This window comes from Amphiura filiformis, chromosome 1 (genome assembly GCF_039555335.1).
Source record: "Amphiura filiformis chromosome 1, Afil_fr2py, whole genome shotgun sequence".
NCBI lineage: Eukaryota > Metazoa > Echinodermata > Ophiuroidea > Amphilepidida > Amphiuridae > Amphiura > Amphiura filiformis.
In genome coordinates, this window is record NC_092628.1 from 60,495,521 (window position 1) to 60,639,699 (window position 144,179).

Here is a 144,179-nt window from a genome sequence, read left to right on the forward strand (position 1 = left end):
TGACCTCGGAGTTACCTGCATGACTTTCGCGGGCCTATTTTGAAACAGTTACGGTTGCACATTCAGGTACTTCTTTTGAAAGTTATAAACAAGGTATAGCCAGCAGCAAGTTGTAGATGTATAGGCCTAAATATAAGAAAACGTGTAGGGTTGAAATCAGGTGAAAAATACATCGAATGGGCACGAAACTTCACATTTATGTTCAGAAAGGTGTCTTCTTAGCATGATTCGAAAGGAGTATGGAAATTCCAAAGGGAAGCTGGTGATTTAATTTGTAACTCGAGATCTACTTGTTCAATTTTTTAACCTTTTTACAGAGGGTATGATCCCGGGGGGGGGGGGGCACTCAACACAAATGACCATACGCACAGGAAAATGAAATAAGTTATGTTGCTGTAATTTGCAAGATAGTTACAAAATATAATTGGCATTAACTTCCCCAATGTTTACAGAAAAATATTGAAAAATAAAAGAATGAGATCAATTTAGAAATGTCTGTGCAAGCAGTGCACAGTTGAGCTCCCTGCATGTCTATGGGAGTGTTCTAATCAAGTTGATGGTTCATTGGTCATCCCTAATTAAAGATTAGACTTTACAAAACATAGGGAAACAAAAGGAAATATTTCCTTTGTTTGGGTATATATCTCAAAATCAATATTTCCGAGTTCCGACTGATTTTGCTTGATCGCATCACATATTACCATCATATCCTATGTTTTCAAAAATGATGATATATTCATCTGATCTTTTACTTCTTTTGAGGAGTGTATTTGAGACCAGTTGGATTAAAATTTGAGCATTTTTCCAACTGTAGATGCCTGTGGAGGCCAAAATTATACCTTTTTGCCTGTAAAAACTGTACTTTTTCTGAATCCTTATGATGAGAGCAATGCATTGGTATGGGGGTTATTTTTAAAGATTTGACCAACTTTTGTATTTAAATGCAAGCCTAACACGTAACCATTTACACATACTTTGGGCCATAAAATTTATGTAAACATTATTTAAGTGCCCGTCCAAAATGACTAAGTATCCTGGGCAGTTAATTTAATACATTGTAGTATGAATACAGTGCATGTATATTGTGTACAATGTACAAGAGAGCCATTGAACAGTGTAGCGGTTTGTTCAAGCACATCGATAGACCAGTCCTTTGCAGTTGCGGAGCCAGGGAGTGTAGGGGCAAATTCCTCCTAGTCAGAACTCTTGCCCCCAGTAAAAACCCAGAATTTCATTCCCCTGAAATTCACTTTGCCCCCCCCCCCGAAAAAAATTCCTGGCAAACGATGATGTAAAGTGTTCTATAATACAGTTAACAATGGAAACAATATTTTTAAGAGAACTTCAAAAGCAGGAAGGAGCCTGAGCCACTGTTCCATGTACTCATTGGACATTTGAGTGACTGAGCAACCACCTCAAGTTAGTTACCCAGCAAACACAAAAACGTGTTAAACCATAGTTCTACAGTCTATGGTTAAACAAGTTATATTTTCAATTTTGGGTTATATCAAGGTCATGAAAACGTTTTGAAAATGTTTTGTCTGAAAACATAGTGGAACAATATTTTCAAAATATTATTGTAAACTAGTTTTGTAAACATGTCAAAATATTTGCAGTACCAAACAACATGTTTTAATATTATGAAAACGTTTTATACCCTTTATGTAACCCAACATTGAAACGTTTTCTGACCTTTTATAACCTTTTGCAAATGATGTCGAAAACGTTTTGTGTTTGCTGGGTAAGCATATGTTCCTGGTTGTATCATAGACAGTCTATGGTTGTATGCAACATGACAATATTTTTGGGGACCACCCAAGTTTCATGACACCATGAGTTTGAAAAAACAAAATTTGCAGTTTTGAATAAATCATGAAAGAAAGAAAAAGAAAAATCGCATTTTACTTGTCATTTTTCGTAACTGGCATGTATAGATCAAATCGAGTCATCACCATAATGGAACACTTCTCCTGGGGTCCATTAGTTTTGTTTGTAGCAAAATCCATTGTAATGCATTTGGGGACTCACCGAGTCAAGTTTCGTTTTGGTAGGGGTATATATGCCGCTGAGAATTTGAAAGTGGACCCATCAATATACAAATTTTCCCAGAAATTTGGACCTATTCATGTGATGCATAATTAGGCCAAGAAAAAAAATTGTTTGCCCTTTCATGAAAAAAATCAGGGGGTCGATTTTTTTAAATGATGTACACAGCGGATGTTTAAGTCCCACATTTGTTTCAAAAACAAAACAGAAACAAAGAAAAACAGTCATGGAAACATAATCATGAGGTATCATTTGCCAAAGTTTGGGTTTCAAAATGCTCAAAAATATCTTAGAAGATACCAAAATTACAAAAAATGTTAGGTTATTAAAGGAAAAATGTGACATGTCATGTCAAGAGCAGACACTTTTTAGCAGGATCGTAAATGGAGAAATAGCCAATAAAATGTGCCCGGGTGATTTTTTCAGTCTGGGTTTGTTGCGAATTTGTGATGTTATTTTAAGTTTAAAATATAGATATTATCAATTTAAAATATTTTCAATTTAAAATTCTTCATAGGTACCTTGGTACCAATAATAATATGTTTAAATTTGGTTATGTTGATTCCAATTTGTGTTATTTTTGTAAACATGAAGTTGAGACTATACAGCATCTCTTTTGGGAATGTAATGTTGTAAGAAATTTCTGGAATGATGTTCAAAATCAAATCATAAAAAACAGGTTTACCTGGACATGAAGAGTGTTTTGTTAGGTATTCTTGACCCAGATGTGTCCAAATTCAACTTCCTTGTTCTTCATGGGAAAAAATTCATTTATGATGTGAAGTATAAACAAGGTTCTCTAAATATAAATGTTGGAACTCCATTTTGTAAAATAATTATAATTGTATACCGTATCATGTTTATTGAGTACAAATGCATTGTTGTTTATACATATCACATATCATAATGTTTTCTATGATTATATTATTCATGCTTCGTTGTATGTAACCTGTTGATAAAATAAAAGCACGGTGTACCTGGTGTATACTGTGGAAAGATAAAAAAAAAAGGTTAAAATATTGTCCGATAGTTTCAGACCAGAATATAACTGGCATCTTGTATTTTTTGAGACATTTTTCAAGATAATACTAATACCTACTCTCAACATTGTCAATAATATTTTTAAATGCCGATATCCCAATTTCCAATTTTATAATACCATAACTTACGATCTCATTATCTTCTCTTAGGAATGTCCGATTTCATTGGGGAAAATGGCGTTATGGAGCAAAATATCTCTATATTACAATTTTTTTCTTGGCCTTTCACAAACGTACCAGGATGTTCATGAAGCACAAGGTTTATTGCTCCCGCTCTGCTGGAATTGTTGACTGCTTGAGCAAATATTAAGGTGAATTTTAAAGTGAAATTTGCATCATTTTCCGCCGTTCTTGCATTTAAATTTGCCATCACTGAAGCAGGACTGTCCGTCCTTTTCACTTTGGAAAACCCCCCAAATGAGGGACAGTTGGCAGGTCTGTATGGAAATGTTTGCATTTTTGTCAATTTTTCAGACAAATTGGAGGGGGGGGGGGGTTATTAGAGGAGAGCATTTATTACAAAATACGGTATGGAAGTATTCCTGTAGGCCAATGTATAAGCAATAATTTCCCATGCTATACTTTATAATACCATTGTTTCACTACCATAGCAATGAATACAATTTTTGAGTAGATCGCCCTGCACTACAAGCAGATTGCACTAATCACCTGTGTATGTCGGCAAACCGATTGAACACAATACCGCTCTGTTCAAAGATACTATTTACAGGTGTGAGTGATTAGCCTTTCTTTGACATCTCTAGTTCAACGCATATATTCCGTGTGAACGTTGTAGTGCAGGGCGATGTAGTCAAAATTGCATGCATCTATAATTGCTATGGTAGTTAATTTGATTAACTACGTCACTTCTACGGCGAATAGGGACGGGTGGTAAACACTATTAGCAAACAAGCACGATGCTGTCCAATGCAATGCAGCAGCAACATTAAAACCTTCAGAAAGTTTGGAAATTTTTTTCAAGCACCTATACCTCGGATTATTTGCGACATGTTCGTATCGTGTTGCATATCAATGGATAGCTACTCCCCTGTACAATGACACCACAAATGATAAACAAATCGCCTTTTTCACGCCCGAGTACGTCTTGTGAATATAGTCCAGTCTCAAACGGAATACGCCAAACTGACAATTATTCTGTGCAGCAAGCTGCAATCCCATATCTTCACAATCTGAGACCTAATACATGTACTATCCTTCAAGATGACAACGCTTGCCCCACAGAGCCAGGGTAGCAGAGTAGTCAAGGACTACCTACAGAATATGGGAGTAGAGAAAATGGCATAGCCTGCTATCAGCTCAAACCTAAACCCGATTGAACACTTGTGGAACCAGCTTGGTAGTGCTTTGCGTGCCAGAGCAACTACATTGATATGCAACATGATATGAACATTTTACATGTAATCCGAGATACAGATGCTTGAAAAAAGTTTCCCAAACTTGAGTTGTTCTGCAAGATTAACAACTACCACACCAACACTGGTAAGCATGCCATAACGGCATTCCAAGTATGTGGAGTACGATTGTTCACACCAACCCTGCACTGCTCTTGATATGCATTATTGAATGTGGCATCTTCTGAATGTCCAAATAGATTTGTTGCATTTGGTTTGCACATACCTAAAATGTCATTATTCCTGAACCCAGGGCTTGAAATAAGGATTTCAGATCCAGGAGCAATTTCTGGTGTTTTTGTGTAAATATTGCCCCAGGACTGGTCAATACAAATACAGTTCTGTTTCAGAACCAGGGGTAAATTTGCTCCTGCTTATTTCAAGCCCTGCCTGAACCATGAGTTCCCAACCATTTTCCCTCTTTACTTTTGAGCTCTCAACTTGGTTATGTTTATATTCGATCACTACAAAAAAAGATCAAAACACTGAAGAATTTTTATGCCTGAGGTGGTTTATTTCTGGGCGAACACACATTGCAGACTCAAGACTACAACAATTTACAGGTACTTATTTACAACACGGACAATTAAAAAATAAATGCCATCTAGTTACTTCATTTCACATCAATGTCTACTCGAACATAAAAATGTTAACATGACGTCAGGAATCCTTCCATGAGCATGACTGAGATGTGACCTGCAGATGGTAGATGGCACTATTGACTGCAAATGATCTTAACAAGTAGTTATCCCACATAATAAATACACAAGCCCATTAAGTACTATTCCAGAATCAATGAAATGAATGTGCATTGTAGCTTGACTGTTTTGACCAAGTACATGTACTAGTACATCAACACATGCGAGCATCACTTAACTTCCAGAGCTTTATGCATGTGAAATTTTCACAAATTTGTCCCTGAAATGTAGCAAATAAAGTAGAGCTACTGGGCAGAATTATTTTACATGTGCGCAGGAACTACTGCAAGCAAAATTTGCGAGCCTATCAGGTAACAAACAGGGTCCAGCCCTTAAGTTGGCAGCACTTTTTGAGATCTCTAAGTAAGCCTGTTGACATTAGCTCGGGTATAGGAAATCGAAGCAGAGAATTTGATAAATTGTGACCCCCCCTACTTTGAAGCTTTAGAATATTTTGACAATTACGCTGCTTCACTTATAATATCTATAAACACCTCAGACACTACAGCAGGCCTTGAACGAAATATGAAGTTATTCTACTAGAGTGTAAACCCAACTACCGTGTACTTCCCACCCAAACCAATATTTCATTGATCAACGTTTCATGTACATCAACCCAATATTTTTAGTTTTCCAAAATCTTGACACTTTTGCTAGAATGTATATTAAGTTCAGTAGTTAACCCAATTTTAGTTTTCATTCCAAAATCTTAAATTGATCAATGTTTTATGTCAACCCAATTTTAAAAGTACCAATACTTAAAAAGTGTTAATTGTGTTCAACTCCATTAATAATTCATAGTTAGTTCAAGCTCTGGCTAGAACTTGGTCACTATACTTACCGTTTCATACACATTAAAGCAATATAAGTTAAAACCATACAAATATTGTGGGTAGTTAAGGGAAATACAAAAATGAAGGACATAATTTTTGTCTTTTTCAGCACATTGAACTAGATGACTTGGTGATAGTGACAGCTTGCTCACAAACAATGATATTTCCCTGATATAATAAGGATTTTGTAGATTTAGCACTGCCCTTTATACAATGCATTTTTCCACTACTGAGAAGTTCATCTTGCAATAATAAACACTTTCAAAAATCAAAATTATGCTAAATCCTTGATGACTTATTATTTTGTTTTTAGACTGACAAGTTTGTGTGACCAAGCTGCCACCATAGTGATTGTAGGCACCCAAATGTAAATCCTGAAATATAAAATGTTCTCTCCAAGTTGTGCCAGGCTTCACATTTTGAATGCATACAACACTTGTGTTAAAACATTACTATAACTACAAAAGTCCACCAAAATGATGTGATAAAAAGTTCTTTGATAAAAGGTGCAGCATATTTATGCACGTTCTCCACGGATTCTTCTTGCCAGTTGGATGTCCTTTGGCATTATAGTTACTCTCTTTGCGTGGATAGCGCACAAGTTTGTGTCCTCAAACAGACCAACGAGGTAAGCTTCACTGGCTTCCTGTATTTCAAAAGATACAAAGAAAAGAAAGTGTAATAATTATTATTATGTGATCAAAATCATGCCTTGATTAGCCTAACCACCTACAATAATATAACAACCAAACTCATTTTATATTGCAACTCTTTCTGGATACACTAATTCTCAAGACTTTTTCCCAAGTTTTTCAGATCATCAGATGCAATATGAAAATAACACAATGTTATTACTGGGTCACACAATTAAAAGCTGATGCACCCATAACCAACCCTTTATATATTTAGTGGAGCACAGGCTGCAGGGCTCGATTAGAGGGGTTTTACAACATAGTTTTAATCTGCGCATATAGATTTTATTTTCTATATCAACCCCTGGTGGGCTGCAGTGCACACTTGCTATTTTTATTTCTTGGACAAATGTGCCCACTGTCAAATGCGTGTGCATACTAACTTCACAGAAGTTCCGACCTTAGCAACTGGCAGTCCAATAACATTGTGTATCATGATTCATGTTTATTTTTCGTAGACCTGTGCGTACTAGACCGAATGATTATGTGTGTGGATGCATTCTTTCAAATTGTACATGTCGTGTCCGAGAATTAAATACAACGGTAAAAAAAATCGGCTCTGAAGCAGCAATAAGAATGAACATGGCAAGTATAATAACAGCATCATGCATCTTTTGCAAACACTCGCATCCAACATTGTCGTGTCCACACAATACTTCGCAGAACAGGACAATAAGGCAGAGTAGGAAATAAAAAACGTTTCTCGCCACTCCCACTTCCTTTTTTGAGACCGCTCAAATTTATTTTAATTCTTTTTAAAGTTTGGTTAGAACTTTAAAAAAAAAGATGTCTAGGGAGTCGAGATATTTTCTATAGCACAGCAAAACACTCTTGGAAGGTTCCGTGATCATTTAGGAAATAAAAAAAGCCCCTAATCATTGAAAACCGGGATGAGAAACATGTTTCTATTTTTACTCGGCCCAAATAGGTTTTCATTTTAAAGATAAAATGTCATGCCTACCTGCAGTGCTCCAATTGCAGCGCTCTGGAATCTCAATTCAGTTTTGAAGTCTTGGGCAATTTCACGGACGAGTCTCTGGAATGGCAGTTTCCTGATCAAAAGTTCTGTGCTCTTCTGGTAACGTCTAATTTCACGAAGAGCTACTGTACCCGGCCTGTAACGATGTGGCTTTTTTACTCCACCAGTTGAGGGTGCACTCTTACGTGCTGCTTTGGTAGCAAGTTGTTTACGTGGTGCCTTACCACCAGTTGACTTACGAGCTGTCTGCTTGGTACGAGCCATCTTACTTATTTATTTATATCTGCAAAAACAAATAAGTAAAGAGTACATAAGCCCCATGATAAAAAATTTCAAAGAAAAAAAAATGTTATCAGAGAAATGCATCTTATTTCCAATAATAAACTTTCAAAATTTCAGAAATCTGCGCATCAACATTCATAGCAGGTCTTCTTGGTATAAACTACAATCTCAAAACAAAGCGTGTGATGAACCGCAACTTTAAGGGATTTCCCCATCATTTCACTTTCCTGTTTTCACATTTGCAGTTTCTAGCTAAATAACGTTGTCCAGTTTCTGCCAGAGAAAAGTTTGCATATTAAGAGCGTCCCGCGTTAGTGGGGTAATTATGATTGGCCAATTCAAAGCTCCACATGTCGCTCATTACATCTATCTGAGCAAGGGATTCATGGACTGCCGTTCTTCTCCATGACTCTGCAACCTGTGTAGTAGCTCATCAATATTTTTTTAACCTTTCCACGGCCATGGTGTTACTGTTGACGATTTATTAACAAATTTCACAATATAAAAGACGGCTTATTTTATATTTTTTAACACCAAAAAGGACAAAACAAAACGAACACAAACACCACAAAACAAGACCAGCAAAAGGACAAGTTTCCCAAGTTATTTTCATCATGCATCAGGTGCAGAATGAGAAAAAAAGTTTACAAAGAAACTTTCCTTGTCTAGCTGTAAGTGTTCAGAAGACATCACGACCGAAAAATGTAGGAAGCGTTTCTTTCAAAGTTGAAAAAGTAATAATTTAGTCCCTAAATTAATAGCGAGGGTGGTCTACAGGAAAAGATCGCCATCATGTTCATCTCTTCTTTAGCTATCACAATTAAAGCTGCAAAAGGATTCACCTTTGAAGATTGAATACACTTTGAACTGATTTTCAAAAGAAAAACTGCACTCACACTAGCCCTGAAAACTTGACAGACCCTGGCCTGCATGCCTGTACAAACCAATGTGGAATTTTGTAACTTGGTACCCTTGCATGCTTCTTGCATGGATGGGAAGTTAACCCAGCAACCAGAGTCGGCCAACGAATTCACCTTCAGCATGTTCAAAATTATCAAATTCATTGAATTGAAGGCAGAGTCATAGCTATTCGAAAAGAGAAGGGGGACCATCTCCGGTTCTAATATCTGCACTCAACCTAGGTTCAAGAGGACAAGATGTAAATGATGGGCGCGATACAACTTAAGTACATAAGTTAAAAGTTGTCTACCCATATCCATAGTACTGCAAGTAGTAGAACACATGAATATTGAAACTTACAGTTACAGCAATCAATTTTGGAAAGTTCTTTCAATGCAACGTCTGAAGTGAAGGAATAGATTCTGATTATAATCTTTCAATTTGGTAGCAATCATGCAATGTCAATGATGCTGGTCCTGTTCTTCACTGAAGACTTCACTCAGTGTGAAATTATGATACATGGATATTAACGGTCGCGTCCAACTTGGCTTTACCCTTTCACGCACACAACCACAACACAAGCAGCTTTTGTTTTATATTATTACTAATACTACATAGGCCACGGAAATCCTGAAGATCGTATCCTTCTCGTCATGTTCAATATTTAATTTGCTTATAAGGAAATAACAGCCAAACCAGTTTTTATTTCCTTCACAAGGATGACGAAATACTGGGAATTCCCTTCATACGCCTCGCGTAAACCACATTGAGCATGTACACTGGCACATGCATTACACGGTACATTCACTATACGACGTACACAAAGACATGAAGACCACCATTTCCCGGCACTTTCATGAATCAAAACACGAACTCAAAACACTAAAAACTCGAACGTTTCACATGCAATAACAGGAATAAAATATACCAAATAAAAGACCATATTCTGAGGAACTATAACTTAAGAAAACAGACTGGTACAATGGGGTAAACTGTGTTTTATAACACTTTCTTCTCACCTTTCTTGGATTTCAACACGGACACGTCTTCACTCTCTGAATTTCATTCAACAACGGTAGAAAGGAAACGTAATTAATTATGCAGCGCAATATTTTCAGTATGATCTAACAACTGCTGTGAATGGCTGTATTCTAATTAGGACAACAATTTTATCTACCAGCTTGTCTAATTGGTTAATTTTTGACGATTGCCATTGGTTTATAGCCACTGAGACAACTGCGCTCCTATTGGACGAAATGTTTATGCGCTGATTGGTCATTTCTTCTCCACATTACGATCCCAATAAATACAGAAGCTTGTCTATGGAGTTTTCCACGCTGTAGACATAATCATGTCAAACCACCCCAAATTTCCATTTAAACCTTAAAAACAACCATGGGTCGATTTAATATGGTTTAAAATACGATCCTGCAAAAATTCAGTACTTCATAGTTCCTAGAAAAGAAAAAATATTGAAAATTGTGATTTTTGGGAAAGCAGTCAAAAGAGGGCGTTTTATTTGCCTTTTTTTTCAGGGGGGGGGGGGTGGCTGGATGCGATATCGCCATTTTTGACGTCGCCCTGATGCCGCCATTGGAAGCTGAGGGTACATCCATGATCCATCTATTTTTAAGTAATTCTTAGTTTACTATTTAAGATTTTAAACTAATTATTATTTTCTCTATTTTGAAACACAATACCGTAGGCCTATAGGTCACAGCCCAATTGATAGTTGATATTTATATAATATTGAATGGCGTTGAGGAGCTTGATATAGGCCTATCATACGAGCTGTAAAAATATTGCACGAGTCGAAGACGAGTGCAATATTTTTACAGCGAGTACAATATTTTCTTGTATCACCCGAAAAAAAGCCATTCAATATTAGGGCCTATGCATTGATACTGCAGTGTGTTCTTTGTTTATTCAGCATCATGAAAATTAAAAAAAAGTAGCAAATTCATCATAATTAAAATGTCATTTAAAGTCCCATTCAGTGATCCCAGGGAAAGTGTAAAAACCTAAAATTGTTTATAACTTACCGTATTAAATGGGGTAACTTCGGTCAGCGGGGTAACTTTGGTCGGTCAAACATTTTATTAAATTTTGAACAGGAAAAATCAATATCATGTTCACGGTTAACAATTACAGAAATAAGCTCATTCCAAATTGGTTTAACAAAGTTCAGTCACAAAACACATGAACAGTTGTCTCAGACATCTTATCACAAAAGGAACAATTTGGGGAATCCTTTCTTTTGATCTTAAAAAGAAAGTCATTGAAGGCGATAGCCTTGTGAAATATCTTAAAATAAAATGAACGGAGACGAGTGTCAATAGAACATTTAAAATTATTAAGGTAAATGTTTGGTGTCCCAGGTGATAAATTCCTTACCCATTTGTTCCTGATTTTAAAATATTATATTTATATTTGCAAATTCCAAAATAAAAAGCCAACTTTTATTGGATTTAAGGCCCATGTTAAGATTAATAGGGAAACAGAATACTTTATTGCTAAGGGTAAAGACAAGCTATCTGCCCATTTCCGTAAATGGAGATTTGATTTGTAATTTTTGTTATATCTAGGCCTATATCATAAAGTTTTGATGGCTGCATGATCTATTATCCTATGATTTTTCAACATATATTGCTGGATTGTATCACTGGTGTTAAATTTGTGCAATTTTTTTTTGTGTGTGATTTTTTGTGATTTTTTATGATTGCTTTGTAATTCTTTTTGTGTGATATCTTGTAAAATAAAAAACACAGAAATATAAAAAAACTTTGGTCGGTCAAATATATATTTTTTAAATGGTCATATTTTCGTACAGCGGGATTTTTTACCCAAAATGAGCGGTTTTCGCCAGCTAAGAGCTGGCTATCTAATTCGGAGATCGTCTTTGTTTGCTAAAGAGATTACGGGGTACTAGCATTGGTTTGAAGCACTTTGCGGAACTTTTTATGGTGAAAATATATGTAAGACCTGTTATTCGATTTGTAAGAAAAAGAAAGTATGTTTTGCCGATTCAACGAATGAAAACGAGTGAGAATTTCAAAAGTTATGGTTTGAAGGAAATATGACATTAAAAGTTATATGCCAGGCCTATAATAGTTTCCACAGCATATCAACGAAAAAAATCATAGTATCCTTGTAATCAGGCGTTCTTAGATTTACATTTGCAGACCTCCTGGAAACCAACACAGCATGAGATGTTAGTATATTGATAAAATGATTAAAACCTTTATGGACGTAAAAGTCATAAAAATATCCTATATCCTGTATGGTTTTATGGATAAAAATGACTCAAAATGTCATTAATGAAATAATTGATATCTTATACATCAGTTTTGTCTTTTCAACTGATGCCATTTCAGAGCATATCTATGATATGGGCATAATTTATACACCTATTGAATAATATACCCCCATTTGACATGTATTATAATAGGTATGTAAACAAATGAATCATTATTATTCTATCAATTATAAATAAAATGAATAAAGAGAATCCACCTTTTTTTATTTGATCATGTTGATTATTAAATAATATTATTATGACATTCAACAAGATAATTGAAAAGAAAACACACAATGCAGACTATAGAATTCATAGCTTCGCCGGAGTATCGGACTAACAATCAACATTTTAAAAAGTTTAAAAGCTAAGATTGGAGTGAGTAATCAGTCTTTATACATTTTATAATGTGCTATAGTAATACATTTTATAATATGCTATAGTAATTAGTAAGTATACATTGCGAATTAATATAAAATTAATGTCCATGTATAAGGCAAGTAGAATGGCAGTTTTTAGCCAATTAACTAAAAACTGTAGTGTATTTCTTAATATTAACAATGAGCTAAGGGTAGCCTAGGCAGAAAAGGCAAAAAGACAAAACAATTTTGAGTAATGAATTAAAGAGATGACAGGAAGTTATAGGAGTTAATGTTTGGTTTGCTGTTTCTGTGTGCATGTTCTTATCATTGATGGTTTGGTGGACTGTCATGAAACATGAGGGATCCTAAAAAAGCGTGATCCTAAAAATACCTTTCCTACCAAACTAATTACAAGACCTCTTCTGTATTGAAGCTGGCTTTCCCTTTTAAAGGGAATTTTTATTTTACATTTTTTCAGAAAAAATAAAAATCGATATTTGTGAGCAAGGATGTGTTCTTTATTTTGCAAGGGGTCAAATGTCATAAAAAACAACAACTTGCCCATATTCAGCGAAGATCATTTTTTGTCTCGCCTGATAAGGCAGGAGACTATATAATCACTTTTCCGTATGTAGGGGTGTGTGTGTGGGGGTGCGTGTGTGACAAATTTGATTAAAGTTTTGCTTTTTCTCGGAGACTAGGAGTCGCACGTTTCTCAAACTTGGTGGGTGGGTGCATCTTGACCCGAGACAAAACCTGTTTGTATTGGTTAGTGGGTCAAGGTCACTGACGACCTCTAGAGGTCATCTGAGGTCAAATTAGTAAAAACTGTCGTATGGGCATGAAACTTGGTAGGTACAGTCAACATTTCAAGCCAAATTTTTGAAGGTCATTTCAAGGTCACCAGGGGTCATCTGAGGTCAAATTAGTATAAACTGTCGGATGGGCATGAAACTTGGTGGGTACAGTCAACATTTAAAGCCAAATTTTTGAAGGGTCATTTCAGGGTCACCAGGGGTCATCTGAGGTCAAATTAGTAAAAACTATCGGATGTGCATGAAACTTGGTGGGTACAGTCAACATTTAAAGCCAAATTTTTGGAAGGTCATTTCGAGGTCACCAGGGGTCATCTGAGGTCAAATTAGTACAAACTGTCGATGGACATGAAACTTGGTGGGTACCGTCAACATTTAAAGCCAAATTTTTGGAAGATCATTTCGAGGCCACCAGGGGTCATCTGAGGTCAAATTAGTAAAAACTGTTGTGTGGGTATGAAACTTAGTGGATACAGTCAACATTTAGAGCCAACGTTTTGGAAGGTCATTTCAGGGTCACCAGGGGTCAAATTAGTAAAACTGTTGCATGGGCATGAAACTTGGTGGGCACAGTCACCATCAGCCAGATAATCGTGCCTAGCCGATAACCGCCAAATTCATTTACCTCGACCAAAAGTAATCACAAAAGCAGGCGGTTGCGAAAGCAGGCGAGACTCGTGGTTCGAGAACCGCCTTGTTTGATTTTTTTTTTTCCTTCACAGGAATGTAATACTCTGACCAAAGTTTCCCCAAATGCGGGGTAACTTTGGTCAGGCTATTTTTAACCCCTATAGGGCACCCTTGCAAAATTATTAAAAAATCTTTTTCAATTTCAAGGTGTAGAAGGGAACCCTAATATCATATTTTCCCACACTTAGGGAGTGACTTCAGAAATACTTTGGTGGGGGGCTGGGGCCAAAAAAGTTTTGGACCTTAAAAGAGGGGGGACCAAAAAGTTTGGTGGTATACCCGGTATAGAAAAGGGGGCCGGGGGGGGGGGAGTTTTCCTCTTCAAAACCCGAAATTTTCGCGCGCTTCTCGCGCATTGAGACCCTCTATATCACTTTTAACATGCATGGGCAAGTTTGGGTTTTCAGTGCTTTTGTTTGAAAAAATGATGGCACTTAGTGTACACATATCGATATTAGTGTTTGTTCAGCATCATGAAAATAAAAAGTAGTCCAAAAAAATAAAATGTGTGAAATTGCCCATACTTTCAACCCTTGCAATTTCAAGGCAGTCAATATGAAGAATATTGCCCAATTTGAGTTCCAACATGAGGCTTTACCACAGGGTTCAATGGAAGATTCAAACTTTAAATGATTTTTTCCGGAATTCCAAGTGCTTTTTTTTCTTCTTGCGACAAAAAATTAAATTTGACTTTCGATTCAAGTTTCTTTTCGAGAGACCCCATAGGCCTATTACTTTTGAGTTTGGAGATAAAAAAATTAAAAAAAGCGGTAAAATAAATTCAAATCGAAATTTTGCTCCACATCCTGTGTACTGTACATACTCATGTGTAGCTGATACAATGTGAAATTTGACTGCCACACGCTTGGGCTATTCCATTTGACATGCATACACCCCTAGATGGAGGTCATGACTCAATCGCGCACACAGGGTGTAGATATCAAATGGAATCACCTGTTCAGGTAACTTCATTTGAAATTCACACTGCCTGTGTGGAAGATTAAGGGTATTTCTTCCATAGGGGGTGTAGTGGATTTCAACTGGAATAGCCCAATGGTATAATAACCTGTGTGAGTTTCTGCATGTAAAATCACTTCGCGTTTTCCGAAGTGACATGGGGCCTTTTATTTTGAGCTACTTTGTTTTTTGCCAAATTTTGCACAAGTTCAAAAATACTAAATGACAATTTGAATGACTTAACCTTCACGGGCAACTAGAAAGTTATACATCCCGGTTGGTCACCCCCCCCCCATTGATACCTGATAATGGGTTTAACGTCATTTTGCCCATTTTAGTCCCAAAAGTGCAAATTTTCGCGCGTTTCGCTCGCATTTATTCTACTTAGTAGGGGGGGGCAGTACACCATATTTTATCAGTTATAGCTTCAAAATCATCGGCATCATTTTTCACGCGCTTCGCGCGCAATTGTACCATAAACTTATTCTGTCACCAAAAGGTGCTCATTGCAGTACTTGAAGAATTTTTTTCCAACTCCACATCCCCCCAACATGCCCAATGTCAAAAAGAAATCTACGCCACGGCTTATCATTGATATATACTAAGTATAGGGGCCTATATGGAGGCATTTCAACAGCACCCAGGGCCGTTCCTAGGGATTTTGCCGATCTAGGCAAAGCCTCTCCCTGCCGCCCCACCACAAAGCATACCAAAAAAGTGAAGGGGGTTACTTACTCCTTAAAAACCTCACCTCTTTTCTCCCGGGTCTTTTCTCCGCCCCGTGTTTTCTTTCCTTTTTCTTTTCCGCCTGTTTTCTGTTTCTCTTTTCGCCCCCTTTTTATTTTTCCTCCCATTTCCCCACCATGTGACCATGGTGGGATAATTCTGAATTGACACTTAATTTGTCCTGTAGTCCCTGGCAACCCAGTCTGCTTGTCACTCGCAAACATACACGACCTGAGAAACCGGCTGTGAAGGAGCCTAATGCACGTAAACAACTTCCTTATAACATGTATAATAAAATCCGATTTTGAGTATAATAAAGAAAGTCATGCATATCCAAAATGAAGCAATTACCTATATTGCTAACTTGGTAAAATGCATACTCGTAGCCCAATCTTGTACATCATAGCACCCAGTTTTGGTTTGTGGTTTCGAAATCAATTAAACATTGGGGACCGATCGTTATTTACGGCAGGGGGGATGGGTGTTTTGGCAAAAATATCGACAAAAAATTTCGCGTTCCCCTTGTTTTCCCAATTTTCTCCATTTAAAATTTAACAATCCCCTCCTGGTTCACTAAAATGTCAGGTTCCCCCCTCAAGACCACAAAAAAATTTCGTGTTCCCCCCTAAATTTACCCATTCCCCCCCCCTGCCGTAAATAACGATCGCTCCCTTAGTTCTTTCAAATATGAAACGCTAGTAAAACCCAAATCTAGAACAATCCTATATTTAGAAAGATATAGCAAACTTTTCATGATAGAGATTGGACCCAAGACAAAGTACACCCAAATTAAGTGTCAATTCAGAATTATCCCACCATGGTGGAAAAAAATATTTCCCAAAATTCACTGAGTGTTATTTTAGAATAGCTACTGATATTTTGCGTTTTTAGGAAATGTTGTGAATTGTGTTATTTAATATTCTTGTGGTTTTTTTTCCCGTTATTTTGCAAACAAAATTGAAGATTACCCAAATGAGGAGGTGCATGGTCATGATGGTGGGTGGGTGGTGGTGCACTGAAAAATCGAAATTGGCCTTATTTTCAAGGACTGGAATCTCAAGGCAGTCAATGTGAAGGATATTGCCCAATTTGGGCTCCAACTTGTAGCTAATATCACTGACAGGGTTCAATGGAGAATTAAAATGTATGCATTTTTCTGGAATTCCAAGTGCTTCTTTCCTCTACGTTGTAGCTCCCAGCATCATTAAAACCATGTGTGCGAGTAATACATGTTACATCACATGTAATCCACCCGGCTAAGTACAAGAGATCGTAAATGAACAAAAATTGCCCAAATTAAAAAAAAATCATACAAAATCCAAAAATCTACTCCTTTGACCTCTCTCGCTCGGGTAAATTGCTACTCAGGACTCCTTGCACAGCCTTAATAAAAATTCCTTTAAAAAGGAATGGGCACCCAATGGGAGCTTTGATGTGAAGTGCCGAAATCGGGGGGCACTCCCACTTTGGAGGTGACGCGTATGTAGGGCTGTTGAGACTCCCTTTTCATCATCGCTGTTACCCAAAGACCCCATTACCAGCGCATGCTGTCCCCATATTTTTTCTTTAGATCGGTCACCCAAAGACCTTGACCCATATATTTCCATCTGAACAGCAACGAGCCTCGTATCACCGAGCCACGTTATAGAACTAGGAATTCAATTTTCGAGGATTCTTTAGGCTCTCACAAAAAGACCATTTAAAAATGTCATTCTCATCCCATCCCCCTAATTTAGCGAATCCAAACGGCCCTCTCTCATCCAATGACCCATATTTTGTACATCTTGCACTCGCCGAAAGCCAAAAATCATGCTCTCGCCCTTTCAATGACCCCATATTTTTATTGTTGGAAGCAGAATTTTATTTAGATTATAGGTTTGCATATTTGATTCTTCATTGTTTTCCCCAAAAGCAAACACCTCCCAATAACCATTGTAACTTCCGGTTTTTGAGCAGTTTTGGGACATATCGGGGAAATTGCTGTAATTATTATCAATTTATTTATTGTCATAATATTCTCATTAAAAATATTTAAATAATTTATTAACTGTTTTTTGGGTTTGTATTCATTCTTGTAAACATTTTGGGTTATATTTTGTATGCACAAAACAATTTTTTCTGAATTTTCCCAATAGGTCAGAAGGCAAAGTGTCCCAAAACTGCCCCACAATGCATTGCATTGGGCTTATTCACTGCGACAACAAATCCAAACCAGTTGATACATGGAAATAAATTTATATATCATTTATTAAACTTCAACTATAATACATTAAAATGGTAAATAACACAATCACACAGTACATTTACAAATATAAAGAGAAGCAAAATAGTTTAAAATCCATTTAAAAGTGCATTTAACATGAATAAATACAAGTATATGCCCATGGTATTTTGTCCTTTTACTGTATTAAAGAAATCTAACCCATAATCTTCAAAACCTCATTTTTATTATGCATGTGAAGCTGCTCATGCTGATGATGTAGTGCATTATACGGTTAACGATTTGACATTCACTTCGGAAGAGACAGTACTAATAATCATGATTATTGTATGAATTATGCTAGGGAAAACAGATCCAATATAAATTTCTTTGCATTATCAGGTCTTGATATTTCAGGGATTTTAACATGACACTGAAAATCTGAACCACAACAAGATAGGACCATAAATGCAATATAGAAACTCATTTTTTTCTCTTGATTGGTGCAAAGAATCTGGTAAAATTAACATGGAGAAAAGTTTGAAATATTGATCACCCTTATACTTACTAATCATAATTGGAGTCCGAGAAAAGACTCCTAATAAAATGTATTTTGAGAAAATAAACAGGGTGGGATAAAGTTATATAATACATTCTTCAATACAGGTACAAAAATATATAAAAGATTCAACTACTGTTTTTCAATTAAAGTCTTCTTACATATACACTGCTTTTTGGATAACAACTTTCTAAAATAATTTCTGAACATCTAGTTTTGTGGATTGTCAGTTGTTTGGAAATTTGTGAGTGATGTTATTGGTGACATATCTATTTGCATGTACAAATATCCACCAACACAAAATCGTCCCTTGGTAAGTGTATCAGTCTTCATGAAGCTCAAACGTCCACGCTTCTGATTCTCATTGCCATCGGTCTCAGTACGAGGCATGTTATTGCATGCGAAGGATGTTACAAAATTATTACACCCTCTTGTGCTCTGATCATACAAAGTGACCAAGCAAGTAGAACTAAATGGAAAGTGTAGATCATTGTCATACTTTCCTTGGCAAAGGACGATAGAAAGGGATGAATGGTAGATGTTTCCAGATTTGTGACCTTTCAACTCCAAACAAGCTCTAAGTTTGTGACCAGGACATCCTGTATAGAAAGGTGGACTCATGATGACTTGATTTGAGCCATTCTGTGAGTTACTGCTTGATCTCTGAGGGATTTTCACCTTCCAGTGGAGGCAGCCATTGTAGCTTGTATTCTCCAATTGATTGATTTTGTCAGATTGTTGCATCAGTTGATCATTTTTGTCTGCAAGTTGCCTAAACAGGGAAAGGAAAAACAAAATACAACCTTGAGTTCATAAACGCATATGAAGAGCTTTGTTTCAAAACCCCTTCCATCCACTTGTCACAATTTTGAGAACACATCAAAAAAAATCACTGATATATATAGGGGTTTACAACAAAAGCAGTTTTTGGCGGGATGCTCATTCTACCCAAGCATCCCGCCAAAAACTGCTTTTGTTGAAAACCCCCTTATATCAGTGATCTTTTTTATGATTATTTGATGTGTTCTCAAAATTGGGCAAGTGGATGTATAAGGGGTTTTGAAACAAACATCTTCATATATATGTCTGATGTTATTATACCAAATTATGATCATTATTGTGCCATGTACTGAAGATGACTGTTTTTGCTATCTGAAGATGGCTGATCATGTGCTATATTATTGAATGGCTATTATATCCCTCATTAATATATTCTCGTTCATTAATTGGTTAAACGAGTATCATGTGACCAAAAATAGTTTTGCTATTTTGCAAACTTGTTAAAAAGCCGATTGAGGAGGGAACGGGTACTATTCAAAGTACTATCTCCGGGAAATAGTTTTACTATCTCCTCTGAGCGGGTCCCGAGCGCCGTATGACCTCATAACGCGTCGCAGTTCCTAGTGGTCAGTGCAACTCGCCACATACACGGGATATCAGTACCGGTTCCGGGGTATTAATGTGTAGCAATTCGTTTCGTCTTGCGAAGCACACAAGCAGCACAGAAGTGCAGCTAAAATACGGCGGTTTAATGGCATAAATCTGAGTTACATCAGGACCAAAACAAAGCAAGGCCAGCGTAGCCTTGACTAGGCCTAGCCTACATTTATGCCTAGGCCTATGCCTTGTGTTTAATGAACAAAGAATATATTAATGAAGGATATAAAACAAATATTTACTGCTCTAAATTCGGGATCTGGTGGAATCTATTGGTCCCCTCGGTGAACTGGAGACCGTGAGCCTACTATTTTCCTCGACCTGACGGTCTCGGGAAAATAGTAGGCTCACGGTCTCCAGTTCACCTCGGGGACCAATAGATTCCACCAGATCCCTCATGAGCAGTAAATATTTGTATATTATTTGCTATCTACTGAAGATAGTATAAATTGACTGTGGGGTGAAATATGGACTGTTCCATTCAACAAGGCTTTATGGAACCTTCACACACCACCAGGTATTACTTAGCTCCCACTTCCCTCCAGAAAAATTCCTGGTACCACCACTGACTTGCTATTCTGCATGAGATGGTACTGCGCTATCTACTGAAGATTGCTCTGATACCTAGCAAATCAACTACCTCTATCTATTGAAGAGATTCTTCTGAAGAACCGTCATTGTGCTATTGATGATTATTATCCCTCATATGCCTACAGTTTCATTACCTGGTCAATTCATCATGTTCACTTCTCAAACTGGTATAATTATCTTGGCTTTCTTTTAGTGCTTCTTCTTGTTGCTGTAAACATGTTTTTTGAGAAATGACTTCGGACACCAGGGACTCCAGGTGGTGGAAAGTGGACTCCTTGTTGTGGGACACTATGTCACTGCGTCTTACCTGAAAGTAGTGAAAGCAATAATTCATTTCATTGTGACAATCAAGCCAATTGTGTCAAAAAACAAAAACAAGGCAAAAAAAGTGTTTTTCTGCATGAATTTATGAAAACATGTGGGACAACCCTTTTTGGGCCTATTTTACATTTTTCTAGCATGTAACACAAATCCACAGACACGATAACAGAGTAACCATTATTTGATTCAGAACTAGACAACCACATATTTGACACAAACCAGGCAGATATAAAATCTTATTTTAATTCACTTATTCTATGCTATGGTAATCTATATCAGTTCGGGGGCACTGCTAATTCAAAGACGTCTCTGATATCATCAAAGACGGGTCAGTGATTTCACATACGGGGTCTGTGATATCACATACGCCGTGCTTTTTTTTTTACAGTTTGGGGCTAGATGCAGCAAATCGGAAAGAAGGTGACTGTATCGGAATATGCTTTCCTATGTTTAGCAAATATCTGCCTGTGCAAACTTCATATCTATCTGTGCAAATTCTGACAAATGGTCCCAGAAAACACTTAAATTGGCAAAATCGAGCCATATCCAACGTTTTGAAGTAACAAAAAATCCCAAGTCATGGGGGGAGTGAATATTTTGGCAAGGTAAAAAAAGGAGGGAACAATGAATTTTTGGCCAGTCAACGAGGGGGGAGGGGAGCGATTTTTGGCACGCATAACAATTTGTGGCGGCAACTTTTCAAAAATATATTCAAAAATGACTTGAAAAATGGTAGGCCCTTACGGAAACGTTCAGGCCTAACCTCGTGGCCTGACTCTTGCACACGTGCATGGGATGAATTCGGAGAAATATGGACACTACTAGGGGTAGGGTTATGTTATAATTAGGTGGCTCAAAATAGATCAACAAATTACGGTAAACCAGCCGCGTGCCCACTGCCCAGGGAGTGGGGCTTTGGGGCCTGCAGCCCAAAAAAAAAAAAAAAAATGAGGGAGACAGAGAGAGAAAGAGAGAAGGGAGAGGGAGGGAGAGGAAGGGGAGTGATAGAGCAGTGGCATAGCCAGGCCCTTTTTTTTTTTCCAGGGGCGATTTTGTAAAAAGTGGACCTTCTTCACAAACTTTGGACCTTTTTTTTTATTTAAAAATCATAAAAAACATTTTTTTTTTCTCACTACGGTCGTAAATTAGGATTTTTTGAGGACTTTGCCCCACCCGACGGCCCCACTCTGCGCACGGGCCTGGGCATAGCCAGTGGGGCAGTATAGTGCCCCTACAAAAATTGAAGGGCGGAAAAGGGAGGGAAAAGAAAATGGTCTACTTTTTCGGTCCGATTTCCCAAAAATTGAAAGAAATAACCCGACAACTGAAAACATATACAAAATAACTGCCAATACCGGAACGAAAATGTTACAAAAATCAGGACAAAATATTAGCAAAACTGGGTTGAAAATTTTGTTTTGTCACAGCCACCCAAGCTCATTTCAATATCCGGGGATTTTTAGGCAAACGAAAGGGGGAAAAGTGGAAAGAAAACAAGAAGAAACGAGGAAGAGTACGTTCTGAGTCATTGCGCATCATAATTATGTTCATGCTTGAAATTTGTGACGGGAAGTCGCATCCACTGGAAATCCATTCTAAAATACATATTATATATTATCATGACATGGTTATATGGCCTATAGGCTATGCTTAATCATGATGGTCGGAAAAATAAGTTAATAATAGGGGCCTAATGCAAAATGATGCACCAATTGGCTTTTAGTTTGAGGATAATATTCCCTCACAAGTCGGGTCCGTTGAAATCTGTTATGCCCAAAATAATACGAATAATAAGTGTAAACTTTTACACCAAATGACTTTATTGTGCCTTTCATAACTTTTTGAAAATAATTCTCCAACTTCTGAGGGAGCACATCCCCCTCAGTCACCCTTCTCCGTCAAAAAAGAAAAGGCTAACTTGCATTTATCCATATAGGCCTAATTGAGCAGGTTCATACCCATGCAGAAGTCACGGTCCGCAGGAAATTTGTCAGGAATTATAGGCCTATCTTTCATAGATATAATGACTATAGGCATATTATAGCACATCCCCCTCAAGCAAAACAGAAAAGCCTAAACTTAGGCTGAATTGAAGGAATTATTGAGCACGAGTGTTCATATAGGCCTAAGCCTAAAACTAAAATTCGCGGCTCAGTTGGAAATCTGTAAAAAATATATGCTCCGAAAATAACCAATAAACAGTTTTGATGTGTCCGGAGAATTGAAAGTCTGCAAAATGTCGCCGAGGGAGCAAAGTTATTCTGCAGCATTTAAGCTCAATTATGAAAAAGAGCAACATTTTTTCAGCATTCTCCGATTTCTCGCGTTCACTAGAAAGAGTGTATCCTGAGCCCGCGATTTAATTCATAAATTGGATAGTAAAATTAGCAGGAGCTAGCAGGCACTTGGGCTAGCTACAACCCTGATCATGCTGATTAGGCCTACTCGCAAAATTATTCCCGCTGCGCCAGTCACGCTAACAATATCGCTTTGCGGCTGGGTTTTGAGACTAGGGAGTATGTGATTTATGAGACGTCTTTGAATTATGATACTGTCAGGTGACTCGGCACTGAAGAGTCTTTGATATCAGAGACGTCTTTGAATTAGCAGTGCCCCCGAACTGATATAGAATTCATTAAATCAAATTAATTCTTTTGTTTTTATATTACAGCATGTCGGCCCAAGATGTCCTGAGCAGTGTTCGAATTTAGGAAAAATAAGTGGTTGTCCCACGGACAACCAGATTACAATTTCTGGTTGTCTGTCTAAGTTTTTGGTTGTCCGTAGGCCTACAAATGTGACTTTTGGCTAGATTTATGGTTGTCCGGCGGACAACCGAATCAGTATTTTTGGTTGTCCGGTGACTTTTTTAGTTGTCCCGGGCAACCGGACAACCAAAATTTCGAACGCTGGTCCTGAGCCAAGATGATTTTAAACAATTTATCACATGTCCAATTACAAGTTTACCATAAACATGACTACATAAGAAAAAAAATATACCAACCTTAGCTTTGCATCCAACATTTGCAAAAGTGCAAGGGACTATTGTATTTGGGCAGTCTCCCTCCTGCACATCTGTATGCTTAGGCATCTGATGAAAACAATAAGAAATTGTATAATATTCTGGAGGGATATTTAAAACAAATGTACATTTTATCTGAATGTTTTGTTCTTAAAAGCTAGTTTATAAGACCCCCATATACGCGCATGTGGGTCACAGGGTTTCAGCCTTTTTAAATGGTGCTATATGGATGGTATTTTTTTGTCAAATTTGATTACAAACAAATGGGTCATTTTGGGGGTTATTTGGTTACTACTACCAAGGCAAAGTCCAAAAATGCTATTTTTTCATGTGAATGTCATGTTTGGAGGATATATGAATGGGTCATACTTTTACAATTTGCTACTATGCATGTGACACACCTGTACCCTGGTTTGGATTGAGTGGGACACATTTCTACAAGTGTTTGCTGCACCAAAGTGCTATAAATGTCCTTTCATACTTGGTTACAGCCTACAGGTCTTGAAAAAATGTTAAATTTCCTGGGAAGCAAGCTAAATTTCCCACAATTTATAACATGTTTTTATATACAAAAAGACACAATTTCTCTCCAAACACAACATTTCCTGGGAAGGAGCTTCCCAAATTCCCCACTTTTTTCGAGCCATGCTTTAGTTATCACATAAACATGATAAATGACTTACCTCTTCTCTTGGTACTCCACTACGTCCACACATGCAACAGTTAATAGGAAATCTGGGACACAACAGTAATCTATGTGCCTGGAAATATACAGAAAATATCAGATGTTATTGCCCTGGGTTTCAAATTTCAACTTTAGTTTTTGCTCTGCCCTCATGCCCACAAACCTAGAGATAAACTTTGACACCAAGAAAATAACTGATGCAAATGCACCATTGATTTTTGGCTCATCCCAAGCAGCAAATTTAAATAATTTGTTAACCCATTTGATTGTTGCTTTTAACAAATGAACCTCAGCTCTGTTCAACTAACACTGACTAACTCATAAACAATTAATAAAACAATCATCTTTTTGCTGTACTTATTAAGCAGGTTTTCTACTTTAATTTATTCTGTGCAATAAGGCAAAAAAAAAAAATTTGTGTTGCCCTCAACCGCCCGACCCTAAATCCTGAAAAATCAGGGTCGGCATTTATTTTTTGAATGATGATTTTTACAGATTTGTTCAAAAAATCAAGGTTTTCACTTAAAATTAATATTTTATTGAAAGACTAGTCTTTAATTGATATCTAACAGGTATCCAGAAGTCAAAATTGACAAATTTTCCACTAAAACTGCATGAAGGTTTGGAAAAAAACAAACTAAAAAAAGAAAAAAAAAAGAAATCCGACCGTCCGACCAAATTTTCCCATTTGAGGGCAACACAACAATTTTTTTTTTGGCCTAATTATTGGCCCTAGGGGAGGGTCAAATTAGCAATATATTCTGTCGGTCCGTGTCACGTCACTTCCGGTTGATGATGTTCGAGTGAAAACAAGTCCCTGATTCGATTTTTGTTGATGATTTCTGTCATTGGTGTAATGTAAATTTCGATCGCAAATAGTCAGTGGAATCAAACAACCGCTTTCTAAGTCTTCAGAGTGAAAGAAACTTACTTGATTTACCGCTTATATACTGACAAACTTAAAATTAAATTCCATGGTCGAGTGTCGTTTTTTTCGAAATTGAATGTCACTCCAGCAACATCGCTATGTAGCCTCCCTCACAGCCGGTTTCTGTTGTTCACAACAAACCTTGAGCCACATGCAGTTTGGGCCCGAGACTAGAGATAGCCCGGATGTCCGACCGACAGAATATCTAGACCACTAATTGAATTGGGATCCCAAAACTTTGGTGTGCAAGGTGGGGGGTAAAGATTTTTTGGCAGGCCGAGAGAGTTAATCGATTTTTTAGCACGCTGTTTGGAAATTTTACCGGGGGCTCATAATTATTGCACAGCCCCAAAATTTAAACACATCATGCAGTTTGTCTTCAAGTAACCTCAACAATCTCAGACAAGCCGGCACATCCCTTGAGTGATGTGACCAATTTGATTAAAAAAGCGCATGGAATCAAACAACCGTGTAATTAACCATGCATGAGACCATTACCAATATACATTTTGTATCAGAACTTCCTACCGTTTTATCCTTGTGGGCAATTTTTTCTTCACAGTCAGGGCAATCTATCAAGCGTAGAGGACAGTCTCTAAGATGATCATCATTTTCTTGGCGAAGGTAGGTCTCCTCACATCCATATGGGCATATTAATGTTGTAAATTGACATTTTTCACTGTGAAGCTGTAATCAATGGAAATAGATAAACTTCTATAAAAAGAACATTTTCACAACATTTGATCTGCACCAGGGGGAATAAGTGGTATGGATGTGCAGATGATTTGGGTTTCGAGATGATCTGAATCTGGAAAAAATACAGATTCTTCCTTCAGGTTTTTTCAGCAAAATTTGCAAACAAATTCCAGTATCTGGGGCAAATTTACAGCAATTCAGAACAGAAATAATTGTACATTAGTCAGGGTTGTTTGATTTAAATCATGCCGATCTAAATCACCAACTTAATCGCCTGATTTAAATCAACTTTTTCATTTTTTACCATTTTTGATAAATGCAAGTTAATTTCTTTCTTACACCGACTGTTTTAATTCATTCCTAATGTTTTTGGATACAATTAAAATACCTCTATGTCACTTTATCTATCGCCAAAAATCCATCCAAGGTTTTTCCCATGATTTTACCCAATTTTTTCTTTGAAATTTTCACACGTAAAAACATGGTTTTTTTTGTAAATACCTGGTAGGATTGTGCATATGACTAGCCTTCCGCTGGTACTTTATTGTGTATAGCAGTTCTTGGAATCAAAAAATTGATATAAATAAAAAAAATATTGGAATTTTTTTAAATAAAAAAAAATCAGCAACCCTGTATGTTTAATCACAGCTGCACAGTATATCCCTTACACAATTCAAAATCCCCGAGCAATTTCCACCAGTGAAGTCAGGAGTAAAATTGCAAACATTGTAAAATGCAATTATAATAATTCCAAAATACTGGTAACCAATCTCTTATTTCAATTAAAATATCCTCATATAAATTTGTTAAAATAAGCTTCATCACTTTCTCTATTTCTTAACTCATTAACATTTCAAATAATAGGCCTAATTACCGTCAAGTGGCGTAATTCTCCAATCCAGTCACAGCCATTGTTGACATTCTTACACTTCACTTTCAATGACAATACTTCTCTTTCAACAGCAATATCTCCAAATACCTAGAGAAAAATGATATTAAACTATCTGATATTAGGCTGCTTGGGGTAACAAAAGGCATGAAATGCATATTTATGCTAAATTTGCTGCAATATAAAATGCTCACATCTCAAATGTGCCCCCTGACAAAAAGTGCCCCCTGACAAAAAGTGCCCCTCTGACAAAAAATGAAAGAGAAAATCAAGAGGGCAAAGGAAAAGAGTTTCTAGCAAAATTCAGGGCCAAGATAGTGTAAAATAAAAAAATTTTGCGCGCTATGCGCGCACATTGTAACAATGAAGCCCTTTTCGGGAAGCTCGAAGACATACAGTCTATGTATTGTATGATGCAACTGCAATTTTTTTCGTCTGTGCCCCAAAAATTTTATTTTGCCCCCCTGAACAAGAAAGCTGGCTACGCCCCTGATTCACTTACATCATTCTTGATATCCAACCAGGTTTTATCTACAGGACATTTGGCAAAACTTCGAGTTCTGAAATACAAATAAAATTATATTATATATATACATAAAGATTATGACAATAGATGAGCTATAGTATTTAGGGCTCCTTGAATTACTTCAATGCAACACACTAGTTTACTACTTGTCTTAGATCATGTGTTTACCTTTACCAATTACCAAACTGTAAAAAACATTGTCAGAGTTCCACTGACTATATCATAAGGCATAAAAGTATGCATTTATATATTCATCAGTTCCCACTTCCCAAGTTCAAATCCTATACCCACTGCAAATTACTCCCATAGCTTGCTATCCAACCTATAATGCCCTCTATTTTAAAATGTTATCTCTTATTATGTGATAGGCACAAGCCAGGAGGGCTATGGATAGAATACTTTTATAGTAGTATAGGCTACTCTCTACTGTCTATGGTATAGGTTAAAAATCAATGAAGTTGGAAGGACCTCAGCAGGGGTGGGGCCAGTAGCGTAGCCAGCAGGTGGGGGGGGGGCAGATTGTCCCAGGAACACTGCCCCTGACAAAAAATGAAAGAAAAGAGTGCCCTCTGACAAAAATGAAAGAGAAAATCTGGAGGGCAAAGGAAAGAAAAGGGGAGCCAAAATTCACCCTGATCATGGGCAAAAATAGCGAGTGTAAAATATAACCATTTTTGCGTGCTACGCCCTTACATTGTCCTTTTTTGGAAGCTCGAAGATATGTACTGTAGTCTCTATAAAAACAAAACCGGTATATGTATTGTATCATGATGCAACTGCAATTGTTTTTTGTCTACGGTGCCCCTGAAATTTTATTTTGCACCACCAACCAAGAAACTGAAATCTATGGGTCCTCACAGGCAGGAAATATTGTAAATATTAATGTTATACTGGTCCAACATTTGTGACACTTAGTTGTTAAAAAGACATCAGACTCGGGGATTGATTAATCTATCTTTGGGCCCACAGTGAATTGTCACAGGCTTTTAGCCCGAGGGCTGACTTATGGTCAGCACTGCATGCCTCGGGTGCATATGGCCGGGAGGCTGAGTTGCTGAACTTATGCTCGGGGCAGATCCAGGGGAAAAGAGTGTTTGACCCCCAAGGAAGAAAGGGGAATGCAGGCCCCCTGGCCCAGGGGGGGGTGAACTCCATGAAGCTTTGCCCCACAGGGCATATTATGAGCTATTATGCAAGTGTATTACAGGACAGGCATTATACTTACCCTGCCAACTGTGTCATGCAAGCCTTGCAGAATCTGTGTCCACATTTTGTCTGAACTGGTTTCTGTAGTCCAGCCAGGCATACAGGACACATGTACTTCTTGTCCAAGGCGGGTTCAAAATTGGCATCATAACCTCCACACAGGATTTCAGGCTTGTTACTGGCAGCTGCAGGTGGAGTGGATCGTGAGCGGTTGCTATTATTATTGTTGCTGTTGGTCTGCCTGTTCCGATTATTATTTGTTGCCATGGTGATATAATCTAAATTTTAACAGAAAATAAAAATATAAAACAAAATTTATATGGGATTGTCACATTTTGGGACCAACAAAGCCTATGCTATGCTATGCGCTATGCTATGCGCTATGCTATGCTATGCTATGCTATGCTATGCTATGCTATGCTATGCTATGCTATGCTATGCTATGCTATGCTATGCTATGCTATAGGCATACTGCCCTATGTGCAGTGGCTGAAAAATTTGACTTTTGGTATAGGCCTACATGTATTGATGGGTCCAAATTTTTCGGAAAAATTGGTACATATTGATGGGTCCACTTTCAAATTCTCGGTGGCACTGCTGGCACACCCTTACTAAAACCAAACTTGAGTACTCCCTGGGAGTAGCAGCACCAGGAATTTTTTTTCGGGAGGGGGGCATCGTGGGGAAAAGTTTCAGGGGTGGAGCAAAATCAACAAATTTTGTGCAAAATTGCTGCAAAATGTGGTGTAATTTTGTTTCGTTTTTTTAGGGGGGAGGAGGGCGAAAGTTTCGCAAAGAGGAAAGGAAGCCATTTCCTACCAAAATTGCATTTTTTTTGCATTTTTTTGCAATATGTGAAAAAATGAGAAAAAAATTAGACAAAGTGGTATGCAAAATGAAGGGGGCAAATCTTCTCGTTCTATTGGTGGCATTGGTATCATAGCTTACATGCTTTTAAAGGTAGAAGCCAAAAGGTGGTACATCACTGATGTTTTAAATTCACTTCATTTTGGAAAGCTTACTATCAGATTTCGTTAAAATTTTGGATATAATGTTGCTAACACATTAGAGAAATAATGTTGATATGTAAAATGGGAATAAGTGGTTCCTGATTTCTTATGACTTAATTAAGCCATAGGTAACAGGTTACCACAACCACACTACAGCAATGTTGAAAAAATTGTATTTCTTGTCACCTATACCACCATATTAGGGAGTGTTCATAAATACTTTGGTGGGGGGTTGAATTGGAAAATATTGGGGGATCAAAAAAATTTTGGGTCCTAAAAAATTCAGTCCTTAGTAGGGGGGGATCAAAAAAATTTGAGGGTAAAATTCCAGGGTAAAATGTACGAGAAGGCATGTACATTCCAAAAATTTTACGCGCTCATGAATGTTAACACTTCAATTTTGTAATCTCAAGCTACAAATCAACAAAATGTGTGCACTTTACAATTTGGGTGTATCAAAGATGAGTTAATGACCATAGGGGTAGATCCCGGGGGATGGGAGGATAAATCCCCCCCCCAATATTTTGATAGGGGGATGGTCCATACAATCATCCCCCCAATGTTGATGCCTGTATATGGGTTTCTAACCAAAATTAACCCCATATTTGGTCATTTTAAAATAAAAAGTGACAATTGTTTTGCGCTTTGTGCAAATTCATTCCAGTTTTGTACTATATTTCACCAGTTTAGCTTCAATATGGCAAACATTTTTGCGCGCGAATCCATAAACTTATTTTGACGGCAAAAGGTGCTGGATTCACTGGACTTCAAGAAATTTTCTCCAACCCCAATGTCAAAAATAAATCTATGTCAATGTTAATAATGATGCATATTTTTGGTTTCTTTTTTAGGACTTGAAGGGTGGGGGGAAATCAACAAAATTTAGACCATAAAAAGGGGGATAAAAAAATCCACCCTTTTTAGGGGGATCAAAAAAATTTTGACGCCTGAGGTTCCAACTTTTCCAACCCCCCCCCACCAAAGTATTTATGAACACTCCCTTAGGTAGTTTTTCATAAGCTTCACTTTTGTGATTTTGGTAACTATTTTATATTCAGTTGTCCAATCCATTTCAACTAGGCAATCTAAATTGTACTCACCATTAACATCCCAAAGTATTTTAGTATATCCACCTTACACCTTTTCAATATATATCCAGTAAAAGACAAAATATCAAAATTGATGCCTCATTATCACAGACTATCACATGTATTCAAAATGGATGCCTAAATTTGACCTGAACCAAGTGACCTATAACCTGACCTATGATGACCTAGCCTCTTTAAATCTCTTTTCCTAACAACACATTATAGAAGGTACATAGTATTAAATTGGCTATTGCATCCATTGTGGAAGAGCCAAATTAATTTATTCAGTGTTATTTAGCATGCATCGCTAAGTGCATTTCTATAGAGAGTATAAAGGATTTAATGTATTCTATTCATGTACTCTACTTGAAAAGAATAAATTATGGTTTGTTATGAAAACACATCCGAGTTACTAGGATACAGTAAGCAAAAAATATATAGGGCCAAAATTATTCACTAAAATGGTTTATAGGCCTAAGCACTTTGTAGAAATTGTAGCCTATGTAGAGATATTTTACAAGGTGATGAACATATTTATGTACTTCATGAATTTGCAAAAAAGAAAAGAAAAGAGGGATAGGGGCCTACTGATGAAAATCATGGTATTACACCCCCTTTAAGGGGGTACTACACCCCTGCCCAAATTTGGGCCTAGTTTAGCATTTTTGTCAAAAATTATAGCAAATTGGTGACAAGTAAGATATGTATATTTTTGGGGCAAGCATTACAATTACTGCACTGGGAATTTTATTTCAGCACAGACAACAGTTATGGAGTTACAGTCAAAAATGAGGGAAAACCAATATTTGATCAATAAATCAATAACTACTTGCCTTGAGTTGCTGACTTTTCAGTGCAGTAGTTGTAGTCCTTGCCCCTATAATATACATATCTTACTTGTCAACAATGCACTATATTTTTGAGAAAAATGCAAAAAAATAGGCCCAAAATTGGCCAGGGTGTAGTACGCCTAACCGAAGTTTATCACATCAATTAAAACTAAAGTTAGGCTTGAAAAACTATGTTTTCACTTGCATTGAGTAATGGGCGTCGATCCGGGGGTGGGGATGGGGGGATGAGATGGGGATGTGGGTGGGGATGGGGATGTGGGTGGGGATGCCTCCTCCACCTTTTGGCAAAATGACCATTTTTTTGTTATTTTTAGCCACTTTTTAACAATTTTGTGGGCAATTTTGGCTGGGTGCCCCCCCCCCACATATTTTTAACCAAATTGGCGCTAATGCACTGAGTTAATCTAATTACTGTACATCATCCAGCCTGCCATAAATTATACGCCCAGTCATAGGCCCTACCTGCTAGCATGGAATTTTCCCCCGCTCAAATATCCAATATCCAATGCGTAAATTGTGTCGCCCGCCGATTCACAGCGCCGCAGCGGCGGCCATGGCTTCCCCAATATTGCAACGTCCTATCAAAGCTTATCAATATTATATTTTTGAGCAATTTCTTAGTATTCGTACGCATGTTTAACATCATAACAATACATTGTAAGCCTTGTAAATCCGACTCTTCTTGGCCGCCCAGTCTGTTGGCCGCCAGTTGTAGTAATATCTATACTATTAAAGAGGAACTTGCCGATAATCGATACTTTGAAGAGGAACTGATCGATTCATCGGTATCATCTCGGAGATTATAGATAAATTATAAATTAATAAATAGATAAATAAATAAGTTCTAGCATTTCCAGATGAATGGTAAATGCATAGATAGATAGATAAATTAATAAATACAAATAATTATTTGGATTTATTCGGTAGATCAACCAATAGTGGCCCGCTTATTTACGGTCCGTTGCTGCGTTATATCGCGCGGATTACGCACAGGTCGTGGCAACTTCCGACGCGCTAATGGTAACAAAACTTCCAGTTTCATCTAAGACGGAAAATATCACATCTCTTAGACGGAACTAACAAATTAATGGCTGAGACAAAGGTGGTTTTAAGTTACGTATTTTGAAAATAAATGGTCCAAGTGATCTAATAATTTTGAAAGTGATATTAGTTTATCCGTTCGTGGTGACTTTCGACGGAGAGTGGGCATCATGCGGCATGGTAACCGCAACGGCTATAATAATAAATCAACTGCATTCGTTTATGCAAATTATGACTTTCGGAAACTTCTTTTGTGATGACTTTCCGAAGATTTTAAATTCAAGGTAGGCAATGGTAGGCCTAGGCATATATACGGTATTGGAAAGTAATTTGAGTTTATTCGTTTGTCATGTTGTGATGAATTTCGATGGGGAGTGTGGGACATTATTAGCAGATTATAGCATGGTATAAAACCGCAACCGCTATATCCGTGGCGTAGATTTCTTTTTGACATTAGGGGAGGGATGAAAACATTTCTTGAAGTAGGCATATTAATAGTGAATCCGGCATCTTTAGGCAACATTAACAATGGCGTAGATTTCTCTTGGCATGGCATGGGGGATGGGTCCGTTTAAATCAATTTCTTGCAATAGGCCTACAGTGAAGCCAGCATCTTGGCGACAGAATAATTTATGGCAAGCTAATTAGGCCTACTGGTGAATTATATTGTGCAAAAGTGGAACAAATTCGCACGAAGGCCGCAAAAATTTGCACTTTTTAGATTGACAAAAAAATGAGGTTAATTTTGTCAGAAACCCACATCTATTATACATTTGTGAACTGGGGGTGAGTGTACGGACCATTGACCTTATCAAAACATGGGGGGGGGGGGTATACCCACCCCAACACCGGAATTTACGCTATGTAACTCAACCTTCTTGAAACCCAATGTTGCTATAGGCCTACTTGATGAAACAGAAACACATATAAAAAAAGAACGAACGAAAGAAATAAAGGAACCCACATACATGCGTCAACATGGAGGTGATTCAGTAGATCATGCCCCTTATCGAAATATTGAGGAATTTATTACTCATCCCGGGATTTATGCCTATGTAAAGAAAGAAGAAGGAAGGAAAAAAGGAAGGAAAGAGGGAAGGAAAGAGGGAAAGAAAGGGGAAAAGAACGAAAGAAAGAAAGAAAGAAAGAAAAAGAAACAACGGGAAAGCAAGAAAGAGAAAGGGAGAGAGAAACGAAAACAAAGAAGAAATAGACAGAAAGAAAGAAAGAAAGAAAGAAAGAAAGAAAGAAAGAAAGAAAGAAAGAAAGAAAGAAAGAAAGAAAGAAAGAAGAGAGAGAGAGAAAGAAAGTGAACAAGCAAGAAACAGAAAGAGAAATGGAACGCAGGAAAGAGAGAAACTGAAAGAAAAAAGGGAAAGACAGAAAAAATAAGTAAAAAGGGGAAGGAAAGAGGGAAAGAAAGAAAGAAAGAAAGAAAGAAAGAAAGAAAGAAAGAAAGAACTTAGAAAGAAAGAAAGAAAGAAAGAGGGAAAGAAAGAAAGAAAGATAGAAAGAAAGTGAAAAAGAAAGAAAGAAAGAAAGAAAGAAAGAAAGAAAGAAAGAAAGAAAGAAAGAAAGAAAGAAAGAAAGAAAGAAAGAAAGAAAGAAAGGAAAGCAAGAAAGAAAGTGAGGGAAAGCAAGAAAGAAAGGGAGGGAAAGCAAGAAAGAAAGGGAGGAAAGCAAGAAAGAAAGGGAGGAAAGCAAGAAAGAAAGGGAGGGAAAGCAAGAAAGAAAGAACGGGAAAGCAAGAAAGAAAGAACGGGAAAGTAAGAAAGAAAGAACGTCGTTTGCAAAGTAGAGGCAACAAAAAGGGAGGGAAAGCAAGAAAGAAAGGGAGGGAAAGCAAGAAAGAAACCGGGAAAGCAAGAAAGAAAGAACGGGAAAGCAAGAAAGAAAGAACGGAAAGCAAGAAAGAAAGAACGGAAAGCAAGAAAGAAAGAACGGGAAAGTAAGAAAGAAAGAACGTCGTTTGCAAAGTAGACACAACAAATGGTAGGCCTACCACATCACTAACCGCGTAATAATTGAGCTGTTAAAAGCGATACCAATTGACATGATTACCATTTCCATCGTTTATACTAACCGATCCCGTTTACTAACCGCTCCCATTTACTTATCTAGCGGGGGCCCGCGCGAAGCGCGGGTACCCGCTAGTAAACTACAAATTTCGAACGTTTGAGGACTTCAGGGCCGCGACACTCCGGCACTTGTTGGAAGACATGAAGTACAGCAGACAGTTACATGTACAATGTGATTTTCTCATTTATAATTAGGATTACGTCATTGCCAGAATGCCAGAGCTTGTTTCATTTGTTCATTAGAATGATTGACAGCGGTGGGCGGACTTATACTCTAAAAATGTGATTCTCTAATAAATTATAGGTCACTAGGTCAATTCGGACCGTCTCTTCCTCAGATCTCTATGTAGGACTCCATGGTATCTTCTCATTACACGTTCGTAGAAAGACTTGGCCGGCGACGACGCTTGCGAATTGCATGTCTTCAACTGCTGTATAGCATGGTATAGGCAGTTTGTACAGAGTGTCGCTTCTCTATCTCTTTTTCTCGGAGGACTTGTTCTCAAGTTATAGAAGGTGCCATAGGGTGACTGGAGTGTTAATTATTTTCATTATAAATGTCACAAAATATTAATATTGACAATAATTAATAACCTGTTTCACCTCTCCATATATTGAATACATTGCTCACCTGTGTTTTCATATCATATTTTGTGGTGAAAAATGACTACAAATGTGTAATTTGCAATCATTTTTGGAGCAACGATTTCTTCGAACCGACGGCTAAGTGTGTATGTGAATGCACATTAAACACATACACAGCACCTGTTGGAACTCCCGGTCGGAGCCGGGAGTTTCGATTATTGGAACTGGTTGGCCGCCCATTTCTTGTCTATACTATTAAAATCACGGCATTAGACCCTGAAAAAAGAATCCTTTCGGAGCCGGGGTCTATAATGTAGCTTGAATATCACCGAACATTCTAAACCACTATATACCACCAAAGAAGCCTAAGAATTCTTACCGTCTTTTAACTTGACTGCAGTGGATGAATTTATGAAAAATGCGAATGAAACTGGGAAGACTCTTGGAAAGTGATGACTGCTTTGATCGCAAAATCTCGAATATGAAACAACCTGCTCCTTCCCGCCACAAGTATGATATGATTTGGAGCATGCGCATAAATCGCAGAATGTGATCTTTCAATCAATAGGCCTATTCAATATTATATACTCAATCTGAATGACAAGTGAAATCAATATCTAACCACGCTGTGATTTGGTTTGGTTTGATTTGATCACTTTAGGGACCGCTCAATATTTACGCCGGGAGGGGGTGGGGAAGTTTTGACAAAAATGGACAAAAAATCGTGCTCCCCTCGCGTCCGCTCAAACCTTTTGGATTCCCCTTGCACTGAAATACATTACCGGGTAGGGCCTACTAAGGGAGTGTTCAGAAATACTTTGGTGGGGGGGGGGGGCGGGAAATTGTACCCATGTCATTGATATAAAAATAGCCTATGTGGAATTGTGGAAATGTTTTATCATTTTGTAAAGTAGCTCATAAGTATGTTTATGCAACCCAGCATTTATGATTGGAATCAGTGGCGACGGAAGCATTACAATTTAGGTGGGGTCGGGGGACGAGTAGGCCCTATATTTTGTTCTGGTTTTACTGTTGCGGCAAAGCATGCACAAATTTTAAGACTATTTTAGCCCAAAATACACATACCGGTTTTGTTTTAAGAGAGACTGTCTTCTGGCTTAAAAGAAAGGCGTTACTTGGACGATGTGCGCGCGTGTTATTACACTATTTTCGGCCATGATCTGGGTGAAAAGGGCTCCAATGTGATAATGGGCGCGCGAAGCGCGCACAATTTTCGTAATTTACATGATCGGGGTGAATTTTGTGGAAAAGGGACTCCTTGCCCCTTTTCTTTTCCTTTGCCCTCCAGATTTTGTCTTTCATTTTTTGTCAGAGGGGCACTTTTTTCTTTCATTTTTCGTCAAGGACACTCTGCCCCCCTTGCCCCCCTGGCTACGCTACTGCCTCAAGTTATAGACAAGACAATTTTTAACACTTTATAGTTATATATCTCTGACTATTGAATGATTTATCAAAATACATAAAGCACCTTATCAAATGTAGGCCCTACTTGCGTTCTGGTTTAAGCGGAACATTTGTGTACATCCATATCAAAACGATGCACTTGTCGGCTGCTACATGTGTCTCATTTCACATAATAGCTAGGAATAAATACCAGACTCATCTCAAGTGGACGTCACCTCAAATCATACCGAAGTCACTTGATTTAGGAATACATGGAACATATTCCTAAACTATGTGACCTAGGGATGTTTTGAAGTGACGTCCACTTGAGATGAGTCTGGTATTTATTCCTAGCTATTATATGAAATGAGACACATGTAGCAGCCATCATGTGCATCGTTTTGATATGGATGTACATTACTAGGTGCTCGCAGCGCGCGAAATTTTTACCCCCTACGGGCCAATTTTTTTTAACCCCCCTGTTCATACACCCAAAACTTTTTAACCCCCTATTCAGAACTCCTAAAATTTTATGACCCCTACATATTTTCCAGCCCCCCCCCCACCAGAGTATTTCTGAACACTCCCTAAGCTCGGGTAATAATCAGAGCTAATTGACCCATTTTGATGAGTGTTTTTTCCATGAGACGACATATATAGGCCTACTTTGAAATTTTATTGATCACTATTGAGTAAACTCATATAGGCCTATTACTATTAGTTAAACGAGTCACTTTACTCACTTCAAATGAGTCACATTACAGAGCTGAGTCATCACTTGACTCACTTCAAATGAGTCGAGTGACCCAGCAATGAGTCAATTGATTCATTTGAACAGTGACTCGTTTGAGTCAGTTGACTCATTTATTTGAGTCCTTTGACTCCGTGTTTTAACTGAGCAATCCGTTTGTCCGCGTATTAACCCACCGTCATGACATTTTTGAGTCAATAGACTCAGACTGGGTGAGTCAATTAATGATTCACTTTATCTCATCAAAACACATGCAGACAAACCAAAGAGTCAGAGCTTGATTCACGGTATTCACCAAAAATTTGAGGTGTCGGAAAATTCGAGGGGTAACAGATTCTGACCTTGCCGTCTGAGTGGACGTAGGCCTAGGCCTGCAGGGGCACTTGCCTCTTGAAAACTTCAAACGAATGATAGGCTATACGACGCGTCCGAGGTGTTATGAGGAATTTGCAGTGTAGTTGCAGAATTTTTATCTATACTTCAGCTCTGACATAATTATTGCATAGGCCTATACTTGAAATACCGGTATATCTAATCAATCACATTTAAGATAAAAAGTCGAAAATGACATCTAGGCCTACCTGTTTTTTGGAATTTTCGAAAAGAAAGACGAGACCTATTATAGCACGAGTAGTAGCACACACGAGGTAAAGCTTGAGGTCAGCTAAATGCCGCAGGATAGTGCCACAGCGCCACCCTTTTCTCCATGAGCTACAATAGCTTTGTCCGCCTGTCCGGGATTATCCCCTGTCCGGGATTACCCCACTTTCCCCTAGATGTCAAAGAGCAGGCATATAAGACATGGATCGTAATTCTATAGAATATTCAAATCATGCTGATCACTCGCACCTGTAAGATTAGTAAAAAGAGCGGTATATATATATTCAATCTATATGCATGATTGCAGACAATACACATCAGGTGATGAGTGCAACCTGCAGCTTGTAATGCAGGGCGATATCATGGCGATATTGCTAAGTTGTAGTTAATCCTGTTACATCATCACTTCTACGGTGAATTAGTGTTGGACCCCAAGAAAATTCGAGGAATCGAAATACCCGTGTCAAACCACCTTAAAACTTAAAACCTTTAAATGTGTTATTATCAGAGATTATATACTCAAAATGCTGAAATAATACTAGTAATAATGATCGGGAAGGGTTTCTGTCCATTTTGAGCTGAAATAACAAGGTAAAGTGAAAGAAACCCTGCTCACGGTTATTTTGGATGTTTAACACGTACGCAGTTCTATATGAGGACATGTCATAATTCTTTGAATTATGACATTATACAATTCCACGTGCTTTTGTTTATACTCCTAATCGATGTAAGGATTTTAGGTGCTAGCGCCCTAAAAGCAACCTTTTTCAAAATTTTTATGCTTTTTCAATTTTTGCGCCCTTTTTCTTTGGTAATTCGTTGTGCCGCCCCCTTCGTTTTTGCCGCCCCTTATTGGATTCCTTGCCCCTATCATATACATAACTTTTTTTTACCACTGTGTTATTAGTTTTTAAGAAAAATGCAAAAATAGCCACAAATTTATCGAGGGGTGTAGTACCCCTATGATGAACCACTTGTCTTGAATCACTGAAATTTCAGTGAAGTAAGGGAGTGTTAATTAATACTTTGGTAGGGGGCTGGTCTTCCTCAAATTTGTTGCTCAAAAACCTTGTTGACCCCCCTTGATGGACCGCTAAACGTTTTTGACCCCCCTCTTTTGACAGACAAAACTTTTTTGACCCCCCCATTATCATATAACAAACATTCCACTCCCAGTGGACAATTGCGCATGAAATACAAGCACTTGAGGAAATTTTCATTTTATACTAGTTTAGATTTGTCCCAAATCAGGGTATTTATCTGATTTTACAGGGATAAATGAAATAGAGGATTTATTTGGAGGTTCAGCATAGGCACATCAACATAATTTGGATCCGTGGCTAAATATGATAGGCCCTAGTACAAAAATTTGGCCATATTGAAGCTTGAATGGTCAAATATTGTTAAAATTTGAACTAATTTATGCAAAAAGCTAAAATGGTCAAATATGGGATTAATTTGGTCACGCAAATGTACACATGTATCAGTTTTGGCCCCCAAAGATATTAGATATGTGTACACTAAAGTGCCATCATTTTTTTCAAACAAAAGCACTGAAAACCATAACTTGACCATGTTAAAAGTGATAAAGAGGGTCTCAATGCGCGCGAAGCGCGCGAAAATTTTGGGTTTTGAAGAGGAAACCTTTTTTGCCCCCCCCCCCCTTTCCTACACTTAAAACTTTTGGTCCCCCTCTTTTAACTTGCAAGGTCCAAAACTTTTTTGGCCCCCTCCCTTTTTCCCAGACCCTCACCAAAGTATTTCTGAACACTCCCTAATTGGATTCCTTGCCCCTATAATAATAATATACATAACTTTTGTTACCAGTGTGTAGTTATTTTTTTGAGAAAAATGCAAAATTAGTTACAAAATTTATCAGGGGGTGTGGTTACCACCTTAAATGATTCAATCATTCATAAAACATTCCAATTTATACCGTGTAAGTAGTAGGAAACGTTGTGGTGACCTGTAGACGACACCTCACAAAATCTGATAGATTTTGCTAACTTTTGCAAAGAAACAATGATATGAGTCTACTTCTCTTAATTTCAAGGAAAAATGATCAATTTGATACATCGATTAGGAGTATAAACAAAAGCACGTGGAATTGTTTTGATCGCCCAGCTGATCAGAGTTGGGGAACCCGTCATGTGATTTCATTCACTTGTCATTTCCACATGACGTCATTCAGATTGATATGCGCATGCACAGTACGGTGCGCGGGCTCGTGCTATTCCAAAATGCCGTCCGAGCAGCAGAAACCCTCAACCAATGCTGCCCTAACAACACAGCCTGAAAAACCGTTTCATTATACGTAAGTATCTAAAATCACCTGAGGATGAAACTCAAGATTCTAAGCTTTCTGTTGATGCTAAAACTTACGTGATTTTCTAATGATATGTTACTTTAATTTGCAGGTATTTAAAGGAGTTCCGCACGCAGCAATGCCAGGAGTTTTTACTACACAAATGTGGAAACCACCGACCATTTACTTGTTTTCATTGGCATTTTCTAAATCAACGAAGAAGAAGACCGATCAGAAGACGTGATGGAACATTTAATTATAGCCCGGATATATATTGTAACAAATATGATGAGACCTCAGGTGTCTGTCCTGATGGAGATGAGTGAGTAAACTTTACTGTTCACGGGACAGGACAACATGCACTACGTGCAATCTGTTCACTGTACATAGTGTAGTCGCCATGTTTGGCTCACTTGTTGACAAGCTGTCAGTGGCTTCTGTAGTGATTTTGATTTTTTTCATCGCGAGTCCCATTTTCATTCCATGTTTTTCGCAAGCATGAAGTGTCAAGGAATGTTTAGGTACAATCAGCTTCAGTTGAAGTTGCGAGAAAGTCCATTTAGTTAGGTTGGAATGTGCCCTTTGTGAAAACTTTGTTGATGTCTGTGTGCAAGAGTTTTGGATTTCGGCGCGCTTGTGTTGTGAAGGCCTCGTGAGTGTTCGCACACAACGTGATCAAAACAAGAGATTTACAACAGCAATTTGATAAAGAAACTGTCAAGAAGATCCAAATTCATGGATTCCCATATTGAGTTACATCTTTGGTCAATTAAATGCAACAATTTCCGGTTTTGATTACGACGGGAAAACCCCACAAACTATGTGACTTTCTGTGTTGTTTTGGTTTTTCGATATTCAAAATGGCGGGGCATATGCAAATAAGGCTAACCTACGTAAATCTATCACAACACAACAACAGCACCATGGCACAGCTGAGCGTAGCTATAAAGCTGTGCTGAATAAAGACAAGTCTTGTCTTGATCGGGTCAAATCCTTACATATTTGACCGGTCATTTTGATAAAATATTGTTTAAAATATTCGTACATTAAATAATGGTGTTCAGTGATTCATAATGCTAAATATGTTGGGCACCACAGTTAATGGTTATGACTCTGACTCTGTGATGCTGCAGTGCATGCATTGCCATTGTTGTTGCAATCTATTGGTATATGCACATGTTATTGTGCAATGCATGTTGTTACTGTCAGATTGCAAACAGTCCAGTGAGTGGCAAGATTTGGTTTGGGGTGTATTGTGTATGTATAAAATCACTGTCTGTCAGTCACTGAACGAGTCACACTGTCTGCACTACACTGTTTTTTGGGGATTTCCCAAATTATCAATAAACCCTGATGCACTAAGTCTATGATGATTTCATTTCTGTTGGCCTTGGCATGCTTCAATGTCATTAAAGACAAGTGCTGTCATTCAATCAATGGACCTACCAGCCTAGACATTGTGTATATTAGGCCGAATAAAAATTAACCCTAACAGAACTAGGACTCACTAAAGCTCACTATTAAAAACGCTCTGCGTGCATGCATTCCACGGGACTTGATGATGCACCCAGGGAATCGTTGGTCGGGCCAACGCCACCTGTGTAGCTACATTCTGGGGATCTTCTGCGTGGCATGCGAGGGGTCCCAGGTTCGAATCCCGGGGGTGCCAAGTGACTTTCTTCTTCATCTTCTCTCCTTTTTCGTTCCTTCTTTCCCTTCCGATAGCACAAAAACCTCGGGTAGGGTTAGGGTTAAGCTACATGCATGTTTTCCCTATATGCCTTCTTAACCCTAACAGAACTAGGACTCACTAAAGCTCACTATTAAAAACGCTCTGCGTGCATGCATTCCACGGGACTTGATGACGCAATCAGACCAAGTCATATATACCCAGGGAATCGTTGGCTGGGCCAACGTCACCTGTGTAGCTACATTCTGGGGATCTTCTGCGTGGCATGCGAGGGGTCCCAGGTTGAATCCGGGGTGCCAAGTGACTTTCTTCTTCATCTTCTCTGCTTTTTCGTTCCTTCTTTCCCTTCCGATAGCACAAAAACCTCGGGTAGGGTTAGGGTTAAAACATGTTTCTTGTCCTCTCCCGCTTCCTTTTTTGAGGCCGCTTCAATATATTTTTTGACTTTTGAAGAAAGCGGTCTTGGAAGTTGAGATGTTTTCTATAGCCTTGCTAATTGCAAGAAACACTTCTGGATGGTTCTGTGATGACTAGAGGGGGCGTACCTACCAGAACAATAAAATAAAAAGGGCCTCCTCCTTTTTCAGGCATTATGCTATACGTTAGGCCAATGGAACTCGATTATTAGTTTCCGATTGGATGTTTGAAAGAAAGGACGAGGTCGCTATTTCATTATTCATTATTCGGTCTCTTTTCATTATCCATTATGTCAACAAAACCAATGATTTTATGAACAGCTTTCTCTAAATTTAGGTATACCCCAGTACCAAAGTATATTGTTGATGAAAGTCCATCTCAAAACAGGTATTAATGCTTAGATCATCTTTACAGACATTTTGCAACAGATTGAGAAAAGATTTGAATTTGTGTTTATTAAAATGAAAAGAAATTGGCAATTTTTGTAATCACTAGAAACATGATGAGGTAATCCTTAAATTTCCATTATTTACTACATCCTCTACCCCTACAACTAAGAAAACTGCTGATTAGGCTGTATAAAATTAATGTTTTGGTTCTCGTCCAGAGGATTTTCATGAATTGATGAGGGAGGGAGGTGTTTTTTTGTTTGTTTTTTTTTCAATGTAAAATTAGCATTGTCAGTAGTTTTCGGTCTTCTCCAACAGTGCTCGAGGAAACGATGAGGCCCTTTTTTTTTTTTTCAAATGTGAGATTCTGAGGGATAAACCCCTAGAGTACCACAAAAAGACTTGGAAGTGATGCTTGTTCTCTAATAAACTTATTTATATGTATGAAGATTTCATAAATCATTACAAAGTCTAAAAAATTGAAAAATCTTTAAAAAAATTTAAAAAATCTGACAAATCCCAGAAATTGAGGAGGGAGGGGACGAGAACCAAAATATTAATTTTACACGGCCTTATGATCAGCAGGGGATGTCAGCCATTTTAAGAGTTTAAATTTTGATTATTTCCATCTCAATTTTTAGATAATTGACTTTTTTATGAAAATAATGAAAATTTTGGTCAAATTGAAAAGGTGATGCGGGCGGTCAATAGGAAACTAACAATCGAGTTCCATTAGCCTTAAGGGGGTACTACACCCCTGCCCAATTTTGTGCCTATTTTTGCATTTTTCTCAAAAATTATAGCACATTGGTGACAAGTAAGAAATATTATAGGGGCAAGGACTACAACTACTGTACTCAAAGTTCAGCAACTCAAAGCAAGTAGTTATTGATTTATTGATCAAATATTGGTTTTCCCTCATTTTTGACTGTAACTCCACAACTGTTGTCTGTGCTGAAATAAAATTTCCAGTACAGTAGTTGTAGTCCTTGCCCCTATAATATACCTATCTTACTTGTCCCCAATGCACTATAATTTTTGAGAAAAATGCAAAAATAGGCACAAAATTGGGCAGGGGTGTTGTACCCGGGGTAGTACCCTCTTAAATATGGGTATTATTTTTCAATAAAAAGTAGAAAATAAAAAGCCCCTCTTCCTCCTTTTTTTTATTAAAACCTGGCCGAGAAACATGTTTTTATTTTTACTCGGCCTTACCGTATAAATTAGCTGGGTAAAATATGATTCAATTGTCAAATCGTATAGGTGCACCACGTAATTGAATAGCAGACTGGCACTGCACAGTACCGGCTTTGTACTCGTCTATGTAATCGGCGATCGGAGTCTACAAAATGTGGCGCATATTATTATAACATCGGGAATTGGCGCGAATTTTACGGTACAATCAGTCATACCTAGAACTCTAGAAAGGATAAAATTCAAATTGAGAGAAAATATTCTTGGTATGACTAAGTTGTTTTACTACCGTACCCAGGGTTCGAATTCGTTTTAAAATTTTGCATAGTAGTTTTTGGCTAATTCATCATAATCAGGATACTTCTATATATAAAGCAGTATGAAAAGTGCTATACAAATGCAAAATTGGGTAGCAGTTACTGCAAAATATGGAGCAAATTGCTATGCGATACAGCCAAATTCGAACCCTGACCGTACCCCTTGATAAATTTGTGACTATTTTTGCGTTTTTCTCAAAAAATAATAACACATTGGACAAGTGCTGGTATTGTGTGACAAAAGTTATGTATGGATGGCGATCCTGACTTATACTTATAGACCACCCGAGCCATAAAAGATATATCTAGTATAGGTAATATAAGGTTAAAATTACTGAAATTCTCAAATTAATCATTGATTTAAATCAGTGAATTTTTTCAATCACTGATCGATCATATATCAACTTTTACCATTTTTGATAAATGTAACTTGTAAGTTAAATTGACTGTTTTATTTCATTGCTAACAACTTTTGGATACAATTAAAATACTTATGTCACTTTATCTATTGCTAAAAATTCATCTTCAAGGTGCAGAATTCAACAAGGTTTTTTCCCATGATTTTACCAAATTTTTTCTTTGAAATTTTCACATGTAAAAACATGTTTTGATTTTTGTAAATACCTGGTAGGATTGTGCATGACTAGCATTCCACTGGTATTCTTTTGACTTTATCTTGGAATCAAAAAAATGATTTCAATTAAAAAAATCCCAATTTAAATTTTTTTAAAGTCCAATTAAAAAAAAAAAAAAATCAACAACCCAGGTCTTGAATCACTGAAATAATTGAATTCCTTGGCTTTTCCTTGCCCCTATAATGTAGGCCTATAACTTTTGTTACCAGTGTGTAGTTATTTTTTGAGAAAAATGCAAAATTAGTCACAAAATTTATCACGGGGTGTAGTACCACCTTAATGAGAAAATGTAGGGTGTAGGTGTGGCTACAAACTGCTTTTACCTCTTTTGTACCCAAAATATAAACTTAAAAATCATTTTTTTTCTTTATTCCAAGAATTGTACCCCATGATAAAGTCCAAAGAGACCAGTGAAATGCTACATACACAATCCTATTAGGTATTTTCAAAAAATCAAAACATGTTTTACATGTGAAAATTTCAAAGAAAAAATTTGGTAAAATCATAGGAAAAACCTGTTGAATTCTACACCTTGAAGAATGAAGATGAATGTTTAGCGATAGATAAATTGACATCGTAGGACTAGGAGTATTTTAATTGTATCTCAAAGGTGTAGAAGCATTAGAAATGAAGTAAAACAGTCAACTTAAAGGAGGATTTCATGATCCTAGCATAGGCACCGGAGTTTTGCGCGATTTAAAACAGCAAAATGCGCTGGCCACTTTTCAAAATGCGCGAAAATGCGCCAAAAAATAGGTCAAAATGCGCTAAAATGTGTGATCCCCTGTTTTATCAATGCAAAACACGAAAAACATCGGTAAAACGATGGCATGTCAATCAATTACGACCGATTCGGTTCATTTCGGGTTCATTTCCAGTTTCTGGAAAAATAAAAAATAAAGATGGCGACCATCACAAATCGTCGATCGAAATGTCGAAAGCAAGGGTAAATTTCCCCACATTATGCTTGGTTTAATGATCGTTATTTGTATTTTGATGTACATAAGTGAAGTTAGAACCAATATTGCGTGAATTTTCTTGTAAATGCTGCCGATTTGGGGCATAAAATCGTAAGTTTTAACTTTAAGCTTATCGATGGGTCAAAATCGTGAACATTCTCGATGGAACCCAAAATGCGCTTTGGACACCCAAATGCGCGAAAATGTGCGCTTTTGCGCGAACCGCGCAAAACTCCGGTGCCTATCCTAGCATCCTCTATTTGTTGTACGACATTTTTCAGTAGATATCCACGAAAAAAGCTTAAATTTCCAAAATTTCACTCGATTCCGATTTTGCGCTTGCGAGTTATGCATGATTACATGTATGTGTACACTAGGGTGATTCACAAAAAATGAAATTGGTATTTTTCAACGGGACACCCCCTCATTTTGTTCATTTTGGTAATAAAATTATACCTGCAAAATATGAAAAAAATTCAAAAAGTTTAGGGGTGCTACCGGTCAATGAACTTTTGTACACAAAGTCAATGGGATTTTTTGTCAAAAATTTCAAACGCTTATTTCAGGGCCTAAAAAGTCTACCAGGCTTGCAAAACTGAAGTAAATGTTCAATGATATACCTAACTTTGTGAAAACATGGGTTTTACCAAATTAAAGTTCATAGTTGACTGTAATAATAAAAAATGTTTCAAAAGTGACAGAGGGAGTGTAGCTCAAGAAAAGAATACCCTCAGATATCCCATGGAATCCCACCAGGCACCCCAAATTTATACCTTATTGAACTGAACTGTTGATAAAAAAAAAGATTAAAATTCTTCACATATTAGTTTACCCCAATGGTGATACCAGCTTTTGAAATCTTATGTAATAGTAACTATCAAAATCCATACATCTGTATCAGGGGTGGTCATTATGGCCATACCTGATGAAGATTTGTATTGTTTGAATTGAATGACCACAGGAAGGATTAGATTCACCATGGTTGAAAAGAAATGTATATAAATTGGGGTCACAACATTGGACAGTGGCCAGTTCATAATATTTTGGCTGTTCCAGCAACTGCCTTGCCCCAAATGTAACAGTTTTCACAAAAATGCAATTTTCTGGAAAGCGGGTTAACATTTTTACAATTTTCTTTAGCATTTATTTTAAGGACATTACTCACACTATGATCAAATATTTTTGGCACAATCAGGGAAAATTAACATGGCTTTTTTTGTGTTGTAAAGAAAATGGCTCATAAATCCCATTGACTTTGTGTACAAAAGTTCATTGACCGGTAGCACCCCTAAACTTTTTTGAATTTTTTCATATTTTGCAGATGATTTTATTATCAAAATGAACAAAATGAGGGGGTGTCCTGTTGAAAAATACCAATTTCATTTTTTGTGAATCACCCTAGTGTACACTGCTCCATAGGCCGCTGTTGTAATTTCGTTCCAGAGGTATACAGAACGAAATTCAAATTTGACAATATTTTTGCTAAACTAATTAATCTGCAAGAAATTTTTGGTACCATACATAAAAAAATGAAACACATTATGTAGCCAGAGGTTTCCAGTGGTATAAAAATCTCAACTTGTTTTGAAATTAACCTGTGCATGTATGTCCAGTCCAACACAGACAATTCGCATTCGGACGTGCACGTTTGCTGGCGTTAAAACATCATACCGGTATGATGTTTTAACGCCAACAAACGTGTGTGAACAAAACAAAGATACATTGCAGTCAAAATGCCACTCAGATTTTTTAATTCTTTTGAATCAATTTTTGGTGGGCAATTGGTGCACTAACAGACAATTTAGATTCATCATTCATTGTTGCAAAAAGATGCAAATTAAGACCATGCGCCACCAGATACATTTCTCGCACACGTGAAAGTCTCACTGTTTTAAAATACTGTTGATGTTTTATATGCATAATTTTGACAGTTTTTACTAAAACATCAATTTCTCAGCTCTAGTTCACTTTTGAGTGAGTTTTGACAACTGCACGCTTTTTGTGACAAGATATAACTCGAAAAATAATAAAATATGCAAGCAAAAATGAGATAAACCGTTTGCACTATCAGTTATAGCACATTAAAAAAAAACCACCCTTTTGTGAGTTGTGATCAAAGCGTACATTACAACAAATTCGAAAGCCTGAACAATAAACATTGTTGCTATTGCAAATTTCATAGTACCGGGTTCATTGAGATCTACACCGTCATTGTACATTTCAGAGTCCAAATTGATGCAGCATTTATGCTCATCTAACAAACACTCATGATTTTCTTCAAATCATTTCCAACATTATTTTATTGGCACAATTACCGAATCTAGCGAAAATGTGGCTTATTGGCGATTCGTTTTACAGTATGTGAGTGTGTTCCATTTTGGTTAGGTTTTGCCTTCTGCCTATTTTCTCGGAGACTAGGGGTTGCACACTCCTCAAACTTGGTGGGTGGGTGCATCTTGACCCAAGACAGAACCAGTTTGTATTGGTTCGTCAAATTAGTAAAAACTGTCGTATGGGCATGAAACTTGGGTCGTACAGTCAACATTTAAAGCCAAATTTTTGGAAGGTCATTTCGAGGTCACAGGGGTCATGTGAGGTCAAATTAGTAAAAACTGTTGGATGGGCATGAAACTTGGTGGGTACAGTCAACATTTAAAGCCAAATTTTTGGAAGGTCATTTCGGGGTCATCTGAGGTCAAATTAGTAAAAACTGTTGTATGGGCATGAAACTTGGTGGGTGGGTGCATCTTGACCCAAGACAACCAGTTTGTATTGGTTCGTCAAATTAGTAAAAACTGTCGTATGGGCATGAAACTTGGGTCGTACAGTCAACATTTAAAGCCAAATTTTTTGAAGGTCATTTCGAGGTCACAGGGGTCATGTGAGGTCAAATTAGTAAAAACTGTTGGATGGGCATGAAACTTGGTGGGTACAGTCAACATTTAAAGCCAAATTTTGGAAGGTCATTCGGGGTCATCTGAGGTCAAATTAGTAAAAACTGTCGTATGGGCATGAAACTTGGTGGGTGGGTGCATCTTGACCCAAGACAACCAGTTTGTATTGGTTCGTCAAATTAGTAAAAACTGTCGTATGGGCATGAAACTTGGGTCGTACAGTCAACATTTAAAGCCAAATTTTTGGAAGGTCATTTTGAGGTCACCAAGGGTCATCTGAGGTCAAATTAGTAAAAACTGTTGTATGGCCATGAAACTTGATGGGTACAGTCAACATTTAAAGCCAAATTTTTGGAAGGTCATTTTGCGGGTCACAGGGGTCATCTGAGGTCAAATTAGTAAAAACTGTTGGATGGGCATGAAACTTGGTGGGTACAGTCAACATTTAAAGCCAAATTTTGGAAGGTCATTTCGGGTCACCAGGGGTCATCTGAGGTCAAATTAGTAAAAACTGTCGTATGAGCATGAAACTTGGTGGGTACAGTCAACACTTAACTTTAGCCAAATTTTTGGAAGGTCATTTCGGGGTCACCAGGGGTCATCTGAGGTACACGTTTACTCACCGCCCATCCAGGGGGATCGCATGGTTCAAGAACCGCCTAATTCCAAACCCCCACATTGTAGAAAGCATGCCAGACAAACAGTATATTACCTGTAGCGCTAGCGTGTGTGAAATATTAGAGCTGAAACATGTTTATTTTGATTTTGTGACTTTACTCAAACTACATACGTGTCTTTTAAATGGGTTTCTCTCTTCATTTGCAGTTGCCCATACTTACATCGGACCACAGGTGACACGGAACGTCGCTACCATCTACGCTACTATAAAACTGGCACGTGTGTCCATGAAACTGATGCACGGGGTCACTGTGTAAAAAATGGACCACATTGTGCTTTTGCTCATGGTCCACATGATTTACGACAACCAGTTTACGACATTCGAGAAATTATAGCACAACAAAAGATCAGCAACCAGCAGTAGTTTCAGAAGCACCAACGAATGGAACCACAGGAGTGACTACGACGGCACCACCCAACCCAGATGCTAATAAAGATAAGAGTGTATTCTTAGAAGATGCCAGATGGCAAGGTAAATATTATAGAACCACATTGCAATATTGATATTATTGCCACAAAACATCTAGGATTATAAGATATCTGGATTAATTGTAGGATGTCCAGATTTAGGCAGGTGTATAATCAGGATTGAGCAAGTTTTAGGGCAACTGTTAGGGTTAGATAATACCATATTTAGGATTATAATTTTGCCACACTTTGCAAGAATGTTCAAATCGTTGTTGTCCAAAGAGATTTCCTTTTGTGTGTAGAATCATTTGATTCTAGTAACTTTGATTTACATGTTTGTGAGAATCTTTGAAATCTACAGATTCATGCTGCCTATTAGTGCTGTGCTCCAATTAGAGCGCAAGCTCATGGCACAATCTTTTTAGTGAACGAGAGTGATCGAGGAATAAGCTCCAGGGGGATTATTTGTTTACAAAAAACATTTGTACAACCCTGTCTGGTTTATAGGACTGCGCTTTTTTATTTCTTGTCTCTTCCCTTCCCTTACTCTCTTCACTTGTTTTTTCTAAGAAAAAAGAAAATCATCAATAATAAAAAGCACTCGGTAATTCTCAGAATACTGTATACGTGTTGAACAAGACTCCTTCCATACATGTAGAACTCTAAAATAGAAACCTACTGTAATGTACAATATAGGTCTTCATGTGAATTGTAATTTTGACTTGGTTCGTTAGTGTAGAAATAGCCACAGAGGAATAAAGATGCTTTTACTTAGAACAATAGCATGTTATCAAGGTAAGTAAATTGAGCGTAAATCACAGGAATTGTTGCTTGATGAGGATAAGAAAAAGCAAGATTACTGTTACTATTAGGCTTGTGTGTTACTGTTAGCCATTTTGTGACATGGGCTTATTCCATGAAGTTGGGACACATTACAAATTGGGACAATTTTATAGTATAAATGCAGTTTAATATTTCTTATATGAACCTTTTCTCCTCAGTTGATATTTTCTAAATAGATATGATGTTTAACTTTCATGTAAAAGTTACTTGAAAATTGTACCTATTATATTTTTATTTTTACGGGCCATTAAGTGGTTGGTGTCCAGCACTTTTTAGGGCAAAAAACGTGACATAGAAAAAAGCAAGTATGCGGAATACAAATAATTTCAATTGTAACATCAAACAGTGACAGTTTTACATAATATTACATGAATTAATGTTGGTAGTAACTAAAAAGTACATTTAAACAAAACAGAAACCAGTCAATTAAAATTTATGGGATGTCAAAAATGAGCTTCCCGATGCTACACGCGGTGTCCAGAAAAATAAGTGTAGCATCGGTATAACAGCTCACCCACAGCACGTACATGTATCATTCAAATCAATTTGTTTTGTGTTTTTATTGATGTAAACGTGTTTATAGGAAATTTGACCAGCATTTGTGCCTAAGCTCTCAGTCGTTTTAAAATTTCATGAGAAAATGTCACCGTGGTGTCCACGTGTAGCATCGGGAGATTTCAAACCATTATACTTGCTTACAGCAAGGTCAGTACACATACTGACATGAATGGACTTATTTTAAGATGTGACTGGGTAGGGGTTTTCAAGGGAACTTGATTTGAGGAGCTGCCATTTTACCAAAGAGTAGATATTTTGAAAAAATGGTGCGGTGTCCATGTAGCATCGGGATGTAGCATCGTGATCAAAGTATAGCATTGGGAAGCAAACAGTTAAAATTTATGTAATTTCTTCTTATAATTTGAAACTAGATGACAAACAACTAAACATATTAACTTTTGAAGGCAGGCAAACATTGTAAAATATTTATGTGTTCAATACAAATTTTTATGCACTATCAGACACGGTGTCCATGTAGCATCGGTACACAGTTTTGTCAGTTTTATGTATTCACCAGTTTTTTAAGTATCCTTGTTTTATTTTTTCTACAACTTTTAATGTCCGTATGCCCAAATATAATTTTTAAATAACTTTACCACAAAGTATGATTACTTCTTGTGCAAAACTCACAATCCTACCGATTCTACAGGACACGGTGTCCAAGTAGCATCGGTAGAATTATGTTGAATTTTTGCAACAAAGGCAAGTTTTTTTTTACTTCTAGTTTCAAAATAAATTACCAGCTGTGAATCTAATACTTTCTGAACCATCCTAGGTAGCTGCAAATATATTCCTTGTGAATTTTAGATACAAAAAGAAATCAAACATAATTTTGAATAGATTTACCTGTCATCCTTCATTTTTGATGCCTCATAACTTTTGTTTCTGATTTAAGATAGTGTAATTGGTAATATTATGCTGAATTTGCCATGGTAGGACATCATAAAAAAGTATTTTATTAAGACATGTTATGGACAGTATGTTTAAAATAGAGAGAGCTAGTATAAAATGGTGTCCATGTAGCATCGTGATATTTGCCTCGACTACTGAACAACAAAGCACTTCCACAGAAATTCTGTACTTTCCAATGTAAAAAGATCACTTTTTTGTTGAAGTATGATAGTTGAAGTAACTAAAACAGACATTACATTTAGAATTAAGTCATTTTGAAATTTTGACCCTTATGTCACACTTTGTGCCCCAACTTCATGGAGTTAGCCGATGACTACTGACAGTGCTTCTGATTACACGGATTGTATTTTCATAGATGTCTACATGTAAATGCATATCCACAGGCCACTTACAGGCACAAATATTATTGATCCATTCCTCGTATGCGCCATTAAATTTAAGATCCCTATAAATGAGGTATTTTCCCTGTGGCAAAGTGCTGGATTTAGCACTTGGAAATAATAGCCACTTTCTTCAAGTCATATACCCATCAAAAAAAGAAAGTCCCCATTACTTTTGGCTGTAACGTAAGGCAACAAAATTTATTTGGACACATGGAGAATATCAGTATAATTGAAATGGAATTGAATGGAATGGAACACAGTTCAAAAAGTTGCATCATTTAATCTTCAAAAGATTTATGTGTTTGGGTATCAATCATGCATTTATACTTTACAAATTGAACAAACCACAGTCAGGGATGGCTCTTAGTGATCGATGGCACAAGCTGACCATCGTTCACTTTGATGAGTGGAACATCAAAAATGTACAAACTTAGGGTGTGCAATTTCATACTGCGTAATCTGTTTGAGTGTTGACATCAACACAGAATTATTATGAATGTGATGTCAAACCATCTTCTCTGGTCAAATGTAATGGGAATACAAGTCCTGAACAAGATTACAATTTACAAGATGTGTTTACATCCAAACACATTATTATTAGAGTCGCCATTAAATTTGATGAGCTGTCTAACAGGTGCTGCACTTTTATAACATTCTTCTGTTGAACTGCAAAAACGTTTCCTGTACGAATGTAAATAAGCCTGGGGGTATTTTGCATGAAAAAACCCAAATTGCACGATTGTGCCCTTTTCCATTTATCACAGTCAACCTAGGACATAGCCTAATTAATGAGCACCATGTCAACATAGTTTGTGATGTGCTGTCGATGTTTGTTGTAGAAGCAACATAAGGCAGAAACATACATTGTCAAAGAATTTTCCAATTCAGAATTAAAATGTTTTTCATCATTTACGCTTTCTGTCTATCGTCACCAGACTTGAAATTTTGAGTATGTAACTGGGCAAAATTTTGAGTAGATGTTTTGAAATTAAAGCCAGTTCTCTCCTTTTGACTGACATATTTTCTTGGAATTACTTTTTGTTGTTGTTGCAGAGTCTAGCTTTGTTTTAGCAAATTACAAGACTGAGCCGTGTAAGAGGCCACCACGTCTATGTCGCCAAGGTTACGCTTGTCCTCATTACCATAATTCTAGAGATAGAAGAAGAAGCCCGAGGAAATTTAGATATAGGTAAGTTAATGTGGACATGCAACAATATGAAAGCATTATTCCAGGAATCTGCAAAATTATGAACTGCATTCTACTGATTCTAGTGAGAATGGTATAAAGATCACAAGTATATGAGTTTAATTTAATTTGATTTTTGTTCATTATTCATTCCACTTGTTCATGAAAATTGGACTTCTTTTTTTTCAAAAATTTCACTGTTTGTGCTGTAAAAGCTGTTCATTTCAGGTTTTTATTGCCAAATCAAAAAGGAAATTTTGTTGTCCTTTTAAATTTATTAACATTTTTCTTTGACTATATTTTGTCCACAGGTCAACACCTTGTCCCAATGTCAAACATGGGGATGAGTGGGGTGAGCCTACTAATTGTGAGCAGGGGGATAACTGCCCCTACTGCCACACACGCACTGAGCAACAGTTTCACCCAGAGATCTATAAATCAACTAAATGTAATGACATGCAGCAGACGGGATATTGTCCTCGTGGACCATTCTGTGCTTTTGCACATGTAGACCGTGAGTATCTTTATTTAGGTTGAACAAAAATATTTACAGGGGTGTGATTTGTCCAGATTTTTTGTGGCCAAAATTTATGCAATTTGATTGATTTTCAGCCCGTTTTAGGGTATTTTTGCCTAAAATCACGCTGTATTTTTTTACTATTTTCTGGATATTTCACAAGCTTTGAATCACATCCCTGTATTTATATGTTTCCAGTATCATGGGTCCATTGGGAACACTCAGCTGGTCGGCCAGTTGACAAAATAACCTGGTCTGCCGGAAAAACATTTTATTTTTGAAAAATATTTTGCCTCCATCAGGATCAGACACTTATTCCATGAATGGTAATAGCAAACACATAAAAATATCATACCTTGAAACTAACTTGGGTTATGAGCAGAGCAGAGTGATATGAGTTGGTCATGAGGAGTTGGCCTACAGACCTATCGCATCGCATTTTGCAGGCAGGGTTGAGCAAAGTTTTGGACCATTAATTAATGTAAATTTGACTGATCTGCACAAGCTGTTCTACAAATGTATGGTATTGCAGTCCAACTTTGGCCTTTTTTTGAAGTCATTCTAGTGCTAGGACTTATCATGGTGGACTTTTTAATTTCTAAATTAGTATTACTCTGCATTGATAATACAACATATTTATTTCAACTAGGTAACAAAAAGTGCTTGGTGATGAGGGGAAAAAATGAAAACCTAAAAAAGATTGAATTTTCTCCCAATAATGTGTGGCTTTCAAGGCATTCAATTTATAGATTGAAGTGGATTGCACAGTGATACATTGATCACCATCATTACTGAGCACATTTAAGTTGTCATTGTTCACAGGTGGGCTGTACAGGATGGCTAATGAAGCAATTAATTGCACATTGTTAAGCTGTAGAGAAGCCATCTGCATGTTGAATTTAGTATGAGTTAACTGAAAATTGTGACAGAACAAGGCTTATATTAAGCAAGCACCCAGGCTTTTTTTACCCCATGGTGCCCAGTTTTGGCTCATGATGTGTCCAATATTTTATACTACGAATAGGACCAGGAGCCATCTTTGGAACCAGGAGCTCATTTTAGCTCCTGGTCCAGGCATACTATATAAGGCCTGTGACAGAAGTGTGTTCTGTAAGGAAATAAGGTTTAAATTTGGAATCAGTAATATTACATCTCATGGTTGTGTGAAATTTATAATTACCATTAATTTTAGTGCTTTCACTTCCAAATGTGGATAATGCCATTTCACTATTAGTTGTGAAACGCATAATTACTCTCTAAGTGTGGCCCTGCATGTATAACAGCTGATACATGTGTTAATGTCCTTGCCGTTATAGGCCACTAATTGTTATTTAAAACTAGTGCTCATTGCACATAATGAGTTCCAGTAAAAATAATGGATGCACTGACTACTTTGTACAATTTGGTGTCCACAATTTGATGTCCATTAAAAGATTTTTGCCACTAGTCTGTTGTGGTTTTGATAGATGCGATTGAATGTTAATAATAACTAAAACAAATTGAGATTTGGTCAAGAATTAGAGGCCTTTATGGCTGTGTGTCATGGAGTGGGGTTTGCATTTCATCAGTAAATTTCAAAGATTGCGCATATCATTAAGAGACCGATAATTGAACTGTAGACCCTATCACAGCAAAAGTAAACGTTTTGTGACTGAAAAATATTTTTCCAAATAATTTTGTTATAAAAAACTAGTAATTCATAATTTAGGAAAATGCAACCATAGCAATTAGGCTTTTGATTTAAATGTGAGGCACAAACCATTCTCTCTTCACACAAATCAGGGGCCAACATAATGCACACAAATTATGGCATTAGCATTGATATAAAGCTTCATATTTTGTTTTCTACACCACCTTAATCTCTCTCCTACTGATTACTTCTACCTAATTCTGCTCCTATTAGTGTTCCCTGCATTTGTCTTACCATAGTACAAATTGAAGTGAAAACAACTTGACATATATTCTTGTTGATTTAGCCTCGGCGAAGTCGAAGAGAAATGAATACAAATGGAAGCCACAATTGACCATTGCATAGATAACCGTAATTTTATGAAACAAATTTGCTTTGCAGTCAGCAAATTGAGTAGAGATATAGAGTAAATTGTAAATCTTCATTATGAATGGTGGTTTTTACTCTGGTGTACATATATACATCTGTATATCTCGATACAGATTTCATAAGCCATTTTAGCCATGAATATATATAAGTAGAAACATGTTTATTATTGCATAGCGTACAAAAATGTATTTTTGCTTTTAATGCCTATTCTCTTGTGTCTGTGTCAACTATAAAAGGTTTATTTGTGTAGGACATCCACATTGTTTACAGGGGTAGCATTAAGGCCTGAAAGTCGGGGGTTGTTTTCCTGTGTTTTTCACTCCCGAGCTTGCAGAAAATCCAAATACATGGGGTGAAAATTAAATCTCGGGGGTGAAAAATATTTTGCAGTGTAGTCAGGGGTAGGAGTAAGGCCCAAAAGTAGAGGGTCAGAGTTCACCCCCGAGCTTGAACATATTCCCAATATAGAGGGTGAAAAATTAATATTTTTTAAATTTAGGGGGTCATTCACCCCTGATCGGGGGTTAACGCTACCCCTGATTGTTTATAATATTTCCTTCTATTCACATTTTTTTTAGTGGAGATTTTCTGTAATGGCCAAAATGATAAATTCAATACAATTACTAGAATTGCTCCCAGAAAGGACATTATTTCTATGGCATGCACAACTTTTCATACACTATGATCAAAAAGCACCCGTTATTAGGACTTGAACATCCATAGCACTAACTGGGTCAAACACAGTTTGTAAACCTCATAGTAACATATGTGTACTATTTTGAAGGCCTTATCATTATCATACTTGGAGAAGTACAAGATGTAGATTTAAGAAAAATTTTAACTTTGTAAGCACCTTCAGTGAAAGGTTGGAAGCCAGTTCAAATATGTGCAACTTTAGACCAATGATATTTTTTCACATCATAATATATTTGTGTTGTCTTGTTTTTCTTGCAGAGGAAATGAGTACAGCTCGCGAATTCTCTGAAGAGCAAGGTTCAATAGTGAGTCCTCCTAATACACCAAGTACATTATCAACAGTTAGTAGTAGCCCAAATACACTTCCACCACACCAGGTAAGTTAACATGGCAGTGTGTAGGATGGGGAGAGGGGTCACGAAGTGTGTTGTGTTTATGCAGTGCAAACATGGGAGGGAGCTACATGAATAAGTAAATGTTGTTTTGAAGTTCAACAACTCTTCCTATACCTTTGTGCAGGAGCCAACCTTTGTTAACTTAATCTGTGACAAGTTAATGAAAGTACGTAAAATTTTGGAGGAAGCGGCCAAACATTGTCCTTTTCTGTAGTTCTATTGCTGATTTCAACAGAAAAGTCATTGATCTTCTTGTAATGTTGAGTGGTAATGAATAAAAATGAAACGTGACATTCCTCATGAAATAATCCTGTGAATTAGACGATCTTTAGCTTGTATTTGGTGTGGAAAAGGATTCAGTCATGTTTCACTGTTGTTCAACACCGTTTAACAATGATGCATCTGCCCGAGCATAGTAAACCACACAGACGCGTCGCACACGTGTCACAAAACGGGCAAAGGAAAGAGTTTAATGTAGTTAAAATGTTTTTTTAGACTTCATCACAGACTTCAAAAGTTATAAACTTTATAAGATTAAGATAAAGCTACTGAATTGACATCCGTAAACAGTATTAATATTCATGAATTGAATTTAATGCCTCCACCGCTAAGCATATTGTTTTTACAATGTCCGGATAGGTGAATCAACTTCAGATTATCAGGATAGGTAGGCCATGGTCAGACACTTTTAATACTTTTTGGGCTCTAATTTGTGTATTATTTTGTTATTAGGCCAAAAAAAAAAGGTTTGTCTCAAAGCTTGCGCGCGCATTTGTAAAATCGTGAGATTCGGGAAAAAAACAAATGTGAAAAAAAAAAAAAATCGCATTTCGCATTTGTTTTCAAACCACTCGTGAGCTTTGAGACAAACCATTTTTTTTGGCCTTATTATGATAATGAAATAATGGCATATTTTGCACTGAAATTAGCACTTTTTACACACACCAATGAGATCCAACTGATAATTTGTGAGTTAATTAAATCAGTCAATTCAGATCCCATCTTTGTATATAATGTGCACACTCTTAATAAATTTGTAAAATAATGCTACAGAACTGTGCCAGTGTTATAAATATTACTGGTATTAATTAATATCCTTGTATTAACTTACTAGTAGACTACCAGCAGAGAAGCCCCGCATATTTTTCTATGATTAGAGGTTAGCGACTATATATGATTTTATTGTAGATCTAATGGCAAATATCAATGCACACAGTATTTAAATTTTTTAGTGCATTGCGATGGAACAATATAAAACTGCAAGTGTATTGATATTGTCATTTTAACATCAACCAAGTCATATCTAGTCATTAACCTTATTCATAATGTCATAACTTTATAACTTCGTAAGCTTAAAACCACCTCATCTCATCTCATGCCAGGGGCTATTTTAGCGTGCCTCACTGTCGCGTGCGTGTCGAGATAAAATATTCGTACAGTGACAATTAACAATCCGTGTAGATATGCTTTAATAGTAGACAATGGTAGAGCCTTTCTTACGGTCACATTCAGGTAAAAATGTCAATTTTTTGGCTCCAGCGAAGCTAAGGAGTCATCGTCATCAGAACCGTAGGGTTACACAATACAGTGTTGGTTTTTATGCTAAGGAATTTTTTGTGCTTGGCTTTAGGTTTTCAAATTGGTTTCTAAGTTTTGCTAAATTATTTTTTCATCGATTGCACCCGATAGAGTTGAAATTCAGTTGAGAAAATGTGATTTTTGGTTAAAAAGCCACCATAACGAGTTATTACTTGGTTCCCCAGTGTGCTAGAGATTATTTTGGTCTGTATAATTTAACCTTTCGTGACAATGGCGCAAACCAACGGAAGTTTAACATTAAAATGTCTTAAAGATTTTAGTACTCTCAGGTTCAGATTCAAAAGTTATTTTGACTTTCTTAACTTTTCTTAACTATTTCTTTACAATTTAAATAAAGAAATAGTTAAGGAATATCAAAAAAATAGTCATGAAAATTGTCGAATCTTGAATAAATCGGAACAAAATGAATTTCCTAGTGGACTATTTTCCTTGCGCAAGTGCAAATTTTTGAGTTATAGGTACCGCGGTTCTATCCCGATGATGTAATGCGTAATTATCCAATCAGTGCTGTCCTTAGAAATTAGCCCCAAAATGAACCAATCACAGACATCGTAATGAACAGTCTTTGGCAGTGGAACAACCAAGATGTCTGCCCCCACATGAATACACATGACAGATGTCGCCGGCGAAATTGCACTACGATAAGTCGTAAACATGGTTAAAACAAATGAAATTAAATATGTCAAAGGACAGATTGTTACTCTATTTGGTAAAAATATCCCAAAGAGAGATCGCAAGGTGTCTGGGAGACTAGGAGTAGGAGCAGTACTACCTCTACGATCGATGCAACTTTCAAAGTCGGAAACCACTCGGTCATCAGCCATCATCATGGCATATGCTCATGCACATGATGCACTCATGGACTACATAGCACTGGTACATCATGGGTACATGTACGTAAACCCGGGACGTAAACATGGTAAAGTCATAGTATTACTACTAGCCACTGAGTGAATTCAATCACCAAACCAAACATCCTTTTTCAACTGGCTTTTCAAAAAAAAAAATAGATAATTACGATGGCCCAAATATTTTCTCAAACATAAAAATAATGCCCAAAGACAAGTAATAATAATATAATATCATGAATATTGAATAAATTATGCCCACATAATACGCAACGTCTATCTGTCTGTCAGTTTACTCCAGAACTCTAGTTTCGAATTAGCCTCAAACATCATGGCCCTGTTCCTTCCTCACTAGGGCCCTGAATGCCATACGTACGTAAAAACGGGGCACCGTGAAGTCACGTCGCGGTGATGACGTCAGTGTGAGTACCTCGGGCTAGTTTCGAATTTGTACACATTCTTACGCATTCCATGCTAGAGTAGAGTGCTTTGCTATCGTTTTTCAGGCAGACAGCAGTGCAATTTGTTGCAGTTTGCACTGGAGGTTCATTCTGTTAATGTTGAAATTTGGATGAAAGTTATTTCGATGAGTCAACTGCATCTTTTGAGCAAGATTTGCCTTATTTTGCGAAGAGTGAAATGTAATTTTAGCAACATTTTGATGCAATCGCCTGTTGTGATCGGCTGTGTTTACTTCTGAACTTCCATTATTACGGTGTCATTCTTCAGCAAATCCGACTAGATTTTGAATGCAATGTAGAATGTGAAGCTATCGGTGAGCAAATTCTTATTTTTTTTTTTTTTTGGGGTCGCGTGTTCCTCAAACTTGGTGGGTGGGTGCATCTTGACCCGAGACAGAACAAGTTTGTTTTGGCAAGTGGGTCAAGGTCACCCGAGGTCATTTGAGGTCAAATTAGTAAAATTGTCATGGCAAGAATTAGAAACTTGGTGGGTACAGTCAACATTTAGAGCCAAATTTTTGAAGGTCATTTCGGGTCACCAGAGGACATCTGAGGTCAAATTAGAAAAAACTGTCCTATGGGCATGAAACTTGGTAGGTACAGTCAACATTTAGAGCCAAATTTTTAGAAGGTCATTTTAGGGTCACCAGAGGTCACACGAGGTCAAATTAGTAAAAACTTTTGAACGGGCATGAAATTTGGTGGGTACAGTCAATATATAGAGCCAAATTTTTGGAAGGTCATTTCGGGGTCAACAGAGGTCATCTGAGGTCAAATTAATCAAAAGTGTTGGACGGGCATGGCAGGTACAGTCAATATTTGAGTCATATTTTTGGAAGGTCATTTTGGGGTCACCAGGGGTCATCTGAGGTCAAATGAGTAAAAAGTGTTGGATGGGCATGAAACTTGGTGGGTATAGTCAACATTTAAAGGCAAATTTTTGGAAAGTCATTTTGGGGTCACCAGAGGTCATCTGAGGTCAAATTAGTAAAAACTGTTGTATGGGCATGAACATTGGTGGATACAGTCAACATTTATAGCCAAATTTTGGAAAGGTCATTTCAGGGTCACCAGGGGTCATCTTGAGGTCAAATAAGTAAAAACTGTCAATGGGTGTGAAGCTAGGTGGGTATCGTCAATATTTGGGAGTCAAATTTTGGAAAGACATTTGGGGGGTCAACAGGGGTCATCTGAGGTCAATGTAGTAAAAACTCTTGGACAGGCATGAAACTTGGTGGGTAAGTCAACATTTAGAGCCAACTTTTGGAAAGTCATTTTAGGGTCACCTGTGGTCATCCAGTGTCTGAGGTCAAATTAGTAAAAACTGTCATATGGCCATGAAACTTGGTGGGTACAGTCAACATCTTAGAGCCAATTTTTGAAAGGTCATTTTGGGGTCAACAAGGGTCATCTAAAGTCAAATGAGTAAAAGCGGTCGGACAGGCATGAAACTTGGTGGGTACAATCAACATTTAGAGCCAACTTTTTGGAAGGTCATTTTGAGGTCATCTGAGGTCAAATTAGTAAAAACTGTCATATGGGCTTATAAATAGGTGGATACAGCCAACAGTTATAGCCAAAATTTTGGGAAGGTCATATCTGGGTCACCAGGGGTCATCTGAGGTCAAATTAGTCAGAACTGTCTTATGGGCTTTAAACTTGGTGGGTACAGTCAACATTTGGAGTCAAATTTTGGAAAGTCATTTTGGGGTCACCAGGGGTCATCTGAGGTCAAATTAGTAAAAACTGTCAGATGGGCATGAAACTTGTTAGGTATAGTCACTTTTAGAGTCAAATTTTGGGAATGTCATTTCAGAGTCACCAGGGTCATCTGAGGTCAAATTAGTATTAACTGTCATGAAACTTGGTGGTACAGTCACCATTTAGAGCCAAAGCCTTATTCAGACTAACACTATTCTTGACATAGGCCTACTCGCCTGTATATAATTATATTTTGATGTGTTTTGGCCCATTTGGACTCATTTCCACCCGTTTCGATCCATGTCGCTAATTCCCTAAATTGATTGATGTATCATTGTATGCTCTGCAAATGAGATAGCTACCAACCTACCAGATGTACCTGTTGGGGGAATGTGATCTGTCACATACACAAATGATTTCACTTGTTGCCCATGCGACTCCAAGAACAATTACTTTCACTGTCACCAAAAAGCGCAGAGCCACAGCGCCATTGGTGCTCTTGTTTATTTTTGAAACGCACTCTACTTCATCAACACTTGTATCTCATTGCACGAACGTGACAGTGAGGCACGTTAAAATAGCCCCTGGTAGCTACAATGTACATGCAGAAATGTGTGCAGTGACTAAAACAATGATCCTTTAAAGATTGCTCAATTAATTTTCCTCACCAGTGTATTTTTTGAAGAGAAAGACACTTGAAAGTTTGAATTTCTGTGAAATTTACATGTCATTCTTTCGAGTAACATTGTTTATCATGGTATATTTTTTTTTTTTATTCCGCCTATACATAATCTGGACCGATGGAGGAAAAGTTTGTGTCCTGCATGCAGCACATATTTCACTTTTGTGAGCAATTTTACAGCATTTTTTATTTTTTTATTTGAGCAATTTAGAAAAAAAGGATTATTTTCAAGTGAAAAATGATGACATTTCCCAATAGGTGTTTCCATACATTTTGTTTACAAGCAATTACAAAATCACTAAATATCTTATGAAAATCAAAATATAATTTTCCTAAACTTTTTATAGTACTAACCTATTTGCCTTGATTTGACAATAAGTATTTGTGATTTGAGGCATAGGCCTACTGTATGTTACCATAATCCCAACTCTAAAATAAAAAGAAAATACATTTAGGTTTAGGTGCCGCCTACAGGAAACAAACTTGCCTTATTCCACCTCTATTACCTGTGCACTGGGAATTTAATATGAAAAAATGACTTAACTATTTATATGTTGGGTTTGCTTCAATCTGCAGATAATCAGTAGCAGTGACATGACAATAACAACGCCAAGTAATAGTGTACCGGGTCCTATAGCCAAGCCCCGTTCAAATAGCACTTCTAGTAATTACTCTTCCGAGAGCTCACACATAGGATCTGTATACCAAAGAGCTCCAGGATCAGAACGAGAAGAAAATACTTTTGTAAGTATGGGGTATCATGATGTAAGAGCAAAACTAAGAGAAAAATGAGGCTCACAGAATGTCTTGTCCAGCAGCTGGGGACAACCAAACATTTATGTTATAACCTTTGTCATCTCAATCTCATATTGATTCATATAACATTGGTATTACCATTTGTTTAAGTAGAAGTTAGAACAAGACCAAAGGCCTAGTTCTACAACAGTTTACTGAGTAAGAACAATGATTATTAATGTAATTTCAATTCAATACTTACCCTCAAATGATATTACCTGTATTTTGACCTACAGAATATGTTTCTAGGTATGACCAGTATTACAAGTAGTTTGACCAATCCTAGCAGCTCCATTAGTTCTATGTCTGTAAATGCGACACCGTTTTATCCTACTAGTGACACGGTGGAATCTGTTATAGGTAAGTAGCCTAAGGTTTCAATCTCATTTGTTTTCTCAGTATCAAATCATAGGAAATGCATCTGTACAGAAAAGGTAGAGGATTTTTTTGCATACCGGTTTCAATTGATTTAATACTCACAACTGTGCACAAAGTTTGTATGTATTGAGTAAAAAGAATTAATTTTTGTCAACTCTATAAAATAATTACAGCCACTATTTGACTGGTTGATTGATTCTGTTTTCTACCCGCAGGTAACGCTTTAGATGATATGAATCTTGATGATATAGACGTGGCTGCATTTGAAAAGGAACTAGATAATGACACATCGTCTGTAGGAAGTTCAGGGGCCAGCATAGGGCAGCTACCTGTTGGTGAGTATACCAATGGTGTGGCTATGTCCTCTCGCATCCAAAATATCTTTGATGGTGAGTTATAGTTTAGAATGTGTTTGCTGTTCTTGTACTTTTTAGTTGGTAATATATTACTACTTTTTTCATCAAATATGGGATTAAGATCTCGGCAATGTTCTCAGATATCCACAATTGATGTACGGGTTACGTGCATGTTACAGAAACAAGTTTAGAATCAGGTACGCTCAATGACGTTTGGGGTTTAATTGTGTTTGGGCACACAAACAAGTATCTAGGCCATCAGCCATATCATGGCATTAGGTGAAGCCACATATCCATGGATATTTTGACCGGATGATAGGAGTTGCCATGCACAGAGAAATAGAAGCCTCTCAACACATACATGAATAAACTCAAACATGTCTAAAAAGAAAGACACAATCGTTTGTGTCTTTGCCAAAATAGAGGCCGTCAGCGTGACGTCATACGCCGCCATCTTGTGGGTACACGCTGAGATGGTCGTTCGATCTCCATGCGTGATAACAGCTAGCAGCTGCGCGGCAAGCTGCGGCCTGCGCGTAGTGTCTGACGCATGAACACGCGTAGCATTTGTACCCACAAGATGGCGAAAGGCTGACGGCCTCTATTGTTGCTATACAGTGACAACTTCAATATGCGCACCGGCACCAAAGTTGGTGGTCTAGATACTTATTGGTCTATTCAAACATTAAAATACTCAACAACAAAATCTTAATTTATGAAAAGGGACTCTGAATGTGTGGTGTGGGTTCTTGGATTTTTATTGAAATAAAAGCTGAAAAGTAGTGGCTAATCACTATTAAGGTTTCACTACCTATAACAGCTCAACCTATGTTGTTAAGATTAGTCCAAGATAGAAATGAATGAAAGAAATACCTGTCATAGTCTTGTCATAAACTGACAGCAGTATCAATAATTAGTTTATCAGGTTTCCATTTTACTCTATTGATACAATGTGGAGCACCAAGTCAGTGAGGCCAACATTGGACTTATGTGAAAGAGAACAAACCCAGTTTTGCACGCTCAGTAGTATATCAGTTGTGTTTGAGGTGCATTTGTGGGAAAACTAGACAACCTCGGGTAGTCTAGTTCAGTGACTGCACTCAAGGCAGATAAAATTACATTTGAATTAAAAATGTGTTCTACTTTATGGTACTTGCAACTTTCCAAAGAAGGTAACTTTTGACATAGTTGGTGTGTATTTTCAGTGAGGGTATGCAATGTTGAGTTGCACCGCTGCTAAGTTTTCAAGCAGCATTGTGACACACTTTGTAACTAAAATTTGACGAGATGCTAAAACTGTATAAATATGTTGTGTTTGCACATTCCGAAGTCACAAAATCCATTTGCGGAGTATATGATACAATGACAAAATTTGAGTTGATCAATCGCTTACGTAATGAAAAGTTAGATGCTGTATTGAAAATTGACTGCATACAAGCAGTTGTATTGGTTACATCGATTGAGCAAGAATATTGCAAAACATCTGCATCATTTGACAACATTGCATGCCCAGAGTTGTGTTTGCTCATGTTCTGAGTATGGTATGAGGACATAAAGATTGCGTGTGTTTCATCTGTTGGATTTTACGTTTTAGAAATACTTAAAGTAGTTAGGACATCATGTGATGTTTGTATTGGTGTGTGTGTTGGGTGAGAAAAACTATTGATGTAAATGTGAATAACATTATCGTAAACAGATTTTAGTTGATTGCTTATCACAAACTGCTTAATTTTGAGACCAACTTTGACTAACAAGTGTGAATTTGTTCAATTCTGTGTTGCCATGCACATACTTTTGTTCTGTATTGTACTCTTTGTGATGCTGAAGTTATGCACACATAGAGCAAAGGGAACTTGACAGACCGAGTATGTTATGCAGCAAGATTCATGTAGCACAACAATAATGAATTGCCTTTGAGATAACTGTAGTCAGAAATACAATTTCTGGTACACTGTACCATTTACAGACACGCCACATATAATGACACACATCTTCTACGTCCTATTACCGCCTCCGAGATGCGTTGTTATGATTCAGTGGCAGGAACGCAGGCATTTGTCATGATGTGTTCAATACTTTATATAGTCGCCTGCCAAGTATAAAAGAGTACAACATCATTTTTCAGTTATTCTCAAATATAGTTTCAACACAGTCCAATAGTATACTCAGTCAGTTAATTTCACTTGCTATTGACTTGTGTAGTGTTTTTAAGTAATGTGTATATAGAATGCTCACATTGCATGACATTGCAAGTTACTAGTTATTTTACCCATTAATATTGAAGTCTCAGTTATTCATTTAGTAGGTCATGGTCCTTATTTTAGTCTTAATTGTGTTTAAAATATTAAACTTGTATCATGGCAGTCATTTCTGCCATAATGCATTACATCCAAGCAATTGACATAGTGAAAGTTCTCTACCTGTTGCAAAATGTGCAAGATGCACCCAGTGCAGTCCATTTTGAAATAGGAGAGAATTGTTATGTTGATAAATGTGAACCATTTTTCAAGCTTGTATCAAGAGCAGAGCGTAGGTATGTGCATGTGCAAAGTAGCAACTTGCATTAGCTGCACCCATAGCTACATTTAATCTTGTTTTTCAAAATGGACATAGTGCACCAATAGAATGATGACAAATACACTTGTTCAACATGGTTGTTTGATGCATGTATAGCTAATAGTTCAGAGTTCGGATTGGTGCGTTTACCCAGTATGGACAAATAGCTCTTCTACTTGTGTATGCATACGCTATTAAGAATCTGCCACTGTGAATTCCAACATGGCGTTACTCTCAACTTGAGACGAGACAGATCATTTTGAACTAAACGGGAACACTGAATGCATACCTGCCAACTGCCCCTCATTTTGAGGGACTGTCCCTCATTTGGGGTTTACTAAAGTGAAAAAGAGGGACAGTCCTGTTTTCTGAAAATTTCAGTGATGGCAAATATAAATGTAAGAACAGCAGAAAATCATGCAAATTTCACTTTAAATTTTGCTATATAGCTGTTATTAGCATTCTCTTTAGTCTATTGTGATAAATTCAGACCTACAAAACCTTCTCTAAATTCTGAAAGTATTGCACGCCTTAAGTCATTGAATTTGTCGCTCCTGGTTTGTGTACATGTACAAGGTTTTGGTCTCAATGTCCCTCTTTCTGACTTCGGTAGGTTGGCAGGTCTGTGAATGCGCTATTTATCTCAAATCTTATTTACATATTTTCATGGAGTAGAGTGTAGACACTTGTACAGTTGTACTGCCAAATGTTAAAAATAGCATTAAAGTATCTATGCATATTAGTTGAAAGCTGTTAGTATTGTCCAAGTCTAAATTTAAAATGATATGTTTTGTTAGAAAAACTAATCAATAATGACGTCCAACAACTGTGTGAAGATCTTTATTGCACAAAAATGTGCATTGTTGGACACTAATCATTAACCTGTTTGTTATTTGACTCATTTCAGGTCTAGGTTTAGGTTCAACAACATCAGCACCTGTCAGCATACCAGGTAGCAGTAGTAATAGTATGACAAGTGGACCTTTTAACCATAAATCCAACGTCTCTGAGAGCCCTGGCTCACCCATGACCAATCTTCCACCATCATTTCTTTCCCAGCAGCTCCAATCACAACAATTAGATCATATTCAAGTAAGTAGTTACCATTATGTGTATAAACGATGCAGTTATCTGCTGCAACATAGATCTCTTTTATGGATAAACTAACAAGGAATAAATACCAGACTTTCGTAACAAGTGGTCATCACTGCCATGTTCAATTAAGGCTTAAAGAATTGATATTTTTATGGGGGCTGCTTTATAAATTTTCTTCAGAATGTGTTGCTTATTTGACAGGAGCATTTGTTTAAATAAGGGGTGATTCTTTGATCCTTGTCTTCAATATTTTTGTTTATCTTGATTTGCAGGCAGCAGCAGCTTTCATGAGTCAACCTAACACTGTAATGCGTCACATGGGTTTAGGAAGGATATTGGATCCTCTGGGCACCAATAGTCCTCCAGGTAGTAATTCAACAAGGGGACCACAATCCCCGTTATTACAAGGATCTACCAACTTGAATCCTGTCGGGACTGGCAGTGAAGGGGACAGTCAAAGGTTACAAGAGGAGATTACTAATCTTAGGAGTAAACTGCATTCTTGGGAAGAGTCTTGGAACCAAGCTAAACAGGTACAGATTTTATTAAGGAACATCTTAAAAGTCATTGCAGGTTTGGGTGCTTATTGGTTTCTCAGACTAATTTCATCGACTCAGTTCTTAGCGACAGCTATGAAATCAGCCCTTGCCTTATCCCTCTGGCTGGGAAAAAATAGGTTGACAGTCATTATTTTTTACGACAGGTCCTCAAAGTCTATTATGTCCGGGAAATGGCGGAATTACCTAAATTACATGCAAAACCATGCCAGTGTTTCTGTATAGAAAACAGAAGAAAAAGGCTGCTTAAAATCATTAAAGGGCAGGTCTATTGCAAAATCATCATCATATCATTGGCAAACTGATATTATGAGGACAATGAAAATGACTCCCTTTTTGAGAAAATAAAGACGTTTAAAATTGATAATTTCGCAAAAACCAACTTAAGCGATGCGTTCCTTCGAACAAGACAGATTTGGCCTAGAAAAAAATTGACATCATGAAATTTCTGTGCCTGCTTTGGGAGAAGGGATTATAAGCATTCTCAATGCACAGAACGTATACTGTTGTTGTTCACAGAAAAAACTCTAAATTAAGTATTACAAATTTAATGGTTTTTAAACATATGGATAAAATCAGCCGATTCTTTTTTTATATATTAGTGAATTGTGATATTACAATTCATTCATGAGAAATATTAGGACTAAAAATTAAATAAATAATTAAGTCCACAAACTCATGTATCTGATTTCCCTGTGCTATAGTATTATAGTTTCAGTTGGATGAAATATTACAAAACAAACGCGCATAGTAACAATACTGTGTGGGCTTAGTCTCCGAAATGAGAGCAATAGTCTGCATATTGTTATGCAGCATTGTTATGGCAAATAATAGTACAACTCATTGTTGCTAATGTCAAACTTGTCACACAAGTAAATGAGAGCATGATATAGTGTCCACTTCATTTACCTACGTCATAGCCCGCTGCCTTGAAAATTAATTTTGCTTCAAATGGGGAAAGAACACGTACAAGCCCGAATTTTACCCACACAATTTCTCTTTTTTCAGGAGAAATATGCATAAAAAAATTGCAACGAGTGTCAACTTGTAATGTAATAATTATTCTCTCCGAATAGAGATAAACTTGTTTTTGCAATAGACCTGACCTTTAAAAATTACTTGATCTCTCCCATCTGTGGTACACTTGCAGGATTTAACATTACTAAATCATGACCAATCCAAATTTAGTCAAATTTCTGCTCATTGTAATGCTTTCTTTTGGTGTAAATGATTTTTTCTGAGAATTTAAATTAAAGGGTGCACAATCATATAATACTTATTTGGTGGTGTGAAATAGAACAGTATACACATTGAAAACATGTGAGAGCAAGTATACACTGGTAACAAAATCCTCATAAAGATGCAGGGGCTCGAACACCGGACATAACATTAGCAGTATTATGTATTAAACATTACCAGTGCTCCTAAGTGGCAGCATATTGCACATATATTTAAAGTGAAATTTGCTGCTAGCAACAGTGACAGACATGCACAAAGTTTACATTGAGATTTTGGATGTAAAGAATGATTGTACAATGTAGCATCATTCCAATTATCAAATTGTCTATTTATACACAAAACTTCAGTGTATGTTTTAGCTTTTGTTATTTATATTTAGAACAAATCAATTTAATATTCTTCATTTCCAAGGTGGATAAAATGCAATAATATTTGTGTCCATTATCCAATAGGCATGTGATGCATGGAAAAAAGAAGCAACTGAAGCAGGGGAGAAATCTAAGCAAGCTGAGAAAGATAAACAAGCAGCTATTCAATCTAAAGATGAGGTAGGTTTCAATTGTACGAGTATTGTTGGTGTAATTCACCTTTAAAAGATTAACTGATCTTACCAAATTCATATACACACTGCACCCAGCAAGGCAAATATGACATTGGTTTTGTATGCTTTTGTGTGACAGCATTGAATACATGGAACATTTTGCACTTTAATCGAAGCTCGGGAGATATGTCAAAAAATAACCTGAGGTCTTCCAAGGTCAAGGGTCACCTAAAGATCAAATTGAAAATTACTCCAATTTGACTAAAACTCTGTGGAAATAACCACAAGAAGAATACAATTCTACAAATCATTTTTTTGCCCCATATCAGTCTCTGGAAGATTTATTTGATACTGGTGTGAAATTCTTTTATTTCCTAGAATATCATTGGCGTGTGATTTTATGGGGTTTGCAATCATTTGTTCAGAGCAAATAATGAATTTCTGTGAATGCTCAATTCAGGCGAGGCTTATGTACCACCGGTGCTCTTGTTTCTAAAATGTGGGCACGGGTACAAAACTCTTAGTTAAAGTATGCAGTGAAATATTTGAACAACAATTCTGGCTTTTGGATTCAAGTAACGATTCTGTTTACTTTCTCTTCACAGGCGTTAATAGAATCCCGAGTATTAAAACAAGAAATAGAAGGTTTGACTGGTGGACCACATTTACATGTATTAAACAAGGTTTCCGAGTTAGAAAAGTTACCACTATCACAGCTGAAGAATTTGCAGGTCCAACTCAAAAACGATTTAGACAGATTAGAAAAGGTGAGTAGTTAGACATTTGTTGTTTCCAAAATAAGACAAATCTTTGATTATGATACTCTCTCTGGTTGAAATAATCTATGTGATCATGCTAAATACAATAAAATGATGTGAACTTTTAACGAGGCCGTACTTTTGCAAATGATGACGAAGTTGGAACTAGCAATGCGTTATTAGTGACTTGACAACAGCGTACATAGTAAAGTATGCTCTCGTCAAAGGTTTACCGCAATTGACTTCGGATTGAATCTTTTCATACAACTACATGCAAACAAAATGTCTCCCTTTCTATGAATCTAAAAGACAATATCAAGTTTTAGGTAATAATTAGTTGATGGTGTAGATGTGGTTTTCATGTGCATAGCGAAGTTGCGGTAAATGTCACTAGTGGACCTGAATACAAATGTGGTAACTACATTTATAACAACCACATATATACCTACGTCATTAGTGACGTGTATGGAATGTGGGAACATGAGACAGCAAATGTTTGAATTTGTTTGCAATTTCTTAATAACTTGTGACTAAGGCTGTCTTAATTATATCCTGTGTCTCAAAGCTGCCGCCCGTGTTAGTAAAATCGTGCACGTAGTCCTCTTTGAAAATCAAAAAATTCTTTTTTTTTTAAACAAAAAGGCGAAAAATAAAACACAAAATTCATATTCGATCATAAGTGTAAGATTTTTTGGACACAAAAACAGTAAAAGAGAAGAAGAAGAATTTGTATAAGTGACTTTTTTTGGTCTACTATTCCAACATTTACAACATTGGATAATTTTTGCACAAAATTCTTGTCCAAAATCCTGTACTGACACATAAAAAAAATTAACATAAAAAACTACAATAAAAAAAACGCATCCGCATTAGGTTTTCAATTTCTCACAAGCTTTGAGACATGGGATTTAATTAAGATGGCCTTCAAAGATTGTCTCACTCTTGCAGTTCATGTGATTTTTGTGTGTCTGAACTGGGTTTTTTTGTTCTGTTTTTGTTTCCCCCAAAAAAAAAGCGCAGAACTCCCTAGTTGTATTTTTTTGTTAAGTGCACAAGACTAAGTATTTATAAATTGAACATTGTAGCAAAACGTTTTGACATTTATGTCTTTGTATTTTTGTTCTTCAATTCAGGTTATACACACCAAAGAGGCCTTGAGGTGTCTGATCTGTATGGAACGTGACCGCTCAGTAGCCGTGTTGCCATGTCAACACTTGGTTTTCTGCGAAACGTGTTCCCCTACTAAAAATGAGTGTCCTGTGTGTCACATACAAATATCTACTAAGGTGTCTATAGTAGTACCGCTTTGATCACAGTTAGGTAAAATTAATATTACATTTTTAAAACCTAAATCCTTTATCAATTTAAAAGTAAACTAAAGAATTGAGTAACAGAATGCCACATATGCTTCCATGATAGATACCCATGTTCATATGTTTTAATGTTGAGTATTTTTCAGTCAATTTGATGTTAGAACTAATTTTCCACATTAAATTTGAAGGGAATACATTTAGAAAAATGTGGGAATCTGCTAATGTTTAAAATGTGTACACTTTGTTTACAGGAGATTAAAAAAAGACACTTGAAATTGTTTTGGTATTGTAATTGTGTAATATTTTTGCGACTTTAAGCATTAAAAAGTATATTCTGATATGAAAAAATTTGGATTGAGAAAGATCACTTTATCATGCTGACTAACAATAAAGTTACAAATATTCTGAAACATTTTCCATCGTTGGAGTATCATGTGGCATTCTGTATGAAATACACCTTTATTGAAGCGTTCTCAAAAAGACAAGTGACGTTTTGCATTTACCATCTCTCTCTCTTTCTCAGTGTTTCAATCTTCACTTTTTAAGTTGTGAGGGAAAATTTGCCATGGCATATTCACAATATCTACAAACACGTTAGAAATATTTTGACAAGCGGACACTTATTAAACCTTCAAACAACAAGTATTTTCACCCCAACCACAAAGAGGTAAACTTTATGATGGTGTATTTGCATAGTTTTTTTTTGCAGGTACTTGAAATATTTTCAGTATGTCAAATCAATTATTTTATTCTCACAAGTTACTTTTTTCCCCAGTTATGTAAGCATAGGGGTGATAGCTAATGAATATTAACAACTGTAATGTTAAACTTTACAGTTGAAAAACGTGTAGGAGAATGTTTGCAGCATAAGTATTTTTACAAGAGAATTATTTTTTTCTCTCTAGGTAGTAAAAAAAAGTTATATAAAAGAAAAACAGTTGGTTCCAATGGGTTCGTTCACATTGAACAACAGAATTGTGTGTAGTGTTTTTACAATAATTGTAGACAATTGTAAAGTGTCTTTTCATTAACGATAGTTATTATCTGTTAAATTTAGATGAATATTTTTGGTTATTGTCTTTGTATCTTTTTTTCTGTGTGTAAAAAATTCATTGCTTTGTTATTTACCTGCCTTGTACGTAGCGATTTTTAAACAATTAGAATGCTAGGCAGTTGCTATAATGTTAGTGTTGTGTAAATTATTAGTTGTCCCCAAAGATTTAACTTTTCCATGATAATTTCCTGTGTTTATTATTATTATTATTATTATTATTATTATTATTAAATTTATTCTCAGGTAGTAGGACTGAAGTTTAGACTTGCATGCAAGATGAATTATAACGTCTTTTAACAACCCAACTAGTTAGATTTTAAGGTGCTTATTTTTTATTATTATTTTTTTTCCATTTATATTGTAGTATTTTGGCTGCTTAATAAATTTATGTAAATTTTGTTTTTGAGTAAGGATGATGTTGAAGAAAGGAACTGTTGGGTCATGTTCATGGTTGTATAAAACTTACATCGAACTGTTGGTACATCAACTGGTTTCATTAGAATTGCATGGGTTACAACTATCATACTGGAACTATTCATGAGAAATGTAACTTTTCCTGATTTTGATGGAAATGTCAATTTTTAATTGGACGATGATATCCAGCATAAAAAGAGCAACATTCAAATTATTTGTAGGTTTGATTAGTCTATTCCCCAAGGCCAAAGGCCAGATCAATTTTCAGGATATGGATCTGTTACCCAGTTACATCTCTGATTCATACATACCCTATTATGTATATATTTCTGGGTACCGTAATAATCACAGTCTATCTGATGTTTGAGAAATCAGAAGTAACATTTGAAACTTTTTTTTAAAGATTGGATCAAATGCATCATGGTAATGCATAGTTAAAAAAGAATAACATTTTGTTTCCTACACACTAATATTTACTCAGTGTTCACTTGTTGGGGAACAGAATTCCATTTGCATTTTTTATGGTTCATAGAAAAGCTTTTTGTTCAACACACAATAGTTAATCAAATTACATTAGTTCACATCCCTTGTGTGACTAAATGATGTTCCCTGATTGTAAAACTACCCAAAATAATGTCAATGTAACTTTCAGAAAGCCTGATGTCATGTGGTAAAATCTTTTAACTCTAGATTTGAGTACCAACCATGGATATGACCCACTTTTCCTTATCAACATGTCTGCATTTATCTTCATGTCCTACAATTGATATTGGTTAATTTAGTTGCAGTGAATTCTAATGATGCAAAATAAAAATGAAATGAGTGTCTAAGACATTTGTTTATTAGGACATTTTACTTTATTGGTTAAAATAATTGAGATGAAACAGGTGCATATTTTATTGGGCCTAACCTGTTTCACTTTGTAGCATTGTCTATATATATGAAAATATTTTTCCTCACATAATTAAGGTGGATCAGTATTGTTTATAGATATTTAAAAGAAAAATTGTTTCTTGTGGCTGCCTTGTGAGGTATATGAACTTTTTTTCACCAAATTCAAGCAACCTGATACACTTCACTTGATGTACATGTTATGTATTGAGTTTTTAACTGGATGTGAGCCTACACCTTGAACCAAATAGGTTATTGAAAAGAAGTGGGTAGACATTTTGTAGGGCTTGATGAAGCTTCAGCTTATGCATTGAAATGTGTCTGTATTGACACTTTTCAGTGTAAATAAAGCCATAATGTACGATCTTTCATGAATTTGGTTAATTTTTTTCCAAACCTGATTTTTGGGCATATTTGTAAGGCTTACACTTCTCCCAATTTACAATTATTTCAATTTCAAATGACTAGGGAAACCTTCTTTACAGTTACTAATATTATTTCAAAATATTTGGCCAAGAATAACCAAATTAAAATGCGACTGAAATTGTATATTATGGCTTTAAACAAGCTTCAGTGTGTTTGTTAAGAGAGTAATGTAATTTCATTTACACAGATTGTATTTCAAAAGCACAAGCGGAATTAATGTTGAGATCTGGTTCCATTGTACACTTTTCTAATTTGATCAGAAGGGCTTGCATTCGTCAAAATGTTTTTGAATTTTAACATTATGTCAAGCCAATATTGATGCTACGTGCAGTATAATATTGGATCACTATTCTATTCAGCAAATTACTTCAGCGGTGTTTTCTGCGCTGTCTGATTACTGCGTAAAAGAACTAGGTCACATGATGCTACGCAGCTTGACCAGCGAATGAGGTGCCGATGTGATGATGACATGATTCAATTAGCCAATAAGAACCCCACTTCCGTATACACCATAAACTGCGCCAAATTGGCAAACCGCTGAGGTAGGCCTACTGTGCTGAAAACTATAGCAAGTATTTTGGTACAACCAATTAAATATAAAAGAGCTTTTGGAAGTAAACATAAGCTTTAACTCTCTGTTGCTCATGTACATTTGCAGGCTGATCTCCTGTACATTTGCAGGCTTATCTCCTGTACATTTGCAGGCTTATTGCTAGGTTTTAATTTAAATTATGAAGAGAAGAGGGGTTATTGTGTTTCACCAAAGAAAACAATCTGAGGTATGTAAAACAACTGATGACAGCTTAATTCAGAGGAATTGTTAATTACCAGCACCAGTAGTGAATGGAACCTTCAGCCTACTAATACCCCCCTTGCAAGTTGCTAAGTTTCACATTTCCTTGCAATACAGTTTCACAGTCACCTTTGGAGCATCCAGTTTTCAATATGGCACAGAATTGAGCAACAAAATCTTATATTAATGTAAGCAAGGATATTAAAGCAAATGGAGTGACACTGTAATTCAATAACTCTATTATGAGAATAAGATGAATGAGTCTGATAAATAGATGTATATTGTATCAGTAGAGAATTAGCTATAGCCTTCTAGATGTCGTAGAGTGAATGAAATACTCAAGCAAGATTGCGGCATATTTTTTTCACAAAAATGCACATAATATGCTGTAGCATCTGATCTCAGAAAGGCCTGTAACTCATCACAAGATTCAAACACTCTTGGAGCATTAATGTGGGCCATTGCGTTGACTGTATTTGTGAAATTGGACCATGATGTATAGCTATGAATGTGCAAGTAGATTAAGTTGATGTAAGATTTTGTACATTGATTCAGATCAGGGGTGTGGTGGCAGCCTAGATGCTGGCCAGATATGTACTTCTCTATTGCAGCAGGCAATGGCAATTTTGGACCTACCCTTGAGGTTCAAACACCCGCTGTAATTCACCTTATCAAATACATAATTACCCTAAAATTAGTCAAATTTGAAATATTCACTCTTTGTCTTTAAGAAGATAGGTGAAGGGTTCATCCACCATTTGCTCCACAGTAACTTGTAGGTATGGATTGGCCCTCAAAAGAAATGTCAACCACTTCTAAAACTTTGAAAGTATTCATCGCTTACAATTTTGTTCATTAGGTGTCTTATCAACAACTAGGAGGGAGGGTATGGTCAAGTTCGTATTTGCGGCTGCATAATAGTTGGAAGTCATTCCATCTTTAAAATCCTCATGGCATGTATGACCTGTTGTTAAAACACTGAAAAGCAATGTACAGTGAAGGATTCAGGTAAATGTTGCACTAATGATGTAATAGTTCTGTTTGTAAGCTTCATAGCCAATTTGGTCTTTTTCATTATGCAGGTTAAAATAATGACAAAACAAAACCTTTAGAGAGTATGTTAGTTGTGTGAAACATAAATAGCATGATCTTTTACTAATTTATTTGAGTGTTGTAATTATCGTATGACAAGCTCAATGCCCAATAATTAAAAAGAAACAAACAAATTTAAAATAGGGCTCGCTATTTAGTTGCCATATTGACTGACCCAACAACAAAATGATTTCTATCTATTCCAACAAAAACTTGCTTGTCCCTTTTAAAGGGATTTTTATACAGATTCATGTGGCATGAAAGGCATGTTATATTTGTACAAACATAACAAACTTGAAGTGAACTTGATTTTGATAAGAATTCTGAGAGGAAAGCAGGTCGGATGAAATGAATAAGTCCTGAAGAACAGCTTGTCTGGGTATGCCTAATTGCCTATGTCCCTCAGAACATGGTTTGTATTTTAAGAAAAATACATAAATTTGAATTTTGGAATCCTTTTATGAATGTTGTTCTCTTTAAAAAAAAAAACCCTCTATTTAGCTTCACAAAAGTCAAGTTAGCTTTGTATTAAAGCCATAATGTACGATTTCCATCAAATTTTAATTTTGTTATTCTTTATTCAAAATGTTGAAATAATATTAGTAATAATTACCGGTATTAGGGTTGCTGTCCATTTTAAGCTGAAATAACAAGGTAAAGTGAAAGGAATCCCACTGGTTATTTTGGCCATTCAACGTACAGTTCTATGGGAAGACTTTGTCAAACTTTGCTCTGTTAACCAACAAAAACAACAAATTTAACATTACAAATATGCCAAAAAATCAGGTTTGACAAAACTTAACCAATTTCATGTTATAACTATAATAAGATCGTACATTATGGCTTTAAGCCTGATTCAGGATTGGTATCGCTGTTTTCTATCTACATAATGGTCGTAACTGCATTATAATAAATTGTTTGTCCAATCTCTTAAATCATAATGCTTATTATTAGGACAGAAGTTGATTGTGGATTTAAATATTAAACAATGATGTTGATTGTTATAAAGGACATTTTATTGAATAGCTCACCTATGAAAGGAATTGTACCATTTTGTAAAGATATACAAAAGGGGATTTTTTATGAAATAATTTTTTGTTCTAATTTTGTTCATGTCCTCTTGCAGCCATGTACATCTTTTATCTTATAAACTTTAGAATGAGACTAGGAATTGTATTTTTTGAAATAGGTGGTTCTTCCAGTCTCCAGATAAGTTCACACTTCGTATAGACATGTTTTCCTTGAATGGGAAGGAGTAAAGAACAGAAACAAAACCATATACTTTGTCTTGTGTATTTATGTATGTCACTTATGCGTATGATGCTGGTATATTTATTTGATTTTGAGGAGCCCTGGCTGGTTTAATGATTTCACAGGTTGGTGCACCTAATTATACAATGTTGGGGGGGGGGGGTCACCATTTTGATGTTGCCACTGGATTAACACCTAATCATGAAATCTTCACTAACAATTCTAAATGTGTTTTGTGTTTTCAACACAAAATTATGTTAGTCTAAAACCGTGGGAGTGTGTCATGTAGCGTCTGATACCAAAAAAAAAGCTATTCTTGAATAAGTTCTGTGAACTCAAAACAAGACATGACTAATAAATTAATACAGCAATAGGTGTTTGAACTGACTGAAAGGGGCAGAGGTCTTGTTTATGTCAAGTTAGGCTAATATAGGCTGAGACCATTTCATGTTCCAGCAAAAAAGTAAAAAATATAAAAACAATTTTTTCCATCGGTGGTGACACTCCTCATAAGACCTGGGTCAATTCATATCTCGAAATATTTATTTTGTACTTCCGAGTTGAAGGACTATAGCAGGCCCAAGTTGCTCAGACCAGACTGATAGTTAACTCATTGGGGATATGAAAGACCCCTCCTTTTTTTGGATTTTGCACTGAGCTCTGAAAGACCCCATAAATTTGAGCTTGAATGACCCTTGATTTTGAAATAATTTCAGCTCTAAAAGACCCCTTCATTGCTCCTTCCATGATTTCTGGGGTTTTTTCAACCAGAAAGCCAAGAAAGACCCTTGATTTTGACTGTTCGCAACTCCAAATGATCCCGTTTACTTGTTCGCAGTTACATAAAATGGGGTGGTAACTTCGGTCAGCGGTGTAACTTAAGTTGCAGGGGTGTAAGTTTGTAGGATTAATCCTGAATGTAGAATTTCCGCACTTTTATTATCAGCCCGTTTTGGGACTTTTTAGCCCAAATTCATGTGCTTTTTCAGGATTTTTTCAGAAAAAAATATGTGCTTGGTTAATTTTGTAAGGGGTCAAATGTCACAAAAACAACAACTTACCCATATATAGCGAAAATCATTTTTTTTGTCTTCATGGAATGCAAGACCTAAAAAAATTGTTTGATTGGCGTAACCCAACCGACCTTAAAAATAGGCCCGACCCTAGACTTTTTTTCTTATATTTTTGCACAAAAAAATGTTTAAAAAAAGTTTTAAAGATTCCAATTTACGCAATTTACAGCTTAAGGCCAGAGTAATGGAAGACACATTCGCCCACGACCGAATTTGAGATTTTTTGATATTTATCAACACTAAGATGTATTCTCTCACTTGAAACTGATAAAATACAACTTGCTAATATTTATTCGTATTTTTGCTTGATTTATTTCACTCTTTTCAACTCTAAAAAGTTACATGGCTCAAGACAGCTTAGTAAATTGGCGGGAAATAATGAGTCAGAAATGCGCGAATGCGAAATATTGTGATTACGCGCGAGAATCGCGTCGCGTGACGCGGCGCAACTCTGCGCGTATGTCCAACGCAGTCAAGGCGCATTCGGTGTGTTGTTAACGCCATAGACATACCACCTAGACCTGTAACTGCCCATCCCTAACCATGGCAGTAGGTGAAGCCACGTATCCAAGGTGATTTTGGTCGGGTGGTCGGACGCGGAGAAATAAGCGTTCATGTCTGGAACGAAAAACGCGATCGTTTGCGTGATTGCTGCGCCGTTATCGCCCGCGTCAAATGCAACATGTTCTGTAGACGCGAACATGTCTGCTTGTTTGCGTCCTTGTCAAAATCGTTGCTAAGCAGTGTTGACTTCACTACGCGAACCAAAGTTATAGGTCTAGGTACTTGTTTGTCTGGGGTTAACGCCAGCAAATGTGGTGTAAACAAAACAAAAATTTGCAGTCAAAATGCCACTTAGATTTTTTAATTATTTTGAATTTTGGCGCACTGAAAGCAGACATTATAGATTCATTGGTGCAAAAAGATGCATATTTAGACCATGCACCAGATACAGTTTTTACAAGTGTGAAAGTCTTACCGTTTTAAAATTTAAGGACGTTTTGTGCATAATTTCGACATTTTTTTACTAAAACGTCGATTTCTCAGAGTTCACTTTTGACAATATTGCGCGATTTTTGTGACAAGATAACTCGAAAAATATGCAAGCAAAGGGTAAACTTTTGCTCTATCCTTTAGAGTACATCAAAGTCTAGGGAAGGTTTTTCATTTTTTCAAAATATTTGTTTTAAACAAAAATATACACCATTATGTGCAATTTTTAGCTTAATAGAGTGACAAAATGGCTTTTTTCACATGTTTTTTTTCAATATTTCGAAAAAGAGACGAATTTCAAAAAATAAAAAACCTTCCCTAAGTTCATGTCTCTTCTTCATGAAAAGCTAACTGAATTTTTTTTACTCCGAACGGATTTTTTTCTAAGTTGTCACAAAAAAATTGGGGTAAAAAAGTGAATTTTTGTGATTTTTTCAAAAACTTGAGAATTTTGAACAAATCTGACGTCACCATGGGATTCCTTGACTCAAAAAAAAAAAAAAAATGTATAGTTTTATATACTTTGGACATACAATTCAGAAATAATGAAGCTCGAAAAGGTTCATGTTCTCTCCCATTACTCTGCCCTTAAGGGATCTAAAATGAGCGTTTATTGCGTTTCGACAGTATTTTTTGTGGGACATGAGAGCACTTCAGACCTATCGAATTGCATTCTGAATACGAAGCATGTCTTTCTGATATCAAATAATTTTAATTTTTGAAAATCACAATATAATACAAATTTTATGACAAATTATAAAAATTTGATATTTTTCAAATTTTGATATATAACAGTCCTTGAAGTAAATTATATAAATCTAATGACATATTCTTAAAGTGTGTAAAGGGAGGAAAAGCCGACGGTCAATTGAAAATTTTGACCTTTCATATTGAAGATATGGATTTTTTTCCCAAAAAGACCTTATTTTGGTGTTTTGAGAAAAAAAATCCATATCTTCAATACGTAAGGTCAACATTTTCAATTCTTAGTCAGTGGGAGTGGTCTAGTTCGTAGACACATTTCTGATTGGACAATTGCATGATTTCGGGTGCCGTCTATCAGGCCGTAGACGACCCCACGTCATCATGCGTCTTGATAATGCGTAACACGCGTGTAGAGGTGCGCGTATGTATCGCGCTGGATGCGTAGACTAGTGCGGAATACGCGAACGCGCTAGCAGTACGCGCAACAGAATACGTGAAGTTGTAAACAAGTTTCGTTCATTTTATAATGAGGGAGTTTTTATGACGGTAACTTTGTTTTTGCTTTAAAAATTGTTTACAGTTATTAAAATAATATTTAACTGACTAAGAATGAGAATAAACGATAGGAATTTTTTTTTTTTTTATCCTCTACCTATGATAGACGACAGGCAGGTCCAATATTTTTATCGTAGTGGATACCGGCTGCGCCGGCATCCACTACTCAAAATATTGGACCTGCTTGTCGTCTATCACACGGTAGAGGATAGGCAAAATAAAAATTCCTATCGTTTATTCTCTAATTGATCGTCGGCTTTTCATCCCACCTACATACACTTTAAGTATAAATCATCAGATTTATAAAGTTTACTTCAAGTACTGTTAAATATCAAAAATATAAATTTTAATGATTTGCCATAAAATGTGTATTAAATTGCGAATTTCAAAAAATCAAAATTATTTTTTTTTTTTTTTTTTTTTTTTTTTTTTGAAGTTTTTTATTCCCTGTTCTTGGAACTGGTGGAGGGAGAAAAAACATACAAAATGGGCCACCAGTTCCCAACGATCATGAATTAAAATCTATACTATTAAAGAGGAACTTGCCGATAATCGATACTGATCGATACTTTGAAGAGGAACTTGCCGATGGTGCCGGTGGCCCGCTTATTTACTGTCCGTTGCTGCGTTGCTATACGCGGATTACGCACAGGTCGTGGCAACTTCCCGACGCGCTAATGGTAACAAAACTTCCAGTTTCATCTAAGACGGAAAATATCACATCGTGGTGACTTTCGATGGAGAGTGGGCATTATGCGGCATGGTAACCGCAACCGCTATAATAATAAATCAACTGCATTCGTTTATGATAACTTTCGGAAACTTCTTTTGTGATGACTTTCCGCAAACTTTAAATTCAAGGTAGGCCTAGGCATATATTGGAAAGTAATTTGAGTTTATTCGTTTGTCATGTTGTGATGAATTTCGATGGGGAGTGTGGGGCATTATTAGCATGGTAACCGCAACCGCTATAATATCTCAACAATGGCGTAGATTTCTTTTTGACATTGGGGGGAGAGATGAAAACATTTCTTGAAGTAGGCATATTAATAGTAAATCTTTTGGCAACATTAACAATGGCGTAGATTTCTTTTGACATGGGTGGGGGGATGGGTCCGTTTAAATCAATTTCTTGCAATAGGCATACAGTGAAGCCAGCATCTTGGCGACAGAATAATTTATGGCAAGCTAATTAGGCCTACTGGTGAATTATATTGTGCAAAAGTGGAACAAATTCGCACGAAGACCGCAAAAATTGGCACTTTATAGTTTGGCCAAAAATGAGGTTAATTTTGTCAGAAACCCACATCTATTATACATGTGTCAACTTGGGGGTGATTGTGCGGATCATTGACCTTATCAAAATATTGCGGGGGGGGGGGGGGGTAAGAAAGAGAAAAAGAAAGAGGGAACGAAAGAAAGAAAGAACGAAAGAAAGAACGAAAGAAAGAAAGAAAGAAACAAACAAACAAACAAACAACGGGAAAGGAAGAAAGAGAAAGGAAGAGAGAAACGAAAAGAAAGAAAGGGAAAAACAAAGAAAAACTAGACAGACAGAAAGAAAGAAGAGAGAGAGAGAAAGAAAGTGAACGAGTAAGAACAAGAAAGAGAGAAATGGAACGCAGGAAAGAGATAAACTGAAAGAAAAAGGGAGGAAAGACAAAGAAAAAATAAGTAAAAAGGGGAAGAGGAAAGAAAGAGGGAAAGAAAGAAAGAAAGAAAGAAAGAAAGAAAGAGAAACAACGGGAAAGCAAGAGAGAGAAAGGGAGAGAGAAACGAAAAGAAAGAAAGGGAAAGACACAGAAAAAATAGAAAGAAAGAAAGAAAGAAAAGAGAGAGAGAGAAAGAATGTGAACAAGCAAGAAAAAGAAAGAGAGAAATGGAACGCAGGAAAGAGAGAGAAACTGAAAGAAAAAAGGGAAAGACAAAGAAAAAATAAGTAAAAAAGGGGAAGTAAAGAGGGAAGGAAAGAGGGAAAGAAAGAGGGAATGAAAGAAAGAGAACCAACGGTAAAGCAAGAGAGAGAAGGGGAGAGATAAACGAAAAGAAAGAAAGGGAAAGACAAAGAAAAAATAGACAGACAGAAAGAAAGAAAGAGAGAGAGAGAAAGAAAGTGAACAAGCAAGAAAAAGAAATAGAAATGGAACGCTGGAAAGAGAGAGAGAGAGAGAGAGAAACTGAAAGAAAAAAGGGAAAGACAAAAAAAAATAAGTAAAAGGGTGTTTACGCAAAAGGATTTTATGCTAAAGAAGTCGTTTGCAAAGTAGATGCAACAAATATAGGCCTACCACATCACTAACCGCGTAATAATTGAGCTGTTAAAAGCGATACCAATTGCCATGATAACCATTTCCATCGTTTATACTAATCGCTCCCGTTTACTAACCGCTCCCATTTACTCATCTAGCGGGGGCCCGCGCGAAGCGCGGGTACCCGCTAGTATAATATTATAGTCAAAATTTTTTAAGAACAGGTACAAAGGACAATCACAAAAGAGACAAAGACGATGGACAAAGAGAACGTTCACTCTTACAAACAAAACACAAGCACCAGTCTTGTGTCAAACAAGTGCACACATTACTTGGTTACACCCATCTTGATCCTGCCATAATCAGTTTGAAAATAATTGAAGAAAAGGACAACAATTTAAGATGCTTCAAGATCAATGGTCCATTTTTTGAAATGGAGCCGCAGTTTACCTTTACTTTCAGCAATTTTATACTCAATTTTCTGCTTCAATTTGACCATATTCAGAAAGGCATTGAAACTAAGGTTAGTCTGTTTAAATCTGCACTTATGAATGTAAAATTTAAGGCACAGAAAAAGGAAATTAATACAAAGGTCATGTTCTGAGGTATCCCTGATACCAAACATTTTATCAAATTTGGAAAATGTAAAAGAATCCCCAGTGACACTGTTAATATAAAAACATAGTTCATCCCACATGGGAGACACATTCTTGCATTCACAAAATAAATGCAAAATTGTTTCGGGCAATTCATTACAAAAGTAACAATTGGGTGAATCCACCCTACCAATTCTGTGAAGAAAATTATTTGTACAAATTGCCCTATGAAAAACTTTAAAATAAAAAGAGCGTAACTGGGTTTCAATAGTACATTTAAAATTGCTACTATGCACACAGTTCCATTCAATTTCATCAAACACATCCAGACAATCAACCCATTTGTTTTCAGCTTCAACAGTGGCTTGGTTCCTAAGAGTTGAGTAGGCATGTTTTGAAACCTTCTCTGCATCTAAAAGCGAAGCAGAAATAAAATCAAAATGTTTTCTTGAATGTTCTTAGGGTTCTGGAACCAATCCAAATAAATCCCATTCATTAAATAATTGTATTTTCTCCTGTCTTTAATGGAAATATCAAATTCTAAAACCAAATCTTCAAAGGTTTTAACTAAATTGTGACCCATATAAAGATCTGAAATGCAATGGATCCCTTTTTCATCCCAAGTAGGGTAAAAGAAAAACTTTTTGTTTTTAACCGAACATCTTTGTTCCACCAAATTGGGTCCTGGAGATGGAAATCGGACCAGTTTAATTTTTCCTTCATCTTGCATTTGTATAAATACCATAATTTGATAGTCTCAATTAGCTGACAATTTGACAGGGTATTTAAAACACAATTATTTGATATCAGAATGACATTCTTCGTATTCAGAATGCAATTCGATATGTCTGATGTGCTCTAATGTCCCACAATAAATACTGTCCAAACGTTCATACCCCAGCCCTTAAAATGTGTGTAAAAAATTGCCGACAGACATACCCTAATTTTGTTTAATGCTATACGCCAATCAAACAATTTTTTAAGGCCTAACGGTAATAAAGTTGCCCAAAATGCGGGGTTACTTTGGTCAGGCTATTTTAACCCCTAGGGAACCCTTAAAAAATTAAAAAAAAAATCTTTTTTAACTTTAAGGCGTAGGGGGGAACATTAGAAATATAATTGATTTTGTGGGGCAAATTGACCACAGTTTAATATCCCATTTTACCCATGCCGTCAGCTTCCAAAGCCCAACAGCTCAAAATTCTGGGCCTGGGGGAACATACCCACCAAAATGTTTCGATGTGCCCCCAAAATCATGGTCCCATACACTGATATAGGCCTACTACTAGGCACTGAACAAATGCTAAGCGAGCCTAACGACTCAACTCCTGGCCTGGCCCTGTTGACACGGGGGGGGGCTCAATAATTTTGATGAGGGGGATTCACCTCAGCATGCACCCCGCCAAAATTGTTTGGTCTCAGCTCCCCCCCCCACCCTCGAAAATCTTAGCCAACGCAACCGTGTGATAGGCCTATAAAAGGTCGATGGGTCGATGCTTTGTTTTGACTGCAAAACCCCGATTGTTTTGGTGCGTGTTTTCTAAAAATAGCATATGATGTAGCTATAGTTGTATATGACGTCAAGAAAACTAGCAAATTCAAGGCCCAATCAACGTTATTTCTTCGCGTGATTGTATTTCCCAATAAATCATGATAAATAGTGTTGAAGGCATTTAAATTTCGAGTTCCGTATAGGCGAGTTATAAGCCAGATTTCATGGAAACTGCGTCGGTTGGTAGTGGTACTGGTGCCATGGTGAGCTTGCAGTGTACAGCCTGTCCCAAAATAAAACGCATGGCGAATAATTTTAGAAAAACCGTGAAACCTATATGTATTTTGAAACTACCGTAAAGAAGGATAACGAACTGAGCCTTTATATTTACACTTTTAAATAGTCTATTTCACTTCAATTTGTGGTTTATAACAGTGGCGTAGCCAGGATTTTGGAACCGAGGGGGCACAACTGGTAAATGTAGGCCTACCGACGGAAATATTTTTACCGACGGAAGTTATGATTTGTTGACCCAAAATGTTTTTGTATGGTTTGAAAAAGTGAAGAGCAAACTAACGGGGCTACTAACATAAAAACACATACATTTTTAGGTAGGCCTATAATTCACAATTTTTCATCATTTTTTTACAATTCTAACCTTTCTACCATGAAAAATAGTCTATTGTTAACCCAATTTTTTTTCACCAACGCCTTCCGTCTACCGACGGCCTTACAAAAATATGTTATTATTAATCACGATGAACGCATTCCGTTGAACTCAATATACTTAGGCTATGTTTGATAGAATTAAATTGTTCAATAGTATATAAAATGGTCATAAAGAGTTTATATACATGTAATTAGATGATTAGTGACAATAAAGGTTATATTGAATGCAACATATCTTGCATAATTACAATTGCTCACTTAATATTGAACAATTCTGATTTTGGAATCTAGGCCTACCAGTTTATGTTTATTGATCGCGAAAGCCCGAGTAAAACTTGGGAAGCTGAAGCTAACAAACAGAGGGAGTACGGTGACTCAAGTGAACGGAGAAGTCAATTTAACCTGCCCAAAATTACTTGGGGGGGCTTTTCCTGAATTATTCTCGAAGTGGGCACTCGCAGTAGGTTATTGGTACGGGATAGGCCTATGCATTAGCGCCAATCCGGCTTAATGGGGAGGGGGGTCTAGCCTGAATCCTTCTGCCCTCTAATGGCGGCGCTTTTTTTTTTACCCACAATAAAAATCCTTCACATTGCACACTGAGTGGAGCGGCCGTGCGTGAGTACGGTATTCGAGGACTGGAGGATCGAGTCTACGGGACCGGCCAAAATATTTTTTTAAAGTGGCTGAACTTTGAACAAAAAATGGTTAATTTTGCCGAAAGGGACATGTCCCCATCCCCACCCCCATGGGTATAGGGCCTATGTTTAATGCCTTGTCAGGCTCTCGCGACAGTTCTGAAAAACCGGCCCATTATGATCAGAGATCAGATTTGATGGTAAAAAAATAAACCCTACCATCTCAATTTTTGATTGGCCACCACGGGAAAAATGGTCATCGGGGCCAGGAAAGGGTTGGTGGTCTGAAACTTGTGGGTCTTTTTATGGCTAGGCCCCTCAAGAGTTGAAATTCTTAGAGGGTGCGGGAAACTGTTGTTGAATTGATAAAGGAATCATGACCCATTAGCCAATTTAAAAATTTCCCCCAAAGCTCCACAATCTTGCATGAGTAAAGGGGGGGGCGGGGGTCAAGTTGGCATGGGCAGTCCGTGGGCCCGTTATCCGGAAAGGGGAGCCTAGTTTTTTTCGGCCAAAGGGGGGCGCGATTTTTTGCAGACCATTTTGAAAATTGACCACCCCGGGCCCGGGGTAGGCCTAAATTGCACCACCTCATAAACCCGGGCTCATAAACCAGGTATGGGCCCAATGCGCCATCCATTTTTAACTCAGACTGTATGCAACTCGTCTTTATTCAACTCACTATTTAGCAATGTCTCACTGTGTGCAGCGCTCTTGTATTTCTGATGCAATCTTGCCGTTGCCTGGAACCGAACTACTTCTATTTTTTGAGCATGTTAATTCGCCATCGATAGATCAAATATAGTTCCCTATTGCATTTTTACGTTTTAACATTTGATATGTATTCAATATGGGTAGTAAGAATGTTGTAATGTTTTATAGATTAATGACTCGAAATTAAAGGGAAAAAACTAAAATTACCCCGATATAAAGCGTCCTTTGAATCTTCAGCGGAAGATTAATTAAACATCAATCAATAGTTATCCGGTTCGTGGCACAGCTGCCACGCTTGTTGCCTACTTCCGGGTTCCGCATTCATTCTCCAAATAATCATGATAGAAAGAATACGAAGAATTCCAGAAAGGGACCAAAATAGTGTCAAAATGGCAGAGTGACGGTAAAGCAAAAGCACGGCTAAAACAAAGCAATTCGGCACGAATTGCCCCGGCAAATCTACAAAAATGGCGTAAGTATAATATGCTTTTATAACGAAATAAAAAGCCGCATTCTCGATAAATAAAATGTTCACGTTCGTCAATGCATGGCCACATATGGCAGGCAGCTCCCGCCACATCGTTGCCCCTTTTGTTTATTAAATTGTCATCACAGTATAGGACTATAATACCTTAAGTTATACAATAATGTTGCATTTCCATGTACAATATGAGTTGATATATTTTTTCGTAGTATTTTAGAGTACATTAAACAATGTAAAACATGCTTTTATGGCTTTTGAAACTGAAAGTTCAACTTGCACAACAATGCAATGCATATGGTGCGCCCCTCATATGCATGCTCAGTCAAGCGTCGTCATCGTGATCACGACTGTCTCACGTTCTAACTACATGTCATGGGTCTGTCATACACAGCCATGCAGCATGTCTGATTTTGTCTGTATTTTATTATATTGATCAGCCTCAAATTGTGTCCTTTGTTTGATCCCTGCCTGGGAGGGTAAAACCGGGGGGGTATAAAAAATGTTGGCAGGCCAAGAGGGCAAAACCATTTTGGCAGGCTGAGAGGGGGGGCAGCAATTTTTGTTTGGCATGCCATTTGATAATTTTACTCATAATTATTGCACAGCCCCTTGCCATTTAAAAAGCATATCAAGAACATCACTGTCTGAACATTATTTAAACTGAAAACTATTTAATACGCAGAAATGAGCTCCTGGCCTGGTTCCAAAGATAGCTTCTGGTCCTATAGTTTGTAACTAGTGTAAAATATTGGACACACCAGGAGCCAAAACTGGGCAACCATGGGGTAAAAAAAAAAAGCCGGAGTGTGTGCTTACTAATTAATATTTGGAAGTGAGCTATTGTTGGAATATCTTTCTTGGATCATCATGGATGCAGGTATCAGAATCCCAGCAGAGCAGACATGACAGAACTTGTAAGCTAGCATAGTCTTGAATAATTGATCTACACAAAGCTAAAGCCCCACATGAATCTTGTTTTCCAAATCTGCCTACAATAATATTAAATATCCAAAAATATTATAAAGCCATCTCAGGTTTTGTTTTTTTGTTGTTACTCACTCAGACCATTTTCCTGGGAAACAATAATTCTCAAAGAATTCTTCAGAACATTAAAAAAGGCCATGATGGAGAGGGTAACAATGTCATGATGTCCAGGGATTTCGTAATGTTTAATCACCAAGTCTGTCAACAATCAAAGACCCATGAGACATGGATGATCTTGTCAGTATTTTTATCACCTCAAAGTCCAGCTGCTTTTAAGAAAAAGAATAAGGAAACGCATTATGCCCCTCTAACTTCAATTCATGCCCCTGATCAAACTTATGAATAGTCAATAATGTTAATTATTTAACACCTTGATTTCATTCATACAGGTTTCGCACGACAAGCACCCCCGACTTATCCCCGGACCAGCAACGGATCGGTTTCAACATCCAAGACAAAGATTTATTTTTCTTACAAAACCTAATACCAGCAAGTCAGAATGGATCCATTCTCGACAGACGCGGAATGTCTTCTGTCCTCGCTCTTGGGCGAGGCACCCAGCATCTGGTTGGATGACTTGTCAGCTGACCAAGATGGGGAAAAGTGCCATCGGTACTGGGGAGACTTCAGCTTCGGATCTATTCAGCGAACTGGAACAGGCAGATTCTCTTTTAGGTAAAAGCTGTAAGCAATGTAAAGTGCAATATGAAAAAATGTTTAGGCCCTTGAAACTTGAATCAAAAAAATTTGGTTGCATTGCATTTTGCGTTGTTATTGTTTTTATCAATAATCAATATAGTTAATGAGCTAAAATGACTGGAGAAGCTCATTAACATATAATTTTTGCCAATATTTTGTTTAAAATCCATGCATAAATGTTTAGGGTACTTTTATTTTGCATACTTTTGCCTTGAAACTTGGTCAAAGTGTTTCTAATGTGTTCTAATGTATTGTACAATGAAGCCGCCCCCTAATTTGCATAATAAGCATTTATGTAAATTAGCTCATTAATTATGCAAATTAGAGGGCGGCTTCATTATATAATACATAAGAACATATTAGAAACACTTTGACCAAGTTTCAGTGCAAAAATATGCAAAATAAAAGTACCCTGAACATTTTATGCATTGATTTTTAGCAAAATATTGGCAAAAATTACATATTAATGAGCCTTTGCAGGCCTTTTAGCTCATTAACTACTGTAAAACAAGTTAATTTCGCGAGGTATTTAATTTCGCGAATTTCGCGAGGTCTACAAATTCGCGAAATTAAATACTCATGAAATTGATCCTTGAAAACACACACAGAAAGCTTAAAACAAGCTTTATGTATTTTAAGCTTATTCTGTCTACACAAACCATCATATTTATATCCATTTACATCGCTCAGAATACAGCATGAAATTAATTTTTCATGATGCATGGAGGTAAAGTAATATTTTAATTTTATTAGTGCACATCCATTTTGTTAATTTTTCAGTCTTTCTGGACTTATTTTGACGTTCTTTTTTGATATATTTTCTGGTATTTTTCTTATCAAATCGGCCATCTTTAACCCCCCTGAGCACTACCTGCCAATCTAACATTGCCTCTGATTGGTCAATTACGTGATAGCTTCATTTTAATCACCAATCAGAATGGAGCTTTGCAAATAATTTTTTTGCATGGTGAAATTATTCTAACAATGTTGCTGATTGGTCCAATCGATAATGAAAGCTTCTTTTTGGCCAATCGGCAGGTAGTTCTCATGGGGTTAATTTGTTTATTTCTGAACTCCAGTAATGCACCAACATCCTGAAATAATAGGTTAAATCCACGTGTCATTTAAAAGCTATGCATGGTCTTCAATCTTTAGGAAGAGGAGAGGAACTTAGGCTAATTTGTTACAGCATTGTGGGTAATAGGCAAGGGGCATTGGGAATAAGGTAATCAAATATGGCCGATGGTCAAACTCGGAAGTGGTAAAATATCGCAAAACTATCATGAAAATAGACAGTCAAAATGACAAAATATATAAAAAATCAAGGTTTAATCTGAATTACTAGATATTCATTGTACATTATAGGCCAAGAAAAGGGAAATTTATCCAGTGTTTAGAGGGATGTAAACGGATAGAAATATTAAAGTTAGTGCAGAATTCTGTGAAGTTCAAAATTTGGCATACTTTGTAGGTGTAAGCTTATATCGAAATTGTAAATTCGCGAAATTAAATACTCGCGAAAATGTCGATCATCACCAATTCGCGAAATAAAGTACCCGCGAAATTAAAGTGTTTTACAGTATATTGATTATTGACAAAAAGAGCATATAAATTGATGTGTTATGGAAACCATATGTCCGATTTACTCAAAACAAAAGTCATATTGATCAGTGTACTTTACCCTACTCAATTAATCTGTTTAAAACATGCTCAAAGCATTTCCTAATTTCTAGAAAATGCATCCAATACCACCTTAACTTAACATATAAAAATAATTTGGGGTGAACTGGTGATACACCTTAGTTGCACATATGTTGACCAGGAAAATACATGTTTTATTATTTGCAGGTGATTCTGAACCTCTTCCTGAATGGATGTCGGAGAAGGTCTCCCTAGCCTCGTGGCTAGAGGCAGTAGACACCAAACCATCAGACCTGGTAATGGAGTCGTCTCTGCCATTAGACCCATCAAAATTGGATCTGGGTACCTCCTTGGAAGTACCCATTCCTTCAGAAGAATTACTCGACACACTTATTGTGGACACAAGGTTTGCACCCCAGCCCCCTTCTCCAGGGGAGGCACAGGCTCCTGATCTGCTGGCTCTTTCTCCAGCGAACTCATTGTTTGGAGATGATGCATCATATTCCAGCCCTTCTCCCAGCCCAAGTATTGGTAGTCCAGTATCTCCAAGTTCAAGCAATGAGAGTCCAGCATCCCCATTTGAACTCGTTCAAGAGCCTGCAGCCTCCACTAACCATGGAGATGTGAACCTGACAACGATTGATGCCAGTGAATTACTCAAGAGCATTGTACAATCGCCCACTATTACTAGCGGTGATATACCTTTGAACATTAATGGCGCCTCAATTGAAGTACGGATTGTTATAGAGCCACCTACATGTACTGCTGAAACACCACCTGCAGTAGAGATGGAAACTCCTAAGCAGAAGTCTAGAGCAAGGCCGAAAGTTAAGTCTGTGTCTGACCCAGTGATAAAGAAAAGCAAGAAGCGAGATCAGAACAAGCGAGCTGCAACAAGGTATCGGCATAAGAAGCGTAGTGAGCAGGAAGTGCTAGAAGATGAAAGGGATGGGTTAGAAAAGACCAACAAAGACTTAAATGATAAGGTGGACTCTATTTCAAGAGAGATCAAATATCTCAAGGACTTGCTTGCAGAGGTGTACAAAGTGAAAGGGGAGATAAAGGTTATGCAGAAGCGTTAGTGAAACACTGTAGTACAGTAGGAAGCTAGTCAAATTGCAAAGTCAAAGTGAAATGTAGCATGCTACTGCTAGGAAAAAAAAATGTTGCCAAAAGCTGATACCTTTTTAAGGTGCAGTCCACCAAATTAATGCAGATTAGATCCAGTCCAAATGCTCTTTCAGTACTTATTCCATACCAAGTATTATATTCAGTTGTGCAAGTTCTGGGAAAACGCTTTCTTTAAAATAGCTCTATATTTTGGTCATTTACTGGACATACTGCCAAAGTCTTTCAACTGTTTATCAAGCACAAATGGAAATTATTTGAATTCTGTGTTGACTTGAGGTCCACCCAGGATTCAAATGTAATTTCTGTTTTGTGCTACATATAGACGGTTGAAAGACTTGGCTGTATATCCAGAAACAAGCCAAAATAGAGAGCAATTTAACATTGCAGAATATAATTTACTTGGCATCTAAACCTGATACCAGTAAATCTGCATAACTCTGGTGGAATGCACCTTTTAAGTGTACAGTGTTTTACTCTGCTTCTGGACGTTGTCAGTAGCTCATGCTATTTGTTCAATGTATTATAATTATGTTGTAAATAACGGGCCTATAGTGGCCATTGACCAGTGTGTTGAATAATTCCTCATTTTGTTGGTAATTGTCCAAATAAATATGGGGGGGGGCAGATATCACCGCTTTCAATATATCTATTAATCTAATGCAGCCCATACAATGTTATTGATCAATATTGCAGATTGTAAATGCAGGAGTAGATACAAAATCTACCATTGTGCGTGTACAATGGTAGATTTTGAATCCACTCTTGTATCAAGCGTCTTTGATATTGATCAAAAAATTGAATGTGTATGGGTCGCTTAAAGTTGAGTGCTGGGCCATTATTGTATATTTGATGGAATCATGTACATAGCATTTTTTGTCGAAAATAGTGATTACTCTGTTCTAGGGATTGTTTTCAAGGAACTAAACTGCTTATTATGTGGTGGTACATCTGTATCTGTTTGGTTCATGACTCAAATCTGTGGAACCCTGCAGAATTGAGCTCTTGATATAAACATTCCCTATAATACTCTAAAATCTATTTTCACCAAAGTCATGACCTGATAGAAATTTGATTACCTTACAGAAATTTGAAACAATTGCAATGTGTTAACTGAAAAATTGGGGATCCTACAGGAAGCAAAGTCTGATTGGAGTGTCTGCTTTCAATTCAATCACAAGTTAACTAAATTTGATTTGGCATTGGGTCGATATTTTAGTTACAATTCAGTAGAAACTCCTGATCCTCATAGCTTCTCAAAAATGTTAAGAAAACTAGCATTTTTGGCATGTTGTTGAATAGAACTTTCCAAACTTTGTGTGACTTGTGATTGTACATGTAAGTTGTTTATTAATTAAATTCCCAAATTATATTTAAAATTTAAATAAATTTTATTTGAACACTAAAAAAATTATTTTGTGTTAAATACGGAAGCCAAGCTCAATGCAAGAAGTACAGTTCATTGCTGTGCACAAGGAAACAACTGTAATATTATTTTGTGAAATAGTTAACTGAAGGGTTCAACTTTCAATTTTAATTCTCAATGTAAAATGTTAGTTAAAAATTGTAAAGTCCTGTGTGTCCGATTTGCTCAAGATTTCAGATGAGCATTTCACTGTTCTTGAAAACTATGGTACATTGGTACTATCCACATTACGTAATGAAATTTAATAAAAATTGTCCTCTGAAAGATTTGAACCATTCTGTACTATTCTTGTGTACAATGTTTGTGGATATCCACTGTAGAATTAGTGTATCTTTCATTTGAATACCTGTCATCGTTTCTATTTATTTTCCGAAAAATTGCCAGTAAATGTGATATAAATGGATTTTTTTTTTTTTTTGGTTTGGTTTTGTACAGAACAGGTGCATCACAGTTCCAGATGGCATAAACATCTTCGCATTTCAAATTTTTGAGTGAATGAAATAAATTAATTGAAATGCAAAAGTTATGGATCTGCGAATCTCATCTGTGGGTAACTTACAACAAAATACTGCATCAAACTTTTGTTGATATCTGATGCAGCAAGTTGTTGTAGTTTCTGCACCTCAAAAAATATTTTTATTCCATCAGGGTTATTATTATTACTTTTGTTATGTTACTTTTTGAATAGAATAACATTAAAAATATTTACTCAGATGACAACAAACAATTTGTGATAGTGTTTCTTTATTTGTTTGTACAGATACTGATTAAAGAGGTTTGGACTTCGCTCGATTTATGACTGGTAAAAAATACACAAGGGACATTCCACCCAACACTCCCATCATGTACAAGAGGAAAGTGTTGTTTATCATACCCTTGTTCTGAAACCATAGAATGTGAAAAAAACAAATGTGAAACGCATCTCACTTTACGTATTTCAGCTGATTTTAAGCTATCTTTTTTTTTTAAAGTACAATGGACGTCGAAAAATACAAACAACACAATTGGGCAAAAGTTTTGAACATTCAGAGATACTGTCCTTGAAATAAGAGAATATAATTCATACAGTACTAAGTATCGAAGGAAAACGTGCTCTGGAAAAACTGCGACAAACAACCCAAGGTACGGTACTGTGTTAGAAAATATAACTACTTATCTTGGAATACACTAGTGCAGAATACATCGGGAATATTTTTTTTTTAAGAATAATATTTGAGACAATTTGTAAGCAATGGAATAAATCGCCAAAATATGAATATTCCCGATGCATTCTGGCACCCGATACAATGGCTATAATTATAACACAAGAACAGTGGCAAGCACACTGCAACGGGTCGATAGCCATGACAGTGACAAAAAAGTTGGGGTTACATCCCAGGGGTTACATAATTTACAATAATTATATTTGGGCCTGCTACATTGGTTAGAAATCCGGCATAGCGTCATATAGTGCAAAGGACATCGGTAGTACCATAATGTATGTGATCAACTATACCCAATTCGGTGTAAATTATTAGAAAAGTCGCAGGAAAACTTCTGTCGACTTGCAATGGCTGTGAAATTACCTAATTGTATATATTATACAGTTCTTATTTGAAGAAATTTCTATTTTACACTGAAAAGGATCGTTCTGATATACATTCGATAGTGTAGGTAGAATACTGCAGATCGATCATCGGAGAGTAGATCAATTTATTATTTATACACACCGTTTTCATGTTTGGTACCGGTATAATTATAAATTATAAACAAGTACAATACAATTTAAAAATGGAGTGGTTCTCACACTATAGCTGGCCTGGCACATCTCTTAAGGGTAGAGCGAGGTATTGGTGAAGCAACCTAAAAATCGATTTTCATTATCTAGATCAATATATTATTGAAAATTAACACCTTGATGTTTTGCAAAAGTTCATTATACAAATCGTATACTTTGCAAATTTGCTTAATTTATTGTTGTTTATGAGTTATGTATGTTTTACAAAAGTGTTGTTGTTTCAGCTCTCTTTACAACGTAACTCAACCGCAGCATCTATAAAAGTACTAAGGATATCTGTGATATTTTAATTCTTCTACATGCTCGCTATGAATTGAGCAATGCAGTTTTTGCCAAAGCTCTACTACCATTCGTAAGATGCTGTGAACTACCAAATCACAACAGTTTAAAATAATTAATAACCTTAATGGAATTCTCTAGTACCGGGCCTAGTTCATTCACTTGGCCTGAATCTGTTTTCAAATATCTGTGAGGTCTAAACTTTCATTGTTACATTCATGTTAAATTATGACCGTACCACGTTAGGAAATCAAAATATTATTTAAAAATTTCACTTTGACCCTCACAAAACCTGTGAAAGCAATCTCGTCGCTTCCTTTCAATGACCAAAAAAAGGCCATCGGATATAGTGTAGTGCGCCCTGAATATTAGTGGCCGTATAATAGTAATACTGCCCTCTATTTTTATAGATTTTTTTCATGTCATGCCTTTGGAACTAGCTGAGCTGGCCCAATGCATACAAAAATTCAGGAATGATCAGTGAGAAATTTAGTATATTTGGTGAGAACTGCGCTTGTTGCATGTAATCTTTGCTCTGCGGAGTCGGGAAGTATATAATAAGGCTACATAGGCCTCCAATGTAGTCGAGCTGGCTGTAAAAGTAACCCCGGCTTTGTTTGGCATAAAGTTCCCGGGGAAAGTTCAATCTGAATTATAAATAGTTCAATACAACATCATAAATGACGCATGTGGTTTTCATGTGTTTCATGCCCATATGTTACCAGCGGATTTGATAAGGAAACGGCAACTGCTGAATCCTGAACAGTTCCAATAGCGTTATTATTATTTTTATACAAGTCCACCATGTTCACTTTAACTCCATATCTACACCTTACAGCAAACATTTCACATCCATAAAATTGTAAATTGTACCACTCCACTCCAACCTGCTCTAAAGCAGCTTCAACGATTTTCTCGGACTCCAAAGCAGGATATTTCAGTACTTTATGTTTCAAGTTATTAATTCTAACTAGACTCCCGCCAGCCGCAGACAAAATATGTTCTTTCTTGATCCACGGTTGTTTTACGTGAACCACACTCTCATCTCCAATGTAAACTGCCCAGTGATTAAAGCTGCACTTTGGATGGTTAATTTCTATGAGGTCACCAGGTTCACACCTTTCCAGTATCCGATCAGCAGTGAAGAATTTATTATTCACGGTGCCCATGCTCAATTAGTCTGTAGTGAAATAAAAAGTGTATAGTTAATTAGTTGGCGATAAAGTAAAATCATGCACATCAGTGAACTCATCAATTGCAATTTACAAGACGAGAACTTATTGTTTACTTATTTAAAAAATGTTTGGGGCGTAAACATGACGGCGTGTAAATCGAATTAAACTAAATTGGCTGCATGGCATCAAGGCTTTAAATTGTCACCACACAAGAACTCACACATTCCCCGTATGCCGGCATCTGTTATAGTATATCAATTCTCCGATTATTTCATGTTCGACTTTTTTGTACACCTTGTAGTTGAACGTGAAATGATAATTGCACAAACTCCTAAATAAGACATTTTCATTTTAGAACCTTGGAAAAACTAAATGGTACATTTAGGGGTCTACATGCATGCATGTTAGGCCTATGTGTATATCTTGATCATATATAATTATGCCGATTTTGTTGATTAGTTATAGGCCTACACATCACCCGGGACACAACCTGATACTAGGCCTATAAACTAATTTCCACGAATAAAGTATCACGACTTTTAATTTAAAAGTTAAATTATTATTTTTTTTTTTTGATGGTGATGATTACCCTTCTGTTACACCCTATATAGTGAAGCAAATTCGTTTAACTATGAACATTGACCCTACTTGACTTTCGCGTTTGATTGAGTAAACTATATGATTGTATTGCTCGCCAAGGTTTAATTCGAGCCTTGATTTATAACCTGTGTCATCCAAACTAATGATGATTTGTTACCTGCATGTCCCGTACAATATAAATGGCATGGCATGTCAACTGCAAGTCTTTTCAGAACAATAAATTGTTGCCAGACAATTTTAGTTTACACTTTTCAGTTTAGTATGAGAGGCCATTCTGGGTCAAATTATGCATTCTTGGGTGTATCCTAATTCGTGCAAGAGAATACGAAACAAATCCCAACTCTATAATCCTAACCCTAATCCTACCCTAACCCGTACCCTAACCCTATAACCCTAATTCCTAACCCTAACTCTAATCCTATAAGGATATAACCCCGGGGGGTCACTCTCACACAAAAGTGCCTCCCACCCGCGTCCGAACACCTCTGAAATGCACCCTTAATGGCGAATTTTCACATAACCAAATTGCCCCCCTTAAAGCCATATTATAACATTTGCTGTTGAGGACGCCCTCACTGATTTTTTAAAATTCATTTTTTACACAATTATATTGTACTTTATTAAACCAATATACCCTGCAAAAATCAAGACTCTAGGTGCTGTAGTTTTGTCAAAATCCGATATTTTGAATAAAGCGCCGGAACCGGCGTCTTATTATTACGATGGAATTATTAGTCGAACGCATACACGATGCTCATAACACACAGTGCGGGACGGTGATCTACACAACAAAGGGTCGTACCATAACATGACCGAAGGAGTGGTACGTATTGGCGACATACGCGCTGGTAGTAAATTCCAATTTTCTTTGCTTTGACGTAGTTGTTCGGCTCAAAAATAAAAGGGGATATATCTGACAGTAAAAACTAACATTTTATGTCAAAGAAATGTTAATCTATTTTGTATGATAATGTTATAATATTGCTTTAATGGCGAAACATATGCAAAATCCTACCCTAAATGGCGTAGCACATGCAAAAACCATAGAGCCTACCCTAAATGGCGTCAACTTGGAAATATCTTTATTGATACTAAGTGGCGTAAACAGGGAAATGAGCTAATTTGATACCCAAGGTGTCTTTTGGATGTTGCAGACATATAGATACTGAAGAAAACATGTACAAAAGTAACAAAAGTGGTGATTTTTATCAAATTAGTGCAAACTCACTCAAACAATAATATTACTAACCCTAAACGTCTAAGGATTTGGCTGAAAAAGGACCCCTAAATGGCGATGCCTTCTGAAAAAGTACCCCTTTTTCAAAAAGACGTCGACGCCGCTGTGTGGTGAAAAACATACCCTTTTAGACGTTTTTCTTGGACACGGGTGCGTAGCAAGTCAAGTAGTGAGCGACCCCCGGGGATATAACCCCATTCTTGGTCAAATTTGTGGCGTTTTATCAACCAAAGAAGATAACAATTTCTTCTCATCTTTTTTTACCCATTTGACTCATTACACAATTTCGCTCGCATTTGTTGGTAAAGCCATTTTACTTGTACTACAGGGTGTCCCAAAAAAAGAGGCCCCTCATTGCGCCCTCTTTTTCTCCTATTTTTAGAAAAGTTGATCAAGTATATGTTGGTATGTAAAGAAGCCTTTACCCGTTAGCTTTAATAAACCGAAACAATTATTTCAATCGGCTCATAACTTTTGAAGATATGCCCTTTTAAAGAAATGTATCAGTTTTTCACTCTGTCCACGGAGGAGGTTTGGCTACTTCAAAGATTGAAAAGTGCATATACTATGCATGAATATAAAACATTCCTCGATGATAACTTTATAAAATAACAACTTTATTTTAGGGAATGGGATTTACCGGTGGGCTTATGGGTTATGGATTTTGTTTTAAAAGTGTCATTAATTTGGGTGAAATTGATGTGGGATGGGACTTCTTTTGCTATACTTGCAATTACTTATGTTTTTCTCGGTTATTTTATGCATTTTTGTTTTATTATGTTTCTTACTTTCTTACTTTATTGTTTCTTGCTTTCTTTTATGACAACATAAGTCATTTCTCTTTTTGGAATAAAAGGTAGCTCTGAAAAGGGGTGTTTAGTTTGTCTTTGGTTGTTTTGATCTGAGTTTACTGTGCTGCTCTGCCCTCTATAATACCTGGTTGCCTCCTTGACGAATACAGGTTTCAGCCCTAGTCCTCATTGCATCAATTGCGTTGCGTATATATCAACCTTGTGCGCCGGATACTTGCGAATATAGCAGTAATATGTTTGCAAAGATCTTGGAGGTCTGGTGATCTTGCAGGCCACTCCACAGCATGACCCATCCCAACCACTCTGTTTGCTATCCGTGGACAGAGTGAGAAACGGGTACTTGTCTTTAAAAGGGCATATCTTCAAAAGTTGTATAAATAATTGTTATAGTTTATTAAAGCTAACATTTAAAGGTTTCTTTACATACCAAAATATATTTGATCAACTTTTCAGAAATAGGCGAAAAAGAGGGCGCACTGAGGGGCCTCTATTTTTTGGGACACCCTGTAGTATAGCTTCTTTTTTTTTTAATAGTTATTTAGTCTATATTTTATAGATTTCTTTTTGACAATGGAGGGATGGGGTAGTTAAAATTTAGTATCAATCAAGCATCTGTTGGATACTAGTAAGTTTATGGGGTAGGCCCTAAATGTGCGCGTAAAATGTGAATATTGAAGCTAAAACTGATGAAATATGGTGCAAAAGTGGAATTAATATGCACTTTTGGAGCTAAATCCCCCAATATTTTGGGGGGATGGTCCACAATCATCCCCCAATGTTGACGCCTGTATGTGGGTTTCTGACTGAATTAACCATGGTCATGTCCAGTGGCGTACCGTGGCCGCCCCAACCCCGGGGGGCTGAAGAAGAAACAATTTTGCCGCCCCTTCCTTAAAAGCCCGAAAAGGTTGACCCAATTTTTTTCACGGTCGTTTGAAAAGTGAAGAGCAAAAAAAAAAAAAAAAAAAAGGATTTTAGGCGCTAGCGCCCTAAAATCAACCTATTTTCAAAATTTTTTATGCTTTTTTTTTTTTTTTTGCCCTTTTTTCTTTGTTAATTCGTTTTGACGCCCCATTTGTTTTTGCCGCCCCTGTTTTTTGCCGCCCCTTCTTCCGCCGCCCCTTCGTTTTTGCCGCCCCTACTTTGACCCCGGGGGCTGGCGCCCCAAAGCCCCCCCAAAAAAAAAAAAAAAAAAAAATACGCGCATGTGACAGTCGGTGGCATAATCCGGTACGAGCAGGATACCAACAAATTATAGAAACATCTTTAGCGTGACATGAATTGAAACACTGATGTTGAGAGAAAAATCAGTAAAACTTAAAAGACAACAAATGAGAGCTAGAGGCCGGGGTCTGAGATGATAAGGGGGTGATAATCATGATAATTGGGTCTGGTTCAAAACGGGAGCAATTCAGTATGAGAGATTTCTTCAGATGCTCTTTCCGCTACATGAGCCTATGTAGATTTACAATTATTAGTCAACTCAATGATACTGATACTGATAGGCCTAAAATGTCAGAGATGCGCCATTGGAATTTTGATTTGGGTCGGAAGTCATCTCTCATGCTGAGAGGATGCATGGTCCTAGCTTAGGCTACTTGTACTTGGCCAAAAATGCATCAGATGCACTGCAGCTGTGCAGATGGTAGAAATATATGAAACCACTCTATGATGTACAACTTAACACAGCTTGAATTAATTGATACACATTATGCAATTATATTGAAACTTCTGAACATTTTGGTTCTAAAATTTTATAGATTCCCAGCTCTACCATGAAATAGACACGGATATATGATAAATGGCAGAATGACACTTTTTTTTTCACAAGAAAACCATAAACATGGGTCCCGATTTGATGAAACAAATGGTCAAAAACTGTCATGAAACAGCCGTTTTTTAGGTAAAAAAATTTCTAAACATGGGTCCCCATTTGAAAAAAAAAAAGATGGTCAAAACTGTCAAATCAGTCGTTTTTAAGGTAAAAAAATTCCTAAACATGGGTATGCCTAGAGCCTAGAGGTACGATCCAACCCAGAGTACCCACCCCGGGTTCCTCCGCATCGTGGTCCGCAGTTTTCAGTGGTTTTATATTGACCGCTTTTATATTAAAAGGCGTCAATTTATTTAATAATTGATATTAAAATATCTGATAATCTTACGCCTATGAACGAAAATCAAATATTCCTTCTATATTCGTAAATGTCGTGTTTACACTTTAGGTCATTATCCTGATAAATTGTTTGGTATATGTCGTTCTAACGTTCAGAATTGTGCGATGATGAAAAATTGATGAAATGTACCATGAAAACCGGTCTATGGGGACAAATTTATTGTCATATTTTTGCATATCAGCTCGTAAATATTTGACCTAGATTTCTATCTCCATCGAATGTACACCACATTTCGCCATAATTCATTCTAGAAACGCTTGCTGTTAGAATAAGACAAATTTTAATGCTAAATTATTGCACATTCTAGGGAAGCGTGGTTACCGTTTTGAAATAACCGAGTGAGAGGGTTTTCAAGAAAATATTTTTCCTGTCAAAACTGAAGCATCCTCTGTATAAAAGAAAATATGAATATTAACTGCACATCATATATAACGATTCGTGATGCCCAATTGTGGTACATTTGATGTCGTTTATGAGGCAGAGAATTTTATTTCAATTTTATATACGCCAAAATATTTTTTTAATTGAGTAAGAATAAGGATAGAAAAAACGTTGAAAATTCTATGTATAAATAACATTAGACCCGGCAAAAGATTACTGTTTCGTTTTTATGGTAATCTAATCTTTTATTTCCTGAAAAAACATTTGGGGTCTAAAATGGATTTTTTATGTAATTGATAAAAACATCGAACGTGTATACAAGAAAAATGGTAGGTTCCTCTATAGTATTTTACTGACCATGGAAATGTACTGACACCGTGCGAGCACATGTCAAAATCGATATAATGTATTGTCCATATAGACGCGCATTTATCATGTTTATTGTCGGATTAACAACAATTGAGCGCTATTAATACACATTAATGTTTTTAGGCAAATAAAATTCCAAAATATGGTACGTTTTCTGCTTTTGCTTGTCACGTGGTAGGCCTATATTGAAGTTGCGATTATATCTTCAAATAAGTTTCAAATGGATTCCATCAAGACAAGTGGCCGAGTGGTCTAAGGCGCTAGGCTCATAGAGCATATATTCAAAGCGGCGTGGTGCGCCGTGAGTTCGAACCCCGCCTCTGCCAAACTTTAAAAGAAGTAAAATTAAAATTAAACTTTTGTTAAATTTCATATTGGGGAAATGTGACTGGGAGAATTTATGTATGGCGTGGAGTGGTGTGCATCGAATGTGTGTACACCACATTTCGCCATAATTCATTCTAGAAACGCTTGCTGTTAGAATAAGAAAAATGTTAATGCTAAATTATTGCACATTCTAGGGAAGCGTGGTTACCGTTTTGAAATAACCGAGTGGAGGGTTTTCAAGAAAACATTTTTCCTGTCAAAACTGAAGCATCCTCTGTATAAAAGAAAATATGAATATTAACTGCACATCATATATAACGATTCGTGATATCCAATTGTGGCACGTTTGATGTCGTTTATGGGGCAGAGAATTTTATTTCAATTTTATATACTAAGTACGCCAAAATATTTGTTTAATTGAGCAAGAATAAGGATAGAAAAAACGTTGAAAATTCTATGTATAAATAACATTAGACCCGGCAAAAGATTACTGTTTCGTTTTTATGGTAATCTAATCTTTTATTTCCTGAAAAAACATTTTGGGTCTAATGTCGAATATTCACATACTTGATCAAAACATCGAACGTGTATACAAGAAAATGGTAGGTTTTCCTCTATAGTATTTTACTGACCATGGAAATGTACTGAGACACAAGCACGTGTCAAAATCGATATAATGTATTGTCCATATAGACGCCCAGTTATCATGTTTTTGTTGGATTTTTTTTTGTATAAAACACGTAGTTAACAACAATTGAACGCTAATAATACACATAAATGTTTTTAGGCAAATAAAATTCCAAAATATGGTACGTTTTCTGCCTTTGCTTGTCACGTGGTAGGCCTATGTTGAAGTTGCGATTATATCTACAAATAAGTTTCAAATGAGTTCCAACAAGACAAGTAGCCGAGTGGTCTAAGGCGCTGGGTTCATAGTGTCCAAAGCAGTCCGCCGCCGTGAGTTCGAACCCCGCCTCCGCCAAACTTTAATGAAGTAAAAGTAAAATTAAAATTTTACTTTTTAATAAATTTCTTATTGGGGAAATGTGACTGGCAGAATTTATTTATGGCGTGGAGTGGTGTGGAATGTGTGTGTTCGCCTTCAAGGTCAGAATAAGGTCACAAAATGCATTACCGAAATCAGAGGCCGAGTACAATGTGAGCTGAAAGGTGTCAAGAGCCAATCCAATGCCCGGGGGCTCGTCTAGAGTTCATTATTTGTACCAGGGTCGTTGCTGTAGGTAAACATGATTGATGGTAGTTCAGTCATGGATTCGTATTCGTGAAGTCCTGCATGTATGATAATGTTGTTAAAGGTATACCTTTAACAACATTATATTTATCAACATAGTAAAACATGGTATACGATATAGCAATTCATAGGCCTATATAGACACTGACATGATATCAGAAGTAAAATATTTTTATGCCTTTTTTGGGAAAAAATGTATGTCTTCAATACGAAAGGTAAAAATTTTCAAATGATGGACGGCTTTCCTCCCAGCTACATACACATACTTGAAGTATATATCATTAGAATATGCCAATACAATAGATTGGTCTTACAATAATACTTGTTTCTATATATTATGGATCTGTAGTTCATTTGCTCAAACTCCATATGGCGCCTGCATTAATTTAGTTTTCATCAGAAGCATTCTATACCGTATGCTTGTAGACGAGGTTTTACGGTATGATGCTTACTAAACTGTTGGCTTCAGGTTTTAACCATTTCCGACGTACCAAATCTGCATTCGCTTTAACCATGTATCATAATACATAGATACATGTATCGAAACAACCAAAAATAACATTTTCATCAAATGACCGTTATTTTGTTGCCTATTTTAAAGGGGCATTTCGTGATCCACAGCCTCATCCCCCCACTTTTCTCCAAAAAAGTTGAGATTTTTATACTACTGGAAAGCTTTGACTATAATTGTTATGTACCAAAAATTACTTGCAGATTAATTCGTATATTTGTTTACCAAAAAAACCTTGCAGATTAATTCGTATACATGTAGGGCCTATTTGTTTAGCAAAATATCGTCACATTTGAATTTCGTTTTGGTAGGCCTATTTACAAAAGTGGATATGGAGCAGTGTTATACACATGCATATTAAACTCACAACCGCAAAATCGGAATCAACAGAAATTTTGGGAATAAGCTTTTTTCGTGGATATCTACTGAAAAATATCCTTAAAAGAGGATGATATAGGATCACGAAATCCTACTTTAGGAGTATAATCATGGGTAATTTCAACTTCCTGGCACGTAAGATAACAGAGATGTGACGATGACGGTAGAACTTTTTGAATGACCCTCGTAGCTTAGGCTATTTCTGGAATTTTTTAATGAATTTCTGCAGTAAATTTAGACCTAAACCATAATACTAATAGGCTAGACATGTTGGAAATAACCCATGCCTGACTGTTGTTTGTTCTCTGGGAAGGCATAATTTGGTTGATATTGTGTTGCTCTCAAAATGAACCATTTGAGTAAATATAAACATGGTTCCGTTTCTCCAAGACTGAATGGTGTGCATGTTATGTTTGCCTACACGTAGACTTAACTTGTGGCTCGGTAGTTTGTACATAGGCCTATATTATATTCAAACATAATTATTTGCAGAGCGCAGATTACCATTTTAACATGTCCGCCGCGATCGCAACAGCTATAGCTATTAAAATATCCCGGGTAAAATCATATGTACATGATAGGGCCTATAGGCCTAATAATTATAGCAACCTTCAACCAACATTTTAGATAGCTATGGCAGCAGAAATCTGAATTCCAAAAATCTCCAAATAAATAGGCCTATAAATTTTAAGAATGGCCTGCTGCACTGCAAAAACAAGTGTTAATAGATTAACACTATTTGAGCAACACTTTTTAAACCGTTAATATATTAACATTTATGTTAAAATATTAACAATTGTGTGTTAAAATATAAACACAAATGTTAATATTTGAACACATTAACGGTTTAACGTGTTTAAAAAGTAACATATGAACACTTGTTTTTGGAAAGTGGTGTTAACGTGTTAAAGCATTTAAAAATGAACATCCTCATTTCATATACTGTAAATGTGTTAATAAAAGTGTAAAAGTGTTAATATTTTAACACATAATTGTTAATATTTTAACACAAATGTTAATATTTTAACACATTAAAGGTTTAACATGTTTAAAAAGTGTTGCTCAAATAGTGTTATAAATGTATTAACACTTGTTTTTGCAGTGTGACTGATGATCGTTGATGAATTTTCATAAACATGGTAAATCATCAAATAGCTGCAAATCAATCACTTGAATTAAACTTGACTATTCTGTTATTTTTTACGTTTGAACACATTTTTACGACTTTGGTCTATACCGCACCTGTAATTATTATTATCCCGGGATTATTATGCAGGCTAATAGGCCTACAAGCTTATTATATTTACCCGGGATATTTTGCCTGTTCATGCTGAAACAAAACTGCTATCCTGGTTTTACCAGAGATTGCAACAAGCCGTTTTGCTAGCCAGGTCTACTGCCCACTGCACCTGAGCACTAAGATTACTAAACATTCATGTTGTGGGCACCAATGCTAAACAGGTCATGTATTTACTAGTACTCACATTATGAAAGTCCACAAGTTGCATAGCTGTTCGCATTCATGTTCATGCAAAGTCGATAATTATTGTAGGCTTTTGATCCTATTCCCGAAGTTGTTTTAGAAATTGCCAGCCGTCCATGAATGATGATCAATAATTGAAAACTAGGCTGCAATATAAAACCCCGGAAGAAATGCGAAAGTGAACTTAGCGTTGGTACATGGGTACTGGTAGTTGGTTTTCATGCATCGTCGATTGCTACAGGGTGGCTCATATTGACAATGCTGGCAGAGTTTAACAATGCTGTCAGAGTAATCAGTGCACGTCACTCTACACTGCACTGTAATCATTGGTAATGTCACTGAGCCCTGACTGAGTCCTTCACTACATGCATGCATCGACCCAGAGTAGCTCGGAGTACTCTTGCGGAATGCAGATTGTATTTTCCTCTCATCTCAGCAAATAAATGTTTGATGTTTATGCACACCCTGACCCTACACAAACAAAATACTCATAGGTAAATACATGTACGACGTACGTGCTGCTCAGTGAGCTATGAATATATATCTAGGCTCCAATCTATTATAATTAGGCCTATAGCTGCTATTGAAGTAGGCCTATCAGTTAGGCACCCAACTCTTTCTATTTGCTGTTATGTTTGCAAAGAAACATACGAAACAAATCATGTAATTTTTTATGGTGTTTATGCCATCATCCCATCATTTAAAAAATTACAAAAAATCGGCCATAAACCCTATGTGGCATAAAGTTATTAAGTTCACAAAGTTGTAAAAACTTTCCGATCGTTTATTTACATGACGATCCAATAATGAGAATAATACGACGTTACGTTTAATATTCAAAATCCATTTGATTCGTTGATTCGATGCTATGCGCCCTGCAAATCAGCTGGTTTTTTTTATTATTGTGAGGGCGCTATTCCCCATAATTGATGGATTGATTGATACTACAAGCTGTCTTTACTCATTTCAGCTGTGGATGTGGATCATGTGGTGTGTTTTTTAAGATAAAAAATTCGCCCTGTAATTGTGCCATTGACATGTTTTATATGATCGACACTTCTTGTTGATTTTCATAGGATAAGGCTGAATACCCGACCTCATGCAGACATCTTGATCTTCCAACATGTCTAATGACACTCTCTTATTTCGCTCTCGTCGTTCACCAGTACTAAGCTTACACGGGTGTGTTGCAAGTGGGCAACCAATAGCGTCCCAAGTAGGGGTTGGTAAGTACAGTGCAGTCTATGAGCGAGACTAGAATAATGAGATAATAAATAAATACACTCTGTAGTACATGAGTAAATAGCCATGAAAACTAAGAGCACACAAAACGCCATGAGCCCAGTCCTTTAAGTTCAACTATAAAATGAGCTACATGTATATCAGTTAAAAATGGACACGCCATACTTTTAGTTAAAACATCTTCATAAATGATTGTAGTCCTTGCCCCTTACTGGTACATGATCAGGCATGAATTTATACAGTTTGAGATGATTGTTTTATTTTTTGTTTTAAATACTAGCCCCAAATCGGCCAACTAGATTGGCTAAAAGGGGGTACTATTATACCCCTGGCAAATTTTGTGCCTATTTTTGCATTTTTCTCAAAAATTATAACGCATTGGTGACAAGTAAGATATGTATATTATAGGGGCAAGGACTACAACTACTGCACTGAAAATTCAGCAACTCAAGGCAAGTAGTTATTGATTTATCAATTGATCAAATAATGGTTTTCCCTCATTTTTGACTGTAACTCCAGTTTACTCCACAACTGTTGTCTGTGCTAAAATAAAAATTTCCAGTGCAGTAGTTGTAGTCCTTGCCCCTATACATATCTTACTTGTCATCAATGCTCTATAATTTTTGAGAAAAATGCAAAAATAGGCACAAATTGGACAGGGGTGTAGTACCCCCTTAATATGCCAGAGTAATTACAATATTTTTATGGCATAAAAAAATAAGCTTTCCAACTTTGGACTTTTGGATCAGAATTGCTATATATATTGAATACAGGCCTAACACATAATCAGTTCATGATATGTGACCATTGGACTCTACTTCACCTTTTTACCTTTGATTGGCATACCATGATAAAGATTAGATTACTATTACAGGGTGTGATCAGGACATACATGTACATGGATCAAAAGCAGCATTGTTCTTTGTTGTTTATTGCTGGATAGCTCTGGATGTTGCCTGTTGAAAGATTGAAAAACAGGTTTCTTTCATAATTATGTCATTTGTAAATGTTTTTTTTCTTCAATAAAACAAGTAAGGGGGCCATGACTATGTCAGTGACCACAGTCATTTTTTTTATAACCCCCTATCGCAGGCTAAATTTTTTTTATGACCCCTACCCCATCTCGGCTTGAAAATTTTTATGACCCCCCTTTCCACCCAAACAGACTTAAGACAAATTATTCACAGTTGGAACTATAAAGGCACAGAGCATGCAAACATTTTGATTGTAATTTTAAAGAATGCACATGGAGTGTGAAAACATTGAGTCAACAGCCCTTAACCCATTCTATTACCCCCATCAATGGCTTGATATGCATGTAAAAACAATATTTACACAACAAAAGGTGTTATCTGTTGAACAGTTTTGATAATTTGTGACATGATCAAGGGGAATGAGTCACATGTCGACCCTGGTCGAAAATGAGTTTTACATATATTTCTAAAGAGGACATTTAGAGCTTTCTGAAACTGAAATGTTGACACGACTTTTCTTTGCAAAGTTACATCAATTTATCAATCGCTGAAAACAATATAAAACAAAAGAATTTTAACACTTTCTTTGCCAATATCTCAAAATCAATATTAGCGACATCCGACTCATTTCCCTTGATCGTGTCACATTTGTTACTTCTCTATCAACAAAAAAAACCCTTTTTTTCCTAATATGACTACCATTTACACATAATAAAATGGTTTAAAATGTTTGAAACTTGCATATATTTTAACCATTTTTAGGCCAAATATTACCCTAAAAATAGCCCGAAATGTCCATAAACTTTTTAAATATTGTCCAAATTAACTTGGATTTCTTTGTATTATATGTAGAAACACTACAGTGTATTTATAACTGCATGAAAATGCCACATTGATACATGTATGTATTCATACACTTCAAGAATGGAAAGCATTTTTTTCATCATATCTGGCTATGAGCTCATTAATTATTCATGCACTAATTTGCATAAAATTTACATAATTATTAAACTTGTTTCTCTAAAAGCTTAAAGTCCAAGCTTGCCTATGGTATGCCACTTATTGGTTTTTACCCAACCGATAACTGCAACACAGTAGTTATTATGCCTCCACACCACTCAAATATACCACTTTTGTGGGGGTAGTATAGGGTTAATAATTTGATAACCCCTTATTTTTTGTGTAAACAATTTACAACTCCTCTAGTTTGGGTATTAAAATTCTATGATCCCCATTATATTCATGACCCCCCCCCCCATTCCACATAAAATGACAGCCCCCCTAAAACATTTGTTAAAACCTTGTGTCTTTGTTAATTTATGCATAATAAAACCGGCATTATTCATGAAGCACCTGGTTTACTGCTTTACAACTTTATTACTTAGACAGAAAAATAATTAAATATTAGAATATTTGCAAATTGAATAATATGAATTTAGTTTTTTTTTAAATGTGTCAAATATGACACTGGAATGAAACGATTGCAAGCTGTCATACAATGTTAATGACAATCGTTGTATAGAAAAAGTGTAGGGAAATTGCATTCTTAAGAATTTTACATCTTATTTTTGGTTACCATTTGACATAGACAATCACTGTGACAATCACTGTGTGTTGGGGAATGTATGATGAACAGGATTTCTTATCGAATTGAGGGCATGATCATTGTTTATATCCTTGGTTCCACCTTGGGCATTTTAATGAAGCCCTAATGCACAGAGCACTTTCTTTTTCAGAGGCATTTTACCCAATGCAATATAACTGTTACATTAGACTAGTCCTATATGATGAGTCCAGAACAAAAACGCATTGTTAAGGGATCTAGAACGAGCGTTTATGGCGTTTCGATAGTATTTTTTGTGGGACATGAGAGCACCTCAGATGTATCGAATTGCATTCTGAATACGAAGCATGTCTTTCTGATATCAAATAATTTTCATTTTTTGAAATTCACGATATAAATACAAATTTTATGACAAATTATTAAAATTTGATATTTTTCACATTTTTGATATATAACAGTCCTCGAAGTAAATTTTATAAATCTAATGATATATTCTTAAAGTGTATGTAACTGGGAGGAAAAGCCCACGATCAATTGAAAATTTTGACCTTTTATATTGAAGATATGGATTTTTTTCCCAAAAAGACCTAATTTTTTTGGTGTTTTCAATTTTCAATTGATCGTCGGCTTTTCATCCCACCTACATACACTTTAAGTATAAATCATCAGATTTATAAATTTTACTCGAGTACTGTTAAATATCAAAAATATCAATTTTAATGATTTGCCATAAAATGTGTATTACATTTAATTTCAAAAAATCAAAATTATTTGATACCAGAAGGACATTCTTCGTATTCAGAATGCAATTCGATATGTCTGATGTGCTCTAATGTCCCACAATAAATACTGTCCAAACGTTCATACCCCTTCCCTTAATGGTCTTTTAAGTGATAAAAGAAAGTGGGGAAAAATTATCAACTATAATATATTTAGACACCCATTTTTGAAAGTCCCTTGGGTGGGGGATACATGGACATGGTTCCAGCTAGGAGTTTTGTGGTCATTTTGCACAATGCAATTTATACTTTTCAAAATTGGACGATTACGGGGTCCACCTGGATGTACCCATCTAGACTAAAACTTGATATGTCTGAGTTTGTATCTAGTTTTTTCCAAGTTTGCAAATTATGAAATAGCACATGAAATAGGGGCTACAAAAATGTATCTCGTTTCACCAGATTTTCATGTCTGTACAAGGGATTCCAAAATAAATACTTTACTGACCTAAAACTAGTGAGCCCCATTGTGACACCCAGATGCTAAAAGTGATGCTGATTTCCTATGCTCTATTTAGGAGGATTTAAAAAATATTGTAAATTTGATACCATTTTAAAAACAAACAAACAATCATGTCAGATTATTAAATAAGATTTTACACTAAAATTGGGGCATAATTCCTACACCTCTTCATGTCCCTTGTGTTGGTCTACCCATTATTTCTATTACCAAGAAAAAGGTTTGTAACATTTTGCATATTATTTTATCTTCTAGAGATCTTAAAAGCAGGTGGGAATGCAGCTGATGCAGCTGTTGGTGTGGCTGCTGCCCTCAATGTAACTCAACCTTGCTCAAATGGTATAGGAGGGGATTGCTTTTGTTTGTTTTATGATGCAAAAACTAAAACAGTCAAAGGCATCAATGGAAGGTAAGAATAGGGGATGACCTGTCAAACAAAAGGAACAAGAATCACCTATTGCGCTACACTGTGTTGTACCTATTTTGCTTTTTAAAGCCTCATGAACTCTGGCTACCATAGGATACATCTCCATCATTGTACCAAGTATGAACCCTGAGGGTGCTTTTGCCTTTGACTCACTTTCAAATATTTTTTAGAAAAATCTTTGCCTGAATACCCGGTATATTTTTGCTGAAATTCCAATTATAAAAAAAAGGAACATGTTTTTTTCCAAATGACCAGGTCACTCAATCCATCATGCTTTCCATTTTTATCATCCACAGTGGAAGAGCACCTGCAAAGCTGAGTTTAGATTTACTTAAGGAAAGAGGATTTAGCAATGATAATCCAGTACCCAATGTTCATGCCCTCAACATTACTATACCTGGTGCAGCAGCAGGATTGGTAGACACATGGGAACAGTTTGGATCCAAAAAAGTAGGTATGAGATTAGTGTAATCAGCACTGGTATAAATATAATCAGTAAGATTATAAAACTAAATTCCTTTGCCAAAGTTTATGCACAATCTGGCACATAATAGAATTCATGTTCACAAATAGATAAATTTGTTGCACCCTGTTTGTTCTCATGAAATGCGGGGAAATATCTGGGTCTGGAATCTGGCACCAGGTCGTATATTCAGTCTGGCATATCTAGGTCTAGCACCAGACAGTATATACTTTCCCATATTTTATGAACAAACTGGGGTATTAACTAATACCAATGTTCATGCCCTCAACTTTATCTTTATATATAGTACCGTATTCGTTCCAATAAGCGCCCATGCCCCAATAAGCGCCCACCCAGCGACTTTGCAACAAACACAATATGAAATTATTAACCGCCCATCCAATGTTGTCAAAATACTTCCAGTAAGCTTACCTGTCGAGTGATTTTACATGCATGCATGAGGGAAATTGAGCATCAAAAGTATCCAAAATGTTCACCAAAATTAAATTATGACGCTATTTCATAGTGTGCAGATGTATAGATATTAAAAATACTTCACAATAACCACCTGCAAATGCCTTTAAAAGGCCAAGTTTGAGCTAATTCTGTCTCAAATTCGTATTTTTTGCCGGCGCGGAAGCGGCAATCTTTATAGTGCGCCCTCAAAAATTTTTTGTCAATATAATATTAAATTAAGACACATGAGGGCGCACTAACTGAGAGTAACTAAATACTTTCAGGCGATGACTTAAAACCAGGAAAAAATAAGCGCCCACCCAAAATGACTTTGTTAAGCGCCCTGGGCGCTTATTGGAACGAATACGGTACCTATAATATGTGGTGTAGCAGCAGGATTTTAAGACACACAATAACACTTTGGCAAAAAAGTAAAATATGAGATAAGTTGTTATAATGCAGTTCCCAATTGTCATGCCCACAACATTACTATACCTGGTGTAACCTTAGGACTGGTAGACTCAGGAACAATTTGGATTTTTATCATTGGCCACAATATTTAGGGTTTTTTTCTATGATATGAAGGAGCATGCAGTGTTATTCAAATATACACCTATTGGAAATGGTGCATATGTCACGGCCAACAGAGCAGGTACCTCACATAGTAACCTGTCACAAAGATGTTTTTTAAATGTTATTATATATCAATGATCATTGTCACTTTGAAATATGTTCTTTTGAGTATAATCCACATATTTTTGTTCATCTACAGGTCACGTTGGAGCAAGTTTTAGAACCAGCTATAAAATTAGCTGAAACAGGTTATCCAGTCCATGAGATAGCTGCAGCAGAGTGGCAAAGTGGCAGCCATGTTGATATTGCAGAAGGTGGTAGCCCAGTGCATAATCTGGCAGACTTTGACTGGCCTTTGGGGACTACTTTACTGACTCATCCAGGTGGGTAGATCAGCAGGCAGTTAACTCCTCACTGAAAATGTAGCTGTGGTGGTGCCCCTTATCACACCCATCCTCACCACCACTAAAAGGCAAAGTTCATTTGTTACATCGCAACCTAATAGTACCAAAATGTAATCTTCGGATGGAACAAATGTTTGATATGTATTGTGTCTCATAAAAGGGTAGGTGGCTTTGGATGCTCTAACCCACTACTTCCCTCCTCTCAGGTTTAGAAGTGTGCCAAATGAAGCATTTCTCCCCAAATTTGTCCAATTTTGGGTCAGAAATTCCTCAAATTGACTAATTGTAATACATCATTGCAAATTTGTGTGCGCCAAATATCATTTTGACTGGGCCAAAATTGCGACATACAGCCTCTGAGTAAACACTGGGCAGACAACATTCCAAATTAGACTATAATGGGCACAATTTAGCCACTCTGCTCAGACCCTGAGATTGAGGTTTCTGGGCACGCCCCTGTTCTTAATACAATATTCTGGTAAAGGTTTATTTCAAAACATTTTTCAAAATTTATTTTTTTCACAGGTTGAAAGAATGTTGCTTCTTTTTTCTTCCTAAAACTGATTGAATACATTTATTTAAGCAACCTTTTCCATTAAGTTGCAAGATCTTGTTAGTACTTCTTAATTGGCTATGGCCATTGCACTTAGCTATGACTCTGTATAGCTGGTTTAAAAGAATTAACATAAGGTTTTCCAAATAATGAAACTCCCAGTGAAACTGGTTATGGTTAAATATAAATATATTACCATATTTGTTCCATTAACAGCCCATGCCCCTATAAGCGCCCACCCAGCAACATTACTCCATGTGATCTTCTATCATTATGTGTATGATTCAACCATTTACATATGTATCAAACCAGCTATACATAAAATCCATATTTTGGGCCATTTTTTACATGCAATTACTATATAAACAATATACAAAATATGTGCCCACCGAAAATGACTTTGTTAAGCACCCTGGGCAGTTAATGGAATGAATATGATACAAGTAATGTCATTATATAAAATGAGCCATGGTCAGCAAGTTCAGCTCCACTTTAATAATAAAGGCATATATGTGTCCATATCCATATGTGCTACATTTTTTGCTGATAATTCCATTACAGTGTTTTATGCCACATGTTCTCTTAGTTCAAGTGTATTCATTGATTTTTGCAGGTAACCCACATGGTAAAGCCTTTCTTATTGATGGAAGAGCCCCTAAGCATGGAGAGGTTATCAAGTTACCATTGCTGGCTCAAACATACAGGGTAAGGCAAATCTGGATACAAAAATAAAAAGTTGTTTCACTCTGTTCAAGTTCTTATAGTTTGCGTATCACATAAATGAAATGTTGTATGTTAAAATATACCAGCCTATGATCAACAGCACCTAAGAGGGCTGCTGCCCTTTTTATTTATATTTAGTTTGATTCAGTGCACATTGACTTTGTTGGTCACTGTTTTCTAGCTTATTTGATTTATTGTATAATAAGTCTTGTTCGGGTGTCATATATTTTGTAGGGTTTAGCTTCTGTCTGTCTTGGAAATGGTAATTGCTTGCTGTTGAACTTTATAAGCTTTTATATACTACTGTTCCCACATTTGCTGCTTGTTTTGCACCTGTTTTTTCCAAGTTAGTTAATAGTTGGTCCTATTTGCATTTGATTGGAATATCCCCTTATCAAGTTGGTATACCGTGCTCATTCTTTTTGTTTCTATATGATGACAGGATAGGATAGGATAGAATAGGAAGCTTTATTTCACCACAGAGGCTCAAATCAACAAAGCTGTTCTTCCTTGGGGCCATTGACATAATACAACATACAAAACATTAAAAAACTAAGTGCAAGTGAATTTAACCAGACACACTAGAGGTGGACTTTGTCTTCAGTACATTCTTGTTTACATTCTATGCATAAACATTTGTAAAATTAACATTTCCAAGAATCCATTTATTATTTGTGGGATGTTGCCCAACTATTATATTACACAGGTGACAGGTTCAATAGGTGCATCATTTCTAGATTCTGTGCTACCAGTCTTTATTGGATTATGTACTGTGTTGTTGTCATTGGCATGTTCATTATAATCATTATAATTTTGTATGATTTCAGGAGCTGGCTACTCATGGTAAAAAGAGTTTCTATGAAGGCCGCCGAGCCCAGGCTATTGTAGATATAGTGCAAGCCAATGGAGGGGTAATAACACTTGAAGATCTCAAACAACACACCTCTACAATGGTAGAACCCATAAGTGTTTCCTATAAAGGTGTACGTCTATGGGAGATACCACCCAACGGACAAGGGATTACAGCATTAATAGCACTCAACATACTGGATGAGATGGATTTGAAAGGTGGGTAACATCATGCCTTGGTACTTTACCTTCAATACTATGATAATTGAATACCTGAGTGGAAGAAGGGCCCAACGCCATCAAAACTGTTTTTGAGATATTTAGAAAAAACTTAATATTTGGAACAGTTTTATAGACAGAATGTGTTCATCTTCAGGAGACCTTTAACACATGAACATACTGTATTATATACATTCAAAATTTTATGATGTTTCCATGGCAAGGGTACAGGTCTTAATGCGAACTGGAGTTGGGCCCTTCTTCCACTAATATACTGCAAGTGCCCATTCCGTAAGCAGATGTGTTATAGCTACAGAAATTTGGAAATTTTCCATTAATTGCAGAAGTAGTAGCATGTAATATGTTATCAAGAAAGTTTATTGCAGTGAAAAGCAGATTTCATGCATGAACAAAATTCCTCTTTAACCCAATATTTGTGGAAGAAAGGCCCAAATCCATGGAGTTGGGCCTTTCTTCCATGAAAACCATGATTAAGTGTACTTGAAAGACTATTTAGAGAGTGGATTTTGGCTCATATTTCACACACAAGGAAGAACAGTATGCTGGCAATAAAATGCTGGGGGTAACGCATTTTAGTAAAAAAAGCAATTGTAGTTGGGCCTTTCTTCCACTCAGGTATTCATTATTGTGAACATTATAAAAAGTTGCTGGTACAGTCCATCATGCCAAATCTACAAGGCCTTGCCACACTTCACATATTATTGTTTACATCACAGTGACCCAAGATGTGGGTGTGGTTGATCTGTTTTGCTTGGAATAAAACTTGTGATCTATCCATCATCTGCCACAGGTTTATTTGATAGTTTGGTATCTTTCATTGGTAAAACAACATAAATCTATCAGGCTTACATAGAAAAAGTAGAATTGTCAACAAAATGACCAAAAATTGTAATAAAATAATAATTTTTTTTCTTCTCTGCAGGCATGGAGCATAATAGTCCTCAATATCTTCATCATCTGATAGAAGCTTTCCGTTTAAGCTTTACTGATGCCTTACAATACTGTGCTGATCCAGAGAAGGCAAATGTTCCTATTGAAGAACTCCTTTCTAAACGCTATGCTGCTAAAAGAAGACAACTAATTAAAAGTGACAGGTGGGTAGCCTTTCTTCCTCTTCCACCTTTTCACCTTCCCCTCTGTACCTCTAGTTACAAATATAGTTAAGACTCCGAGCTAATGTCATCAGATTCTAAACATCAGATGCAGATTTCATTGTATCTAGTTAGGCATACAAAATCCACCATAATAGGTGAAATGTGCTGATAATCAAGGCAAATATACACAAAGATGACAGATGGAAATTGTCTTGTGCTTTTACCAGCAGGATCATCAGTTGATTGCCACCTGTCTTGGGGAGTATTTCTCATAATCAAATTGAGACACCACCTCTAGCTGATGAGCTACTTTGTGGTAAAGTGGATGGGTGGATGTACGGCAGACTCGCATCAGTTTCAGGCAGTCATGTTTTATGTTGTCACAAAATGTCAATAAAGTGGTTTAGAGAGGGGTGCCTTTTCAAATATTTCCAAAAATGTAGAACAATGTGCCAATTGTTCATATTTTAAAGCAAAATTGTCAACAACAAAAATATTTGCAAATTTATTTTCATTTGAACAGAACCATCTGAAAGTTGAGATCACTTGACAAATGGATAAAGATAACATTTCTTCTTATTACAGGTCTATGCCAGATTGTTCCCATGGTGACCCAGCAGACGACGGAGATACTGTGTATTTCAGCATTGTGGATGAAGAAGGTAATGCATGCTCCTACATCTGTAGTAACTATCAAATGTTTGGTACTGGTTTAGTGCCTGACGGATGCGGATTCACATTACAGGTAGGTTCAGTATTTTCAATATTGCTGTAAACGAAATGATTTGGATCGTGCATTCTTTTAAAGAACAAACATAAATTTTAACAGTATAAAAAGAGTTAACATTTGTTATGTGTATGCATGAAGAGTGAAAGTATGTGGAATTTTGATCATTTCAAATAGTATGTAGGATAATCATGCTAAATGGGAGGATTATCTTGCTTAGCATAATAAGCATGTTTTAATTTCAGACAGAGAATTACTAAAGAAATGAGGAATGTGAAATTTGAAGGTGCCCAAAGAGGTGCCTATGGCACTTTTTATTGTATCCTGAACAGTGCATACGATTTTTATTTAAATGCAAAACTATAACACTATGCAACTGTTATTTATTATGCTTGTTACAATTTATTACATCTCCAGGAAGTGATGTTAAGAGTCATCGGTACCAAATCGGGCACCGATAGTTTTATAGAACCAAATTCAATGCGGTGCCTAAATAAATTGCATTAAGATTAGATTATCTGTGTTCTGAACTTCTGGTGATCTTGACTATGTAACTCAAGCATAATTTTATGTGCAACACCAGTACATGCAGGCTAGCCATATCCTAATGTGAATGCAAAACTTGTCAACCAGACATCTTGTCAAGATCGTTCACCAGCCAATCAGTAATTATATGCAACACATTGCCTACTGCATGCCACGCTCTGTGCACTGATTTGAGAACAAGCATATTTACCTACTGATATATTTTGACACATTTTGCAGAATAGAGGTCATGGGTTTTCAAAAGATCCAAATCATTTGAATGTGGTTGCTCCAAATAAGCGTCCCTTTCACACAATCATTCCTGCCATGGTAACGGATGATAAGACAGGAGAATTACTGGCTAGTTATGGAGTAATGGGAGCGTTTATGCAACCTCAAGGACATGTTCAGGTAAGAGTTAGAGCAGACCCACACACATATAACCCTTCCCTTCACACACACCCCCACCCCCACACACACACTCACATCCCACATCCCTACCCAAACTGTGTCAACTGGAGATATGCATTGTTTAGTACCCTGTCATGATGCACACAATACATACATTTTATAATGGCAAAATGAATCAAAGCATGTTATGTGCAGTATTTGACCATATAAAGAAAATGACCCCAAAAAAGTGAATCCTGATACTGACTTAATTCAGGTAAATGGAACTCAAATTTAGTCTTATTTGAATGGTTTTCCTAATGCTTGCCAATGGACATCAGTTCACCTACCACATTGCATCCACCTATACTTCATCTGAAAGCTGAGTGAGAATAAAGTTTTGTAGATTTTGTAGCTGAGAGAGAGAAATTGACATGCCATTTCTTCTGAAATATTAAACGGTCATTTGTGTTGTCCAAAATAATTTCAAAAGTAAACATAACATGCATCTATAAACTGATTCAAAGCAACAAATTTTCATTATGATTTCCCCACTGCAGGTTTTACTTAACATGGTTGAATTTGGTATGGATCCTCAGCGAGCTCTGGATGCACCTCGTATCAGAGTACAAGTCACCCAAGATGGCTGCCTGGATGTCGCAAGAGTAGAGGACGGTATCCCAGAGGAAGCCATCAAAGAACTACAGGTCATGGGTCATGATGTTTTTGGACCAATCAAAGGTCATCACAGGTGGATGTACCAATTTGGTAGGGGTCATGTTATTACTGTAGGTAACTGGTGGGATAAGTGGGAAGGAAGATTGAAACAAGAAACAGGGACAAAAGTATTATGGGCAGGATCAGATCCAAGGGGGGATGGTATTGCCATGGCTCAAATCTGATCTGGCTCACAAAATTACCTGTGCCTTATTTCTCTTGAGTTTTTGCTATTTCCATTCATTGATTTTACCAAGAATTGACTGCATCAGCATCCACATAAGGTATCACATATACTGGGGATTGTAGTTTGGAGCTTATAAAAATGCAAAACAATTCTTCACAGTATACAAATATTGGCTGCTACGGGGGGCATGGTTGAAATTATAGGCCTGCATGAATTAGTATGAATATTATGTGATGTGATGTGGTATCTACCAATGGAAATGACAGGTATAATAATATGCATTATATAAAAGTAATTATATATACTGTATATATACATTCCTGTCATTTGATCAGTTAAAAGTTGGGGCATTGTTTAAACTATTTTAGAGAATTTCGTCAAAATGAACTATGCCTGAGGCCATTGGCGTACGCAGGGGGGGTGTTACGGGTGTGAAACACCCCCCTTGGTTCTGTCCAAAAAAATAAAAATGGGGGAGAAAAGGCAAAGAAAGAGAGAGGGAGAGAGAGAGAGGGGAGGGAGAGAGAGGGGGAAGAGGAGAGGAGGGAGAAGAGCAAGGCACAGGGGACATATTATCATAATTATCATAGGCCTATAGATGCCTTAACTATACCCGCACAGATTTTTCTCACCCCTATACCCGGCATTGACCGGTAACGTACGTAAATGTGTCGATACATGTTAACACCCCACCCTCACATCATCACACCCCACACCCTACCCCTACCCCCGGCAACGTAGGCCTACAAGGTTTTAATTGTGCAAATTGAGTTCGGGCCCTTTTTTCTGTTTGAAGCAATGATTAAAAATAGTGTAAAAATTTATCACCAAATGGCTTCAATCGGACCTTCATTTTGCAAATTTTTCCAACTTCTGCAGGAGGGGAAAACTCTTGTTCATGAAAGGCTTCATTGACCACTATTTTATCCAATTTCGGCTTTTTCAAACTAACATTTTACACACTAATAGTGCCAAAATGGTCCACCAAATCGCTTCAATTAGGTCTTCATTTTGCAAAAGTTTCTTAATGTGCCCCCCCCACTCAGACAACCCCTGCGTATTGTGGATAAACAAGTAGCCATTTTTGTTTCTACTTTTGACATTTACCAATTTGTGTTCAACACAATTCAATTTATAGGCCTACAACTGTAGGGAAAACTTGTTCACAAAAGGCTTCATGGGCCGTCATTTCACAAATTTTCGGCTTTTTCAAACTAACATTTTACACGCTAATAGTGCCAAAATAGTCCACCAATTCGCTTGAATTAGGTTTTCATTTTGCAAAAGTTTCTTAATTCTGAGGGGGGCACATCCCCCTCAGACTCCCCCCTGCGTCGCGCAGGCGCGACGGGATGACCGCTACGCGGCCATTTCTTTATTTTACTATTTTTATCATCACACCCCCCTTGACAAATTCCTGCGTACGCGCATGCCTGAGGCATTGAAACAAACTATTACCCTCACAATCTCAACATATCTCCAAAGTCCATGTACAATGGAAGGTAGGTCCTACCCCATAGAAATCAATAATAAAATAGATGAACTTTCTTCATGTTAGGGAACTGAAGGCACTGTATGTGTCTAAGAAAGCAAGCAAACATGTAAACTAGTAGTTTTACCTAGTTCAAGACTTGGTAAAAAAAGAAAGGCTATAGAAAATGCAACATGTATGTATAAATAGGGCCCTGGGAAACACTTTCAAATTGCATGCTTTGTCAGGCCTGTATTATGATTGCAAAATAGATTCTTTTAACATAACACACGATCTGGTCCATGGGGGCCAAAGGAGACATTTTTGAAAATTGAGTTACTGCAATTATTACATTATACATACAATACAATAGTCTATCATTTACTGAAAACACCAAAGGTCTAGCATACTTGGTTCTAAAGTTATGAAGTTTTTTGATGTCTATTTTCTTATTTTATTGTTTTTCGGTATTCGGTAGGCCTAAAGTATATAAAACAAAAATTTGACTGCTTTATATTTGGGGTATTGTTAAAATCATAGGCCTTTTATTATATTTTAACCATGCTATGACATATAAATATCATGAACATACTTTTTTAAAACGTTATTGTAAAATATTTTGGGCAAACATTTTTGCAAAACATTTTGCCAATAACTAAATAACATTCTGTTAGAATGTTTTTTATCACATTTTCTAATATGTTTTATGAATGTTATTAAAATGTTTTTATAACCTTTTTATATAACCCACCATTTCTCTAAAATGTGTGTTTGCTGGGTTTAACAGCAAAATTTTGTTTAATAATAGACCAAAAATAATATAAAATTGCAAATGTTTGTGCTTTGCTTGCTCTAATCCCAGTTTGAGTCATTTTCTAACAGGTCAGGGAAGACCTTTAGTACAGCTACTAGGCTCCCAAACTGGGAAGCATTGTATATTCAATATTCATTAACAAAAAACTTGCATCTTTATATCTTGATGCTTTTGCTCAAAAAGTTATCAGCAACAGCATAACAACATTAGCTGTAATTGTGGTATTCAGATATATATTTTCTGAAATAGGTTAGTGTCTACCATACAAATCGTGCAATTTTAACTGAAAAATTATATTTTTGAATGAAATGTTTTTAATTGAAACAAATAATCTTTGTAACTTGATTAAAGTAAATTTAGATCTAGATGTAACAGCAGAATATACCAGTTTATGTATTCTCTAATACTGAAGAACAAAATCTGTATACAATAATTGTTTGTGTACATGTGTGTTATTCATCACCAGCTAATAAATGTTTTATAGCTTTTTTAATTTGACACTTTACAAATCAAAACATTGAAGTCCTATGAACCCGGGCTATGAACAAAACTAGTTTTGTTAGAAGTGTCCATTATCAGTCCAAGAGAACGCCAAATATGGATCAGGAGTATTACATAATAATACCCTGCTATGACAATAGCTGCACTAGGTTAATCGTATAATCTCCTTATGTGGTTAGCATGGCTGGGCCAGGAAATCCACAAGGTCAGCCAATGTATGTACATGTATTCGGTACATGTGCCATATCTTTTACAATGGGTGATAAATTTCTGGTTTGTTTTATTTCAAAAACGCAACAGTCGATATTCTAAAGCTTGGTCCAAATCCAAGAGAAGAACCAACTCTAGTAATTTATGTGGTTTCAAATTATATCGGCCGTTGCCTTTTTGATAGAAATGGTGTTTGTTGATGTGCACAGTTTCCCATTAGATCATAACATGCTGTTGTACATCCAAGGTCAAAGGTCTTTTAATCCATATTTGGCGTTGTTCTGGGACTGATTATATCATGTCTTTTTCTTTGTATTAACAAAACAAAAGTTTGTAAGACTGAATGTGCCATTCATCACTAAAAACATATAGGCCTAGGTGAATGTGTAAATTTCTAACACCCAGTCACCAAATGAAACTGAATGACACACACTCTCCAGTGTCTTAATTGTGTAGTTGCTGCTTAAATTTCTAAGACCCAGTCATCAAATGAAACTGAAGGACACATACTATCCAGTGCCTTAATTGTGTAGTTGCTGCTTCCATAGTTCTTGACTATTCTAAATGAATCTACAGTCATGTGCCTTATGGATCAAAAGTCAGCTTTTATTAAAATTTGTATGTTTTTTTTACAATGTGATGTAATTTTCATCTCAAGGTCATGGTTAAAATTGTGTTCATTGTGGACTACATTATTTTTAAGGCAATTTAGGACTATAAACTACCTTAAAGGGCAGGTCTATTGCTCGGACAACATCATATCATTGGCAAGCTAATATTATGAGGACAATGAAAATGACTCCTTTTTTGAGAAAATAAGACGTTTAAAATTGATATTCGGCAAAAAAACAACTTAAGCGGCAAGTTCATGAAATGAGATGTGCCCGCTGTGAGAAAAGGGACTATAAACTCTCAATGGACAGAACGTATTGTTGTTCACAGAAAAAAATTCCAAATTTAGTATTACAATTTTAATGGTTTTTAAACATATGGATAAAATCATCCGCTTCTTTTTTTTATATATTAGACAATTGTGATATTACAATTCATATGTATATCAATATCATGAGAAATATTAGGCCTAAAAAATAAATACATAATTTGAGCTTAGAATTTCATCTGAGACTAGCATATAAACTGTGTTAAGTCCACAAACTCATGTATCTGATTTCCCTGTATATTGCAATGCTATAGTTTCAGTTGGATGAAATATTACAAAGCAAACACATAGTAACAATACTGTGTGAGTTTTGTTCCTGAAATGAGAACAATAGTGTGGTTATGGTAAGTGATAGTACAACTCATTGTTGCTAATGTCAAACTGATTGTGATTGTATGATTGTGATTGTATGATGAGAGCATGATAAAGTGCCCGCTTCATTTACCTACGTCATCAGCCAAACGGGGGGAGAACACGTACAAGGCTGAACTTTACCCACACAATTTCTCCTTTTTCAGGAGAAATATGCACAAAAAAATTGCAACAAGTGTCAACTTGTAATGTAATAATTATTCTCTTCGAATAGAGATAAACTTGTTTTTGCAATAGACCTGCCCTTTAAAAGGAAGTTTATAGTCCTAATATTATTATATTTGTAGGCACATGCCTACAAAAGAAGATAACATTGATTACAAAAATTACCATATTGGTAAGTTACATTGTGGTACAAAAAGCTACAAAATAGGGGTAAATGAGAACAGGGTTCCTGCTTTGAAAGGGTTTTTGTCTATAACCTATTGGTTTGCTTGCAGATAAATAAAGACCCAAATTAGATAACCAGTGTTTTGATTGATTTTCACATCTGTTCAGAAAGCTTAAAGGTGCCAAAGTCAACCATTTCAAACTTGGTCAAATTTCCTTAAGCAATATATCAGTATAGGAACTGAATAGAATGGGAGAGGTAAGATTTACCAGCAGGTTGAGGGTAGGCTACATTCGTTGGCCGTCCATGGCTAATGATATTGTGTATAAGAATTTGAACTGAAAAAGTAGTATCAGATGAGCATTCAATTATGTTGTGAAGTTAACAATTATGTTGTGAAGTTATCAACATATCGATAGAAAGTAATTTGTATGTAATGGTATGTTCACAATTACTGCTATTGGAAAAATTAATGAAAAGAAAGTATAATGCAAACAAAGATTTGAATATAGACCATAAATATTTCATTTTATAGAGTATTGTCAACTATATAGCAAAATGAAGTATGTTCAGCAATGTGAAGTGATTCATATTTTTTATATCATTTAGTTAATTGATTTCATAACAAAGAGTGAAACAATTTCTTTGTTGTTTAGCTAATTGGCATCATTTATGTTGCATATTATTTTTTTAAACATTCAAGAAGGAAGAAAAGGAAAATTCGTGCGTTCTTGAGCTGATTCGTCCATATAGCCCATTGTTTTTATCTAACAATCCAGCAAATATGCTGTAAAATGATATCATATCGATAGAAGTAACAACTGGTTCACTCTTCTTAGGCTTATATAAGAGTAAACTGTCAAAATCTAAAACCACGAGTGTTTTAATAATGGTACGAGAAAGAAGACATTTCAGAATTAGCAATTCACAAAATATTTAAAACTCCTAATAATTATAATGATTATGGTAGTACAAATATTTTGTTCGTATTTTGAAATGTATATCATCTCACATGCGCTGTATGCCAAACTTAGAGCAAACTGTACATTTAACAAAATATTGATGAATGGGTGACATTAATATCACAATTTTTATTAATTATGTGTCATATTGAATTAGTTTGTAAAAAAAACATGTATCCGTGTGATTTGCTGGCATCAAGGTTTTGCACTTAAAAAACTCTTGGATATTTAATTTTTGAATTCTGCAAGCATTTTATATTCGTAAATCTGGTAATCTTTCACTGCTTAGGCACCAAACCTTTCTAAATGAATTGATAATTTTATGCAGTTCTGTTGATTTAAAACGCGTTAATATGTTGTTATATCCTTTTAGAACAGTCCTTGGTGGTTGTTGTTTCTAAGTACTAAAGCGTTAATAAAATCACACAGTTGACGTCACGATTGCTATTTGCTGTCAAACCGGGACACGTGATGACTAATTGGAACAACTCTACTTTATTCATGGATTTTCCTTCTCCTGAAACGCACAAATAAACTACAATTTCAAATAAATCTTGTGTAATCTATGTATATTTATTCCGATCGGACCGGGCGGTGTCTCCCTTTTATGACAAGCGCCAATTATATGTTGCTTTTTAAATAAATCAAGTGCATGTATTGATTTGCCCAGATGATATATAGTGTCCTTTTCCGAAGAAAACACAGTCGTTGTAAATAATGGTTCAACTTGATTTTTATGCCGGCAGCTTTATATATCACAGTAGACCTATAGATACGTGTATATATTTTTTGCGTTTGACAGACAATATCGTGAATCCTCCTGAAACATAAGAACGCTGTATATCATGAAAATATAAAGGAATAAACCACGCCCTGTATGTTTAGGGTCTCTGTAACACTTTTTAAACAATGCTAGACGTTTAATTTTTAATTAACACATTAAAGGTATAAATGACACCTAAACATCAAAGTTAACACATAAACACAAAGAGTAAACACGTGAGCATTATTTAGATTCTAAACATTTAACGTGTTTACTTTCATATTGTTCGGGAAATGCATAATGTGTTTACTTTGTAAACATTTGGTGTGTTTACCTAAACAATTTGAAAGTAAAGATGTTAAATGTTTCGAATCTAAATCTCATCATTACTCTTGGTATGTATGTGTTTACTTTGGTGTTTATGTCATGATGTGTGTACGTGTCCTGTACCGTTACTGTGTAATTGAAAAATTAAACGCATATCATAGTAGCGGTGGGTAAAAAGTGTTACAGAAACCCAAAACACTTGGATTTACAGTGTGAGGAGTATTATCCGGGTGCATCCCCTATGGCGTGGATAGGGGTGTTTCTGTATGTTTTAGTCAGCGTGTATGTGTCCGGGGGTATCAAGACCCCAATACATTAAACAAAAGCAAAGTACGTAACAATTAACCAAACAATATTATGTATAATTCCATTTGTTTCACAATTTTTAACATTTTTTCAGCCCCAAAGGCCTCTCCCATATACACGCATGGGAACCGCCCCTGCCGACACACCCCACCCGCATATTGCTGCACTCACAGTAGGCCGTTTCCGTGATCTTGTCCAAACATTCTTGTCAACTCTTTATTGTAACTTAGTATGAAATGTCGTGACCTACAACTCATGTAAAATATGAAATGTATTTAAAAGACTTTTACAAAAAATGTTTTAATATGACAGATTTGACAGATTGTCACATATTTCTAAGCAATAGTCCCGTGACAAATTTACTTTTCACAACATTGAGGTTACGCTGAAATGAACCAAGTCCGCCAGAAACAACCTAACAAAGGAGAAAGGACAAAGCTATATAGAGTAAGCGATTTCACTGTTCTGTTTTAAGGCTATATTTTCCGGCTTTGTTCTGACTGGCAACTTCACTAGTCAAAGTCAAGATGCAAGCTGTAGTAGCTTTAATTCACAGGGGCCACTCAATGTTTTTGCCTGCAATGCTGCACGCCTGAGAGTACCGTGTGTAAATTTTACGGGAACGCTGAACAGAATACTATTAAATATTGGAAAATATCCAGGAAAATATTTCTTTCATATATTACAACGGTGAAAAAGGCCAGAAAAATAACATTCTAAGACCAAGGATTTACTACGGATTATATATTACTGGTGTTTAAAAAATATTACTTGATGTGAGATAAATATATTTGCCTCTTGATATATACCTCGGAATCTATTTATATCCGCAATCCCTGCTGCACTACGAGGTCACCGTGAAGAAATATACGGATTGTATTGAACCAGCAGGCGCATGCACGTATATACACACGTCGTTCATCAACGACGATATCTACGGGAGCTAGCAATAGCTTTTGTTGTTGATGGGAACATAATTTAATGCTATAGTCGCCGGTCGCGTCAAAAACGTGTAACAAACACACAACGCCCGGTGGAAGCACATGAAAATAATTCTACGTGTAGGATTTTTGGATACTGTATGATATGTTTTGATATAAGTGTAGTTTGACCAGGTGGTTTGGAAGCTGATGGTTTGAACTCGACCTTTTTGCGAAGATTCCGTGGCTATGATATGAATACGGCCACTATACAACAGACTCTAAATGCTATGAATGGTTTGGCAGCCATGAATAGTAGCAATCCAGTTTCAACTGTCAGTGCCCCGGGGCCCGTCATACAGAGTACTAATAACAACCAGGCGACGACAGTTACACCACCTCAGAAGGGAATCCCTCCTGCAGTCAAACCAAAACCACACGTGAATACTACCAACATCACTGGAGCGAACCGTCCAACGCCGACTGGTGCTGAGGCTAATGAAAATGCAGCAGGTAGGAAAACGAAAGTTTCAAAGACGAGTGATGACACCATGGCGAATGGTGATGATGAAGACCATTCCGTAGGAGCCCGAAGACTGTCGTTACAAGCCCAAAGTCTTTCAGAACTGATGATGGAAGATCGATACTTACAGAGGTTATTCTATTATTTCTCGGCGTGTGAGAGGTGTACACTAGCTCAAGTATGTAAAAGATGGAGGGCGATGGCGTACAATTCCAGATACTGGAAGTATGTCACTCCGATTCTTCATAAAAGAGATCTTTATGATGATACGGATGATGGTGGCAAGATGTTCACATCGCTGTCAAGTTTTGAGCAGAGAGGATTTGAATCCGTTTGCCTGGTTAGTGTGTCGGACTTGGACATTTGTGAGTTCATCGATCACTGTCCAAAGACAAAGAAGACTCTGAGAGGTATCTCCTTGAAAAGATCGACAGTAACAGATGCGGGTTTAGAAGTGATGCTAGAGCAGCTAGGAGCAGTCACTGCTCTAGAACTCAGTGGTTGTAACGACTTCACCGAAGCAGGCCTCTGGTCCAGTCTTCAACCGCGAGTAACATGTCTTAGCATCAGTGATTGTATCAACGTTGCTGATGAGAGTGTAGCAGCCATTGCCCAACGCCTACCAAATCTCCGAGAGTTGAATCTCCAAGCTTATCACGTCACCGATAGCGTTCTTGCCTATTTCCCAGCTCGACCCAATGGTCCCATGTCTATTCTGAGGTTAAAGTCCTGCTGGGAGCTCACCAACCATGCGGTAGTCAACATCGTCCACTGCCTTCCTCAGTTAGTTGTGTTGAGTCTAAGTGGTTGCAGCAAGATAACAGATGAAGCCGTGGAGCTTATTGCAGAGAATATGAATCAGTTGAAGTGTCTGGATCTGTCCTGGTGTCCTAGGATCACAGATGCGGCTCTGGAATATATCGCCTGCGATCTGCCCAAACTGGAAGAACTTGTACTTGATAGGTAAGTTTTAATCAGATGCATACAATCTGTTCAGTTATACCTTACATCAATATTGACTAGAAATTGCATGTTTGTTTGCATGGTTTAGAGGAAACAACTACAGTACTGTATATAACAAAACGTGTGACTTAACTGCGAAGACACCAGATTTACTTGTTTCATCATTGGAAAAGATTCGTTTGATACTGACATTCATCTTACAAGAAGAAACTTATGAGGGCTTGCAAGTTAAGATATCTAACATTTACGCAGCAATTTGTGAGAGATGGGGTCTACACGACGTTTCACGTTGAATTATTTTCTATATTTTAGAGAGCGAAAGACGTAAGAGTGAATAAGACTGAAAGTCGATGGACGTTGCAGATGTTAACATTGGTTAGAGTTTACAAGTTTGATGGTCATTTCACCAAGCTTCTGTAAAATACCTTTATCAGTGCACTGAAACAGATTGCACTGTGCTCTGACGAAGGTACATGTATTTTACCGAAAGCTTGGCGACCAATAAAATGATTATGTATTCTTATTAAATCTTATGCAACGTCCAATTGACTTTCAAAGTCTTACAATGTACGTCATCATGGCTTCTCACACCCAAAGTCAAAAACCTTCGATCAACTACTCACGCTATATATAGATGTATATAAATTTAGAGCTAATGCATGTTTTTCTATGTACTTCTTTCGAATTTGCAAATAAAAAAAACTAAATTAGTCACTTTGATTCCCGTGGTTGCGACATGTCATGCCTCGGTCAAGACCATACATTCACTTATCCCAATTAGAGGCACGTGGCTGCGGTTTTGTTCTGTCTATAGCCCTAACTGAATATGTCCGTCGTTAAGGCATTTTCTAACATGACGTCATACACTAGTCGACCCATATCTATGAAAATATGGATCCGAAAAATATGAAACGAAAACTTTCATAAACAATGTAACATGATATATATTAAAATTAAGTGCTTGATTTTATTTTTATTTTAAGAGTTGAATGTTTCCTCTTGAATTTATTATGTTAAATGCAGAGAGTCATATAGTCTGGTGTATGCACAAAAAGCAAATTATCATAGTAACATGTGTTAGACTGAGAATATATTAATTGAATCTAATATAGCCTATAGGAAATGACGCAGAGTCAATCCATGTCAATGAATTAGCCAATCATGATGATCATGATATACAGTTTGATATACCGTTGCAACATTTTTTGTAAGTCTGGATTGCCATCTTAACAAATACGGTATAGGCTTGTTTTATTGCATTAAGATATAAAAGTGGTATTTTATCTAATTTGTGAAATGTGTGTAGGATTGCCAGATTCTTTAACGGTTTTGAGCAGTGTATATAGATAAGCAAGTTTTATTAATAATATCTACACCCACATTATATGGAGAATGAAACAGATGGCATCATGGTTTTTGTCCTCTTTCAATTACCTTTCATTATTGGTGTGTTATTTCTGCCACCATTACCCATGTTTATATCACTTGGTATGTTTAGACATAGACTTGAGTAAATACTAACTTTTTTGAACAATGCATTGGACAAAAATAAGAATTAAATCACAAAAAAGCCAAAGAACCGGTCTTCATTTTTTATTTGACGGTATAATATAGTTGTGCAAGCCAAATATCACAAATATTAATACTTTTAAAGAGACAATTGCAAACAATTTGAAAACACTTTAAAAATTTTGAAGAAATCTTCAGTATATGCATTTATGCATTACAGTATGTCTATAATTGTCTGAAATTAATTGACACGACAAGAATCTGCGGCAAATATATATGTTTTGGCTCCCTTCAGATATGACTGGAATCCAGGCATCTATTTTAGTATTGCATACAATATAGCTTACAAATAAGCAGGCAATATCGTATTTCAGCAGTAAGATTCCTTGTAGTTTTAGTTATATATTCCTGGACCTTAAATTATTCCTACCGTAGGCTCTATTTGAATTTTTTCACGCGTGAACATTTCCTATTTCAAATCTGATATCATCTATTCTGTGTTATCATAGTTCAGGTTGACATGTGCCTAAAAAGCATTGATTCCGGCGGCGTCAACATTGCTAATTAGTGTTTAACTCGGTTAAAACATAGGTAACCTGGCAATAAAGGCAGCCTTAATCATTGAGGATGAACTGGATTATCAACATTATATTAATAGTTCAATTTTAACATGATTAAATTGACTGCCGGAAATTATGATATAGTTTCTTTGAAATTGTTTTATGTGCAAACTTTCAACCGACGTTCTGTAGCGTAAATCTAAAGGTTGTGTGAGGGGTATAACCGGTATTTATGTGTTAGATAGAGATCTATAGAAACGACAGACAAGGGGCCAAATATTGCGTCATTTCTCTGTTATATGTTTGAAGATTTATTATATTATAGCCTTTTTTGCTCTCTTGACGATTCAGCATTTCACAAAATGTCATTGTATAAATTAACGAACTAAAATGTTTGTGATCACATAGGTTCATTCAACATTAAATAAAAAATAAAGAGTACAATCATGCCTAGCGTTGGTACAGTGGTTCTTACAATAATCTTTACAAAACTACCAGGATTTGAAAGTGAAACCAAATTGTGTGTAAAAATAGTTGAATAACCTATAGAAAAACACTGCCTCGGTACATACAAGCAAATCATGGATGGAAGGGCATTGACATAATTAGTGACGCGAAGAAAACAGGAATATATGTTTGTGCGTCATCAGAGGATAGAATGAACACATTTATAGTTCAATGTGGACATGATGAAGACTATTGGCAAGTATTTATAGATGAACTCAAAGACAAATCAATTTGATAAAACAGTATAGGACATACGGCATGAATAGTACTTCTAAATTACGATATGATTACCTGTATTTATTCATTATCTTCTCTTATTTTGATTCATGAATGCAAATGCCACATAATGAGAAGCAAATCGCAACGACAGGGCTTCATGAATAGCATTATTTTCCCTGAACTTATACATGCCATAAACGCCAATCCGGCTTGATAGGGGGGCGGACAATCGGCCGAAGCCCTGAATTGTCAAAAAGTGGCTGAAAAGAACAAAAAAAATGGGCCATTTTACCGAAAGTGGGGGAACACGCCCCCCTCGGATTGACACCCATGGAACTTACGATATAATTCCGAACATTATTGTTATCATGAAGCTTAGTCGTCATCTCCTGACGATACAATATCTTTTGAGAACCACAGTCACTAATTTCTATAGCACTTTTAGCGTACGACTTCTGCCATAAAACACCTTTAATCAAAGTGAAAACGAAATAGTATACCTGAATTTCAAGTATAATATCATCATCTTGCATAATATCATCATGATTGATAGGTTCGTATAGGGTTTCCTTACATTCTTTTATTTCTACATTATTTTGTATAATATTGAAACTAAAAGTAAATACAATGGTGATATTTATGGAATCGTTGATGACTGACGGGTACTTAAGAAATGTTGTCAGAGCTGTGCAGAATAAATGGATGCCATCCATTGATTTGTTGAATAGTGAAGTCTACATTTTCAAATCTATTACCCAAACACATCTGTATAGTAAGACATGCTGTCATTTGGGTCTGTGCGCTTCCTATTTTAAGTGCTGGAGAGTGCCCGAGAGTGGCAATAAACTAGGCCAACAATGAATTTCCTGAAAGTGTCAGCGTCAAAGATGTCAACGGCTAACTGGACGATGAACTTATACAGTTAGCTTAGACTGTGTGGGGGTGTGGAAGGAGTATGGGATGAGGTGTGTACGGTGTAATTGGGGTGGATTTGATATTTCGAATCCATAGAAGATGTACTCTTTTCTGGTCGAATCCTTTATAGTGTTTTTTTCATTAATACTGTAGGGAACATTGAAGTTAAGACGTTCCCATTAATGAGTTCCATGTTAAGTTCATGTCCCTGTTCCATATCTTTCATTTCGCAATTTGAAACAGTACGGAGAAAGCGACGGAGGCATATTAAATTGCAATTTAACCACCAACAAAAGAGTTCTATAAGCCACATAAATGCACATCAGTAAATTTAGCATAAAAAATTAAATCTCGTAGGCTGTATTTTGCAGAGGGCTATCATGTCAGTTTATAATCTTCCTTGAAGAGATTAGAAAGGAAACAGCATTTGATGTCCACCTGCTCAATGGGATATTTTTAGATTCCATAGATGAAGAGTGCAACACAACGCAATGCCCGCCCGCCATGATGAATACAATCTTTTTTTACTTCCAGTATTCCTTTCCCTTATGCAAAGTTCATTGGTCTGTCTAAACCGTATACTTCTATAGTCCTTTTCTTTAGTTCCATTTATCCATTGTATTTCTTTTGTTCAAAGTCCGATCCCGGGGAGTCCGATATATTCTGGTAATGTGGTCAGTGGCCACATTATCTAGATACTATAAATTGGACAGTTCATCAAACATTGAAAATACTTTGATATAAAATTGGATCGATTGAGCCCATATAATTATATTGGTTGAGCTATGAGTTTTAAAATAGCGAGACCAATAAAAAATTGGACGTAAAGCATCCAATTTTATCATTATTATGTTTTAGATCCAACTTGGACTCATCAAAACATAATAATTTTCAAAGTTAGTTGAACTGAGGGAAAATTCAAAACAAAATTACGCACGATTGTTGCGTTTCCTATACATTCACATCGAATTTAAACAGACAATTTTTTGAAGTTTTATATTAAGACAAAAATTAAGGTATTTTAACATTATACAACTGTTAAAAATCGGGTTAAGTGCCAGCCTTAAACAACATATGTTGTTAGACAACTAATTTTAAAAAATCTGGTTGTTTAGATGCCAGGCTTAAATTAAACAACCCTGTTTTTTTTTTTTTTTAACAGTTGCTTAAAATATTTTTTGCCGTGATCAAGAAAATCACTAATTGAAGATATACATGTTCAGCTGATGAGACTTATGTATTTTCGTTTCAGATGTTCAGTTCAGTTTAATTTATTTTCCATTTATAAGTCAGTGAACTGAACTGAACTGAACTGAAGATGTTCATGTATTGCAGACATGGATGCAATTAATATTAGGTGACGGAGGAACTCCAATAATGAGTTGGGTGCCATAAGTAAATACAAAATCACAGTGTCTGTCAGCTTTCGTTTCGATACTAAACCATGACGAGGTGCAGGCTGCTAAAAAGTTTTACCAAATGAGAGTCTTGACGATATGCTAAGGAGTGAAGTAAATTAAATATGGATAACTATATAATGCCTTTATACTGCCGGCCGGATGTATAGCTTAATTAATCAGTCTTTTGAAGCGGTGATATTTTTTTATATTTTTAATCATACGTCTTATTTGAAGACAAAAAATAAATACTGTTTTATTTGTCTAACAATATGTGGCGATCATTGTCGAGCCATAACGCGACAACCATGACAGCTCTAACATATTGAAACAGAATAATATTTAGAATATCCTTTTTTAATTTCTGATAACCGTGTACTATAGATCAATGATTGTTGGAAATTGCGAACATAAAGAAAGAAGCAAAATGCATTATGAAAAGACTTCTTACAAGAAGTACCTATAGCGCACGGTGTTACATTGTACATCTATAATATAAAGCATAATATAGATGCACATGCTGTGCTTGAATTATATGTAAGAGTGGGTTAACCTTATGTTCGTGGCAGCTTGTCGACAATAATTATTGACGGCAGACGACACCTCAAATTCTCGCAAAACGCGTAAAATTTGTGTAATTTCATGCTCAATTTTGGTATCAGCATTGAATACATAAAGGTGTTAAATTCGTCAGCGGCTTTAAGATTTTTGGGAAGATGATATATTCCAAGGATCTTGCGGGCAAGGATCTTGCGGGCAAGGATCGCTTGACGTAGTTGATAAAGGGGAATACATTGAAGTGGGTTGTCCTTTTTACAGGAGACGGAGGGCAAAAGCCGCAAATGAATTATTCATCGTTAATTAACAGCTAATTCAGGATCTATACAATGTATACACCGGTATTGCGACACCTCCGTATGATGCGGTCGGCCATTTTGAATAGAAATTACAAGTTGTTTGCCCAGGGGTTCGTTTTCCTTAGAGTATCTAGTAGATTGATCCAAGCTATCGAGGTACCTGATGACCTGACGATGAAAAAACACAATTTAACCATCTTTTCAAAATACAGCTCTTGCGTGTGTGGATTTTTTCAACAAAAGTCCCCGAATTCTCATCGTTATCCATAATAAGTGCTTTGGTAAGAAACACTTCGTACATTTTAGGTTTGTAAAAAAGACAATTTTATTATTCCCAAGCGTGTTTCAGTATTTTGCAGAAGCCCTTAAAGGTTTAACTTAAGGTTTTTGTTAAGATCTGATATCACTAGTGAATACAACCAATTATAAAATTATAACATAGAAGATATAGATTTGATCATTAGATGGATTTCATTTCCAATTCTACGTTCATTATCATATATGAATGTTTAATTTAATTGACTTTACTTAAACGTTTGAAAAATTTTAAATGTATTTTTTTTAAATAATAGGACAATGTTAAGAACAAACATCTCAACCACGTTTGTCATTCGGTCGTGATTTTTGTTTTTGAATGAACCTCGGATTTAAGTTATAGATGCTTGTATTATGCCTTATGTGCTTTTTGATATCCTATGCACAGTTTGTTATATATATTTATAATTGTAAATTGCACACCAATTAGCTTTTAAGTAATACTATTTTAATCATGATAATATTAATATACAATATAACTAAAATGTCAACGTTCGAAAGCTACATTGTATTGGAAGTAGCACTTATAATAATGAACTCGAAATTTAAAATGTATCTGACGTCACTGCTAGCAATCTTTTTAAATGAAACATCTGTTATCTTAAGTAACATCACAAGTATGGATTTTAAAATGTAACAGTGATTGTTGTATCAAATTGTTACTTTGTTCAGTTTCCTCAAGGTCCAATTTACATAATACACGCACACTAGTGTAACAGCAACAATGACAGCAGTGTTATCTTTCCGTATCACGGATATCCTCTTGTACGAATATTAATTGACTTGTTAAAGGCGAGCAATTATTGATCATATATAAACTTCAAATTAAAGACCAATCCCGACTTTATAATTACTTATTTGGAGTTCATTTTTTCAATGAACCATACATAATGTCAACGAAGTTTAACCAGAAGTAAAAAATTGAAATTAATGTATTTCACGACTCTCTCCACATATTTGTTTTTTAATTTAAATTTGAAGATATTGTAATCTCAAGAATATAATTTAATATATATCTGCCATTGCTATATTAATCTTTATAAATGAAACATCGGGTTTCTCTGGCAACAGGATATTAAAATGTATAACAATGATTATTGCATCAAATTGTTACTTTATAATATACAGATACGCACACTAATATATATGAGCAAAAGTGATAGCAGTGTTATCTTTCCGTATCACGGATTTCCGTTCGGCGTTTCCTATACGAAATTTGTTGCAGTTGTTAATGATTGTTTATAGTTGTTATTATTATTATTATTATTATTATTATTATTATTGTTGTTATTGTTATTGTTGTTGTTATTGTTATTGTTGTTGTTGTTGTTAGTTGTTACATTATTATAACGAGTAGTAGGTGAAGTATCCCCCTCCCCCTATATCATGCATTTTTATAAATCTTTGAATAATCACAAACAGGCAATTCATATTATAATATTCATGAACGTCTACTGAATTTGACTCGGTTAGCTGATGCCACTTTCACCCAAAGTCAAACACTGATTGAAAAATGAAAAAAAATCCACATAACCTAGAATCTCTGCCTCTCGTTATATTTACAGCAACGCTCCATTTAAAATTTCATCGTGGCATTGAATTGCATGCATGCAGTACTGAAGATGATAAGCGCGTACGCATAATTTGGCACAGTGAATGTAAAGTGTGTTTATAAATAGCTTGAAATCGTTTGAATTTTGATTTTGCATTCGTTTGTAATTTGTATGTGCCGTCTTCAAACCTGCATAGTGAATGCTTTAATATACTTGATATTTTCATCGGTAAATACTATAGTAAGCCAAAGTTATGCACATATAGAGAGATGTATTTTACAAAAGGGTCATTATTTCGAGATGTTATGTCGAATCACAGATATTGCAACACACTGGTCGAATGATATATCAGTGATGCAATGATTTTAATATTATCGTGTCATATATCTTTCAACTATTTATGTTTACCAATGACAATTAGGCTATTTGTTATTTAATGACATATTCATGCTCTTTAAAGCTGGATTGCGAACCTTGCACTTTGTCACAAAATGTGATTTACCAAATGTAGAAAAAAGTAAAGGTGTAGTTGTCATAGTTTTAGTCTTTTTTGATTTGCTTTGTTTTATTTAGATTCAAAATTTATATTAAAAAAACGCTGCAGTCCCAATTGGCCAATCAATTGTTTGTTCTTCCATTTTAGCCGAGATTTTAGCCATTTTATGGACACTTTACTTTTTGCCGTCCCCAATTTATCACTCAAAAACCCGGCTCCCCCCCCCTGGTTACGCCCCAAAGCTGGAGAAGCTCAACCCACCTTTAGGTCATCTATAAAACAATAATTGATTGAAATCGATGATGGTGTAACCTGTGTTTCCCTGTATAACGACAAATTAAAGCAAATGTGGAACCATGGCTTATACGAGAACAAAATCACAGGCATAATTGTATATAACTTCGCAAATAGAAAACCTATGCAGCATGTCATAAAAAAATGAATCATCATCAATAAAATAAGACTGATATTTTCAGTCAGATTTGAAAAATAATAAAACAGGCATATTAAAAAGGTAATTTCAATATTTCTGATCATTCTGTACTAAAAAAATCATTTAAAAATGCGTCACTTAAAAACTATGGCTTTTAATTGCATGATTTAATGTCCAAATTATATTGTCGATGATTCATATCAGACCAGATTCATTCATCCAGAACCATATCACCATTTTGATTTTAGAAGCGTACAGCACTCTTAAGATTTAATTTATCAATTAATATAATCACCGAGCTGTGACCTCTAAGTAAATTCAAACCACCTGGATGGAATTTTCACGTATAGTAGCGGGAAAAAAGAAAGATTGCGTCGAATGAAATGCCAACCTATTTTGTTATTTTGGAAGTTACTTAATCGTATATGACATGCTACCGGTACAATTAACAGAATCCCAATCATTTATGTTATTCTTTTAAAGGGGTGCTACACCCCTGCCCAATTTTGTGCCTATTTTTGCATTTTTCCCAAAAATTATAGCGCATTGGGGTCAAGTAAGATATGTATATTCTAGAGGCAAGGACTACAACTACTGCACTGGAAATTTTATTTCAGTACAGACAACAGTTGTGGAGTTACAGTCAAAAATGAGGGAAAACCAGTATTTGATCAATAAATCAACTACTTGCTTTGAGTTGCTGAATTTTCAGTATAATAGTTGTAGTCCTTGCCCTATACATATCTTATACTTGTCACCGATGTGCTATAATTTTTGAGAAAAATGCAAAAATAGGCACAAAATTGGCCAGGGGTGTAGTACCTCCTTAACGTTTGAAAATGCAAACACATAGCCTATATAGCATAATGTATAGCACTATACAGTCGGGCAAACAAAGTTATGCAAACTACGCTGAAGGAAACCATAATTAAAATAGAAATTAAGGAACTGAAATAAAATGTGCACGTACATTTTAAATAAAGTATGTCTGCCTCAAACTACCCAGCAAACACAAAACGTAAACCTGTTATATTTAGGGTTTTGGTTTGATAAAAACGTTTTAATAACATTAAATGTCGGGTTATGTAAAGGTCATAACGTTTTTAAAGTAATTTGTATGAAAACACACTATATCAATATTTTTAAAATGTTCGTCAAAATGTTATTGTAAAATGTGTTTTGCAACATTTTTTACCACACATTTTGTCAACACTTTTAAGTTTTAAAATTAAAATTTTGTTAAAACATAAAATATTTGGCAGTAAGTTTTCAAAAGATGTTTTTGAATGTTATGAAAACGTTTAATACCCTTTATATAACCCGACATTTAAACGTTTTCTGGCAACCTTTTCTAACCTTATGCGGATGATGTTGAAAACGTTTTGTGTTTGCTGGGTGAGAACAAGAATGAACAAAGGAAAAACAGAAATAAGCACAGAAATAAATGTGATCTACAGAGCTGTCTAGATGCATGGATGAAAAACAAAAACAAGGCAAAATACAAAGTAGATAGATTTAAGAGTGGACAGTAGATTGGAAGAAATGGGCTCTGAGTGATAAATGACCAAGTACTGTCACGACTGTTGACATGGCGAATTGGACGAAGGGTCAATAGCCCAAGACAAGAGCCCAAGACAGTCGATATTCGCATCTCATCAGATACAATAATGACAGAAATAGCTTGTTACGTTACAACATAGTGCTTTAAAAGTCACGGTGACGATGTGTGACATCGTGACCTTTAAATTGATGATATGAATGTTAATATAGTATATATGAAGGCGTTCCCACCCATGTTATGTCAGAACGATCGTTATCTTAGTGAGGTAACATCTTAGCAGTAACAGTAGATAGCTCAAGTAATCATCTAAATAATTAATCAAGCAAGAAATCGTTTTATGCCAAGACTATCTCTATGACGATTCTACACTCTAATTACTGCAGCTAACAGTCTTTCATCTCTATCGGAGTGATGAATGACTATAACATGAATAATGACCTTATTTACTAAATGCATTTTATTGAGCCTGATTCCACTCTGTTGAATTGATGGGTTTTACATGTAATCGTCTTTATAACAAAGGATCTTTTACTTATAGAGTCATATTTTCTCCTACAGTATTTATGTTTAGTAAATATATATTGTTGTCATTTGCTGTCTGAATTTAAATACCGGGTACCTTGCAATTATTTGAATTCAGCAAATGCATTGAAAGTAAATTAATTATATCCTTTGAAATGATAAAATATTGCCCATGATAATTTTCGTTCACCATAGATGAATGTCATCTTAGATTCCATGCTTCTTGATTTGATTTAATTATACATTTTTGATTAATCGGACCAACATATCTTATATATATTTATAATGTTTCTTATCCTCATGTTTTGATCTTGTTTAATTAGCTTTTTAAAGGTGTATGTGACATTTTCCACTTGCATTTAGAGAGCTATATGTTTGATTTTGCTTACTTTTAAACGGAAAATAATTTTTGCTTTCAGGCTTTCGCTATAAATACGTAATTATACAGCTTCCAATTTTACCTATTAAACCTGTATAATGTTTTGGAGATAAGATTCCAAGTATATAGTTTCTATGATCAAATGTGGAATTTTAGAAACCATGATCGACAGCCAATTTGTAGGTATATAGTTTTGCATATTCATTAAGGTATGTCAATTGGGAAAATTGTATATACTGAAGCGAACAATTTTCCAACCACTAAAATAAGACAGACAGACAAAATGCTCCAAGTATTTTTAAATTGTTATTTGGCTAATAGAAATTAATCATATTTACAATAAATGTCCGCCGACATGATAGTAGTAGTTACTTGGTACCGACGGGATTCGAACCTCGGACCCCTCGCATGCCAAGCAGAAGATCACCGACCGGTAGCCACGGGGGTTTCGTTGGCCCGGCCAACCTCGATTTGGGTAGGCTATATATATATGACATGAGATCTACACATGATTGTAGGTCCTATGATCCCTCTCCCGCGGCTTACACTCCAATTGTCAAAATTTAAGGATGAATTCAACTGATTGAACAATGGATTAGGAAAGGCGACTGTTCGGAATAGAGCTATAAACCTGCACTAGCCTGAGACCAGACAGGACACTCACTCACTCTGACACCTGCAATAATATTAAATTATATATCACCACTGCTCTGTAGTGCAATATATTGCGATATTGATGGGTTTATTAGATTAACACAACGCGACCCACATCCTATATAATATATTAAAAGATGAACACAATCCAAGCAATCAGCATAGTCAGATATAGATATTAATCTTTGCTGAAAGAAAACAGTTAAATAGTGCGCACTTTATTTTTCTGTTTTACGCCCTTGTTTATTATTATTTTCAGTTTGTCTTTTCTCAACAACCTTTTTTTTTTTCTATGATCGAAAAGACAGTAAATTACCATCTACACTGCATGCATAATTTATTATGTAATTTTCGCCATCCGCTCTTTGACTCTCGTGTTTATTTTTTACACATTACGCATTTCACCTTGGCAAAATAATTGCTAATTATAACGATCTCAAGGCCACTAATAGCTTTGACTAACGCACTTTCAATAATCTATAGACAAACAGTTACATTTTCTAGCGCATAACATTGTGCAATATATTCTTGTATATAAAGTGTCATCTTTTCCGCCATGATGTATTCGGAGCGTGTATACACCATCTACATCCGGGCCTTGGGGCTTTCACTCCATAAATAACCTCCAATAAATCCAATATATTTTGACATTTTTGCTGATTTTGGAAGAAATAGGAAATCCACGGAGCTTTCATTCCAAACACGTAATCCCGTATTGGTATAGAACATGATGAGAAATTACATATTCAAGTAAGACAAAATAGTCAAGGGTGAATGGGAGGATATTTGATACCAAAAAATATGTCTGCGTTCTACTTTCTTGGGATTTTAGTTTAATATTATGCATACGATTGAGATCGAGTGGGTAAAAGGTGTCAATGTAGTTCTGCATGAGAGTCAGCAAAATGTTCTTTCATGTATTACCAGGCTGTTATGAAAGTTCAAGTCACCTTTAGTTCACATGGTTTATTTTAGGTCAACTCATGCTGCATCAATTTATTATCGGTCTAAACATAGAAATGAAATATAGATACAGGTATAAATATGCTGTGTACAATTTCACCAAACCAGATGCACTGCCTCAATAGCCTCAGATTGAGCATGTTATGTGTCTTATATATTTTGCTGAAATAGAGAATATAAGATATAGCCTGAGTACTGGTAAAACATCATCAAAATCATTATTGTCATCGTCATCATTAATATCATCAACAGCAGCAGGATTATCGCCATCTTGTCATAATTAACACCTCCAGTATTTTATGCACCGGAAATCCGTGTTACGGAAAGATAACTTTAGTGTCGTTGTTGTTGTTGTTGTTGTGTGACGTCTCCGGAGTATACACTGTAAATTAACTGTATACAGTTAATTACGCATGAACACAAAATAAATATTATACATCATCATCATCAGTATGACGATAACGACGATATAATTTGTATACAGTTTTCTACATCATTGTACATTGTGGTTTGTACCTTGTGAGAATGCAATCTTAACACCAATGTTATTTTTCTGTATCACGGATTTCCGAGCAAAACGTATTCCAAAGAAAGGGTACAACGTTGTTAATGATATTGCTGCTGCTGATGACGATGAGATTGTAATGATGTTGATAGTATTATTATTGTTGTTGTTGTTGTTGTTGTTGTTGTTGTTGTTGTTGTTGTTGTTGTTGTTGTTGTTGTTGTTGTCGTTGTTGCTGTCCATTTTAGTAGATCCAGCATTATGATCACGATCGAGATGATGTTTTTCGGGACTTCTGAAGATGTGACAAGCCGATAGAAATTAACAATTTCTCTGATCAAAATAGCTTTAGCTTTGCTAGCGAGTCAATGTTAAAATATTGAATTAGAGAATATATTACAGTCAGAGAAATGGCAAAAAAATCATCAACACCGTCATCGTCGTCGTCGTCAATATCAGCAGCATTATCACCATCTTAATTAACACCTCCAGTATTTTACGGATCGGAAATCCGTGTTACAGAAAGATAACTTTAGTGTCACTGTTGTTGTTGTATGACGTCTCGGGAGTACATGAATATGTAAATTGGATGTAATTACGCAAGAATACAAAATGAGAATTACATCATTATCATGATAACGATGATATCGTTTTTATACAGTTTTCTACATCATTGTACATTGTGGTTTGTAATTTATAGTGTCACCTTGTGAGAATGCAATCTTAACACCAATGTTATCTTTCCGTATCACGGATTTCCGAGCAAAACGTATTCCATGCAAACAAATGGTATCGCGCTGTTAATGATGCTGTCATTATTGTTATTGCTGCTGCTGCTGCTGCTGATGATGAT

General features: G+C 36.3%; 6 protein-coding genes across 7 annotated transcripts in view; 4 read left to right on the forward strand and 2 right to left on the reverse strand.

The window, feature by feature from the left end:
• Positions 1–4,991: 4,991 nt before the first annotated feature.
• LOC140150107 (histone H3.3A) lies at positions 4,992–10,047 on the reverse strand. Its single transcript, XM_072172113.1, has 3 exons — positions 9,902–10,047; positions 7,683–7,983; positions 4,992–6,675 (listed from the first exon to the last, which is right to left on the reverse strand). Exons 2-3 carry the CDS (start codon positions 7,962–7,964, stop codon positions 6,547–6,549), a joined length of 411 nt encoding a protein of 136 aa, XP_072028214.1. The 5' UTR covers positions 7,965–7,983; positions 9,902–10,047; the 3' UTR covers positions 4,992–6,546.
• Positions 10,048–18,570: 8,523 nt separating this feature from the next.
• On the reverse strand, positions 18,571–35,995 carry LOC140150117 (TNF receptor-associated factor 6-like). Of its 2 annotated transcripts, none has more exons than XM_072172130.1 (9): positions 35,820–35,995; positions 28,807–29,065; positions 27,558–27,615; positions 27,041–27,145; positions 25,999–26,157; positions 24,541–24,618; positions 23,840–23,926; positions 20,649–20,821; positions 18,571–19,258 (listed from the first exon to the last, which is right to left on the reverse strand). In XM_072172130.1, the coding sequence occupies exons 2-9, from the start codon at positions 29,052–29,054 to the stop codon at positions 18,697–18,699; spliced, it is 1,470 nt and encodes a 489-aa protein (XP_072028231.1). In that variant the 5' UTR covers positions 29,055–29,065; positions 35,820–35,995; the 3' UTR covers positions 18,571–18,696. The 2 variants fall into 2 exon arrangements, with proteins under 2 accessions (XP_072028231.1, XP_072028225.1); XM_072172124.1 differs by lacking the exon at positions 35,820–35,995 and adding an exon at positions 32,199–32,223.
• Positions 35,996–40,399: 4,404 nt separating this feature from the next.
• Positions 40,400–78,456, forward strand: LOC140150131 (putative E3 ubiquitin-protein ligase UNKL). Its single transcript, XM_072172139.1, is given in 15 exon segments — positions 40,400–40,509; positions 40,613–40,822; positions 49,821–50,016; positions 50,019–50,145; positions 53,831–53,966; positions 54,275–54,477; positions 57,494–57,612; positions 63,498–63,665; positions 63,953–64,076; positions 64,310–64,483; positions 67,914–68,098; positions 68,374–68,634; positions 70,350–70,445; positions 71,044–71,205; positions 72,330–78,456. Coding segments are annotated over 15 exon segments (2,412 nt in total). The 5' UTR covers positions 40,400–40,435; the 3' UTR covers positions 72,507–78,456.
• A 9,966-nt stretch (positions 78,457–88,422) lies between these two features.
• On the forward strand, positions 88,423–94,762 carry LOC140150142 (uncharacterized). The gene is made up of 3 exons (XM_072172148.1): positions 88,423–88,586; positions 89,972–90,257; positions 92,130–94,762. The coding sequence occupies exons 2-3, from the start codon at positions 90,155–90,157 to the stop codon at positions 93,002–93,004; spliced, it is 978 nt and encodes a 325-aa protein (XP_072028249.1). The 5' UTR covers positions 88,423–88,586; positions 89,972–90,154; the 3' UTR covers positions 93,005–94,762.
• Positions 94,763–108,208: 13,446 nt separating this feature from the next.
• LOC140150151 (glutathione hydrolase-like YwrD proenzyme) lies at positions 108,209–120,966 on the forward strand. The gene is made up of 10 exons (XM_072172158.1): positions 108,209–108,457; positions 112,506–112,659; positions 112,974–113,127; positions 114,369–114,552; positions 115,740–115,831; positions 116,677–116,917; positions 117,861–118,032; positions 118,618–118,777; positions 119,525–119,695; positions 120,235–120,966. The coding sequence occupies exons 1-10, from the start codon at positions 108,355–108,357 to the stop codon at positions 120,574–120,576; spliced, it is 1,773 nt and encodes a 590-aa protein (XP_072028259.1). The 5' UTR covers positions 108,209–108,354; the 3' UTR covers positions 120,577–120,966.
• A 6,908-nt stretch (positions 120,967–127,874) lies between these two features.
• The window catches only part of LOC140150159 (uncharacterized), a 36,328-nt gene continuing 20,023 nt past the window's right edge, over positions 127,875–144,179 (forward strand). The window contains exon 1 of the mRNA XM_072172165.1: positions 127,875–129,981. Coding sequence (XP_072028266.1) covers positions 128,750–129,981 — 1,232 coding nt within the window. The 5' untranslated portion in view covers positions 127,875–128,749. The remainder of the gene's footprint in view (positions 129,982–144,179) is intronic.

Excerpts from the sequence above, each read along its gene's own strand:
- LOC140150151 (XM_072172158.1), top strand. The coding sequence starts at position 108,355 with ATGTCTAATGACACTCTCTTATTTCGCTCTCGTCGTTCACCAGTACTA. Across the intron at positions 112,660-112,973 it reads GTCAAAGGCATCAATGGAAG|TGGAAGAGCACCTGCAAAGC; the intron begins GTAAGAATAGGG and ends TATCATCCACAG. Across the intron at positions 118,778-119,524 it reads GATGCGGATTCACATTACAG|AATAGAGGTCATGGGTTTTC; the intron begins GTAGGTTCAGTA and ends CACATTTTGCAG.
- LOC140150117 (XM_072172124.1), bottom strand. Across the intron at positions 26,158-27,040 it reads GAGAATTACGCCACTTGACG|CTTCACAGTGAAAAATGTCA; the intron begins GTAATTAGGCCT and ends CATTGATTACAG. Across the intron at positions 24,619-25,998 it reads TTGCCCACAAGGATAAAACG|GCACATAGATTACTGTTGTG; the intron begins GTAGGAAGTTCT and ends GTATATTTCCAG.
- LOC140150142 (XM_072172148.1), top strand. The coding sequence starts at position 90,155 with ATGACTTGTCAGCTGACCAAGATGGGGAAAAGTGCCATCGGTACTGGG. Across the intron at positions 90,258-92,129 it reads ACAGGCAGATTCTCTTTTAG|GTGATTCTGAACCTCTTCCT; the intron begins GTAAAAGCTGTA and ends TATTATTTGCAG.
- LOC140150107 (XM_072172113.1), bottom strand. The coding sequence starts at position 7,964 with ATGGCTCGTACCAAGCAGACAGCTCGTAAGTCAACTGGTGGTAAGGCA. Across the intron at positions 6,676-7,682 it reads CTGCAATTGGAGCACTGCAG|GAAGCCAGTGAAGCTTACCT; the intron begins GTAGGCATGACA and ends TTTGAAATACAG.